At 38.5% G+C, this 144,179-nt stretch overlaps 1 protein-coding gene across 1 annotated transcript; it reads right to left on the minus strand.

Moving 5' to 3' along the window:
• Window positions 1–1,568: 1,568 nt before the first annotated feature.
• Window positions 1,569–77,552, minus strand: LOC135481723 (caskin-2-like). The gene is made up of 19 exons (XM_064761387.1): window positions 77,235–77,552; window positions 72,230–72,281; window positions 70,480–70,577; window positions 64,766–64,911; window positions 62,787–62,882; window positions 57,860–57,990; window positions 56,701–56,809; window positions 52,998–53,106; window positions 42,865–42,956; window positions 37,965–38,076; window positions 36,441–36,490; window positions 35,743–35,916; window positions 28,496–28,684; window positions 22,049–22,159; window positions 20,185–20,286; window positions 17,143–17,281; window positions 13,013–14,785; window positions 6,870–6,984; window positions 1,569–3,723 (listed from the first exon to the last, which is right to left on the minus strand). Exons 1-19 carry the CDS (start codon window positions 77,326–77,328, stop codon window positions 3,612–3,614), a joined length of 3,804 nt encoding a protein of 1,267 aa, XP_064617457.1. The 5' UTR covers window positions 77,329–77,552; the 3' UTR covers window positions 1,569–3,611.
• Window positions 77,553–144,179: the final 66,627 nt, after the last annotated feature.

A 144,179-nucleotide genomic window follows, 5' to 3' on the forward strand; every position in this document is an offset into this window, starting at 1 on the left:
ATTAAAGGTCAGTGGATTACTCTGGACTCATAAACCTGACAGCCGTCGGACAAAAGAAACATTCTTGAGTGCGGCGTTAAACACCAAGCAAAAAGTGCATAAATCAACAAATACCACTTAGACAAGAGTTCATTTCATACATTAACATTTATTTTGTTAGATCAAGTGACAATTTCAACGATTTCATTGAAAACATTTGACTTTCAGCTGCTCTTCACATGACAAACGTATGCGCGACCAGACAAAAAACTGATGGCGTTTTTCTTGGACAGATCAGCAGAATTTCTCGGAGAGCTCCATGCAACTGCAATAAATATACATTGATACTGAAATATACACCAACATTTGCTGGAGGATCAAGTCCCATGAATTACTGAAATAAGCTCACAACCAAATTAGACTACATGGTTTTAAAATAAAGATTGAATAACGAAAATTCAAAACAGGGGAAGACTTAACAAAATCCATCCAAGCAAAAGCATAATTATTCGACAGGTTTACCTGTCAAAAAGAAACATGGGATTGGGGGGGGGCGATATATGAAGTGTTGGGTACATATCGATGGATAGGGTATACGACATAACATCCGTTACACTATCTGACATCGGGTAGATTTTTAAGGATTGTGTGAATCCGGAAGAATATGGTAACATCAAACGTTGAGCTAAAGCTCACGTATACACTCGGCAGTCAACAGTGGAAACAAAGTCCATCACACTTTTCAAATCGGCAATTGTGAAACCATAAATAAACTTCTATTCACATAACAAAAAAAAAACTGTACAATTCGGCAACTGCTACCATAATTTACATTCTATAACGAAAGCGTTCAAGAGAAACAAAACATTGCTAGGTTCCCGTAATAATAGTTGTCACTGTCCAACAACATGTACGCAGGCAAAGGGGGATAATCTTGAACTGCAATACCTTTAGCGGAACTTTAAGGGATCTGCATGTTCTTCCCAATCACGTGTGTACTGCAAAACCCATTAAGCAGGACTTGTTTGTTTTAGGTATTACATGGCAAATTATATTTAACTTTTTGCATTGATGTCTTCTAAATGAAATTCTATGAAAGCATGCTCACCAATGAATCTCATGGATGGGTTGTCAAATAACTAAATCATTTACAAACCTATCAAAATAACTATCTAATGTCTACTTTAAAGAACCATGTAAAGGTGGTTGTTGACTTTTTATATAAAGGGTGTTAGCAAGTTTAACATGGAATCTTTAGTGATGTCCCACAAAGTGGAAAGTTGGAATTTATTTGCTTATGTGCTATTAGATGAATAGAGTCTCGAGATGTGATGGGATATTTTTCCCAACAGAAGGGATCTTATACAAAACATGTCAACTAATTTTCTCATAACAATTTGCAAAGATGACATTGAATTATAGTTTAAAATTCCCAAAGATGTTGTCTTTTCGTGAAATGCCACCAAGAAAGACTGATTTAAGAAGTTTTGTCATTATGGCCAGGTCCAAGCTGTGCAGTTTACTTCAGTGTATATATATATATATATATATATATATATATATATATGTGTGTGTGTGTGTGTGTGAATTTATGGCTCAGGGGCCACTTTCACAAAACTTCATAAGTCATATTTCTCTTAACTATTGTCTTTAAAAGATGTTGTCTAAGTTACCTGCCATAAGGCGACGTCATTTATGAAAAATTAGTTGACAGAATTTTGTGAAAATGGGCCCAGACACATGTGCGAAACCTTTGATAGCGGGAACATTAAACTCAACTTCAGACTCTTGCCTTTTAAGTTCTTTTCTGTAACATAGTCCATATTTTGTACAAATTACCACAATATACAGTAAGGTTTCACTTAGCTTGGCACCAGCTTATTTGGCAAAAAAAATGCCCATTGGCTAAGGGAACAATGCCAGTCTTTCAAAGTAGAATTATTGCTAACATTTGTAATGAAATGCATGTCTTACAGCAGACAACTTTCAGCAAAAAAGTTTCAACCAGTTATTAATTGAACAGTTTGTTTCATAATTGCATAGGAAGGAAAACAATTAAAAGTAACCACAATACAGTAACAATCTTGTCACAGATCAAATGTAATCACAAAAATAATCATATCAGTTTACACAAGCCTTTTTTTCCTGCAATCTGCACTGTCTTATATTTGCATTCACACAGGCCGAAGCTTTTTGCCATTGAAAAGTTTTCAGTTATTTGCATTTACCGTTGCAACTTGACTTTGGTACACTAGCTTGTCATTAGAAGTCGACAGTTTGGGCTACTCTACATTTCACAGCTACCCAGCATTTTATGTGAACGTAACATACTGTTACATTTCCATGTACATAACCAAGCATTTTACATATGAACCAGCATTCTCAGAGTTACGTATTCAGCAAAGGCATTTGATAAGCAAGTATCAATAACATGATCACACCAGTTCATTTCCACAAATATACAGTTAATGTAGAAATACTACTGACTTCCCATCTACATGTATAAATCAACAACTCACAAAGTTCATGGGACAGGAAGTGCTCTCCATGAATCTATCATTTCAAGGTCTTGATGTCTGCATTAAATATTTCAACCAGCATACAAAAACACCTGCATGAAGGCCTCTCTTACAGGCAAACTAACAGCACTGAAAGTATAACTGACATGAAACCTCCAAGAAATACTGGTGACAGAAAATGATTGTAAACATTTGAAATTCATCTCCTCAAAAATATTTACAAAGATCATGATAACTATTATCATACCCCATTACCATGACAAAAAAAAACAAAAGGGACACATGATCCAAATTAAATCTGTTCCATGAAAATATTCTATTGAATTCTTGGGTCAGCAAAGAATAAGTGAGTAGTCCAGGTTAAACAAGTCAATATGTCTGTATAATCAATCCACTCTGATAAAAAAAAATCTTCCCGTGACGTATACTAATACTTTACAGAAAAAAAATTAGAAAAAGCAAAGAAAGAAAAACGGTATAGTGTCACTGCATTTAAAACACCAAACAAACATGTGCTTAGTGAAGCAACTTCACAGCAGAAATCATAAGGTATTATGTGGTGCCTTTTCAAAATTATCTTATTCTTACTTCTTTACACCTAGATAACCCATATCTATGAAATAGTCCTTGTAAACTACTAAAACATGTATGTCTGTACTACAGAGAAAACATCTACCTCAGTGTGTCAGTGAGAACATCACTTTCCGGATATTCTCTATGGCAGTAACTTGAAAAAAAAACAAAAATATGCAATATTCATCAAGTGCAATATTTCACAGATGTTGGATTTTTAAGAAAAGTCTCTGAGAAGAAGGTGTGAAATGTACACAGGGACTGTTGATGAACTGTCTTGGAGGCCATAATAGCCGACAGGAGAAAAAAAAATAGCGATAAATACACACTTCAAATAGATACTGTTCCACAAAAATAACTCGCCAGACATCTTAAAATATGTTACAGATGGTATCAAAAACAGAATGATTGCTGACTGTAAATGAAGAGGGGGAAAAGTATTTCAAAAAAATTTCTTTTCAGCAAGAAACCAATAGAAGGTGAAGAGTGTGCAGCAATTTTTGGAACATGCTGTAATTGGATCAAGTCTGGTGCTGCCTCTCACTCAACCAGCTCCAGGTCTAACATGGCGTCTAATTCCTCTGTCAGGTCAGCCAGCATGTTGTCTATATCATTGAGCACATCACCCGTCTCTGTCGATCGCTTCTGCTTCCTGCAAACACAGCCACAGCCAAAAAAACGTGTTACGTTTCAGAGTCCAAAAAACACAAACTTTGCCTGGCTGAGACATACTGCTGGTCAGAATGCATATCAGTAGTGAACAAACTACATAGACATCCTATAAGTAAGCTCTAAGTGGTTTAACAGGACTTAATTAAGAATCTTATACCCTTATGGCTGTCCAGGACTGAACTGAGGCTTTCAATTAAGACTATGATAATGCCAAGTCTAGATCTAGTACACAATTAGACAGGACCATACAAACCATGTTGACACATGAACTTGGCAAATATTATCTATTTGTTTTATCGGTGTTTTACCACATACTCAACTATATTTCACTTATACAGCAGTGGCCAGCTTATGGTGGGAGGAAACCCACGACCATCCACAAGTTGCTGGCAGACCTTCCTACGTATGGCCGGAGAGGTTTCTTGTTAACAGTATAGTATATTAAGGTCTGCTAGTTGAAGAACATAGAGTAAGAAGAATTTCAGTTTCAGAGTTAGGATACAGTGTGTTTGGGGTAAACTGTAACAGAATTTAGACTGAACTACGTAGAACTTACGATTCAGAGTCTGGGTGTAGATTACATTGACAGACTGTGACAGAATATAGACTGAGTAGAACTTATGATTCAGAGTCTGGGTGTAGATTACATTGACAGACTGTGACAGAATTTAGACTGAGTAGAACTTACGATTCAGAGTCTGGGTGTAGATTACATTGACAGGCTGTGACAGAATTTAGACTGAGTAGAACTTACGATTCAGAGTCTGGGTGTAGATTACATTGACAGACTGTGACAGAATTTAGACTGAGTAGAACTTACGATTCAGAGTCTGGGTGTAGATTACATTGACAGACTGTGACAGAATTTAGACTGAGTAGAACTTACAATTCAGAGTCTGGGTGTAGATTACATGGGCAGGCTGTGACAGAATTTAGACTGAGTAGAACTTACGATTCAGAGTCTGGATGTACATTACATTGACAGACTGTGACAGAATTTAGACTGAGTAGAACTTACAATTCAGAGTCTGGGTGTAGATTACATGGGCAGGCTGTGACAGAATTTAGACTGAGTAGAACTTACGATTCAGAGTCTGGGTGTAGATTACATTGACAGACTGTGACAGAATTTAGACTGAGTAGAACTTACAATTCAGAGTCTGGGTGTAGATTACATGGGCAGGCTGTGACAGAATTTAGACTGAGTAGAACTTACGATTCAGAGTCTGGATGTAGATTACATTGACAGACTGTGACAGAATTTAGACTGAGTAGAACTTACAATTCAGAGTCTGGGTGTAGATTACATGGGCAGACTGTGACAGAATTTAGACTGAGTAGAACTTACAATTCAGAGTCTGGGTGTAGATTACATGGGCAGGCTGTGACAGAATTTAGACTGAGTAGAACTTACGATTCAGAGTCTGGGTGTAGATTACATTGACAGACTGTGACAGAATTTAGACTGAGTAGAACTTACAATTCAGAGTCTGGGTGTAGATTACATTGACAGACTGTGACAGAATTTAGACTGAGTAGAACTTATGATTCTGAGTCTGGGTGTAGATTACATTGACAGACTGTGACAGAATTTAGACTGAGTAGAACTTACAATTCAGAGTCTGGGTGTAGATTACATTGACAGACTGTGACAGAATTTAGACTGAGTAGAACTTATGATTCTGAGTCTGGGTGTAGATTACATTGACAGACTGTGACAGAATTTAGACTGAGTAGAACTTACAATTCAGAGTCTGGGTGTAGATTACATTGACAGACTGTGACAGAATTTAGACTGAGTAGAACTTATGATTCTGAGTCTGGGTGTAGATTACATTGACAGACTGTGACAGAATTTAGACTGAGTAGAACTTACGATTAAGAGTCTGGGTGTAGATTACATTGACAGGCTGTGACAGAATTTAGACTGAGTAGAACTTACGATTCAGAGTCTGGGTGTAGATTACATTGACAGACTGACAGAATTTAGACTGAGTAGAACTTATGATTCAGAGTCTGGGTGTAGATTACATTGACAGACTGTGACAGAATTTAGACTGAGTAGAACTTACGATTCAGAGTCTGGGTGTAGATTACATTGACAGGCTGTGACAGAATTTAGACTGAGTAGAACTTACGATTCAGAGTCTCGGTGTAGATTACATTGACAGGCTGTGACAGAATTTAGACTGAGTAGAACTTATGATTCAGAGTCTGGGTGTAGATTACATTGACAGACTGTGACAGAATTTAGACTGAGTAGAACTTACGATTCAGAGTCTGGGTGTAGATTACATTGACAGGCTGTGACAGAATTTAGACTGAGTAGAACTTACGATTCAGAGTCTGGGTGTAGATTACATTGACAGACTGTGACAGAATTTAGACTGAGTAGAACTTACAATTCAGAGTCTGGGTGTAGATTACATGGGCAGGCTGTGACAGAATTTAGACTGAGTAGAACTTACGATTCAGAGTCTGGGTGTAGATTACATTGACAGACTGTGACAGAATTTAGACTGAGTAGAACTTACAATTCAGAGTCTGGGTGTAGATTACATTGACAGACTGTGACAGAATTTAGACTGAGTAGAACTTATGATTCTGAGTCTGGGTGTAGATTACATTGACAGACTGTGACAGAATTTAGACTGAGTAGAACTTACGATTAAGAGTCTGGGTGTAGATTACATTGACAGGCTGTGACAGAATTTAGACTGAGTAGAACTTACGATTCAGAGTCTGGGTGTAGATTACATTGACAGACTGACAGAATTTAGACTGAGTAGAACTTATGATTCAGAGTCTGGGTGTAGATTACATTGACAGACTGTGACAGAATTTAGACTGAGTAGAACTTACGATTCAGAGTCTGGGTGTAGATTACATTGACAGGCTGTGACAGAATTTAGACTGAGTAGAACTTACGATTCAGAGTCTGGGTGTAGATTACATTGACAGACTGTGACAGAATTTAGACTGAGTAGAACTTACGATTCAGAGTCTGGGTGTAGATTACATTGACAGGCTGTGACAGAATTTAGACTGAGTAGAACTTACGATTCAGAGTCTGGGTGTAGATTACATTGACAGGCTGTGACAGAATTTAGACTGAGTAGAACTTACGATTCAGGGTCTGGGTGTAGGCTGTTTGGGATAGGCTGTGACGGCACTGGTACTGATGCTTTATTTACGGCAGGCTTCTTGGCTACTGGTGGAGGAGGTTGGACTTTCCTCAGGTCTGTAACAGAGAGATGTCAAGGGTAAAGAGAAGACATAAGACAGACAAATAGCTCCAGATATATCTACATATATATATTTATAAATTTGGCAGGTGTTTAATGTCGTACTTAAATTTTAACTAGAGAAGGCTTCCAGATGAACGGGAATCATGTAACATAAAGAGAACTGATTCTTGAGACATCTTGTCATGTACTTTCATCCTAATGATGAACATGGGCGTGGCACAGGTATGCATTGTTTTTAAGGTACATGTAGTGACAGCAACTTCCAAATTATACAACTAAATATAATTACATATAATTAGCAGAGAAATCTCAACATTAGCATAGATCCTAACTAGCAATCCTGAGATATATATCTTCACTATGTCATGCTCCAAAAGAAATTCTATTTTTTTTGTCTCCCAGTACAGGTTAAAAAAGAATAACAATGGTGGCATCGACTTTACATGTACAAACTTATAAACATAGTGTACCATTAGGGCATAATCTACATGTGCTTATGGTCCAGGGGTTGATATTTGGCCTCATTCCCAATGATCAGTTTCCTAATTTGTTGCCACAAATGTTCCAACTAGGGTCTGATGATCAGTTTCCTCATTTGTTACCACAAATGTTCCAACTAGGGTCTGATGATCAGTTTCCTAATTTGTTGCCACAAATGTTCCAATTAGGGTCTGATGATCAGTTTCCTAATTTGTTGCCACAAATGTTCCAACTAGGGTCTGATGATCATTTTCCTCATTTGTTGCCACAAATGTCCCAACTAGGGTCTGATCTCCCACGACATACACTTTTCAGATATGCACACCTGTTTTTTACTGTTTGAACAGTGGGGAGTAAGATGTAATATGAGAAGTGCCAGATGGTGTGTATGATTTTGATAAATTGAAATATACATTCCCAAGTTTTAATTAAAGTATGTGACCTGGGCTAAGTACAAGTTAACTGTACCGTAAACAGTACTTTACTCCCCAAATACATGTACGTGGTTAACATTAAATTTTCCCAACTGTGAGCTCTTTCCCAAAATCTGTTGATTATGCCCTAGCCATTTAGAGAAGACAGAGCTCTAACTGGATCATTCCTTAAGTTGTAGCTTTTGTCTCTGACTCTATGTCAGGAGTATTGTCAGGTACCCAACTCCTGCTTTTATACCATCTCTCTCTCAATGAATGAATGAATGCTTGGGCTTTAACGTCATGCTTAATCTCTCTTTCAAAATTATAAGCATTCTTATTATTATATTTCAAATTTAACAATTAAGTGAACCATGGGTTTTATCACCTCATAATTAGAGTTCTTTTTCGTAGTACATGAATTTCCTTTTCGTTTACAAGTACTAAGGCGTTGCCAGCAGCGGAACGATTACACTTTCAGTGTCATTATACACAAACATTTTAAACTAAACACCGACAGCACATCATCAAGATATTTATCAGAAAAGCAGGCTACAGATTTGCTAACTTGTGCTCAATGGCACGCACGCTGATTGCTTGGCAAGAGATGATCGTAAAATGCAGGTCTTGGAAAAAGTCGAAAAAGAAAGACCACAGCCAAAATGATAGAAGAAACACTGTCTTACTCATACCATAGACACATCACATTTTTGTGTACACATGCCAAACAGAATCTCCATGGTGGTCTAATGTTAATAGCTTACACAGGTACATCTTCAGTAACAAAGCAATGCTGCTTGCAGCATCAGAGTTGTCTCCCTTCAACTAGAAATATTTCTACCTCATGCATTGTTAGTCATAATAAAAATACCATGCACAGTATGGTCATAAATGACAGACGTACATGTATGTTCAAGCTCAAGCCTTGGAAACTTGATGATGGTATAGAGTGTACAGGATTGAAATACACTGTAATATCAATTTATGCTTAAAAACAGATTTTTTCAAAATACTTATTCACATGTACATGCATGCTTGAGTCAGGAACTGAATCATGAGACTTTTGTAAAAACTGACCCCCATGTCTCTCTCTTAAACTACACATACATGTTTCTGACTCAGCTGATAATTATCAGCCTTTGCCCCAGGTCAAATTAATGAATGCATGAAAAAAGAAAACTTTCTTTGTTACGATTAAGCTATACCATGTGAATTAAATCACACTACTTTGACTCCATGCTTGAGGAGCTCCAAAATAACAACACACGGTACACGTGACCAGTGACAAATGTTGGATTTGTAGTGGAAAAATACTACAGAGTGTAACATAAACTTGTGCATTGTTTTGTAAGCACACTTCACGCAGTACAGGGGAACTGGTGGTAGGGCAAATGAGTAAGTGAATAAACACCCTATTTCCTTAAGCCTTATCCATTTTGATGACTAGTGCCAAGAAAAACCTTAGACTTGGCAGGCAATGGTCTGACCACAAAAATGTACACCCGGGCTTCCATCTTTAAATACACTTCTAAATTATGGGGAGGAGGTGAGGGGTGTTGGGGGAGATGAGGCAAATGGCTTGAATATTCTGACTGCTATATCCATGTACTAAACCAGTCGATAAAAAATTAATGTACATCTACAAAAACATGATATGCAACTCATACATCTTAAAAAAAAAAAAAAAACGCTAAAAAACAAACACTGATAATATCGAGGGCTAAAGGGCGTGTTTCCCAGGGGCGCAAAAAGCCAGGCTATGAAATATTATCATTCCCACAAATTTCAGTTATGCAACAACTGTCCCCTGTTTTCAGCATGCATTAGGATTCTCCTGTGAAAATTAGTCTTCATACATTTTTTTTTATTTCTTTATTTTTTATTTAATTATTTCTTTTTTTTTTTTGGTGGTTGGGGGCAGAGGGCATGGTTGGGGGGGGGGGGGCAATCACAAATCCTTATGTGAAGGAAAAATTCATTGCAATTCTGTCTCTGGGAAAAGTTAATCTGACAACCTACATGTAGTGTTATGTACTTGACAAAACAAGCATTGATTTACAGTATTTCTAACTAAGTCAAGGACTTCTCATATCCTAGCCTCTGTAATAGTAGCTTTTTATAGTCAATATAAAAGTGGTTGACTTTTAGCATTGATTTACAGTATTTTCTAACTAAGTCAAGGACTTCTCATATCCTAGCCTCTGTAATAGTAGCTTTTTATAGTCAATATAAAAGTGGTTAATAATAGAAGTTTAGACAAGGACAACAAGCTCGAGTTTACAATGTACAGCTTTATGTGCAACATACAGATGCCACCGTATACAAATTGGGGAGCCATTTAGATATAAATCATACAGATTTGAGTAGAGAATTAAGGTACATCTATGGACATTTGTCAACATAAAATCAACATGAAACAAGCATGGAGGTTTCAGGGCTTGATAAAGGTATACATCCACAGTTCAGGGCCTGAATAATGCACAATTTTAAATCACACTCAAGTACTATTCAGCACTAACACCATTAACAAGTCCTGTTGGATTTTTAGTACTGAACAGACTAGTAGATCTTTACATCAAGTATGTGCTAAACATGAGGAAACATGGAGCAACATATACATGTAAGCATATTTAAATCAAGCACATGTTCAATTTAACAAAATTTTACTGGTATATATATATATATATATATATATATATATATATATATATAAACTACCTTACCAGACATTCCCTGATATAATTATCAATTAATATCAAAACTCTGAACTCTAAAATAAGGACCACATTTTTCTGTACACATGCTTTTCCTTTATTCTACTCACAAGAACAGTTATTTGTATTAACAATGCTGTTTCTTTATCCTAATGTTCAACTTGTACACAAAAACACTAAAGCTAAGAGATAATGGAGAGAAAGACTGTATAAATATAGAATATACGTGTGTAGAAAACAATGCTAGTTCCAGCCAAAACTGGGGAATTGAACAGCACACACACACAACATGTCGTGTGGAAAATTAAGATGTTTTGACAAACTTGGTCCATTAACCGCTTCGGTAATACTGAAGAGCTAGCTGAAAACCTGCTGTTCTAGCAGTTGCTATAGATCTGTGCTCAGCATTCAGTCTGCAGAGACTGATAAAACAAAGATACCTGTAACCTAGAGAGGCAACCTGGAAAAGGATTCAAAAGAATCCAGCCATGACTCAGCTTAGGTTTACGGTTTCAAAAGAATTCCATAGCAGATGCATGTTTCAACAACACTGGGCATGTCCACAAGAGCAGATATACAAGTACCCATCAGCCACAGTTGTACATGTAGCTATATGTTTAGTTGATTTCCATGGACTCAGAGCAAGCAAGTCCAGTGAACAAGCATGTTGATTAGGGAACACAAAAAAATTCCAAATTTCAGAGATTCCCCATTCAACCAAGCTGACATGCCACAGCCCCCTTATGAATCACACAAAGTTTCAAGGTTAGATTATAACTAGCTATTGTAACAAGCACTAGTTGAAAGCTGCAACTAATATTTTAATATTCTAATATAAATGTAGATGTATTGTAATTTGAGGAAACAGTTAATGAAAGCATTCAAGGTTGCACATTCATGTACTGGAAAGTCTCTGAAATACCACTGGCGTCAGTACTTATTTCTTTACACTTGTACATGTATTTATCCAGTTCTCAGACGGTAGGATTGGCCATGATGGTGTGAATCAGCTCAGTAGTCCTCCCCAAGACGACCAAGTGTGTGCCAAACTGACAGTAACAAATCGCCCCCTTGAGGGGGTTGCCTTGGCTAATCCACCTCACTTATATACTTAATACAGCTCTGACTTGGGCTCCAAAACACTCAAGCTAATAAGTAATGGGCATTTCTCTCCAGGAGGCCGTACGCATGTACAGGTAGATATAGACCTGCTTTAAGAGAAAATCTCCACGCACAAACCCATTTAGTCCCTGGACACAGTGTGGCTCCAGCTAGTTTTAACGGTTTGGATATAAATCCAGCACATGCAGTTATATGATATCCTCCCTCATTCATTTTGTCAGCAAACCCAACAATTACTCTTAATACTGCATCTATCTTCTACTGTCCCTAATGTGTCATACACTGTACATGTATATTACTCTCGCTAGAAACACCTCTGGAAAGTGAACTTGCATCAATTGATCATTCACAGAAATGGTCAGTAGAGCACTCACATGAACTTAAAACATGTACATGGGCCATGGCCAAATTATCAGTGTCATTTTACCATGTTTATGTGGTATGACAATGATGGGCCTTTACAGTTATACTTCAACAGATAACATCAGAGGTCTAAGTTCCAATTTTTTTTTTTGTCTGGCTATGGTAACAATTATGAAAACACAGAGTGTTCAATATACATACCCTAATTCCTCAACCTATTCGAGAATGTGCAATTTATGCATATTTTTAATTTGATTTTGGAGACAAAACTACATCAGTTGGATTGGCCAATTTCAGGGCATCACAAAAAGTATAATTTTATCAGTCAACAGAAAACAACACCATAAAAACATGCTTAAATCAACAAGCCAAAAAGATTTATTTATTTATTTATTTATTTGATTGGTGTTTTATGCTGTCAAAAAGGTTGAAGAATTAAAGTACATATGGTGTACATATACTAAACTGAATGTTCGAAAGCCAGTTTTCATATTGCCATCAAGCCAATACAGTAACCTCAATGTTTCAGTAAAATGATGGCAGTTGAACTGGGTGTAACATTACAAAAGTTTTGAGAAATATGTCACATATCTGACGGTACATGTACATATAGGTTAGCCCGAAATTTGAAAGAGGGTTTTAAAAAGTAGCCTTTTAAAGGCCATTTTGTCTGAAAAAGGCATCCAGATTTTATGTTTTTCATACTCATATTTCTCTGAAATGCTTGAAAACAGGGAGTACACATCACACTTATCCATCCACTTGGACAGGTACATGCAAACCCTTTGAGAATATGTAGACATGCTGTGACGAAGCCTTCAATAGGTACAAGGATCTGAACTTTAAGAGTGACCAGTTCACAGTGACTGGTAAACACTGAGCTGCCAATGGAAGAAGATACATTTGGTGGTCTGACCTATGAAGCTTACCTCTGGGGGAAGACGCGGCTTGTTTCCGGTGTAAAGAAGATCCATCAGATCTCTGGCCCATAGCTGACCTCTCCTCAAACAGGTTAGAGTTCAGGCTGACATTTCTCTCCCCATCCTCATAACCCTCACCAGCCTGGACAATGGATGGTTTGCCCGTTGGCACCTTCTGTTTTATAGTGCCTACATTCTCGTTGGCGAAAGGTAGAGTATTGGAGTCTATGCTAACACTGGAAGCATTGAGATCATGACCCCCATTACAGTCTCTAGGCAGCCCTGCCTTGTTGGGCCTCATTAAGGTAGCACTTTCACTTTCAGTTCGGACCCTTTCGAGGTCGGCGCTCCTATTGTGGGGCAAGGTATTCACAGATGAGGACCAGTCCCCGTAAGAATTACTAGAATTTGTAGAAATATGTTTTTGTAAGTAACCACCAGTCCTTTCAGGGCTCTCCCTCGGTAATGTGCCTTTAACAGATTTCCCTAGAATGCCATAGCTGTGGATTTTAGGCGTGATTATCTCCATGGCAATAGGAGGCGGTGGTGGGGGAAATTCCTCGCTGTCAGAAATACTGGCAGTGTCCGAAGTACTGTCTGCGTGTTTCTCTTCTCGCATTTTCCCAAACCTTGCTGAAAGATTTTTCACACAACTTGCAAAAGAGTCCTGTTGCTGAGCTCCGATAGATGGTGATTTTGAGTCAACAGAATCCTCAAAACCATTCCTATCTGTCCTTGTTGACTCAGTCATCGAGTTGGATCTCTTAGGAGGTGGTGGAGGAGCTTTCTTCAGGATTTTTCCAGCACTTGCATGAGATGCCATCGAACTGTTTGGTGCAGACACTGTCATAACATTTGGTACTGGTGATCCAGCAGAATAAGACGTGGCTGGCAAATTGTAGGGCGCATGCACAGGCCCTGGGCTGCTGTAAGGTGGTGCTGTCGTTGTCTTACCATAGTGTCCTGTAGCCAGAGTTCCATACGGCGATGTTGTTGTTGTAAATGGTTTGGACACACTGAACTGTGAGAAAACTGGAGCACTAGCAGGGGCTTGTATCATAGATTTGACTGGTTCAGCGTAGGTATGCTCTTGACGAAGTTTAGGGGAGTTCACTCTCCTCAACGTACAGTTCTTCCTCAACGTGTTCGTCGGAGTAGTTTGCCCCGATCCATCACTTCCCCCTTGACCAGAATCATGACTGGCCTCATAGCCCACACTGGATGCCTTCCCAATAATCTTAGCCACAGGTTTGGGCTTGGGGGCCACAGCAGGGGGATGGGACTGAGGCACTTTTGGGGAGAAATCAAGATTGTCTACATTATTAATAACGTATCCGGCGTGTCCTTCTACAGACGGTTCCTCTACTCCTTTAGGAGTGTTGGATCCTGACTTGGATCGGTCAGAACTGGACTCTGTGGATTCTGGGTTAGAATGGTACTGTCCACTCGGCACCACAGGGAACACACAGGCGTACTCAGAACTGTTCAGACTGGACACGGACGAGCCTAACCCCGTGTCTCTCGGCTGCTGAAAGGTGGTCATCTCTGGACCAGAACTATTCCTGTTCAGGCTATCTCCTGATGGGGACTTCTTTGGGTTAATCCTGGCAAAGGACACCTCCTGGCTATACTGAGGGGTGGGAACCATTTCTACTGACAACACAGACCCCGGTGAGTCCAAGCTGTCTGAGGATCTTTGACAGTCAGCTTTAGATAGACGCTTCCCACTGCTCGTTATCCGTTTTAATCTGTCTATGGCTAGCATTATTTTCTTCTGATGACCTGCAAGAGTGAAAAGAACGATTTTAATATTTAAGAGATATTAAGTAGATCTACTTTAAGAGAATTAAGTCAGTGCAGAGATATACATGTATGTACATGTACAGGGCGCCGGACCTGTGCAATACAAATGTTATGTATAACAATGAAAATATTGTCTGTCTTAACATAATCTCAGACCCAAATTCAATTCCAAGCTGGGCTATTCTCCAAACTTCAAAATCATCCATCCTGATACATGTAAACAAACAAATTTATTCATGTTTTCAAGGTCAACTTTGACAGCAATTTTTCCACCTTACTCTTCTGACCAGCTCTTAACTGATGTCAGTAAAAAGACACTGTGAGTCAGGTGTCATATTTGGTGTCTTTATCATGGCCCTCTAGAGAAGCACAGTAAGTATGTAAGCACTGGTCTGCTAAACCCAGACACTACTCAGAAGTAACACTGAAACCAGTGCATTCCCGGAAAATTCATGCCTACAATCAATGAAACAATGTGGACAGACTACAATCATATCTTCTTTAGAACATCAGAGGAGAATTTTCATAAAAATACAACCCCATTCATACCAGCTCTGAAAATTTTCTCTTAAACAAAAACCTACTTAAAAAGAAACATTAAAGAAGCTGAGCAATTACAAAGCTATTATCTGTTGTATGACCTTTTCCAGCAAAGCTGTGGCAGGAATGTATTAAAATCCGCTTGAAAAGGACTTGATCACGTCCATAAATTGTAAAAGGACAGAAAAAATCTGGTTCTTATTAACATTTAACAATGAGGCTGGTAAATAGCTGGCTAATGATTACGCAGCATTCCTGGGGCTTAATTTGGGATGTTTTCAGAACTGTCACCTTGAGGCCTGCTTCCAGAAAACAAAAAGGTCTAAGTAGTACATGCCTAAGTGGACAAATACATTCTGAGTACATGAAATCAGCTTCAGAGAAATGGACTGAAGAAGCCTGCCTAAAGTCCTTCAGGGGTCTATTACAGATTGGCATGAACTTCAACACTATTCCATGTTACATTTGTCTGATCTGTTTTAACCCTATTATGCTGCTGGCAAGTCGCCATAGACAAGAGGACTTCATCAGGCTGATGTATCACTACTCTAGGATAATTTCTCGCCAAACTTTGCACCGGCTGTGTATCCTTATCGCTTCTTGGGCAGACATTGTCATTACAATCCTTCCTCATTATAGGTCAATTTCATTATATATCCATCACGGCCCATATTAAAGGCAGGACCAGCCCATCTAGCTGTTATCATCTTGCCTTGTGACTACTGTGTTGAAGAGGCCTGTCTGAAGGCAAGCCAGATACATCACTGTCTGGAGAGTAGGGTGTAATACCAGTAATTAGGCTGTTTGAAATGGCCACTTGTTGGCACAAGGCTGTCATTGTAAAGGCCTTGGATCCAACTGTGTTTCTGGTAGGCTTCCCTCTCAAAGACTGCCCAGATTCCTTAATTTACAAGCTGTTTTTTTACACGGATGATTGATTTGACATAAACTGTGATATCAATCTAGAAAGGAGAAGACCGAGGGGACTTTCTGTTGGGACTGGTGAGTTTGTGTGAAGAGGAACAGAGAAGTACTGGGGCAAACCGTCCCGTAGAGGCAGATCAATAAAGGAGGGTATGAGGGGAACCATCGTATACCCATGGCCTAATCAATACAGCCGCCACTCTAATTATTCACATGCCACAGCTATGGTATTACCACAGGATAAACATCATACACACATTCACCATGTAATACTAGCAGCTCTTCTGCAAAGAGCTCAAAATGGTGTTGTTACCCGCGATAACACTATCCTAACATCAACATCAATTGTTACAACTTCCATAATGTCAACTTCAGAAAAGTCCATTTATCTAGAAAACATTTTTGTCATCGTACAATTATTGTGTCATTGGACGGTAGCATTCTGTGGATTTACGTGCACTGTACATGTAATACCAGAGGCATTCGATTCCAAACTGAAACCTCCAAATATTGTAATATTTATTCATATAGGATTTATTTTAAAAATAAAAATAAATCAACACACATTAGGTAATTAAATCTTGGTACAAATAAGTTGGAATTGGCAGCACATATTTTCATACTGGATATTTTATGCTGCCACAACTGAAATAAAGTTTCCTGTAAAATTACGAACTGGTAACACTGCACCTAAATAAACTGATAACTATACACTTGTTCAGTAAACCTGTGTAATCTTTATTAACTTAAAGTTACATGTTATGTTAGTAAGTCAAGAGTACAAATCAGCTGGTCGAGACACAGCATTTATGACGAGGAAATAAGTACCGTTTGTTTTGTTGTTTTTACCGAAGAGGAAACAATATTCATACCTAACTGCTGTATACCAATTTCCTCCAGGTCCTCCCATGTAATATCTGTGACAAAGTCAATGTTATCAAAGCCCTGCCTCATCAGCGTCTCATAGTAACAGTCCAGCTTGAGCATCCGCAGCCAGTCCAGCAGGTCAGACTATAAAACAGAGAACAACACATGAATCATCTTTATAATTCCATTACTGACCCCCCCAAATAATGACATTAAAAATAGGGGAGGAGGAGGGGGTGGTGGTGGGGGGCTCTGGCCAGTTATGTCCAGCTGCTCACTACATGGTCACATTGTCTCCATTAATTATCTCTGGTAACCCCACTCATGACAGTGAGATGGACAGTCTTAATTATCAGGGAACTAAAACACTTGTAGTTATGTATGGGGGATTACACCCTCTCCAACAGTCCCTGGACAGTCCACAGTCAACTACCACCATGAATTACACTTATCAATCAGATCATCGCATAACATCCTTGTCGGTTTATTCTTTGAGAGATGGTGAGCGTATTAATTATTTATTATTTGATTTTCAAACAGAATGGATGTGAATTGGAATAAAATTCTGTTTAAAAAAAGACAATCCCATGTATATTTTAATTACTTTGTATGACGTACTGCATGCAAGAGGGTCAAGAGAAACGAGTAACAAATTAACTATGACCTAATACCAATCTACATGTGATTTGAAAAGGCTGGACTGAGACCTTCAAACATACATTACATAATTGAAAAAATTCTTCAATTCAGTACTGTATTTCTTAATCTCTTCTGAAATGATTTTTTTTCAGGCAAAATTGGTAATATTGTATTATCTGATATAAAAAATAACAATAAAATAGATCAACTGAGTACCTTTATCTTAAATATATAGGCCAAATTTAACTTTATTATGCTTTCTATACAGAAATAGGTTTTACATGCACATTGCCAGCCATGATGTGCTCATATCTGGATTGGACCAGACCAGACCTAACCTGACACCTGTGAACACATTTTACATAAAATGTTTGACAGCTATTATAGAACACTGGTGTTTAGGCCATGTAAATACTAAATTCTGATGAACTTGTTTCAAAAGTGGTATGACAGTTCTAGGTTTCGTAAGAATATCGTTATGGGACTTCAAACAGTTACTGTACAAGACTGCATGAAGCTTTTTTATAATAGTCTATAGAACATACAGAAAAGTTCACTGCCAACTGGGGTTATAATTACCTGAAAATATGCATAGAGAATTAAGCATGGTATTCACTGAAGCCAGAACTGCTGCTCTACTTATTACATATTACATTTAAATTGTCTAATTTAACTCTAAAAAATGTTGAACAGCTAGCCCTGAGGATCGCCGTTCACATCACACAGCGCAGCAATAAGCTTCTGGCTTCATTATCTTTCACTAATAACTTGTTGTTGTAAACTTCAGAATAAAACAGCAAAGTGTCCCAGCTTATCTTGATTTTTTCCTAATTTTCTACAGGCTGCCTGCCTCCTATTTCATAAAATCAATTTGTAATCAAACTGTGAATTTTTTTTTTTTTGTTTTTTGTTTTTTTTTTCTGCTGGAAATCTGAAGCGGCTGAGAAATGTAATGGGTTGATGTGGAGGTTAATACAATGTGAAGCCTGCTGTGTTAGAAATCATTAGACAATCAGAGTATATTCCTGACTTGGCAGTGCTGCACAATTACTGGCGTATAACTGCTCGTAAGTGCAGCATATACCATCCCTCAGGCTAATATCCCACCGCAGAACAGGTGCCCGTCTAAATGAACTTAACTTCAATCCACACGCTCACATTTACATGCGTACACTGGTATAGGCCATTACAGCATCCTATCATAGTATCCACAGTAGATTGTTCAAAATAATTTACCCTTTTTTCTGATATGGCTCTAAGCCATGGTTCACAACTACTTTGGCAAGATAATTGAAATGGTTCTGGCTGCCATAATAGTTATCAAACACAACGCTAAGCCAGCTTTGTGAAATGGGGCCTCGGGGCCCAACTTCTGAAAAATGTCCGAAGATCTAATATAAGATCAAACTACCCTATATCCTAAGCTATTTGCAGATAAATGAGCCATTCTGAATGCAATTTAACAATTAGATGGTGAATATAAATTCACACTTTCTAAAGTTATCAGACGACAGAACAGCATCTTCAACTTAAGTCTAATTTACATCTATTGTGACAGTAGTTAATACCCACATATTGTATACCTTGACTTTGGACAGCTGAATTGATCATTCAAGTTTATTTAAAACATACATACATGTAAACACGTAATACCACAGAGTTTATTACATGACTGATGTAATACACTTTTCAGCAAATTGGTAACAGATTCATGTCTTTAATACAGAAACATTATTTTTCCTGATATGACATACACTGTATATATGTATCCTGTATGATAAGCTGAAAATATCATTCCATGTGGTTATAGCACAAAAATGTGATTATAGCAGAATATACAAATTAACTCCTCAACCTTTCCTCAAAGAGCAATTTTCTGTGCTGTGTATGCACCTTTTTAACTTGATTTTGGGGATAAAACCATATTGTTAGGCTTGGCCAATTTCAGGGCTTCACAAAGAGGATAATTCTAACTCAAACATAGAATAATTCCCTCACAATACACTTACATAATCATCTTGTAAACATAAGAAAAGGTTGCAGAATAACAGTACTGATACTTAAGATACAGACTAAAATTCCATAAAATAAAGCCTTTGTTTACTGAAAATTTTGCATTAAATGTGTAGCCTGAAAAAATAATTTTCTGCTAAATTCACTTTAATCCAATATTGGGAAGCCAGCATTCTATGTGCAACAATACAGTGTGGATGCCAATATAGACGCTCCATTCCTACATAGTCCAATACAATGCCGCAATAAAGAAAGGCCACTGAAGAAACAAAAAAACAGAGCCAGTCTTGGCTATATTGATTTTTGTTAAAGACCCAATGTAGCACTTCGATCACCATTAGGTTCCAAAAGCTACCTACATGTACCAAAACAGGGAAGCCATGACTAATACTTACTGGTTTGTAATCGGGAATCCCATCGCAGATACTCAGCCTGGCTATCTCTGCTTTTAACCGTTTTCTGTGGGCCGGCTTTGTGATTCCAATAGCAGTCAGGTCCTACAGTAACAGACAGAGAGAAAGAGAGAGTGGAATGAGAAGAATGAAGGATATGCTGTCTACATTCTCTGCAGTTTTGTATTTTGCTGTTTTTTCAAGGCATGACTACAAGACACGCACAACTCCAGCTGCAGACGGACAAACCTAACCTAACATACACAATGGGTTGTTTTGACCAGATTCCTTCTCTATTTAAACAATTTCTGGTTATGCAAAGTCACAAAAACACCTATATGTTGAGAAATATAACACTGTAGAACATCAATACACTGAGAGATGCTGTTTACTTCCTGTAAACAAGAATCCTTAATTGAGACATAACTATTAGTCATAGCTTACACTACACACAAGACAGATATACACAGACTGCTTAGCAACAAAACTTGACTTGGTATTTCTGCATAACAATAAAGCAAAGAGGTAAAAAATATAGTTCCACGTTCCACAAGGGGCACTTCAGCATGTATCTGTAGAAATGGCAATCATTCCAAGGTTGCATAGAACTATACTTGTCCATACAAAAGTAAAACAAAGAGCACTGATTGGTTTCAGTCTGCATAGTTACTTGTGAATATATTTGTTAGAAATGCCAATCACTCCAAGGCTACTTGGAACTAAATGTGAAGAAGTGAAGTCAAGAACCAACAGTATGGTTCCTGCCTACTTGAGTCACTTTTGAATGTATTTATAGAAATGGCAATCTCTCCAAAGCTACACGGAACTCTTTTGTTCAAACAAAAGTCACACAAGAGCAGACAGTATGGTTCAGTAATTAGAATTACTTATGAGTGAGTGAGTGAGTGCTTGGGGTTTAACATCGTACTTAACAATTTTTCAGTCATATAACGACAAAGGCGTCCTTAGAGTGCATGTAATGTGCCTCCTTGTTGCAAGACGGATTTCCACCGCTCTTTTCTATAGTGCCCCTTCACTGAAACAAATTACCGAAGGGAAGTAAGCTGCCCTGCCCCTGCCATTACACTGATACAGATCAACCAGTTGTCACACTTAATGCCGAACGCCAAGCGAGGAAGTTAAAATTTCCTCTTTTAAGGTCTTAGATGTGGCCTGACCCAGGATTGACCCTGGATCTACCACCTCCGAAGTGGACGCTCTAGGGATACCTACGAATATATCTCTGAAGATATGCTATTATTTCAAGGCTCCGAAGAACTCAATATCATTTTAACCAGAGGTCAGCTGAACACTTTCCATGTGTGACACATATAAATATGTATGGACATTTGGATTCTCCAGTTTTATCCCATCAAAAATACCAACTAGTGAACTCAATCATGCTTGAGTGGTATGTTACATACACAATATACAAATGAAATACAACAAAATACAAATGAAATACAACAAAAGTCTACTTTCCTCCCACACCGAGCTCAGATAAATCCCAATATAACTGAGATGATGACCCCTGGATTTCGGGTTTTATAACCAGCTTACCACAGTGTCATTAGCACTGACGGTATTTAGCCTCCAGCCACAATTTGTCAGCCTCCATTAAGTCATTACTAACAGAAACATGTACCTGTAATTATGTGATTACAACAGCTCGCTAACTGGTTTGGCAATTTTTAATTAGACTTCCATGTGTTCTATGCTATGTACATGTCCAATTACATAGTTTCAAGCAGGTGAAGATACCAGAAAATGATCACATAAATGCATTATACGACATCATAAACACTGCAGATTGAAAAGTATTTACACATAATGATAGATTATAACAACATTTGTGGGCTGTTCTTACCTCAGGGGTCATGCGAGAAATAGTTGGCATGTCGTAGCCGGCTTGAAGAAAATTGTGCAAATATTCCTCAAACTGTAAGTCTGACAACCAGGTCAGCAAAACCTCAGAATCCTGCAACAAAAATCAATTCCACAACACTGAATTATTATTATTCAATTAAACCCATATCTCAATCAAGAAGGGGAAATTTGGGATTCAATGCATAATAAAAGGAAATCTAAAATAGAACACACAAATACCTTATGAAAACACGTACATGGATTTTGTTTAATACATATGGCGACATATAAGTCATACATACCATTAAAAACTGCAGATTAAAAACATAAGCAAAAAAAAAGTTTTTGGTAGAATTCCTGATCAAAATAGCTGGTAGCTACAAGCACATGTAAGCCTTGAGCTGAGACATGAAACAATTCCTGACCAATAAATACTGTGTTCTGCTGGTTTAGTCGATGGTTGTTAACCCTGGCAGAACTAGTAAATAAATAAACTCACATTTGATATGAGGTCTTTACTTTAATTTCTGCTTATATAGTTTATGACCAGGTTTACAGTCATACATGTACAATATAAAGGGTGTGACTTTGAATATTACTGTCCAACTGTATATGTATGTGGCAGGTTTTAGTACATGTACTTGTCTCCAAAATAAATGTAAGAGTAAGCACAGTACACAAATATACATGACCAAACATGTGTTCATAAAATGATAACACCTGTGGACTGTATGGGGTACCTGTTTCCAGTGCCTACACTATCATGTAATATCAGCACACCTCTGCACTAATGCATACCCAATTATCACCTTGAGGGTTACAAACCAAAACACACACAAGACGCCTGTCAACACTTTAGTATCAAAGGTATGTGTCAAGAGGGAGATTTGTAACTGGCACCAAGGCAGAGATGTTACACGCTCCTCTGACTATAACTGAACTGTACCTGGCAGCATGTGGACCCTTCTAACCCAGCTGAGACTGAGATGATTAAAACAACCCTAACTCATTGCCAAGTCCTGCAGGGGAAATTAAAACTGACCAAAATTGAACCTTCACAGAGAAGCTTATCTAAGAAACTGGTGACAGCTGGTCAAAGGAAGTTATTTCTGTGGAGATCTTATCACAAATTACAGGGTCTTATCAAAGGCCTAACTGAAGACTCTTGGAGCTACTGCCTGATAAAGTTGGGACCACTATCTAACAGGGCTGCTGCATAAGGGCAGTGACTTGAGAGGACTAGGTACCCAGTATACATGTACGGTAGCTCTCCAAAAAACCTCTTGGAGGGTGGGTTAAGCACCCTTTAAAGGGAGTGGGGGGAGAGGCAAGAGGGGGTGATGGCTCCAGCTCTTACCCTTTGAGAGGCACAGGTATCCTCAATCAAATCCGGGTATACTTCATTATATGACATGTCTCCACAGTACAAAAGTACAGTCCCATCACAGTGGCACATCCAGGAACATCCCAGGCTAAAGTTACAGGTGATTTGCCCCAGGCACAGGCATCAGCCCACAGGATCTAGTTCTACACCAGTGTTGGCGGGGACAGCAGATACATACAGAGTGATATATGGCCACCAGTCTGTTTGTGTTCAGCTCTCATTTCATCCATAAACACAAAACAGGATTCCTGACATCTCCTATATACAAAAGTGTAGCCACCATGCTAGACTGTAATCCATGCAGCTCTGAGTGAAGGCAATTCTTCTAAGCCCTAAGCCTTATACTATGTACATGCAGTCCAGTCTGCTGTCAGTACAAGAAGTGGGCAAGCTGCCTCTCCAGGCATTGATAAGACTGTAGGTTCGCACTACACCTCCCTCTATACCAACAGTAGATGGGGTTAGTTCCAGCTACTGTGCTGCTGGTCTGACAGAAGCTATCATAGACTCTCACAGCAGTCTACTCTACCACACCACACTGACTCCCAAAGAAGTATTTGCCTGGCTGCCTGTGGTATACACATACAGATTCCTCCACCCAGAAGCTAAGGGCTGGCCATATCCAATACATTACATTGACAGATCTTCCACCCTCCCATTGTAGCCATTCCCTGCCAAACCCAGTAGTTACCAACCCCAGCCTCTCACTATATACACACATTCCTGCAATGCTAGAATGGGCACTCTTAATACTAATCAGCGAATTATCAACAAGTAATCAAATAAAACTGGCATTATTAGGCTTTTGGAGGTGATTTGGCACGCCCACTAGAGCCTGATCTAACAGCTACAAGTGTACTGGCAGAAAAGCTTTAGCTAGCCCACTTGGAAAAAGGCACAGCCCTACTTAATTACCATATGGAACATGTGGGAGTGTGGTGATGGCTATACATTTATCACCTATAAAACCAAAGTGAAACTCGAATCTAAGCTAATTGTACTGCACAAAGGAAGCAACTGTTAAATGAATACTATCAAATATACCTAATTACAATCTTTATTAGATCTACATTTCGGTATTAAAAAATAGGAGTCCTGCTGAATATACAAGAAACCAGAAATGTGAGGAAATCATTCCACCAGATTGGTTAATCTAACACTATTTTCAGTGACATGTCGATAGAGAGTAGAGCCCAATATGAGGCTGGTATGTGTATATTAATTCATATGATTTGTAGATATTTCAATACTTGGTGCTACGTTACAATAAATATGCTGACATGAATCAAAACCACCCTACATTTAAGCTGCATAGTGTACTTAGCTACACAAAATGTTCAACATCTAAAGGCATATACATGTACCGTTATTAATAATGGTCCAGGAATAACTATACTACCGCTTGCTGAGATTAAATGGGAAGATAAAGTCTATAATATTACTAGATTGATATCAACAAGCCTACTTAATGATTTAGCTTCACCATTTAATACAACCTACTTAATAATTTAGCATCCTCATGCAACAGAACCTATGATGATTTAGACTTATCATGTAATGGGACTTATAATGATTTAGACTTATCATGTAACAGGACATGTAATGATTTAGCCTTATCATGTAACAGGGCATATAATGATTTAGCCTTATCTTGAAACAGGACATAATGATTTAGTCGTATCGTGTAACATAACCTATAATGATTTAGCCTTATCATGTAAACGGGACATATGATGATTTAGACTTCCCATGTAACAGGGCAAATAATGATTTAGCCTTACCTAATTCTTATCATTTTTGGGACACCAGGTCTGCTCTTTTTTGTCAATATACATGTAATTGTAGCAGGAGTAATAGTCCATCTAATGAGCAACATATTCACATCTTTACTTTTCCAAAAAAACCCTGAGAGATAAATGTAATTCTTTGCTTTCAGCACTTCCAATATCTGTCCTAAAAATTAGAATTAGAATCTCGTAGCTGAATCTATGATTTAGCCTCCTCACGTAACAGGGCCTATAATGATTTAGCCCCCTCATTCAAAAGAACCTATAATGAATTAGACTCTTCATGCAACAGAACCGATAATTATTTAGCCTCCTCATGCAAAAGAACCTATAATGAATTAGCCTCCTCATGCAACAGAACCTATAATGATTTAGCCTCCTCAAGTAACAGAGCCTATAATGATTTAGCCTCCTCAAGTAACAGAACCTATAATGATTTAGCCTCCTCATGCAACAGAACCTATAATGATTTAGCCTCCTTGTGTAACAGAGCCTATCATGGTTTAACCTCCTCATGCAACTGAACCTATCATCATTTAGCCTCCTCATGTAAAAGAGCCTACAACAATTTAGCCTCCTGGTGTAATACAACTTTTCTCACTAACACTGCCTTTCTCACTATGCTCACAAGGAAGCAAACTGCACAGCACACTTTGGATGATGCCAATTATGACCAAGTAAGATGAATGGGCTAAAAACTTTATAAGCTTAAAAATACACCCTCCTGTAGATGTTTATAGACACTCTGGCCTGCATTTTTTTTTATACTACATGTACATTTGTAAGTACAGAAGAACAAGTATTTGGCACATGAGTATCTGGCACATCACTACGGACATATGGGGCCTATAGCATTGACACATCACAGGAATTCTGCTACAGTATACATTATCTAGGTTTGCTCATAAACAATCGGCTAAGGTCAGACGCTCAAGTCCTTACAACTAGAACAGCCCTATTTATCAGGAACAGGTTGGATCTACTGATCGATGGATTAGTCATGTTAGCTATAGTACACATGGTATATTTGATTGGTAAACTACCACATCCTTCACTGAAGATGTCTATGGCAGGGGGTGAAGTACTACCAGTGCAGTGGTATAGTGGTATAAGCCCCAATCTTTCCATCATTCTGTGACAGGAGTCAGGTTCCTAGGTGACCATGGAGGAAACCACACTAAACCACCTCAGCTCTTCAGGAACCTGAATCCAGATTCAAACAACTGTATTGGCCAAGCACCTAACATGCCAAAAATCCAAGAGAAAGCTTTACCAAGCCATGTTCAGAAATTACTGACTGACTAGTGTCAAATCCTAGAGAAAGCTTTACCAAGCCATGTCGAGAAATTACCGATTAACTATTGTCAAATCCTAGAGAAAGCTTTACCAAGCCATGTCGAGAAATAATCCGATTGACTAGTGTCAAATCCTAGAGAAAGCTTTACCAAGCCATGTCGAGAAATTACCGATTGACTAGTGTCAAATCTAAGAGAAAGCTTTACCAAGCCATGTCGAGAAATAATCCGATTGACTAGTGTCAAATCCTAGAGAAAGCTTTACCAAGCCATGTCGAGAAATTACCGATTAACTATTGTCAAATCCTAGAGAAAGCTTTACCAAGCCATGTCGAGAAATAATCCGATTGACTAGTGTCAAATCCAAGAGAAAGTATCACCAAGCCATGTCGAGAAATTACCAATTGACTAGTGTCAAATTCAAGAGAAAGCTTTACCACACCATGTTAAGAAATTACTGACTGACTAGTGTCAAATCCAAGAGAAAGCTTTACCAAGCCACATCGAGAAATTACCGATTGACTAGTGTTAAATGCAAGAGAAAGCTTCACCAAGCCATGTCAAGAAATTACAGGCTGACTAGTGTCAAATCCTAGAGAAAGCTTCACCAAGCCATGTCAAGAAATTACAGACTGACTAGTGTCAAATCCAAGAGAAAGTATCACCAAGCCATGTCGAGAAATTACCGATTGACTAGTGTCAAATCCTAGAGAAAGCTTTACCAAGCCATGTTAAGAAATTACCGAATGACTAGTGTCAAATCCAAGAGAAAGTATCACCAAGCCCTGTCAAGAAATTACAGGCCGACTAGTGTCAAATCCAAGAGAAAGCTTCACCAAGCCATGTCAAGAAATTACAGACGGACTAGTGTCAAATCCAAGAGAAAGTATCACCAAGCCATGTCAAGAAATTGCAGGACAACTAGTGTCATATCCAAGAGAAAGCTTTACCAAGCCATGTCAAGAAATTAGTGAACACACACTATGGCCATGAAGAGTATATCAACAGAAGAAAACACATGTCAAGCCATATATCCTTTTTAGGTACCACATGCAGCTCTACATGTTTCTCTGTCAAATTCTGACATTTTATCTATTACATTGTTCATTAACTTAACAAGGGACCTGAGTGCAAGACAACACGATTTTTTTTCCCCAGGATTTTGTAACCACTGTGAATTTTTGCTTGTTTGCCAATAACATTGTAAGTTCAAAGTGTGAACAAATACACATGAATAAAAAAATTCCAGAAAAACTTCTGCTATAATGTAAATCAAAATTTCTCTCTTTAACAATGACATGTTTTTGTGCCATTAAATCAAGGATATGTTATCTGACTTGAAAATTTAATATAAGGAAATTTCCTTGCTTCAAATCTAATTTGCCCTAGGCAGGGAGATGAATCAAATTCAATTTAATTTAATGCATCCTTGGTATGCAATTTTACTCATGATTTATGAACTGACAACATATATTTCCGGTGCAAAGCTACAAACTGAACAAACAAACATTCTTATGTTAAATATTTTTCCGTCTTGACATGAAATTCTTGACTCAAATGAACGCTGATGCTGAGCCTGTAGTTAAAACACCTCAAGCGAGTAAATTCTGATATTTTTTTTCTTTCTCAACATAAATACATTATTTGGACTTAAAAATGATTTAGTTCATCATTTTGCCTGATTTTACAATTATTAGAAAATTGTGTTGAGGACTGTTTAGAAGGTGGGTTGATATCATTCTGGAAAACCATTAAGTCAGCATAAAATACATTATAACCTTTAATGGCTTTTCAAATAGCCTTTTTGGTGTATAAAATTGGATCAGATACAATACATCAAAATAAGCGAAGCACGATGAAAACTAGAACACCTGCAGTATTTGGATTATCAGTGTAAACCTGGTCATAAAATGTTCAGGATTAATGTTTCTTCTCAGTGCTAGATGAGGTAGTGTGCAGATAAGAAGGGTAGATAAACATACAGTCAGGCCAGCCTGGAATAGTTCTGCTACGTTCACTTGGCTGGAGAAACCACTCTCTTCCAACTTGTCTAAGCTTCCCAAACTGGAACTCGAGTTGCTATGGCAACTTCTTCTTGAAGAAACTCCTGATTCGTAACTTTGACTGGACAGGCGGTGGCTGTTCAGGTGAATGGCAGAACTGGCCGCAATCTAGAATAGATAAAAATAAAAGATTATAGCTAACCAATATCCTAAACACAGCAGACCAAACCAATAGCTTTCTGAAGAAAAGACAATTATATTACTCACGCTTTCTTTTTGTCTTCCCAGCAACTTCACCAGCGTTTTATATTCGACAAAATTTGAACAACAATAAAAACATGATATCATAAAACATGAAAAGAATGGTGTAAAACTTCCCTATTTCAATGTTTATCGAACAAAAACAAACCTTTCAATATAATTACCATCATGTGAAATACAGTACAACCACCTTACGCTGCCTCTCTTCTAATACTCAGTAGTACAACAAACAAACCAAAATATGAAGAAAAAGAATTTTTTCTGTTCGGTGGGAGTTTTTGGAGTATGGATTGAGTGTGAAATCAGAGAGGGATAAATAAAGGCGGTGGTGATGTTCTAACACCCACACAGCTCTGTAATTGCTGACAGGTGACTGGTGGGGGTGAGCTGGTAAGGTGCAGATGGCACCTATAGCACTGGCCAGATGAGAGACAGCGAGCCAGAGTGAGAGGCAAGCAGCTATAGCTGTACTGAGAGGGGCAAAAATGGATCCGGGAGGAGACCCACAACACTACAACCGGCTATAATTATAAACTCTCTTGTTAAAGCTGTGCCTAAAATACACCACACAGAAAGAGTTGGCAAGAGCCCGCTAGAGTTTTCAACATAGTTTACTCTGACATTATAAGGACACCTTTACAACAAGGTCACTGGTCAGCTGACCTGTTTAATGATGAGGGTCAAGTAAGGCTTGACCAGGTCAGTTTTGCACGCGGGTAATATTTATAGTTATTTACACTACATTTTGTTACTTTTGTCTTCAAACATAGTCTGTGTGAATATCAGTCACAGCTGAAAGGCTACTAAAGGTTCACCTCTTTCTTTCCTCACAGATTCTTCCTGTGTAAATATAGCAAAATATAATTACACTACAAACTGATAAATGCCCTCTATCCTAACACAGCCACTGGCAATATGTCAGATCCTTGTACTTTATACATGTTCATTTACGTGTAGTTAACCCCCTTTCTTTTTCTGAAGATGAAGAAAATTCAATATCGCTGCTACATGTATTAGGAAAGCTGACTATGATATATAAAGGTAAATGCTTCTTACAACTTCCATTTACTTTTACAATTAACACCTGAATGAAACAATGTGATTTACATAAATTTAAGCAAGAGAATAGAGAACATTCACGTTCAAGAATGGAAATAAACCCACTTTTTGTGTTACCTCTTGACTGGTAGGACTTCTTATGTAATCGGAAACTCAATTCCCTTGACAGGCATTTTCAAAATCAAGTTAAATATTATTGTACAGTATTTGCTGGCCAGTACATTACGGCTAAAAAACCAGCTATAAAGACTGCACTTTTCTATCATACATCTTACACACCTGTAACTAACCTGACCTAATTCTTCAACGGTTCTTAGTTATTCATAATATATCTATACTTTCAATACAGCCTGGAAGATGAGAACTCTAGTCTAAATGGTTCCATCTTCAGAATTACTATAATTACACATGCATAACGTGAATCTAAACAAATACAGAATACCTGAAGCAAAAAGGCCTCCTTGAATGTGTTGATGTTCAACAAAACACTGTTTATACGAGTCCCATCAACATGACAACACAGTCTGGAAGATGAGAACTCTGGTCTAAATAGTTCCATTTTCAGAATTACTATTACAAATGCATAACCTGAATCTAAACAAACACAGAATACCTGAAGAAAAAAGGCCTCTCGAATGTGTTGATGTTAAAAAAAAAAAAACACTGTTTATATCAGTCCCATCAGTCTCACATGTATGTATTTGAGATTGATAAAAATTATTTTCAGACGTGACACGCACCTGACTTAAAACCCAAACACCGGATTGGATAATTAAGATTAATGATAAAACATAACATGCAAAGGAAGCAATTCATACATGTCACTATTTTTTACACAATATTTCTTTTTCCTTGCCTTAAGTTCACTTGTATTCAGTATGCCTCGCGAAATGCACGGCACGTGTATATTAATATCTTCTTCAAACCGAATTTCAATTAAATTAGAGATGGACAAGGCTTCAATAGGACCAATAGGAGAGTATAATAAATTTGATGGGGTGACTGGTTGTATTATAGTCATGTCACAGAGATTTCCCTGGTGAATGAAAAGTGACCCGCAAAATGGACGGTGATGACAGCAGGGTCAGTACTAGAAGAATACACCCCCTGATACAATAACTGGTCATCAAATCAGATCATGCAGACAGCCATCAAATCACGACCACTGCCCAATGACCTGGTCAAACAGACCTGACTCATGCCATTAGGCCTGCAAAAGCATGGTTCTGACAAGAGGGCGTCAGGGTGGCTAAACCCCTGGTCAATCACATGCCGAATATCATTGCTGGTGCTTGGATTTCGGTGACAAAGTATACCGATGTAAAACCAAACCACAGGGGTATCATTATGATCCAGTATGTACATTAGGCTGACTAAGACTGTAAGAGAGCAAACTAAGGTCAGTGGCTCACTGACACCTCAGCTTTTAACTTGATAGATGGAACTATGCAAACATTGGAATCAAGCTAAATTATCTGTCACATGTAGTTACATGTATATGCATAACGGTTGCTTTAAAAAATACTCTTTTGTGGAAACAGGTGAAGGTATGAGGGTGGCTCAACTTTGAATGTTAAGTACTGAAGTTTTAATGGCACCTGCCATTTTCAGTTTCTTGGAGGAATAAATAGCTCATGTGTTACCAAAAGGTATCAAGTATCACCTGTGTTAAAACATTCTTCTGCATTAGGTTGGAAGGGTATATGGAAAGAATAAGACAGGCTTTGTATCAATAACAACATGAACAAACACTAGAGTTCTTAGAAATGTAGACTTTTGTTTACATGCATTGACAAATCACACTTTTGTTTTGTGAGGTGGGAGGCGGGGAGGGGGGGGGGGGGAGTTTTATTTTTTCTCTGACTCAGTATGTAATGTTTTCCTGGAGGTATATTGAGTCATACAAAGTCTTCTAAACATCTAAACTTTAACAGAACCTAAATCTGTCTGGGTGGGGACTGCCCTGATTCTGGGTAGACCAAGTACTCCTGTCTGTTATAAAGTGTGCATGTTGGCGTTTGTAATGGGATCTAGTCGTACAGACATCAGACAGGGTAGGTGAGACAAGTCCTCACTACACAAACAGCCTCGGCACACCTAATCATTACCTTTGAAAGCCATCTGATAAAGTCCAGACTTATGTCATAATGACTTTCCCAACCCAGTTGTTTGTAGGCTTTGTTAGGCACATGTACGAACACTGCGCACACACATGGGCGCACAAAGATCACCTAACAGGAGCACCACTCAACACTACAGTTGTATGTGTACACAGTCCATATGGTTTCAGACCTGATCAACTACCCAAATATGCCCTGCCTTCAACACCAAATGGTCCAGAAGTATCTTCTCAATATTGTGAACATTTGCAAAACTTTTCTGTTTGTAAATAATGCAAATGCAATTTAAGCTTACGTTAAATAGGCATTACTGGTGATTTTTTGGCAAAATTGTGTCCAAAGGTTGTGGTATTATTTCAGAATATCCTTAATAGTTACCTTTCACAAAATATCTGCCTCGTTTGCGTACATGTTACCTTTCAAAACCAGTAATAAAGTTCTTAAAATTTACAACTTTTTTTAGTCATTTTAAGACTATAAATAGTATGTATCTGATATTTACTAAAAGGCAATAATTTGAGCTATTCTTGGTAAATACAGGAAATTTGATCTGGTTAGCGAATATAGATTTTTTCCGTAAAATCTCTGGTATACTCTATTTCATCTAATGACATGCAAATTCTCTTTAGCTTTATGAATAAATTACTACAAAACATTATTTCTTTCTTTACTACATACAGCAATCAAAGTCTGGGCCCATATGGGCTCATTCTCCTTTTATCATGTTTATTTAAGCAATTAAGTGAAATAAACATAAACATATGATAATGCCGATTCACTAATAAACACTACATTCTAGTTTTTCCATTATACGTACATGCACACAGTTATTCATTTATTTTATTAGTATTTATCACCATACTCAGGAATATTTCACTTATACAATAGCAGTTATTATGGGAGTTACCCCAGGGAAACCCACGTCCATGTGCAGGTTGCTGGCAGACCTTACCACGAACACCCTGAGAGGAAGCAGCACGAGCTAGGCTTGAACTCACAGGGATCGCATTGATGAGCGGGCTCCTTAGTCGCTGTGCTGCGCTAGCATTCTAACCTCTAATCCAGGAGGCATCTCTACATTTACATATTAAAATGTGCTATGATGGTAATGGTTGCTGTCAGATTAAATGAGTATCAATAAGGTTGATATGTCCTGATTCTATTACACTGATTAGCGCCACCAAAGTCACATACACGAATCCTCAACCAACCTCAGCCACAAAGCTGCCAGATGGCAAATTCAATATTCTAAATAGGTAGGTGCAAAAAACCTGAACAATTCGCATTAGTGCTGGACAGAGCTGATTGTGCACTCTCATCTGCAAACTGGGACGAACAAACAGAGATAGAGATCACAAACAATAGATTATCTGACTGTCCCACAGTAACAATGTACTGGAGGAGGAGCAGTAGGCATACAGCCACAGCAATACACAAGCATGACAGGCCCTCAGCTGAATTATCTGCCCAAGGAAAGCTGTCCCCAGAGAGCAACAGCAAATGCTGCTCTCGATGAGCATAACTGGTTTGACAGTTCCACAAAATTGCATTTTTCAGTGATTGAAGGGGCAGGTTACAAGGGGTTATAACAGGAAATCCCCCTAGGGCCAAATCCATGCTATGTATTTCCATATTTGAGACAATGCCAGGATTGTTTCCAAATACAAGTGGCAGTAGGTTAAAGGGTGAGCATTTGTTTTAATTCAACGTGGGTGTGAGGTACATTCTTCCACATCATCTGGGTAACTTGATGTAGAAGTAAAGTATCTATTTTGATGCACAGAAAGCTGACATGTTCAATGCATCAACTGACACAAGTGAAAAAGTTTAAAGACTACAACTTTGCAATTGAATCCAGACAAACAAACCTTCAGTTAAACTCATCCCTCCCACCCCTGTCTTAAAAAAGTCTTATGGAATGAAAACATTTTTAGAACATGTTCATTTATTTACATTACATATCAACGTTTGAATGGATATGTTGAAATAAGAATTTCACAGCGAAGGAGCCATTTCTGCTAAGAAGCTTAAAGGAATCTCTGCCCTTTATGAATGAACTTTCTATAATGCTTGACCTGGAATAACTATGGCTTGACCAAAGGTAAAACAGGGCCATGACATTCCAGCCAGATATTTGGTATATGTAACCTAAGACAGTCACTAAACACATGACCAGGGTGGGGAATAAACACCCCCCTCCTGGTCAAACAGCTACATCATGTGTACGTGTGTATACTAGCCAGATGTATCATTCCAATTCTACATCTCATTTTCAGCCGTACTTGGAGGGATTCCAGCCTGCCTGTGTGCCAATGAATATGGTATAGCAATAACAACTGCTCTGATATATGACCTGTGAGAAGGTTTTGGTACATAGCTGATTGATGCTATGAATTCCGGGCCATAACTCAAACATACCAAGTTCATATATGCATGTTCATCCTAATAATTATGATGCACTGTTCCTGAGATGAAATAAATAACCACACAAGCAGTGATGACTCCAATGACCTTGATCATGAACAATTCATGGTGTCATGCTGACACTCAAAACCATTCTAGTGTCAGCATGAAATGGTGTGAATGTAGTCATGGTTTATAAAGTACAAGGTGAATTCCTGGTCATGGAACTCCAGCTTATCGAGTATCAAATATGCATATTTGTACTAATTATTAGAACCCACTGCCGTGAAATAAATGGCAAAGGTAGTGTTGATCTGGAAGATCCTAATGACCTTGAACATGGACAGCTGATGATGTCAAGGTGACACTCAAAGCTGTTTGATCAAAGCAATCAGGATTCATGGAGTATCAAAAGATTTGCGTCAGATTTTCTTTTGGATTATGGTTTCCATTCTGCCGTAATAGTTTATTCATGAGCATGAAGTAAGAGCTTTCAAAGATTTATAAACATGTTCTTGACAATTACATGTCCAAGTAAGCAGATAAAATACATGTTGCTCATTTAATGGCAGACAAAACCATGTCGGCTGCCAAAAAGCCTTTATCATGATGTGCATTCTAAAATGAAGACTGAACAGGATTTTTTTTTCTCTCTCTTAGAATGGAAAAGCCATTTTCATATTCCATCAGATTTAGAGCACAGAACAGGGAGATGAACTCTTTTCTTCAAATAATGGAGATTTTTCCCCTCTTAGATCAAGACACCTAAAAACCCATCTGTTATGTAAATTTATTTAATAACTGCAAGGATTCACTTCAAATCTTGCATTGCAAGTAGGGAGCTTATGTAATTATGGTTTATAGCTGTAGGCTCCAATTTAATGTAGTATCACATATTGGAGGCAATAAATAATTCTTCACCTTTTTCAAAACTGTTGTCAAAGGAAATTAAAATGGCATACATTTACAGTACTTCAGAAACATGAATACATGTACAACTGAATATTCTAAATGCACAAATCAGATCAATAAATGGATTTTGCATCTCCATGAGTCTGAATGGAATAGCCTCACTAATAACCCACCTAAAAAAAGTCTAAATGGTGCACTCTTTTGTTCTTTTGGTAAAAGATCACAGTTTCTGCAGAGTTAGGTAGAAGAAGCCAACAAACCTGGTAGTTTAACAGCAGAGAATAATTTTTTTGTTTTTTTTTAATGCAGCTTTGAACTATATGCACTGAATAAAGTCCACATAAAAGCATCAGAATGCTGTGTGTTCATGAAGCCATCACAACCTGGAGAAGCATAGATACATGTACTGTATGTACACATGTACATAACACACTGACCAAAGATATCCACTAGCCCTGGGTGCTGGCTTACCCTGGAGTCCAGTTGTCCAGTGCTGACCCCACGTCCACTGTCACAGCTGGCTGAGCTGTTCCTATTGCTGGCCAGAAGGCTCTCCTTGGACAGTCCCGCTGACCGCATCTCCTCACTACTGTCCCAGCAGCGACGGTCATCACCATGGTTCAGCAACACACCATCATGAAAATACTGTAAAAAGCAAAAAGTCACAAGTTCTGGAAAACTCCTTACAGAAAAATGAAAATATTAAATGTACTTGACCTAAACTTTTGTATAAAATGTATAAGTTCCTCATTTTCCCTGATTCTGAGAATTCTATTCCTCTTAGTCAGATGTCCTAAGTGGTCTTTGGCAAAATGAAAAATTGTTTCAGTACTAAATGTTACAGTTTATCAGCATTAATCTTCCCACCCCATATGTTTTCAAGGGCAAACAACGCATTACCAAAAACCTTTCACAGGGAATATAACAATAAGTCTTGTGTGTTTACACCATGCAAAAGTATTAAAGCATGTCCAGGCAATATTGGTCTATACGTTGATCTATAAATATATACTTTTTTTTGTGATGTCTGGAAACATAGCAAATACTGGAATATTGTTGTATCTAGAGAAGCAACAAATTAGATGGAAATACTTTTTTTTTTTTTGGCTCTTTTGTGAAATAATTAGTGGTTGGTAATTAAGGCAAAACATTTGTCGGATGATAATTACCTGTGGATGATTAGAAGAATGAACAAGTTGGACACCTCCATGATCAGGGTCTGTAACAGACAATGTACACGCTCACCTCACAACTTGATAAACAGATAATTTGTAACTTCTGGTTACAACACACTACACACCAGGAGCCTGTTATACAAAGAGTGTGTAGGGCTGCCTTAAAACACAAACTACCATGGTGGCATATCTCTACGGAATGTAACAAATTAGAATTCTGTAAAACAGGTCCCTGAAAGGAATAACTGACACACACACACATTCTTATAGATGTGTTACTGCTGAGGAGTGAAAAATGACGCAGCTGAATTTGAGATGACCAAAAAAAGGCAATCTGAAGCAAAGTGTGTTTGAGTAAATATTTTATGATCTAAGGCACATTGTAAATTAACGTTTTTACATCATTTGAATTCCAGTGAAATGCTTGAAAACACATCAAGTAGGCTTAACAAAACTCTTCTAGCATTTTGCGTTTTACAGGTGAGCCAACTACATAAAATATAAAAATGGAATAAAAATAAAAGTGAAAATCCACACTTTTCTTTTGTTCAATCTCTGTGTTTTTATGATTTTCATTTTCTTTCTTGGCTTTCCACTAATGTAAATCTATCTTAAACAAGAAAACTTGCTAGGATAGTTCAGATTTTCAACAAACTAGAGGATTTTTAAGTTTTTATTTTATTTCTATACTCTCCCCGGACATGAAAAAAAGATATATTCTTCTCGTAAAACAATAACTAAAATATATGTGTCCCTTACACATATGTGAAGACTTACATACATGTATGTATGACATGCGGTCATAGCAGTTGCATGGATGTACATGTGTCAAACCCTTATAGAGATGAATCTGAGACCATTCGTCTAGAACAAGGGCGTATGACTGGCAGACTACAGATCAGATAGTTTGGAGCAGATACAATCAGTAGTTTGTATTCATGACTTTTACAGGTAACTAAGCCTCTTATCGGGGCGATCAAACACATGTAAACATTTCTACAGAAATGTATTCAACTTCACCTGGACAGATGTTCCCAGTGGATTACAGGATGAGATAAGCCTCACAAAACACAACCCTGTCTAATATTGGTTTTCACTTACATATACCAGGTGTTGTTTGCATGACATAGAGAAATCAATTTTAACAACCTTATGTGACATTAACAACCCCAAAGATTGAAAGTAGAACATACATGGTCCTAACAAAACACTTACCAACTTGTAGACTGCAGTCATAGCCCATACATAAAATACACAATATATGTAATCAATGCAAATATAGCACTGGAGACGATGACTGTAAACATATTCATATCTTCAACAATCAGGGAATATTAAATGTTAATTTTAAAAAATATAGGTAAACAGAACCATGCCTTGTATTTGGACACAGCTATATGTACTGGCAAACTATCTAAAATCAGACGTAATTTTTCCAATATTAGTATCGCCATCAAGTCCAGTGTCACCCACGATAAGGTTTCAATTAGCTACTAACTGAATCGCTTTATACATTACCTGAGGGTTCGACCAGAACCACTTTGTCTGCAGGGAAGAAGCCTGGCCTGGCCATGTAACCGTCCTTCACCACATAGCCTTTCCACACTCCATTAGGGTTCTGCTCCAGAACCTACAAAATGACACATACTGAGGTGTACAACAACACATCAATGTATAAAGCCAGGCCAAGGCCAATCTGGAGATAACAATTCTTAGGTGTACAAACCCAGTGCGTGAAAACTAAGGTAGGCTGGTAAGAAAAGGTTAGCAGAACTACATGTACATAGGGTGGCCTCAAAACATCACACATTTAGATACTGTCAACATTTCTTTATGTTTACATGTAAATTTGTTTATGTTGGTTTTTCTTGAAGATGGTCGGGGTGAAAGTCTTGCAGATACCAACAGGTTGGGCAACTGTGCTACAAATAATTCTTACTAGGGCATAATTTGATCGGCATATCCATAAAAAAAAATACGCACAGAACATAAACAGTGACTCAAAGGATCCCTCAATCTCTGACTTAGTCTAACATGGCCATCTAATGAACAGACGTATCTCTTTGAGAGTGTTATTTTGGAAACCTGGATGTCTTTGATGACCCTGATAGAGACATGAGTGTAAACACATTTCCCAGTCTATGGAAAGTTCACAGCTGACCCTAAATTGGCACTTAATTAACCAGAAGATGGTTCAAGTGCTTTCATACACTAATGCATGTATGTATGATTATAATTTAATTTCTGTAGGTACTTTCTGTAAGATGAAACTCAATCATAGGAATATGTACAAAGTACCTTAAATCAATGAGAATTTCATGAGGCTTAAAACAGATAGACTAAATGAGAATGAAGTTTGATCTCTATTTTATGAGTAAGTATATGTGGAGAGAAAACATGAGATGAGCACTGCACATGTGTGGTCAGCCTTCAACACGTGGAAAGACAGGGAAAAATAACCACAATGTAATGTATCCAGCATATCAATCATGGTTGGTGGAGAGATGGGCATGTTATCTCTCCACTTATAACTACTCAAAAAATACAGATCAAACTCCAAACAGGTAAGTTCTTGTTCCATCTATCTATCTCGCGACAAGTGTCAAGATAACACAAGATGTTCAAAGCAACACTGTCATCTCAAGAAGTACTTGAAACAAGAAATTCAAATAAGAAAGCCAAAAAAACAGTCGCTGCTTCTGTATGTCAGCTTCCTAGTGATATGTCTAGTGGCCCTAATTGTGCCTCATAATGATCTTTAACTTGTTTTTCCAAATCGTCCCTGTAGAGACTGTCGGTAACTCTGACACCAGGTTTACACAGATGTGCAAAACGAGGATTCAGTTTGGGTTTTATGAGTTCACACGTGACATGTTGAGTTCAAAATAAGCATTTGAAAGGCAAGCCAGAGAATCTTAATAAGCCTGTGAGTACACATTTTTTACCACACTTGTAATACCTTTGATGGCCTTAACCAGACATTTTTGAACCGGTTGTAGTTTGAGATCATTTGATCTAGTTTCCGCAGTTATATTCTCCCAAATAGTCATAGTCACCTTAGGAACAAGTAGAACAGGACAATTGCTAGGGGTATCATGACTTTCCATAGTATCATTGATTGTTTTCTCCTCCAATTTTTCTAACATATTCTATCCTAATTCCATAACCTTTTCTCATACGAAAGAGTAACTCTGAGTGCAATTTATGCACATTTTCAATTTGATTCTTGGGACAAAACTACATTGGTTGGATTGGCCAATTTCACGCTTTCACACAAAAATATAATTTTATGAATCAACACAGAATAATGCCTTCGGAATATCCTTGAATAAACACCTTGCAAATATATGAAAACGTTTAAGAATTACAGCAGGTTAAGCTATGAGCCACTTTGAGATCAATAGGTGGCTCAGCAGAGCTAGAAACTTTTAAAGCGGTCCCCAAACCTAGTGTCTGCTTGCAAGGTCAGGCTTGCAATTGTCCAATTGGTTAACATTACTGGCATTATCTCCCTTTACAGGGAGAAAATTTAAATCACCTTGATGATCCTCTTCATCATGGTATTCAAGGGATAAGGTATTCATAATTCAGTCACCAAAGTCTTTGTTAGCATCATTTTGAGCAGAAATTAACTGCTCTAGTCGGGACAGTTTTCTGACCAGCTCGGATGGATTTACGCCAGAAACATGTTGTGATTTCAACGGCCCATGTGACATAGGGGGTTGAGCACTCTGCACACCACTCGTACTGTGTTCAACTAAACATTCCTCAGGAATGTCAAGATTACAATCTGAAATTTTCGCAGATTTTGAGACGGCTTTGCCTTGGATGATGGTTCGCCCTTACTGGTGCTGTTACTTGCCCCAGGCATTTCTACATGTGACCTTAGACCAAGCCCGTCATCATAGCTGCCCATCAATTTGCGGGACAAAGTTTTGGTTTGCTCAGATTTGTCGATCACTGACCTGATATAAATTCTGTTGCACAAACTTCTTGAAGAAGCTGTTCAAAATTATTTCGGACCATTCACTGACGATATGTTTGGGAAAATGCCAAAAATGTGGAAATTATTTCCAGTCTGACACATGTTACATATGTTCCAAAAGCATGGTGAGAAAACTCTGACCGCACATACGCAGAGCTCATCTCTTGTTTTCTCGCCACCAGACTACGAGATAAAATGAGAGTCTGCTTTTGAACTTTTGAAAAAAAGCTTAATATCTGATCTGAAAGGAATGCATATGCTTATAGAAACAAATGGCATGCAGAATTGATTTGAATCAATCTTGAACATGTATTTTCTTTTTAATGTACACATTGATTGCCTTAGTTTATATCATGAATACCAGATGACTCCTCAGTAATTTAATGCTACCTTGGGTAAAAATATAATTTTAACCAAAATGTTGCAAGTCACATATTTCATCTCATCTTCACATCTTGGCTTTTACATATATAGTACTTGGCCAGGGTGTTTGGTGAAAGATGTAGTATGTTTACTTTAAATAGGATCTGTTTAGTCTTCTGTAATAGTGTTGGCTCTAAACTTGGGACTCTTGGCGAACACTGGAGTAGGGGATACTACCTGCACATGTTCTGTACATGTACATCTATACCAGCAGAGGTACATACATACCATGTATACATCCAACCGGGCCATCAACAAGTGCTAAAGTAATAAATCAGCTGACATTTGTCAATGGGGTCTTCATAGTGTCTTAACCATAAAACTCTCTATGAATGAATAATTACGGCTTAACATCACATCAGCAATATTTTCGCCATACTGCGACGACAAACTCCCTATGATTTTGCCATTCATTAGTATTCCATGCATAATTTGAATAGCCACTGCAATCCAAGAGTGTGCCCAAAGCAACAGGACATGCATATATACATGGATGTATGACACTCATAAAACCAACAAGCGTACCCTACAATAAAACTTGCAAGAACGGAGAAGTGATGCTAGAAATGGTTTATGTATTTATTCGCCTGGTGTATTATGCCATAATTAAGAATATTTCACTTATCTGATGGTGGCCAGCATTATGGTGGGAGAAACCCATGACCATCTGCAGGTTGCTGACAGACCTTCCCATGTACGAGATGCAAGAAATGAGGAGGAAAATAACTGAAACTGAGTTGTTCAGATGCTAGGTTGCCTCCATACATGTATGTGAATTCCCCTGCCCTTCCCAGTGTGTTGTGATTATCACACCCCTTAAAAAAGACCTGGCGTTATTTCTAGATCTAAAACTCAAGCATGTGTCAGTAGCAACACCCAGATTTTGCTTCAGGAGTGTGATAGACTGCCTCAAATTTGAAGGTCTACAACACGGCCATGTTAAGACTGCACGCCCCAGCATGCTACAGTGTACATACAAAATAATCTTTCCCTATCAACATCATAAATACGTCCGCCAGATCACCGGTTACCACAGTTGACGAAAGTTTTACAGAATTTCACCGGAAGCAAAACCGTAGATCAATTTCATATTATTTCCGTGTTTGAGGGGATTTCTGTTCTGCCGAGAATTGGATTACTAATTACTGATCAGTTCAGAAGGTTACGGTCAAGGCTTGAATTTTTAGCTCTGTCAGCATACTGTGCATGTGAAACGAGTTATAAGACAGCAATGAAAGATACTGGCATCAACCATGTGTTGCTTGCCACAGGTCACATTCTGTAGACAGACTGAGGTGTGCAGAAAGCTAACAGGTATATGTGTAAATCCTAAAGACATAAACATTTTGCCACTGTCCTGAAGTCAGTTTATTCTGAACAAGAAAATGCACTTTCTGTGCTGATCCTTACCAGATCCTTCCATTTCACATTTTATGCTTGTATTTATTTACTTAATTTTTTTTTTATTTTTTTATTTTCTTCTTCACTGGCAGAGTGGTAGTCAGGATTATGAGCTGGATACCCTGGGAATAGCCCAAAGAAATGATTCAGGCAGGCCAGTTACATGTATAGCAGGACGCAAACCTTTCCACTTGATAAGTAGAGAGGTACGTGCACCATATTGGTAGTGGTCTTCAAAAAACATTTGACTGTACAACTGGGCAAACAGACATCATCGATTGTGCGGTTGTCAGCAAAGCCTTAAGAAAAGCAAAAGGGTGTCTTAGCAACTAAAAGGCTGCCGTGGCGGCCAACTTCCAAATGTCTCAACAAACCAATCCTTTAGATTTAACCCCAAATCCTCTTTCTCAGTAATCATATATGACTCCAGGACTTGCATCTCTTAAAATGAAATGCTGTCAAAGAACAGGTGGGGTTGTCTTGTGCATTTGTATATAAGCCTACAAGAATCTAGCATAAATAACATGTGTTGCCTTTCATGTTTATTCTGATTACATGTGGCTCCTCCCTGTATACAACTGTGCTGCTGTGAATGTCATATGTACTTACCGATATATAGTCCCCTTCCTTAAAACTAAGGCACTCAGTGTCGATGTTGAAGTTGTCCTTAACAGCTCGGGCGTATACAGCAAAACTGGCCTCTGTGCAAGAAAAACAAAAGTCGTCTTAATACTTCTCAATAGTGCACAATGTTTGCATGGCTAAAAACCATTGGGAAAACAGTGAAGAAAACACAACCAGAAAAAGAAAAAAAAAATCATATCTTTGGCCAAAGCCATGCGCGAACATTTTAATGAGTCACAAAATAACGCAAATCCAGCCCAGGAAATTGGCCTGCACGAGTTGAACAAGCGAAACTTGATGCAATCCCATTAAAATGTCCCAGGCAGTAGACAATATGGTATTGGTCTACAGGCTTCAGAGTTAAGCCAGCCTGTTAAGGACCAGATAATGGTTCTACAGACTTGGTGTAGTTCAGATCCCAGCATGACTATTGATTCTGGGGGGCTGACACACTGATTAAGATGAGGTTATAGCTACTGTTCTCTTGACAAGTTACATCATATACTGCCAAAGCTCTCCGTCACTTTTCCACCGACCCACATAGCCAGAGCATACTTATACCAATATCTATGAATACTGACAAATGAGTGTATATTTACATAATGCTAGTATTTACCCCTGTCCCGAAACTGTCCATAGTGATTCAAAGGGGCAACACTGTGCCGTAGTGTGGCTAATAATTTGACGATAGTTTGGCAATAAAAGTGAAATAAATTTCCTGCTTCTGCAGGCGTCCCATCAGATTATCAATGAACCACTTTGGCGACCTGACTGGGTCACATTTCTAAGGACCTATTATCTGAACTATAACACAGATTATCTTTCAAAAACTCTACCTATTTACAACTGATCTGAAATGTCGTTTGTAACAGCTAGCTCAAACAGTGCTTGTAAATGAGTGAGTGAATGAGTGCTTGGGGTTTAACGTCGTACTCAACAATTTTTCAGTCACATGATGTCGACCTTGTAAATGAAGGTCGAATCATACGTGTCATTGATTACAAAGAGATAAGAGTGAAATGAAACCATTCGTGTTAAAGTTTATACTCCAAGAAAATTTACAAAATAATCTCTCGGCATTCTTACAATCCCACATTAATATGGGATACACAACCGAACAAATAAAAAAAACATCCACAACTAGTACTTCATATCTGTGCAGAGCTATCCTCTGTTATAACTCAAAAGACTGTGAGTAGAACGGCCATCAACCACTAAAGAGATACGTGTATATCATTTCAATATTTCAAGGAGATTATAGCTATACCACTGGAAAAGCATAAGCTGTTCCTATGAATTAATAATTAATCCGATTTAAAGTTGTGCATTAAGGTACCCAAGTGTTGGTGCTTTCAAATTCATCTCCTGGCATGAGGTTTAGAAGATTTACAAGTTCTATCAATATTGACATATTTACAATTTATTGGGCATTTATGGGGCACTATGGAAGCACACAGCAGTCAATAGTTAGGAGAGATAGCCAATGGATTAGACACCCTTTAGGGGAATTACCCCAACCCGCACACATCAGGAAATCATGACCCAACTTGGGCAAATACGAGAATGATGGCTGATTGCAGACCAGTCATGGCGCTGTGGTATCGATTAGGCCCAGAGACCATTATACACACTGTCAATTATACGCTCAATTGTTGGTTATGTTTTATTATGCATTATGACCATAAACATGGCATTGATTTTCCCCTGCAATGTAAATCTGACAAATGAGCATTTGCAGTCACTTCCGTGAACTATGTGAAGGTGTAGACCACCACTCTGCTACCATCACATAGAGGGTTGCAGATTGTAAACAGGAGAAGCCTTAAATAGGTTAGAAGAAATTGGTAGCTAATTCCCAGAGTCCTGGAGGCAATCTTATCACCCAATAACACAACACTGATAAAAGCATTAACAGCAATTTATCAACTATGCTAATTAGATCTAAATGTGTAAGAGTCATACCATGAAATAATAAGCAATTTAAGGACCTTTCCTGTCCACTTTGGACAAATAGAATAGGAGCTTGCTTTGCTAAATTTGTGATCGGGATTTCTCTTCAAACAATGGACTAACATATAAACTGCAAATCTGTCACACTTCAACACCTCCAACCTGTACACTCCAAACATATTAGGCAAATGCATTTTTTTTTTGCTTTGCTGAGGCCAGTCTCTGGACTGTACTGCAGCTACATGTGTTAGTAATAATTAGGTTAGGCCTTAAGACAGACACCCTGATTGGTCATAACAGCTCCTTTGTTCTATCACTTCATTGGTCAAAGTGCCAAAGATGCCATATTCAACCCTGATGCTATAACCTCTGATATATGGTGAGGGTGTAAGATTTTTGAAAATTCATACAATTAGCACCTGTAAAACAGACCAAAAACAGGATGTTTATAAATTTATAATGACCACAGAATCAGAACACCTTCATTATCATAGAACTTGGAAAATGAAAATGTTTTATCAATATTAACAAAATCTGTGAAATACATATAGTTCTCAAGTCAATAATAAAGAAAACATGCACCTAAGCCTAACCTGGTACTCAGAGCCTGGAGAAAGCTATGTATGGTCATTAATGATCCTGTCCTTTGGGCAAACCCTGAAAGATAGATTGACTTTCTGGCCTGTCAGCAAATGAGTTCATGACCTGTAATAATACAGATACTAAGCTTGGGACTTCTACTGTTTGAGTTTTCAGATTTGCTTTAGTCTGGAAGGGGAAAGCTTCTCTTTGACCAAACATGGTAAACATACATCAATTCTTCAAAGGGTATGAACTATACTAAAATATCGGACACAAATATATGTACCAGCAACCTGTGGATGGTCGTGGGTTTCCCCCGGGCTCTGCCTAGTTTCCTCCCACCATAAGGCTGGCCGCCGTCGTATAAGTGAAAGATTCTGGAGTACGGCGTAAAACACCAATCAAATAAATAAATAAATAAATAAATAAATAAATAAATATAACAGTTCTCCAATATGTTTGTTTGGAAAGTAGGAGCACTAAACATAATATTTCATGACCTTTATTTGGCCACAAAAATGCCTTTCGGGGCAAACACAATAGATGTACCATAAGAATGTTTCTGAAATTGGAGCTCATCAGAAAGTAATACAGAGCAGCTACTACTCAACACAGATCATCGATTGTTAATCTTTTGGGCAGGCATACTAATACAGTGTAACAATGGAAGTGTTTAATCCCTACAATATCCCTACATGCATGTGCACAAACTCCTTGAAGAGCATTGAGTTTCTGTATGTATGCAAACAATGTCTGATTCACAAACTGAAATAGGACTAACATTTTTCCATGCTGGTACATATGTTTTTTATAGTAGATTTTTTACATGCAAAATCCTCAACAGTAACGACGACATCTGAAGGTTTACCTGAGCTTCTAACTCTACCTCTATACCAGTATCACATACACTGCACAGGTGCCTATGATTCAATCAATGTGCCTGACAACACTTCTCCAAGCTCTACACACCAGTACACTTGAAACCAAGGATCTAATAAAAGTGTCTTTGATTAGCTACTGGGTGTAACTGGTGTGGTACTTGTGCCTTACAAAGTGCCCTTCACAGCACAAACCGAACAGGTGGATGTACTGGGGGTGGTGGTTATATATTGCTACAGTGGCACATGTACACAGGGGCCTGTGGCACTGGGAGGGCAGCTTCCAACCTAACTCCCCATGTATAGCGCTGACAGATGTTATTATATTATACCGCCTGCCATATCTGACTTCAACCCTCCAAAATTTACCAGACTTACCCCTGTAAACAGACACTGGTCTCGGATGTTCACCTCTCGAGTTACCCAGGCAGTGGCCAATGCAAAACTTCATAGCTTGCAAACTCACAACTTCACACTACACCTTGATAATTTCACGTTGGGTGCCATCACTAGAGGCTAACTCCTGTCTTTCCCTCACCTTAGATTTACTAAGAGCAGCCACTCATGAGTGAGCGGAGGATAGCGGTGGAAATTTAACTCAGAGCACAGGTCTGACACAGATACTCCCGCCAAAAAAAAAAGGGACCAGAAAAAATTAGATCGGTCGACCTTTTGAGAGTAGGAAATAATACGGCTGGTGAAAAGTGTGCATGCCATCTCCGCCAACACTTGGGGAAGGCGCCGTTTCTAAGCTTACACACAGGGAAACGCAAAGCTAGAAAAAGCTGTAGTGGGGCTAGGGAGGTCTTTAGTTTCACTGGCAGGGAGGGCTAAGTGCAACTCCTGTCACATGATCTCTGATTGCTACCAGGCAGTCTTCAGAGCTCATCCCATCTCATCTTTTACAGATAGCCACTTTTATCAAACATACTACCCAGGAGCTGCATCCGGCCAGCAGCCCTGGTATACCACAGCCATACCATGGCCATCCAGACTCAGAAGAGCACAGCCCTATATTGTACGCACACATTGGCCAACCTCAGTAGCCTATACCGTCAGCTGTTGGCCAGAAACATTTGTGATAACCAGCTTCTGTTTAAATACAACAATATTACATTTTTATCCAAACCTTCTTGGTTTATACACCTGTAGAACTTGTATACATGTAAAAATTCATCAGCAATTTAAAATGACATGCCAGCCTACCTGTATATTATAACTGAACTTATATACATGTAAAAATTCATCAGCAATTTAAAATGACATGCCAGCCTACCGGTATATTATAACTGAACTTGTATACATGTAAAAATTCATCAGCAATTTAAAATGACATGCCAACCTACCTGTATATTATAACTGAACTTATATACATGTAAAAATTCATCAGCAATTTAAAATGACATGCCAGCCTAACTGTATATTATAATTTAGAGGTTGTCATCCCACTGAGAGGGAAGTAAACATCCAAATGTGTCATCATATCTTAATAATCTATACACTTGTCTACACATATTTATTAACAGTCAAAAACACTCTATACACCTAGGCTACAGTACATCAATGTACAGTAAAATATTCCCAGTTGTAAAACTCCAATATGATTTTACTACGATTAGATGAGATTCGTCACATCACAATAAGTATATATATTGTATTTATCACTGAACAGAATCAGTGTCCTGTGAAATCCCGGAGCGCATCAATAGGTCTACATGTTTGTTATGTTCACAACATGATTACTTTTGAATCATCCGTCATGCCAGTTTTTAACAAACCTTAAATCAGCACACCCAGGATTTTACTTTTACAAGTTGTTATCAACACCTTGAAGGATTAAAAAAGGTAAATTTATATGTACAGCTAAATGAATTGCAAAACTGGAGCTTTAACTCTACAGGGAACTGTCCTCAATGACAACAGACTGAAACTTGATTCGAAAGTAAACTGCTTGTCAACTCCTCTCTAAATCTGGAGAACAAATCATTTCACTACTGAAGGAGATCCTACAACAATGGATTACCATACAATTCTAACAGTATATTAAAGGGACATGTCCCTTTAATATGAAAGAAATTATAAAAATATTAAATTGAAGAAATTCAGAATTTTTGAGTTGGTTCAGATGAATACTTAAAGGTGTTGCATTGACTCCAAACTAAATCCATCACCAATGAGACTACATGCAAATGAGGCAGGGAAAAGATTCCCACAATGCAACCTTTGCTCATGGTTCACAAATGCAAACAATACGATAGATTGAAAGCAATATTGTAAGTCTAATAAACCAAATATGACCTTCCTTTCTATCGATAATGTTTTATAAAGTACCGTAACTTCCAACGACCTAACAACATGAGCTTACATAGGGACTGCACAATGACGTGCCTAACAAATCAAGCCTTCTAGAGGCCTACGTGATCAACACTTACAATTCCAATGCATCTTAGTCCACACAAAAAACTGAGCAGCTAGGATCAAAGCTTTCACAGACACACTAGGTACTTGTAACTCAAAGGGTCCAGGGCCCTGATATTCAATACTGGTTTAAGACTTAACACCAGATTTATTTCTAAGCCAAGTCTTCAATTTTGTACTTAGCCTTAAAAAAAAATTATGTAACATTATATTAAATGTGAGCTAAAACTGCTGCTGATTGGACTTTGACTTTAGAGAAATACAGTGGCTGCTAAGTTTGGCTAAAACTTTAAATATAACATATGAATACCAGTATTAGCAAATACACTTTTGAACAACTGGGCCCAGATTACTAAGAACATTTAACACTAGTAGTGTGATTCTGGTGATGCCTGCTTCACTAGGCTGCCTGTTTAGCTTTGAGTCTCTGAACATGAAAAAGTGGTAAGTGTTGAAATGTGGTTTTGACTGATTACACAAGCCCTGTGCAGTTAGAGGGGTTCACACATGGCCAGGGCATTTTGCTGGGTACAGGCACTGTCAACACAGATAACCCCCTGAGATAGCTGAATGGCTTTTAACATCTGTGACAAACTCATGTCAAACATAATTTTCCAAATGCTGTATTAACACTGCTATAAACATAATAAACATTTTTCTGCATTTTTTCTGCAAAAAAAAATGCAGTTGAATGTGCATAGGAATTTACTTAAAATTTTCATGGCTTTCCAAAACTGCACACTTCAATTGCAGAATGGTAAGAAGGTATGCATGCACTTTCAGTAAGTATGCATATGGAGACATTATGTTTTACATGTGCTGCAAATTTACTACCAAGCACATTCGCTCTGCTATATTTTGGCCTCAGAAAATAAGGCAAATCTTGAAATTCTTAACTGAACACGATCTACTTACATTGAAGGAAATTTCCACTCTTAATTGCTACATACATACAATGTTAAATAAAAGTTAATATAAACTCACCAGATACAGCCATGTTTAGGGGTCCAATTGACCCCAGTAACAGGGGTCTTCATCCATATTAATACAAACATATGTCCAAATTTATCTCTCCGTACTGCATGGTACAAGATGAGGATGTACAAGTAACTAAGGCTTCCCAACTACAATATTACTTGATATATGTAGTGAAACCAGTGCCCCACCAACTGAGCAGCTACGGGACAGTTCCCCTAAGACCAATCCATGGTACTATAACCAGACAAGTCAGTACAATATTTAGTCAGTATACCAGTCATGTTCAGCCAAAGAGATAAGCCATTGATAAAGCCAGAGGTACTGGCTGTTTCTTCAGGGACTCCAGTTACATCAAAACAAGGTGTACAGCAAGGGCCAACCTTTTACCCAGGCCTTTTAACCCGGCTATGATGCATGTGTTAAGTACTGTTTACACTAGGCAGACAGATGTACATGTAGCCACACATACAGATATTTCTAAAATACAACGGCTCCGGCTGCTAGTCCTCGGTAACCAGTAGGAGGGTCAGCTAACATTAATAAATGTGAGACGCTGACGCCTGATCTACAGTAGCTGTGCAATACTTACACATACCAGCAGAGCAATAATTAATTACATTATGAAGTAAACTATTATCACATTTCCACATGATCATATTATCGTTTTGCTTCTTATTTCTCCACACTAATGGAGATGATGCAAGAAGAGTGTTTTGTCAGGAAAATCTGAAACCATCAGCAAGAGCCTTAAACATTCATTCTCCACAACTAAATTTCTCTGGTGACTATTTGCACAAAGCTTTTTTAGTCATATCACCTTGACATTCTTTCCAGTTGCTGCCCTGACTGTATCTGACACAAAATTTTTAATGAAAAAACATGCATTTGTAGAGGAAAATGTGTCAAAAAATATCTCTTTTGGTGCTGAAACTCACAATTTCCCAATACTGTAATTATTCAACCTTTTTCGCATGTTTGTAAAGTGTTTATTTAAGCATATTATGAAGGAAATACTGGGTGTGTACTGATAAAAATTATACTTCTTGTGAAGCCCTGGAACTGGCTAACCCAACCAATGTAGTTTTGTCCCCAAAATCAAAAAATGTGTATAAATTTCAATGAAAGTTGCTCTCTCATATGCAAAGAGGTTGAGGAATTAGGGTAGAATAGCATACAATTAAATGTCATAGCACCTTACTGCATGTAAGACAAGTAGAACTCCTTGAAAGAATGAGTTAGTGAGTGAGTGCTTGGGGTTTAACGTCGTACTCAACAATTTTTCAGTCATATGACCCTTAAAAGAAGAGGCAAAATGCACAGTTCAGTTACATCCGAAACTGTTCCTTTTTTATGAGCCTCTCCTCTCCATAACTGCAGAAGAAAAAAATTGTATGCAGCCATAAAGTGTCTGCTAATGGCTTTTAAAGAATCACAAACTGGGCTTAGCTTAGTGTTTTGGTTTATGAAAGGGCAAAATATTTAGGGCTTTTGGTACATATATACAGTCTGGGCTATGAAACAGTTAACACGGTGTAACAGGCATGTTCATTAAGCAGCCAGGTGTGGGTAAGTGCAGGCTGTACAGCCACCTTCTGCGAGAACATGGTAGCCTTGATCTGCAGTCGCCCATCCTCACCTCCACTTATGTCTGAATTATTACCTATGTTATCCTCTGCAAGAGACGTGTGTCGGTACACTGATACTAAGACACTCATGATGGGGGGTTAGGAAAGGAGGGGGAGAGGCCATGTAGGTTGCCTGTATGCTACATTTGTACATTTACTGTTATTCTTTAACTCTGTCCCAGGTTTGCGAAAGGTTTACTCAAGTATATTTTAAGTGCATTATTCCTTGTAGACTGATAAAATCATACTTTCTGTGAAGCCTTGAAATTGCCAGTTTTGTCTTCAAACGTATATCATAAGTTGATCTTTCATATGCAGAAAGGTTGAGAAATCAGGGTAAGTCATTTTTAGGTCTGTCAGAAGTGCTCAGATGTGCAGAAAAAAGCAGAGCTGAGGAGAGTTTGGAAAGGGGAAATATGATACGAAGCAGATTGACCACTCTTGACAGCAGCCGGGCATGGGGGATTCCTTGTCTACTGTAAGGGCAGTGCCAAGCCACGATCAATTATTAATATTTCACAGCTTTCAGCATTATCCCTGAACCTCAGGTTCAACACATAAACAAGATTATCTTGACTCAGAACTGCTTCTTGCAAAAGAGCAACAACCTGCAAGATGCAGGCAGCATCTTTTTTAGCACTCAATATTTCTTATCTGCCACTCCATTTACACTGAAATCTTGTGTGTCTAGTTTCTTCCTGCCTCCATGCTAATCAGATTTTTTAGTGCGCTGATTTCTCATCTTGTGCCAATTTTTTACATGCAGAATTTTACATGCATTCCTAATACTCCAGCACATAGCATAATGCGTGTGCAAACATCTTTTACGCAGACCTTTTTTTTTCCTGCATGTATCTCACAAAATGTGTTTTGCCCAACAGAACAAAATTACTTTAACTTAATTTAATTGTTGTTTTTACATGCTGAAATGATCAGGTTAATAAGAGTGGAGAAAAGCAAATCTTACAAAAATTACCTTTACCCTAATTCTTTAATCTTTTCAACCAGAACCGCGACCAATATTTTGTAACAATCTGAAAGAACTATAGGGTGTAGAGAAATAATTTAGTTTTATGAAGCTTGCATCTTATGTGACACAAGAAAATCATCTTTGCATCACTGACTTGCAAAGTTGGACAAGAGAACAATTATTGAGATGCCACATTTTTCAAGACCCCGTCACTATGTACATTTTTCAAACGTAATATTAGTATACCATTAAATGAAGTGAAAAGACTTAGGTGCAAAAAGCAAAGAAACATGTTTCTAAAAATTTTCGAACGTTTTTTTTTTCCCCCACAAAATAAAACTATATCAAATGGCTTCATTTTTTAAATGCGGACACAGCCATGAACTTCTGGGCATAACCTTGCAATCTTTAAATACCTGAAGGCAAAGCAATGTACCACATCTGAGTTCACAAAATGTTAATATAATCTTTACATGAGTTTTCAAACAAAGCCAGATTTAACACTGCTATAATACTAAAAAATAACTGAAAGGGATTTCCTACATAAAGGTGTAAATAATGGTACCTTTCCTGGGAAAGACATCCAAATAGTGGATACCTGTCAATTGCTTACTTTGAAAATAACTTTTTGTGAATAACATCATCAGAACTCAGGTAGTCAAAACAGACAGAAAACGACAAAAACAAATGTATCGGCAGTAAATCACAAAACTGTACCTTTGAGCAACTTTTTCAGGTCCTTGGCAGCTTTGCTGGTGGTGAATTTGTTGACAAGATCCAGGGCAGTTTGGTCATAGGAGTTGGCCTTGTTGACATCTGCCCCACACTGGAAGTACATAGAACACTGGTCAGTATACAGTGAGCACAGGCTATGGTTCCTACACCACACAGGACATACATCATCCTAACCAGTGTTATCACCCCAGAATCCTAGTCTGTTGTAAACAACATAGATTAGAACAAGTCAGCTGATGTGGAAAACAGATCCTAGTCTGGACAATAAGATGTGCAAGGTGTACTACACATACAAATATAAGTTTGGAGATGCAAGTGTAAAAATATGCCCCCTGTCGGCAAAAACAGACTGAAAAACAGAGTGTAGTGTGGCAAGATGGCAACGCTGTTTTGTTGAGACAAATCAAAGGAGGATTCAAAATTAACTATGAAATACCAATGGCCAATATGATCACTGTCCACAGAAATCTCCTCATCCTTTAGTTAATATATATATTAAACCATAAGGTAAACAACATGTGATGAAATTTTATTTTATTAACTGCTATTTATTTAGGTTTTGTTAATCTTTGTTTTTTTTCAATCACACTACTGAGTAAAAAATTCAAAATCCCTGTACAGATGACACAGAATTAACAGTAATAATGATGAAATAGAATGTTTTAGAACAGTGAAAAAAACAACAATCAATAGTTTAATGTCTTTCCATAGTACAAAAGTATACATTATATTTTGAAAGCCTGTGAGGTATTTTCTATATGATAAGTCACAATACTGATGAAATACTGCTGAGGTTATATGAACCGAACTGAAGACAGAATTATTCACTCATTTTATGAGATAATGCCAAACAGGGGACATAACCTCTGAGTACAGAACATTATCATGTGCATTTTTCTCTCCCTTGGTTCATCCTGTATGTTTTATGTTCTTTTTTTTTAAGGAAGGAGCCAATTGTATAGGTAGGTAACACAGCTACAATAATAAATAATAATAAAAGTTTGACCACAATGCAACTTCATTGAAGATACATGAATCAAAGCTTTTGAATTCTATTATTCTGGAACTTCTACCAAGCAGAACATAAATGAAGGATGTGTGCAGAAATTTAAGTGACATCACTGTTCTTTCTATATAAATCAACAGTGAGATTTATTTAGTTGATTGATGCTAAACCCCATACTCATGAACTTTTCACTTGACGATGGGTGTCAGACATGTGAATGGGGGGGAAACCAGAGTACGTTTAGCCAGGTACTGACAAACTTTCCCACATGTCAGGCACTGACTTGCACAACATATTGGAAGAATACATGGGGCCTTCAGGGAACTAAACACTGCCTACAAGAGCTGTTAACTGCTCATTGTCACCAAAACCCCACTGAGAATGGAAAGAAGGGAATACATAGATGCCCTGCCCAAGGCCAGGGTTGAAGCCACACCTCAATTACTACAATGGTGGAATCTTACATCATACCACAGGAACACCTCCTCCTCCCGTATTAACTACGAATGAACCACAACTGATTAGCGCAGAGCGTTTTTACATCAACTCCCCCAAAATAGTCCACTGTATAATCTGATAGTCTATAAATACTCTAAAACATGCAACCGATGTACACGTATCTCATACAAAAACTTCAATGCAAATTTCTGAGGTGATTTTCAAAGGGGAAAAGCGGCACTTTTTTGTTACACATAATGCAGCCCTTTACTTACTAAAATGACATCAAAGATCAGCAGATAAGGCACAGAGACGTTCTGCAAAGTTCACATGTTAAAGTTCATTTATTCTTTTTTTCTTTCTGTCAATAAATGTCAATGTGTGATCTAACACATCCTGGGAAACAGCCATGAAGGTAATGTGTAAATTATTACCAACACTGTGATAGGATTTTAACTAATAAGTGTCGTCAGTCCATGCGCCTGATGTCAGGCCACTCACCTGTCTACCCTACAAATCATAATGGTCACATCCATATAAACTTTGACCACAAAAATTTAGATGACAGACCTGAAGCTGCAGGTAAAAAGTACATCAAAGTAGATCGAACCATTATATTCGATGGTGATGTAGTCAGGCAAAAAACTGTTGTTAATAGGCTTAACTAAGATGAATCACGCATAAATCATCAGATAGCCGGCAGGTAATTGTCAGATTTCCTGATTACTCAAACCAATTGCAGTGTCATAAGTGGGTTATTTAGCAAACTAAGTCTTTTCTTTTTCCCCGCTCTCTCTCTTTAAGAGGATTGTGTAATGAATAGCCTGAGGGTTGAAGCAATAACAAAAGTACTGTACAATGAGTTGATGCCGTATCATCAGTGACAATTTATCATCAACAAATATGCCTCAAAGGTTGATTCTAAAAGACTATGCACCACAAAGAACTTTTCACAGTTCCACCCTCCTATTCATTCACGGGCCCATTTCACCCATGTGAACTGCCACACTGATGAAGCCGGCACTGTTATTACAGGTAACTGATGACATGTCAGTGCTACAATAGTAATTATCTCTGTGACAGGATTGTCATCCACCTGAGTGTCCATGGGCCTATCAGCTGACAAACTTATGACAACACTTTCATTTCCTTTGATGTCAATCGTAACTTGTCTCTCAAACATATACAACAACAACAAAAAAAAAAACCCCCAAAAACTTGGTTTTGTCAAAAGTATACTATCTTACCAGACACAAGAAATTCTGTTATATATGTAGGTGTTTAAATTTTTTTCTCATATTTATGCATGAACAAGCACGATTATATGGCTGACTGAGTATCAACCCATACTGCTATGAGAGAAGCAAAAAGAACCCTTCCGAGCAACATGATGTTGTGTTCTGACCAAGATACATTAGGTCAGTGAATTTCTTTCCACTAACACTATGACAGATACAATAAATCATTTTAATGCGACTGCAGAAAAAAGGAACCATTTCCTTCGCTTTCAATGCATGCCTACATGTACATAACTTTATCAGCTATGGGTACATGTACATGTATGTTTAGCTACAGTAAGCAGCTCGGTGGAAGGACTGTCATTATTATGGCATTGTTGTTGTTGTTGGGGCGATAGTGTTTATATCCTTGACTGTGGGATGCATTTTTTAAATGAACTTGTGTCACAACTTGTGACTGCACATTTCGTCACATACTGGTGTGACTGCAGAATATTTCTCTTATATGACAGTGGTCAGGTTCACGGGTGGTGGATTCTGAGCGAAACGATAGCAATTCACCAAACCTTATGATAGGTTGTGGATTTGAGCCTGCAATCTTTTGGTCAAAGACTAAGAATCCACCAGATAAGCTGAAACAATTCACGCCATTTGCCAGCAAGGTTACCAGGGTTCCATAAACTGGCCAGAAAGAAAAAAAATTACCCTCTTAAATTCACAATTATTAAAAAAAATTTGAACATCAGGCTTATTCCATAGACATTATTTAATAAATATTACACACCTTCAGCTATTCAGCATGATAGGTTAATGCAAGCCTGAAATGTCTGTTGGACAATGTACATTCCCGGCATGCAATTTTAATTTTTTTTTTCTCCTTTATTACTTTTTCACTGATGATTTTCAACATGATGTTGAAGTTTGAAACTGAAGAAAGCTATCATTCTTTCTGGCCCACTTGATACATATCAGGGGACAAATTATTACGTAGAAGTGCTCTTACGTCAAGAAGGAGTTTGACGGCCTCCAGTTTTCCATATTTGGCAGCTTCGTGAAGGGGCGTGCCCTGGAGAGTGGTCCTGTTGATGCTCACACCTGCCTGGAGCAGCAGTCTAGAAGAAACAAACCCACATACACATTGTATTATCACTATCACATATACAACCAAGAATGTGGCAAAATACGTGACAATCCGAAGCAGTTCAACACAAAAATAAGATCTATGGTGGCAAAATATTGACAATAATTGTAAGTGTATAATTTAGTTCCAAATGTAATATAACCTAAAATTTAGCCCTAAAAAATTGCATTTTTAGAGGCAAATTAATGTCATATTACATTTGCAAATAAATCATACATTATTCCAGTAGGATATCATTCTACTTTCAAAACAAACCTGACACCACCTTTCTACAATCAAGAGAACTCTCAGATATCTTACGAAATGAGCAACATAGTCATGGTCGAAATTTTTTTCCATTTTTTTAGGTAATTTTAAACTGACAACTGAAGAAATGGATGGCGGAGGGTTTGTTTAATGACAAACTTGCTAAACTCTAGATGTCCCAAATATAAATACTAATAAAAGCCATGGAATTTTACAATGCAGGAGTGCATTTTCTTTTTTTTTTGGATTTGTATAAATTCATATGAAAAATGTGTGAACAAAAATGTTGTTTTCTTCCAGTTACTGCTCTGCCATAACATACATTCAATACTTGACAACTGACAGTCCTATTCGCAACTTTGCAAATGACAATGCACATGCAAGCACATCACACACGAAACAATGACCAACAGTTGCATGAGCAAGTCTACATCTGCCACTGCAAAGTGTATATGATCACGCATACCTTCTATAAAAGATAAAAAAATCGTACTTCAAAGGCAAAGAAACAGCCTCGAGGTTTAAATGGCTGACCTTTTCCTTTATTTTTTCAAAAAGTTTTTTTTTTTCTTGCCTGCTGCATTACACACAGACTTTGTTAAAATCTGAACCTCTGTTGTCATTGAGTTTGATGCAAATCCTAGCTAGTTTGCCCAGCTTTTAACCTTGACCCTAACAGGGTAATACAACGTAATGCATTGTGCTGCATCAGGAGAACCTTTGTCCACCATGCGACGACCACATATCTCAGACGAGACAGAGAATAAAGGCTTACTTTATCACTTCAGTGTGTCCGTTTTTGGCGGCAGAATGAATGCAGGTGGTGCGGAAGTTGTCTTTCATGTCTTCGGGGCTGTCTTCTAGTAGAATCTGACAAACATTGCAGTTCAGCAGAATTTCAACAACCTGTGAGTGAAAATCAGAAAGCAAAAAAAAGCAATATTAAGCACTTGCACTGCAAGATTTAGGAAACTAGGTCACTTGGAAGTAGGTCAGCTTGCACAATGAGATAACTTTATAAGATGCACCACCATAATGCTGGACGTCGTCGTATAAGTGAAATATTCTTGAGTATGGCTTAAAACACCAATCAAATCAAATAAATGAATAAAAATCATAAGATGCAGAATGCTATTAATATAACAACATGTAAAGTATCGCTTAGCACACAGTATCTAACACGATACAGAGAAAAGATCATGTCAGCCTAAGACACATACAAAATCGAAAACAGCAATCTTTTATCACCCACACACATTCGATACCTAACATTATCATCTGGATATATCTTGGTGTACAGCTCAAGAAAACAACAAATTGTTTACCCCTTTCTCTTTAGGTGGTATTTCAACCAATATTCATTTCAGTCTTTTTCAATATGAAAGATGTGAGGGAAGGAAAGGCAATTGGGTGATAATAGAACAGAGCTCAGATGTAATATACCTGGGTCTGCTCTCAGCACAAGAATCACATAAATCAGATCATGGATGTGCGATATTTAACTTGGTACATCTATAACACTTAGCCAGCAAGGCGCCACAAAGGAGCCAGTAGTATTTGCACCTTACTTGCTACCCCTGATAATACATAGGTTACTGCGAGACACTTTTTTTTTTACTCAATAACATAAATATTAACACCTGTTTTTCAAAATTTCGCTCAACATCGTCACATGTGTAAGGACAACTGTGAAAATGAGACAAACCGGAAACAGACAGATTTGAACTCTCAAGCTCTGCACTGCACAGACAACATGGGTGAATGATTACATACATATGCCCTGACGTTTACTCCTTGTTCTCATGTATCTTAACATTTAATATGAATGCACCATACTAAATACATATATAGCCACAGGCCACTATCTGTATGCACAAGATAGACTAGTATGAGTCACAAGAACCCTGAGTCACTTCTATTCTACACCAGTTCCCAGCATAAATTTATAGGCCTGCGCCGGCTTTGTTGAAAAACTGACCTCACATTATGATCATATAAATGGGCTGCAAGCAGTCATTTATTGACAGATGAACCTTAGTCTCGTCGATATTCTTCCCAATCATTTGGGAAACGTGACAAGAATAAGATCGGTTTAATATGAAACACATTTAACACCTATGCACATACTTCTTATTGTGAATACAGTGAAGTGAAACAAGTGTCTCTTATTGTGCAGTCAATATATAAAGCTGCGTGTTATAAAAGGTGACACTGCCATAGTTCCATTTCTGTCTGGAAAATGTTCACCACTCTGCATTCACACATAACTGATTCACATCGCAAAAGTAAGCGCCATAAAACCGCAGTTGATTTTATTGTTCAAGGCTAAATTCTTACCCACAAACTTAAACCATGCTGAGAATGTGGTATGCGGTGTAGCAAGTATACCACTTCTAATGAATGATCATCAGTCTTGTAAGTGTACATTGCACTCATGGAAATACAAATTTAGGAACAGGTTTTTATTTATCTGATTGGTGTTTTACACCGTACTCAGGAATATATCACTCATACAAATGTGGCCACCGTTAAAGTGGGAGGAAACCGGGGAGTGCCCGGGGTAAACCCACGACCGTCCGCCGTTGATGAAAGATCTTCCCAGGAAGGTCGGAGAGGAAGCCAGCATGAGCTGGAATTGAACTCATTAGAAATGAAGAGAAAACAAGGAACCCTACATATTATAGGTGAATGAATACTGCACATTTGAATCTTTACCAGTCATTCATATGACTACTTAATACCAAAGAATGACGTCTAATGCCAACAGGAACAGCCACACAATATGACAGTTTAACTTTGTGCTCCTAAACAGTCAGTTTAGAAATATGTTTTACTGTTTGTCTGTAACATGCTTGCAATGACAGCTGCAACCTGCAAACCCATCATTTCTACTGAGGTTTTGACTTTTTTTTCTTAATTTCACACAAGTTCACAAAACATTCTAATAATACCCACATCTAATACAAGTCTCACAACTTTCTTCTTCATGAATGACGCCAAAGATGACACATTTTTATAAACCTCTACCTTCCTGGTCATGGAGGTTACCTTCAAACGTTGTCATTCATCTACAAGTCTTCTCTGGATGCCTGCTTAAGTTTTGTACACTTTCATCATAAACACAGGAGGACATTGTTACCCCACGATCACATGTCGAGTTTTAAAAATTTCAGGGATCATTTGGTGCATGAGGAAAATGTCATGACATTTCTCACTAGTGTTGTCAATTCATTATTGCACGTTAAGACAAAAAAAGAAGTCTTTTTTTTTTTTTTTCAAGCACACTTGAAATTTGACACAAACCTGATGATGCAGAGTTTAAAGCCTTGCAGTATTGCAAGTGGATATCCAATTTTACATCCACCAGCACACAGTTTAAATGGATCTGCTGTCAGGATGTAGAAAATATTGTAAGGTAACTGTTCAACATGCACGTTACATTTACATATGTGTCCTACACAGTGGTAAAATTCTCATAAAATACACCCCTTAATACGCCCGGCATAATAATAACCCCATGGCATTATGATGTGCCTCTGTCTGTCGGTGTCGTGAGCTTATGATGTGCCTCTGTCTGTCGGTGTTGTGAGCTCATGATGTGACTCCGTCTGTCAGTGTTGTGAGCTTATGATGTGGCTCCGTCTGTCAGTGTTGTGAGCTTATGATGTGGCTCCGTCTGCCGGTGTTATGAGCTTATGATGTGGCTCTGTCTGCCGGTGTGAGCTTATGATGTGGCTCCGTCTGCCGGTGTGAGCTTATGATGTGGCTCCGTCTGCCGGTGTTGTGAGCTTATGATGTGGCTCCGTCTGCCGGTGTTATGAGCTTAAGATGTGGCTCCGTCTGCCGGTGTTATGAGCTTATGATGTGGCTCTGTCTGCCGGTGTGAGCTTATGATGTGGCTCCGTCTGCCGGTGTTGTGAGCTTATGACTTATGAAGTCCTATGACTTCAAAGTTTCATAAACTTTAAAGAAGTTGAATCAAATTGAATAAAAGAACAATAAGCAAAGGATCTTCAAGGACCTAATATCCTGTGTTATCAAGGGCCATTTAGCATTCAAACTTAAAGTCGAGATTAATTTCATTTTAAACTGAATGCAATAGGATACTACCTGTATTATTAAAACATTGCAATATTAAGGATATTTTCAAGGATTCAAAAATGACCTCTTTTTAAGGATTTTCAAGGTCATGAAAACCTTTCAACATATTTCAAGTGTTGTCAAAGATTTCAAGAAACCCATGACTGTCCTGCTACATGTACCTCTGGAGTTTCACTGATTAACAAGTTTCTCTTATAATTCAGTTCTGTTTATGGCTTTCTTTCAGCATAACACCAGGCCCTCCGACAAGTTACTATCAACTCCTACCTAACTGGTATCACAGTGTACTATCAGTGTGGCATCGCTATGAGACCAGTCTATGGACATGAACAATGTAAACCATTACGAGCAGACTTCATTTCAATTTCATGTCCAAAGCACTATTCTTTAAAGATGCACGTGTATGTCTATCTGAGACCAATTTGAAGTCTGAAAAAAAATGAACACTAAGAAATGCAGGACATTGTGCTAGAAACAAAGAAGAGAATAATAAAATAAAACACGTGTCTTTGTTTTCAATACTATACATAAATACATGTACCATATGGTGCATAATTGTATTTGTCACATTAGAGCATTAGGCACACTAGAGAGATTGAGATATAAGATATGCCTTCCACAGGACATAGCACATATCCATGTACAGTCACTGTGAACATGACCCATCATTTACTCGACCAACATCAACAATTAGTTTTTGTGCACCTGAGCTACAAGGTTCCGACCCAGTGATTTGCTGGTATGAAGTGTCCTTATCGTGTCCATCACCTTTAACTAGACGTTTTACAATCGCCAACTGTCAAAACCAAAACACCTCCACGCATTGGTCTGTGAAAGCCAAGCTTCAGAAAATACATATTCCTGACACATTGATAAATGTCACACTCTGAAGTAGAACTAAGGTCACCTGAATTAAATAAAAGTCTAAAATTGAAGAGGCCTAACATGTACATACATACCGCCTTTTATTACGTGTGCAATCACAATATATGCCTAATACACCTATTATGGTACATGTACGGCAGCACAGTCAAGCACGGGAGCAGTGGGGCACTGGGCGGAACCTAGGCATATCATGTTACCCAAAATTTACGCTGGACATTACACTGCATCCCGTGGTAAATATTTATGCAAATCATAAAACCCCAAAATTTGACAGTGGAAAAAATCTTTCACACTGAATAAAAAGTCTGTCTTTTATTAGATGTATAGGGTTCACAACTTCACACACACAAGCACTGTGATGTTTACAGATGTACTGCACAGCTCATTTGTACATGTTACCAATGCCTTCACCGATCAATGAAGAGCAACACCACCTGAACAATTATTATCATATTTACATTCCATGGCAAACATCAGTACAATAACTTAATACAAGTTCTCAGACAGTCAATACCCTAACAACTTACACAAAAAAAAAAAATTGAAAGAAAGAAAAAAAATGGTGGTGTTGTTGAATTTTTTCACTGCATTATTGGTTTGTAATGTGGTTCACACCCAAACTGAGGCTTCTCTGTGGTTGTACGTTCATGCAGTAACACTGTCACTGTCACACATCTAAGGCATATATGTAAAGCCTTATTTCACGCTTCTCTTACCCCATATCTGCCAAATTCACAGGCCAGGTCCAACGGTGTTTTGTATTCTTTATTTCTGGACGTGGGACTTGCATGCTGGCTTAGCAGGGCATTCACCTGGTGCAACAGAAACTTACATTGTACAGATATGCAAAACACAGGTAAATGTTCACTGACAAATTTAATGGTTGGCTGCTTCACTACCACCTTTATCTTGATCAACATACAAATTGCAGTGCTCAAAATCTCTTTGGGACAATCATTTAAATACACCAGATCTTTTCATTCTTTTCTTCGAGGTTTCTGAAGCATTGAGCATTACGTATCAGATAAAAGGTGTGCCTGTACCTGCAAAGCGGTAGAATACCAGCTGCACTGGCTCTAACTTGCCACCTTAACATTTCCAGGTTAGTTGGACTGCAACTCCCCCCCCCCCCCCCCCGCCCTCCTATAAAGGCCAGTTTGGAAATTCCCAACAAGGTTAAATAGCTTTGGGTTTAATCTAGCATATCAAATATAACATCAATTTGTCCACCCTACAGCACACTGAACAGATAACAATTTTTATCTCAGCATTAAACCATTAACAGTCAAATACATGCTTAATTTTTTAAATGTGAGCAGGATTCAGTGTGATCATAGGAAAATCTGTTTTTAATTGACTCACAGAGCATTAAAAGCTTATTCACCTGTGAAGTAAAGATAAAAAAAAATACTGTAATGGTATTGTAAATCAAATTCACAAGAGAGAAAGCCTCCCAAAAATATGACAACATAGGCTATAATTGCACAGTGCTTTCGGTAAGGACCCAATTGTAGATTACATATCTTCCTTTTTATCTTTTGTAAATCAGAGTGCAAAAGGTTAAAACTGACTAGGAAGTTCACTACAGCACATGTATGTAGTCTTTCCTGCACAACAAGAATGTGTGTATTTTGGCTGCAACTTATAAACATGGTGGAAGCCGCAAGACAAATACACACGTGTGTTAAAGCTGTTAGAAAAACACACTGTATGTGTATATTTGTACAATCGAACAAGAAAGATATAAACCTTACATGAAAATAATCACCAATTAACCCAGATATACTTTCCCTCATGGATTGGGCATTAATGTACAGGTGCATTACAAAACCAAATCTGGACCAGTCCGCCAGTTTCCTGCTTTTGCTGCTTTCCTCCCAAGAGGAATCATGGATGAGCAAAGTAACAGCTTGTATTAAGCTAACATAAAAAAGTTTACATGGGCAGACTTTGGCTATGGTCATGATACTGTACATGTTCAAAACTGAAACAGGGCCAAACAATACTCAAACATCTAGTCACTTTTTTCTCCCCCTAAAATTCTAGACCCCAAACAACGCACACAAAAAAGTCTCCCCCCCCCCCCCTCCGTATTATTTTATGACATTTATTTGCCCCTAAAAAAGGACTTTGTTCAGACTTAGGCGGCACATGGAAATCACACAGCAGATGCCAATGCAACCTACAGCACCAAGTCAGGTGCCTAAAAAACTTCATCCTGTTGCAAAAAAAAGCACACTACAAAGACTGATGGGCAATAAAAAATTGTACATCACAAAAATCAAATGTTATTTCCTTTCGCATCTGTGAATCCCAAACAATGTATGAATATTGTATAAGGTCATTTATATGTTGCCATGGTTTTATAAAAACACCATGTAAGCCAGAAATTAGGCAGGTAACACTGGCTGCTGCCAGTCATGCCCAATGTAACTCATTTCTGCAACCTTTCTGCAAAATCTCTACTGTACTTTTGTACAATCTTTATTGGATTTGAACTGATGACCTCCGGACCCAACCACAGCTTTTCTAATAAGCGCTCTCCATGTATCACAGAACTTCATGGAATTCGCTGGAGCTGTCAATAAATTTCAGTACAAGAGCATCTTGCTGTTCAAACATGTATATGAATTTAATGCTGACCACAGCAGATGCAGAAGCTCACTGACACACGGTGTTTGCATATTTTACTTACCACATCCACATGTCCATGTTGGCAGGCAAGGTGAAGAGGAAGGTCCCCATTGAAGGCTTGTTCATTAACAGGGGCCATCCAGTACAGTAGTATCCTCACAGGGTCCATCAGACCCTGCCAGGCTGCATAGTGCAAGGGGGTCATCCCTGAAACACAGAATTTCATATTTATTGCATGTGCTTCCTGATCATGTATCACACTGTTCAATGTTCAAGCACTGTGTTCCTGAAATAGTATATACATGTAAACGAGTTAAAGTTTGAAGATAGAGACCCTGAAATTAGAACAGTTGATAGGGATTATGTAATGTAATCATCAACCCGCAATCTATTCTTAGAGTGGTATGTGCATGTACATATACTTTGATCACAGCTCGCATAGCTGTACTTTGTTTGTAAAAACTAAAGAAACAAATAAACAAAGTGTATTTATTTATTTAATTAGTGTTTAACGCACAGCCTGGGGAAACCCACGACCAACCGCAGGGTGCTGGAAGACCATCTCACATACATGTGGACAGCATGAGCAATTGCAATGGTGAGAGGCTTCTGTCACGGTGTTCAGGAGGTATATATACAGAGTGTCTGAGAAGTGCATTTACAAAATCCCAGAAAGGTGCACATAGAGGCAGTGCCTTCATCAAGTGTCTGGGAAGTACATATACAGTGTCTCAGAGGAGGTGCATGTGGAAAGTGGCAAAGGGAAGGTGCATGTACATGTACATAGTGTCTCAGGGGAGGTGGAAGTACAAAGTGCCAAAGGGGAGGTGAATGTACAAAGTGTCTCAGGGAGGTGGACGTACAAAGTGTCTCAGGGAGGTGGATGTACAAAGTGTCTCAGGGAGGTGGATGTACAAAGTGCCAAAGGGGAGGTGAATGTACAAAGTGTCTCAGGGAGGTGGACGTACAAAGTGTCTCAGGGAGGTGGACGTACAAAGTGTCTCAGGAAGGTGGATATACAAAGTGTCTCAGGGAGGTGGATGTACAAACTGTCTCAGGGAGGTGGATGTACAAAGTGTCTCAGGGAGGTGGATGTACAAAGTGTCTCAGGGAGGTGGATGTACAAAGTGTCTCAGGGAGGTGGATGTACAAACTGTCTCAGGGAGGTGGATGTACAAACTGTCTCAGGGAGGTGGATGTACAAAGTGTTTCAGGGAGGTGGATGTACAAAGTGTCTCAGGGAGGTGGATGTACAAAGTGTCTCAGGGAGGTGGATGTACAAACTGTCTCAGGGAGGTGGATGTACAAAGTGTCTCAGGGAGGTGGACGTACAAAGTGTCTCAGGGAGGTGGATGTACAAAGTGGCTGGGATGTGCATACAATCTACAGCAGATTCAGATCATTTGACATTTAACAAATAAACATCGTAATATTGATCATTTTATTCACATTTCAATTATTATTCTGACTATAGCTATTGGCCCATACACATTACTACTGAGAGAGCCATATGAAAACTCCAGCCCACATGTTACGATACCTGGTGTATACTGGAATAAAGTACCTGGTAGATAATTTGGAGCAGATGTGAAACATTTGGAATCTATAGTACAATACCATGTAGGAATAGAAGCACCTGATGGTGATCAGTCTCCCTGTAACCTGTGTATGCTGTATACAAACATACACAATAATAATGTGGGAAATGCCTTATTGTAGCTCTTATTGTACTGTTACAAATGGTGCTTATAACATATGCTTATAACACATCTCCCCCTGTCCAGACAAATCATTGTACATTTAAGACTGCTTAGGAAATTTCTGAACTTCTGAAGGCAGAGTGTAGTAAACGCATTTTATGAACTGCTCAGTACAGTTCTCTGTAAGTGATATTCACTTACTCAGCCGAGCAATACAAGCATCATGCCTTTGGAGGTGTGAACAGGTGAGTGACATCAACATTCATGTGGACAGTCGAATGATGTCCGTTCTTATTTATGTAGACTGGTGAACAATACATGTATTCCCTTTCAAATATAAATTACACAGGCCAATATATGTAGAGCCCAGCATCTCAAGATATATTCTGACAACCACCACAGTTAAGGACTCCAGGCATAACTGCGCACATCACAGTTAATTAAACCCTCTGGTAAAACATCATCATTTCTGCAGCAAACAGCTACAGCTGGTGTTATTATGTGTGTATATGATGCGTGGAAATAAAGCTGCCCTAAGTTAACAGCACTGACAATCACTGGACAGTTATGTGTTTTTCTTGCTATGAACAAAGAGATTACACAATTATAACATTTCAGCGCATATAAACGTTCGCGGATGTGTACAGATTTATGTAATAATGTGTTCAACCCCTTTAATACAAAATATTACACGTTACAGTAATGACATGAGACAGTACGCTACACCGAGTGGCGTGGTTATCATTAAATATGTTTCTGTGCGTGTGAATCATGGAGTCTGGATGTGGGATGTTTATCAAACACAGGATAGGGTGTGAAGTCAGTGTTACCAAACACAGCACATGTTACCACAACATACTATATAACAACATGTCTACTGGCTACCCTGGCTGTCTGATCAAATTATGACGCCCCCAAACACCTATACCCATACATGACCATGCCACGCGAAACTCAATGGTGCAAAAAATACCGCTGATACATGTTTAACTCTGCATACTGCAGGTACATGTACACCCTTTATAAATACTGCGGATGGTCATGGGTTTCCCTTGGACTGAACCTGTTTCTCCCACCATAATGCTGGCCACTGCCATATAAGTGAAATATTCTGGAGTATGGTGCAAAACTCTAACCAAATAAATACGCAAAGCATTTGTAAATACCCTAAATGACCAGAAATTTTGTTCTGAACTTTTATTGATTTTTCTATAGATTTTAGAAAGGTGTTTTGAGGTTTGTTAGGAACATGGAATGATATTCTACTGGAAAATTGCGAGTTTCAGCACCAAAAACAATATTTTGTGTCATTTATTTGCCTCTAAATATGCATGTTTGTGGGCAAAATTTTAGGTCCTTTAGGGGAAATTGCCTTTTCAGTCTCATCATGAGATAATTTCTCCTGACTTAATGGTTACTAATGCAGATGGATGAATACAAGTAAGTATTCTCCACTATACTAGAAAATACACATCAAGCATCTGACTGAGAACTATTTCCAAAATTTTTTCTAATAAACACAACTGAATGCAATCAATTGTTATGAAGATGGTCTATACAGGAAACGTTTACATGTACTTGTATTTTATTAGGCATTGATGGTGTCAAAGGGGATTATTTCAGCTTTTAACATTATCAAATTTCAAACTCTACTCTTACATTAAATATATGTACATGGTTTACAATTACTTGGATATTATTTCTTGTTTCACAAATTACAAGTATGTCCCATCATTCATTTTCATAATGGTGCTCTTTAAAACCAACTGGATTTGATCACCAGTTTATGAAGTAATGACACTCAGAATTTATCACTTGAACATTACAATGCGCATTTTAATACATCTTTGAAATGTTCCACCAACAGAACACATATACAGGTAAAAATCAGGTGTAAACACATGAAAGGGAATTAATCACGAAACATTTAAATATACGTGTGCATACATTCATGTATTTGCCCTATTTGTCTCAGTGTTCAGAAATTATTTATGTAATATATTTGATTGCTGTTTTACGCCATACTCAAGAATATTTCACTTATTCAACTGCAGGTGGCATTTTGTTAAGAGGAAACTAGGCAGAGCTATTACATGTACACAGTACATCACTTTGGAAACATAAACAGAATATGACCATCTACTGTTTTACTAAAAAGGTATATGTGTATGTAAAAAGGTATATGTATGTAAAAAGGTATACGTGTATGTAAAAAGGTATATGTTTATGTAATAAGGTACATACATGTATGCAACAAAATTTCTGTGCAGGCATAACATTCGAACTTGCACCTTAAAACCCCTACAATTGAAGACTCTAATTGTGCTAGCTACCAAGAAAAAAAAAAAACAGAATTCCATGTACATGTAGTCCGTCTGTTGACAGGTGTTGTGACACAAGGACTACCTGACTGACCACTCAACACGTTCTGCTGTTACACCTGTCAAAAGAATCAGGTAATGTCTCTCCTACTCCATCAGAACATGGGGTACATGTGTAACTAGGAGAAAATCTACCAGGGGCAAGTCCCAACCTATGATATTTTCACAGCACTGCAGGTTTGCACTGAAACAGTGAACAGGTGTTTATACATGTAGATATTTTGGGCCGACCCTCTGTTTCTGCGCTATTTACGGGGATATCTGTATAGGACGTGCTGACTGTCACAAACCTGATCAGTTCACACACAGACTAACTTGACCTACAGTGCAAATGTACATGGTTGGCCTTTTAGGTACACAGCTATCACAAACCATTTAGAAACTGATCTAACAGAACATGCAATTGCTTGTTTGAATCAGTGACTGAGTAGCTAAGAGAAAGTATAGCTGTTGTTGTGATGCTGTTAAGGCTGATTTGTACTGTATTGTATCTGTTCTTCAGAGTAAGCCAAGTCATACACATGAATTATCGTCATGAGAAATTGAAAATAGGTGTCTGGTTTTGGATTCTAGTACACAAATGTGAAATGTAAATAAATATTAGAATCTGAGTATCAGGAATGAACCATAAATTGCTAAACAGAGGAAATCAGGTATCACTGCATTACACTGTATTTATTTCTCTTGCTACGTTATAAACATGGCATAAAACATCAATCAAAAATAAATAAATAAAAAATAAAATAAATTACACAAAATAAATAAATAAATATAAACAAACTTAATTAACATTAACTGTTAAGAATTACTGCAAAAATGGCATGACCTTGAGATTTAAAATATGGTGAAAAGAAAATAAGAAAAATGGACCTGATCAAAGTTCATAGAAGAAAACATGATTCCTTTGTTTGCTACCTGTTTAATCAAAACAACTTTTTTCTTATTTTTTTGTTTACAAGGCTCCATCAGTTTCAGAATTTACTTCCAACTATTAACTGTAAGACCATAGATTTAGCCGGACTTTTAAATCAGGCCGTCTCTTTCTCAATTTTCTCCTATATTTCCCCTAGGTTAATTTTGTCAGAATAGGGCATCTCAAAGACATTGGGACATCCCCCTGGGCTAAACCTATGTGCAAGACTCACAGCACCTTTGCTGACAGATTACATTTGATAAAGAACTACAGAAGGATTTGTGGACATCTTTACTTAAAGAAAACCTTTATCATGCTAACAAGTATATGCATTCCTTCAGCATTTCCAGTGCTGAAGATCCTGTATGTTTCAGAAATGAATTTCAGTACAGTTTGGGCACTTATTTTCACTAAGGTTTTATCTCCCTTCAGAAATGTCTTGAAGTTCTCCACTAACATCACTACTATTTTCTTTGCTTTCGTTTCATTTGTGGTTTGATGTTACTTTCGGTGACCCGTAAGACAATCTAATCACTACACCATCCCAGTGAGAACTTGTCATTCTAAATGTGTCACTCAAATACATGTCTCTCGTCACTGTCTAAGATCTGAATAAGAAACTACATGTTTCCATCTGTCTTATGTTTCCCTACAGGTTGGGAAATCCATACAGAAGTATGGCCCTAAACTTCAGATGCACAGATAGTAAAGCCGCTGCACCAAATGCACTTGCAGGCATAGTCCTTGTGAGCACAGTACCATATTACCCCTGATCTCTCACCTTTGTTGTCCTTGACCCCAACTTGAGCGCCAGCTTCCAAGAGGGTTCGCATAATCCCAGTGTTACCCATGAGGGCAGCTTGGTGCAAGCTCGACATCCTAATCAAAAATCAAACAAAAACAGACATATTTATAACAACACTAACAGCAACAACAACATCAGATATAAAATATGAAATCAATGAAATGGATACACTATCAACAACAAAGCACATGTGGGTAATAGGTTCCCATTTTGTTTTGCGTTTTGGGGGCTTGAGCTCTAACATCAGTTCAAACGATATCATGGTTATATCATATACAAGTACCCTTGTAGTAGACTGGTCTCAATGGAGATACATTGGTCATACTGCCTGATTGTATTGCTATATAGAAGACAGTACTTGACATAGCCTCTCATGCTGAATGCAATGTCAGGAAGTTCCAAGAGTGCATATGACTTGAGTCGGCATGCGTCAGTTGTGTTTCTGAGTTATGACAGGGACATTTAAATAGTACTGGCAAGTTGATATTTCAATAGTTAATTTACAAAAATGTTTGCACAATTTCTTTTCACACACAAGAAATGCAAATGGTCCCAATATACTATTTTACCATTATACACATAAGTATTAAAGAGGTTTACTTTTTTCAAATATATTACAAAGTTTACAGCTTGATTAAGTGAAAAGGTGTCAAAAGGTGTCAAATGACAAAGTCCATGTACAGTATGCAGTCCAATATGTTACATTATACTAATGTCAATATTGTCAATCTTTTAATATGTTAAAGAATTTAAATCCAGACTGAAATAAACAAATGAATCTACAAGAACTACCCAGAATGATCACACCTTTGTAAATTTTATTCTGTTAGTTTATATTAAATAAACTGATCATGGAACAAAACTGTGGATAAAGGTTGAAACATCCCGATTACACCTGAGTAAGGAAGGTGAATAGAACTGCTACAAATACCTTCTGTCTAGCATATCTATTTTATATGATAACATGTAAGTGTTATGTGTGTCATTAAAATTCTGAACTACCCCAGTCCTTTTGCACGAAGACAAACTATTAAGGCAGTAGTCATTTACCATGAACATAAGGGTACGCAGTATTCCCTACACTGTATCTACATGTGCCCAAGCTCACATACAAACAAATTCACTTAGTTCATACATGAAGTTTTGTGCTGACTGGTACTGACTACCTATTAACAAAATCCAATCGAAACACTGGCTGTTGACTGCAAGGTTTATTCATAGAGGACATTCAATACTAACCAATTTTAGATTCCCTTTACGTTTAACATCTGTAATTTCGCTGATCCTCAAATTAACAACAGGGTGATACCATGATTCTGTTGGTACGCTACACCATCAAATCTAAAGGGAGTTGTCCATTGTTTTCACTGAAGATCACTGCCTTCCAGTGATGTCAAACAACAAAGGCCATACAGCTTTAGTTAGTCAATTGAACTCCCATTATAAGACTCTTATTGTCTGCGATTGATTTCATCAATAAATGCAATTTGACCCGCTCGTCGTGCGTGATTCAACGATTCCTGATCAACTAATTGTTATTACCAAAGCCTACAAATGCCGTGAGATACCACTCTATAACCATCAAGCCAAAATAGGGCTCCGCAGGCAAAGCTATTAATTGTGACAAGAACTATGGCTACAATGATGTGGCTTGTATAAACAGAGGCATGAACTGATAGCATCTGTACTAGTAACAGCTGGCAGCCGACTGTGTACAAATACTTACCCATCTCCATCCTGGTAGTTAATATTCAGCTTTTTGGTAGACCCAATTAATTCTGAAAAAAAATAGAATAGCAAGAATGAATAAACTACATGTATTATGGCTCAGTGCCATGTTGGCAATATTTCAGCAAATACTGTGTCATCAGAACAGGCACATGAACAGATAGTAAATTAAAATGATCAAATCTCAGCATTTAAATGTACGTGAAGGACACTGCATTGTGTGCAGATATTATAAAGGTACTGTCTTTCCAAAGCCTTTTCACATCTAAACATGTATTTAATTATTTATTTGATTGGTGTTTTATGCCATACTCAAAAATATTTCACTTATAGGACTGCAGCCAGTATTATAGTGGGACGAGCACAGGAGACACCCACGACCCCACATATAGCCAGAGAGGAAGCCAGCATGAGCTGGACTTGAACCCACAGTACCTGCATTGGTGAGAGGGCTCTGGGCCACTGAGCTCCACTTCATGTAAACATGTAATATTGTTTATTTACCAAATTTATTTGAATGGGTCCAGATTAATACATTACACTGTAATCACCAACCATCGCAGAGATACTAGCATCAGACAAAAATCCTGATTAAATTGTAGTTATGTTTTAATAGAACTACTGTGTTCACACTCATTTACAACACATTTTCTTACGTCCTAAATTTGACTAACATAGTCTGCAGGTCAGTGTACTAAACTGCCTCAATTTGACTTGTGCACATGTACATATGTAACAAATGGATGTAGCATACACACATTTTACATATTACATCAGAAACAGGTTTAGGAATAACAGAAGATATAGTTAAATTAATAATTATTTGACTTGTGTTTAACATTATGGCCATAGTAAAACCAGTTCATATCAGGCCTGAGATATCGGATTATATGACAAATTGACACAAGAACAAAGAACGTCTCTCTATGAACTTGTTTTATACTATGCAACAGGTACAAGTGATTGTTATTACAGGTGTCATATAAATAAGACTGCTGTGAATTTCACCACCACTCTGTTTTTCTTATTAACACAGAACAGTACAGGTGTACTGCTACTCACATTAACGTTTGTCAGAGTGCCAAGTTGCCAACATTTGCCAACTTTACTGCTGTGTAATTTGTCAGTCAACAATATTTCACAACATGAATGTTTTCCACAGGTACATGTACATAAATAACATTACAAATGTGAACTATATAATCCTTCTTTCATGCCAGCCAGTATTAGCTATCATCAGAATGGAGGGCAAACTGATAATGACATTGTGAATATAAAGTTCAATAATAATAACAAAACACTTATCTAGCAAAAACGCAAAAACTATTTGTTTTGTTATTATAAATTTTATGATTATAAAAGAATTTCAAAATAAAATGAAGTCCTTTATATAGCCATATATGCAAAACAGACTACTTACACAATGTAAAATAAAGCACATAATGTAACACTAACTGAATACATGTCTAAATTTATATCACTTAAACATGGACTCTAGTGTCTGATAACTGGAAGCTTAATCTCATCTAACTTGGTACTTATCTCAAGAGCAGTGAGGCTAGAAAATGTAAGTTTAAGAGTTCTATTTTTTGGTATCAAAATCAACATTTACAGTATCCCCCACTAGTTATGACTGATGCACAGACCAGTTCCATATACAAGTGTAATGCAAAGGTCAGTTAAACTCTTGAAAGGTCTTCAGTCACAATGCTCAGCCTGTCAATAGTAGCAGTCCATTTACAACAAAATTGTGAAGAATAACCGATCACGAATCATTTCAAAAATCAATCAAACAGTGTATTGTGACATTAATTCCATATTGGAGACATTACAAGAAGCACATGTACTAAAAAGAGATCAAAAAGATACAAGTGCAATTCCCAGGGGGACTTTCTAATTGTGGCTGATACCAAATCCTTAATACTATTGCTAATTCCCACAGGGTGAGGTCACCTAACCCAGTAAGGTTAAACAGTAGGGCTGCTGGGGTTGCAGCTAATTATTCTCACTCATCAAAGTTCCTCACAGATGGTCTCTTACTTAATGGCCAAACTCTGAGGGGAAGAACAGATGTTCAGGGCTTTGAGGCATCCTTTCCATAAGGGTTGCTGGGGAACTGTTTAAGATGATGCAGGGAGAAAGTGTGCTGTAAGACATTCCAGCCTGTACTCTCTAACAGTTGGTGGTAACAGATTCTGGCAAAGGTGCACACTTCAGCCTTTTACTAGACTTCAATGTGTGTATCTATATCCTAACTACATCCACGAATTACTAACACTTATTCTGTAACACTCTACATCTACAAATCGCAGATTTATCAGGCAATAACACTCATCACACTTATATATGAAATACATCACAGCCAAAATCAATCATTTACACTTATTTTGCGATATATTACATCCACAAATGATGTACAATTCTAATCCGCTTGATTACATCTACAAATCACACAAAATCACAGTAAGAAAATGATTGTTTATTTAGGAACACTTTCATCAGAATTTTGATACCAAAAGTTTTGTTTTTAATGTCATGGACTAGCCACATGCACTTATGTAAAATATGCTTTCTGTTGAAATCTCCCTGCAGAAGTTGTCGACTTGGTCTTCAATCAAGGCTATGACATATGTGTACAATGAAAGTAGTGCACGTAGTTGCTTTCATTTCAGTAAAAGCTGATTTTGATAAAAAAAAATTGACAATTTAACAGTACATATAACTGGTGCTATATTGTAATTTCTCAGTTGTTAACAGTTGATGAAAACAAACAGCTGTGTATTTCAATACATCATAGAGTCATGGCACATTTAAATTTTCCATCCCATCACGGGATCACACATGCAAGTAAAGTGACTGCTGAAAATAGCAATAGCAATGGTACAGTGTAAAATACAGATGTACGGGATATTATTTATTAACACTGATACATGTATGTATGTGCGGAATATATTAGTAGCCAGCATGATCACTCACGTGTTTGAGTTGATGCTATGATTATAATCCCGATATCATGTCGATACCCAGCATGGCAGCCATATAATTAAATCTCAGCCCTGATCACACAGCACAGTGTGAAGACAGAGCCTCATATCCTAAATGACATTGGCAAGGTGATGATAAATACATTAACAGGTGATTATTAATCATAGGTACAAAAGACTGGGAGTGGCCAGCCACCTGGAATGTGTGTCACGTACATGTCTCCAGGCATCTTTATTTGTAAACAAAAACATTTTCAGAATGTCCCTGGAGCAATCAAATAATTTAATAAATTTAAAACCATGACAGATTTATGTTCCATATATACACATGAAAATTAGCACGTTAAGTGTCTGCTGTAACATTTAACACAAGGTTGCAAAGACAGTCAATACAACAATTGGTGAATCAAGAAAGAGGCTCATCATATTAATGAACACAGATATAACATCCTGCCTACCACCTGGATGGTGGTAACCTATACAAGCATGAAAATTTTATGGTCTGATTATTAAGTCGAATGTGATTATCCATGATAAAGAACAACAAAAACATTCACTTGTCTCAAAACCCAGAGGGGCTGTCGTTTTAGTGTATGAAGTGGAGAGGTCTCAAATAAACACTTTGAAATTACAGTTCAGTTTTTTCATTCAAACAGGAAACTGTTCCTACATGTATTTGAACAGAGCCAGGTGGGTCATTCAGCATGCAAGATTACCCATTCAACTGACTGGAATATTATGATGCACTCGAAGATTCATTTCTGTGACAGCACTAGGGTGTACAGGTGGAGAAAACTCCAAAGGAAAGCACTCCACCTTGGCAACCTAGCCATATGTATACCTGTTAAACATCCCACCTCCACCCTCCCCAAATTTAGTGCCAATTAGTGGACATTCAAACTATATCTCCTGATTTAAAGAACTGTTCCCAATCCTGTTTTGAGGACATTTGAGTTTGTCAAGTACATTTAGCCTTGTATAAATATTCTGAATTGGATTACAGCAAAATAAACTGTAAGCAAACATCACCCAATGAATTCCTAAAGGACCTAACATATTATGATATTAAGCAGTTTTCTCTTCCTACTCACCAGTTTAACTTACTTTATTTTCAGCACCCCTGATTACAGTAAATAAGGAGAGAATTTGAACCACTACAATGTTGTTTTTTCATTATCGTACACTGTAGTAGTTTAGTTTTTTTTCTGGTTGTTTGCTAGGCAGTGAGTGTCATATTATTTCAAAGTAACTATACGTACAACATCAGCACTCACAATATGCGCTCTTTCACTCCTATCCCAGCTGCCCTGATCTGTTTTACAAAGTCAGTTCAAGTTACAGCCGATAATGTTTAAGACAACCTTAGCCTCTTCCTTACACCATTAGAGAAGTGCACCCTCTATATTTTGGTTCACACCAGAACCAAATAATTATAGCACTAGTACAAATACTATGTACATGTGAGTGTATTATTACCCAAGCATACCTGTTAACTGTATACAGTCATATTCTGACAAATGTTCTTCAACAGATAATACAATGTAAGCAGATTTTGTAATGGTTCTTGGCATGGAACCAACTACATGTAGTATAAGTAAACAAGCCCACAAAAAAACAAAACCTGCCGAAGCAGCTAATCAAATAATCCATGTTAACAAATTATTTCTATCTCAGGTAGGTCTGCACTTGTTTCTTATCTCAGTGTAATTTCCGTTATTCACAAATTCAATTTTTCAAGTATGAATTACTGAGTAAGACTAGGTTCACACAGGTGCGATGTAACACTTAACATTCCAAACACGATGTAAAACAAACAAAATATTATTTCCAACACAAGACACGAAAGACGCTGGTTGCTACAACGTGGGGGAATGCAGTGGTGAAGGGCAATATGGGGAGGGGTTGAAAGGGGGGGGTGGGGGTGTTGTTGTTGTTCAGGAAAACGAGTAAACTTCTGTCAATTATAATGATACTTAGAATTAAAGTCGAGCTTAAATAACAATTTCCGTCGCCACTTACTCTTTCCTGTCTTGCCGGCCTTGCCCAGAATTTTCACAACGGCGTGAGAGTCTTGCTCTTTCACAGCCTGCAGAAGGTCTTGATCTTTACCCATGATCAAAATTTCTCGAGTCAAATTCTTCCGATTTCGTCCATTTTTGCGTCCTTCAAAACTTACTTTGCTGACCCATCTAAAGTATTCCTCGATGAAAACAGTATGTGTGACGAACACTCGTGCCCTTAATTTCCTCGCCGTGTTACAAATAAAGCCACGGTAGATCGGGAGCGCGGAAAACTTTGCCTGCTCCAGACATGTTGACAAATGAACACCTTTTCGTCACACTCCCTCCATTCTCGGAGTGCCGTCTGCGCCTGCGCGAGATAAATGCAATGATGAAACAGTCAGGTGACAAGCAGGTAAACTGTCAGAAAAGGCTGACCTCGACATTTACCCTGTCTACAGTGCGTCTAGACAATCCGATTGAAGCCCGATAGCTCTGACCAAAGCAAGGACAAACGGCTTTACACAGGAACTAACCCACTAGATGTTGGACAATGTTTGATAGAATTTATTCGTGCAAATGGGTTGTGTTATCTTTCACGTCCGTCTGGGCTTATCATTTGCTTCCCATATGGACGGTCTGTTAAGGGTTTTTTTTATTCGCAAATGTTATAACACCAGCACGTAATACATGATCGATTTTTTTCCTAATAAGCTCTGTTTTGTCAATTATCCAAATTAAATTCATCCCATTGAACAAAATAACCAAGAATGTATTAAGAAGTTATATGTTCAAAAAACACTTTTTAAACATTCAGTTATTAAGAGAGAATCTACATGGGCATAGAAAGGTGAGGGCCATAAATTATGACAGTTTTGTGTGAGTTCTGTGTCCGATGCGGTATATCAATTATATAAGCTAATACAGTGAATAGTTTTAAGTTCATATTCTGTTCAGTACCGGTATTTTATACATTGATGAGAGCCTACATTGTAAGAAAGTTCTTAAGCAAATGGAAATAATGAACTGAGTTTAGTTTTGTGGACCAGGCTGTCGTGTGGGAAAAAATCAGGAAAACATTTTCCGACACGATTCACCACGATTCGCTGGGTCTAGGCATAATTATTTAGACCTGGTTCAACGTGCGTTAGACATCTGAGGAAATACTTAATAGAGCGCTAAATTGACATTTGAGCACAAAACACGGTTGTGAACCAAGAGCGACAACCCTTTAAAATTATTGTATCAATCTAAAGTTACCTCCCTTACAGCTTCATTTGGCGTATTTACCGGCTATATGGCATGGAAAAATGGTAATGTACCGATATATCTTTAACTTTAAAAGCATTACCCCGTTCGTTATCAAGCCTTTTTGTAAATGATAAGGCGATGGTTACACTCACGCACATTTAACAGGAAATACTAAATATATTGAAAGTGAATGAAGCCAGGATTGACGATAATGTGATAATATCGGCGATTGGTCGAAAATAATTTGGAGAAAAATGACCACTCAGCAAATTTACTTACTAAAAGTGTGGTGTTTTACGCCGTAGGCTACTCAATAATATTTCACTTATACGACGGCATCTAGCATTATGATGAGAGAGGAACCATGCAACGACAATCCGAGATTCTAATTTAATATAAACTGAAAAGCAATCGTTATTGAGACAAAATAAAGAAAACCAGACATTGATTTCTTAGCAGAGGTTTAGTATCTTTTTATTATTATTTCTTTTAGAAGTGATGCAAAAAATATTAATTTTTATGTGCAAGAGTTTGTCATCTGTATATTGGTATTATAAACGAACAGGCAAGGAGCGGGAACAGCTACCCACCGCGACAGAGTTTTGTTCCCTTTTGTCATGCGCTGAGCGTCCCTCAATATTGATTATATTCATCAAGTTTATAGACCTACCAAAAATATAAGTGCGCCATTCGCTGACACCTCACTCCCTGGACCTGGTTTCGCGAAACGGTCTAAATTCAATATATTGCTGAAGATGGTATAGTCTTTTGAGTAGTCCAGCGTGAATTAACTCGAAGAATCTTACGCCAAACTCTACACAGAAACTGAGCTTGCAACCAACTTCTAAAACGTTACACTTATTTGGCATGTTATGTCGTTCTCAAGAATATTTCACGACGGCGGCCAGCATTATGGTGGAAAGAAACTGGGCAGGTCATTCCGATCAAGCGGTCAAATAACATAAATATAAAGAACGTAAACTAAAAATCTCAATACCTCGTTAAACATTCTGTATTTTTTCCTAAGGGACCTATAGGAAAGAATTCAATTTACACAATGTATGTATTTTATTCAATGTATTTTATTCGGTTAGAATTTGTTAGCACTGAGACTAAATGGTAATGTCCAAAAGTTTAAAAGGACCTTCCATATATGTCGAATTAAAATGTTTAAGTCAAGTTTGTATTCAAAGTCATTAAAGTTTTATGCGGTGTGTGTGATTTATGCCTGTGAAAAGGGCATGTAAATTCAAAGGAGAGTCCCAGATGGCATGCAAACGCGGAAAGCGTTATTGGAAAGCGTTTTGTTTGAAATTTCACTTGCGTTGGTCACTGGATAAGTAGGCCGTTGGCTATAGCTCTAACATCGCCCCTTGATGATATGCTTGTTAGTGAAAATGTGGAATCTTTTTATATTGCGTTGATGGTATTACCCAGATTTCATGCGTAGCTCGTAGTCCTGTACCTGGCCTCTGTACCAGCATGGCTTGACAACTTCAGCGTAAAAATATTTAAACATGACGTATAGATTTTGCGGTTAGTGCCTTTGTTTTGATGAATAATTAAGACAACAGATCGACTAACCTTTATGTGTAATGTAGAGAGAGAGAGAGGGTGGGGGGGGGCTTGGGGTTTAACGTCGTACTTAACAATTTTTCAGTCATGACAACGGAGGAGTCCTTAGAGTACATGTAATGGGCCTCCTTGTTGCAGGACGGATTTCCACCGCTCTTTTATCTAGTGCTGCTTCACTGAAACGACTTACTAAAGGCATGTAAGCCGCTCCGCCCCAGCCATTATATTGATACAAGCAGTCGTTACACTATCCCGTTCATGCTGAACGCCAAGTGAGGAAGTTACATCTTCTTTTAAGAGGTCTTAAAAGGGGAGGGGGCTTGGGGTTTAACGTCGTACTTAACAATTTTTCAGTCATATGACGACGAAGGAATCCTTAGAGTACATGTAATGTGCCTCCTTGTTACGGGACGGATTTCCATCGCTCTATTGTCTAGTGCTGCTTCATTAAGTCACCCCGCCCGAGCCATTATACTGATATGGGTCAACCAGTTGTTGCACTATCCCCTTCATGCTGAACGCAAGTCTTAGGTGTGACTCGACTCAGGATTGACCCTGGATCGACCACTCCTGAAGCGGGCGCTCTACCAGCTGTACTTTCATTGATATAAGGGTGTTCATTATAAAATCTCAGTATGGTGTGAATCATTCATCATTTTGTTTTCAAAAAGTGTCATTTTACACATGCGTATGTGTTGTATTCGTTTAATGGTTAGGGATCACCTTGCAAGGCCAATAGTTATAATAGACCACCTGTAAAGATCGAATTAAGATTTTATTGTGAAGTCATTTCACTGGTTTCTTGTGGCCATGCACCATTACTAAGTATCGCACGCTGCTCTTTTTTGGTCTGTATGATTTATATACCGATTTATTTGATTGGTGTTTTACGCCGTACTCAAGAATATTTCACTTGTACGACGGCAGCCTGCTTTATGATGGGAGGAAACTGGGCAGAGCCCGAGGAAAACCCACGACTATCCTCAGGTTGCGACAGACCTTCCCGCGTATTTCCGGAGACGGAGCCAGCATGAGCTGGACTTGAATTCGCAGCGACCGCATTAGTGAGAGGCACCTCCGCACTGGTGCGTGCTAATCCCTCGGCCACGGAGGCCCTGTAATCTATTACATTCCGGATATAATTCAGGTTTTGTGTACTGACTATATTTTTTCATCGATTATATGTCTCGTGAACGCGATTTTAAATGTCTTACGCCTAAATTTTAATATTCATGGAATGATTAAAGAATAACATATCAAATGAATAGGCAAAACATATAGGCCTACTGGGTATATGATCGATTAAAAGTCAATCAATATATCAAAAGAATATCAAACTATCGGGGTAGTGAAACACAGTAATCATACATATACTGTTAATTTCAACAAAGAGTACATAATTATGAAAACAATACGTTTGCTGCACCTATCTTTAGCAGAAAAACATTCCGTGCGTTGGTACCTGTATACTGTACCTGTGCCCCAAGGGGGACAAGACACTGGCCTTGTACATGTACATATTACATGAATGTTTCTGACACCCACGGGCTCTTCCGTTCAATCCTTAAGGTTATACATATGATGGGCGTGTAAGATGTGTATAATCTGGCTTTTATGCACAGAGAAAACGTGGTTAATTATTGATAAACTAGGTCACCTTTCCACCTTATAAAACGCACTAGTTCTTGTACATACCTTAACCCTATGCTTGCATTGTATACTTTTCCCGTTGCATTATTGGGTTCTCTATTCGTCTAGAACTATACATTACTACAATGGCTGTGGTTTACTCTAGGGTTCATTGGCCTCGCTGGCTGAGTCATCTAAGGCGTCTCTCTTGTTGCAGACTTACACAGGCAGGCACTTCTCCGTCAACTCGCAAAGAATGTATATATAGGATCACATACATTCAAAGAAAAGAAACTCAAACGTGACGTAATACACACTGAGGATAAATTAACAGCTTAATTCTGAACAATACTGCTGTTGGAAAAAGTGGTTAAGTGGTCATAATATAGTTTATATGTATATATGTGTGACATTACACTACTTATTGCTAATATTACTTGTAAAGCATGTTGTGAATTGTGTGCATTTACTCTGTAATGTTGTACGTGACAATTTTTCTATTCCATATGATCATCCACATAAGGTTACTCGGAAAATTTTATTCAACTCAGCGTTCTGTTTAGAGGACGTTCTTTTCTTCAAGTGAATGTTGGGAAGGATAAAATTTTCGCCGCCCATCACCTTGCCTGAAGATGAACAAAAAATCCAATCATGGCAGATGTTGATTTGAGTTGTCCGATCCGAAAGTTTAAACGGCTGGATTACTGTTGAAAGATGGTTTAACAATGCTGACATTGACATATTACATTTCGGGCGTTTCAGGGAATCGGTGGATAGCAAAAATAAGGCAGAATTCGAGCCGGATTTTTTAGTGCAATTGTCCGCGTGAAAGTCTATATGACCGAAGTTGGGCGTTACGGCAGGAACGTCCAGCTTAGCTTAGGGCTACATTTAACTCCGTCCAGGGGAAACCGTCCCAGTTGGCTCAGTGATTTTCTTAGATCTGCAAGTTCAGGAAAGTGCTAGTATATGGATCTTTCTACACAAGCGCTTTTGTTGATCGGGGAAAAGAGAATTGAAGTATACAGATTTCATGTATACATGTACCCTTGTCACCGTGAGGATTTGTCTTCAGAAGATTTCTCATTTTTTTCAGATTCGAAAATTGATTGATTCTAAGTTTATTTTAGATGCAAGGTGCCATATAGGCAAACGGTATATGTCCTGGGCTCTCGCGGGCTCACCTACTGTTAAAGCACTGACGCAGACCATTATTGCTCTAGACGGTTAAATTGCGGGCTCGCGGCGAAAGTCAGACTCTTGGTCAGTGAGATCCGTTGTTCGAATTTAGTTCTTGTTCATTCGGCTGCGACTTAAAATAAAAGGTTTAGCAGGTATACACCTCGGAGCGTGGTAATATACTCAGGGCACTGCAGTCTTTACAATTCATATAAACGCAGTGATGTGCATTTGATCAAATGAAACGTTCTTCAGAATACGGCGTTAGTGAACCAATCAATTAAATAAATAAATAAAGTATTACTGCTTACTTTGGATCACAGAAGGAACACATCATGTCTGGTGCAACGAAGATCATCTGCCCGTAAAGAACAAGTATAAGATGGATTTATGTTTTATATATCGGCGAATTATTTTACTAATCCTGCCATGTCTTGTTTGATCACATATTTAATTTTTTTTTTTTTTTTTACATTTTCAGATAATAAGATATACAAATTAAGGTGATTTAGAAAATCCATACGGCTCAGTTTCATGAAGCGTACATAACGCCCTTAGCTATATTTATTTATTTATTTATTTGATTGGTGTTTTACGTCGTACTCAAGAATATTTCACTTATACGACGGCGGCCAGCATTATGGTGGGTGGAAACTGGGCACAGCCCGGGGGAAACCCACGACCATCCGCAGGTTGCTGGCTGACCTTCCCACTTACGGCCGGAGAAGAAGCCAGCATGAACTGGACTTGAGCTCATAGCGACCGCATTGGTGAAAGGTTCCTGGGTCATTACGCTGCGCTAGCGCCCTAACCGACTGAACCACGGAGCCCCCCCCCCCCCCACCCCCGCCACAGCTATAAGTACGCTTCATATCTATACATCATGCGTTGTCATGGTATATGTCTAAGGGCTTACTTAACTAAGAGTGCTCCTGGGGTAGGAAACTGATCCACCTTTTCGGATCATTGTACATTTTCTGACAATTTTACATTTTAGAGTTGTACAGCGGACCTATATAAAATATCCCCCAAAAATTGCAGGTTTAGAAAAGGGCATGCACTCTCTTCCTTATATTACTGCAATATGACTTCCACCTTTTATTCCCTTAGAGCACAATTTGACGTGTGAACACTTATCTCCACTAAGTATAACACAGTCTGATGGTATAGGTCACACTGGCTACCCTGAAACATTGGGTGAAGATCTCAAAGGTCCAGTGAAATGTGAGAGCACTTCACGGACGCTCTCAAATCTGCGCCGAAGCTCTCGAACCACAGACTGGTTTTAGAGATTTCAGACAGGCAGCATCAATAGAGACAAATGCTATTGCAGATACATTTCCCCTTTGCAGGATCAATATACACTTTATAGGTCGACGGCCAGTGGGTCAACGGACAAATACCAAATGCGATCAACTGTCAATATAGACCAGAAATATAACGGCATCAGCGAAATGTGATGATGTATACATGATCGCGGCTGGTGTATCTAATGAGATCTCAGACCTACGTCGTCTTACACGAAGGTCAATGACCATGTGGGTTCATCAAGCTGGATGAAAAAATAATCACTTGTATTTATAATCGAACACTTGTAATACATCGATGAGTGAGTGAGTGAGTGCTTGGGGTTTAACGTCGTACTCAACAATTTTTCAGTCATATGACGACGAAGGAATCCTTATGGTGCATGTACGTGTAATGTGCCTCCTTGTTGCAGGGCGGATTTCCACCGCTCTTTTATTTAGTGCTGCTTTACTGAGACGACTTACCGAAGGCAAGTAAGCTGCTCCCCCCCCCCTCCCGAGCCATTATACCGATACGGGTCAACCAGTCGTTGTACTATCCCCTTCATGCCGAGCGCCAAGCGAGGAAGTTACGACTTCCTCTTTTAAAGTCTTAGGTGTGACTCGATCAAGGATTGATCTTGGATCTACCGGTCCCTAAATACATCGATGAAGTAGTGACTTACAATGCCCGCAGCCATGCAATAAGTGGGTCAGTCGTCAAACCGCCAAAATCTGCTTACCCGATGTCCTCGCTTAAGCGAGTTGTTTGGCTAAATATAGTACTCACACAGAACCGGTGAAATTAGGATTGATTGTCAGTTAATCTCAGTTAGGGTTTTATGCTAAAATAAAATAAAAAAAAAACAATAATGCCAGAGAAATGGAAACAAGCCTCGAGAACTCGGGGTCCACCTGAAGAATCCCGGTTTGTACCGGCATAGAATATATATGGACTATATATATTTGAAGAAACAGAAAAAGATCCCCTGGTGAGGAGAATTTACATCGGAAAAAAATAATAAAAAGCCTTCTCAAATTTCTACATTCTACTATATTCCAACTCCAGTTTCAAACTTCATGTTATTTTCAAGGAATATGAATATGAATGTCCACAGAGGTCTTTAAATAGGATATGTGTTACCACTAACTAAGGAACATGTTAAGTACATGTCAAAACAGGCAGTGGTTTAGTTACACGGCATAATGCATGGATAAATTGTTGCTGGGAACAAGGTCGCACATGTGTAAAGCTGTTAAGTAGCGAACTATAGATTATTCAGTACCTGAGACTCTCTGTCAGCAGGGCGACTAGTGACGTTGCGTCTTTATTAGCATCAAACGGATGACCCTGCGAATAATCCGTGACATAATATTTGTACATATACAATGAGTAATATATACAATGAGTAAAAAATGAACTTGTTTGACAAAATTAATCAACATAAATTATACAAGCACGTCGTACATTATCATATTATGAGATACGATATTAGGGCCGGTGACTACCATTGAGACATGGGGTGTATTTATTTTTGAAGGAAGTTTGTTGATATGTTGTCGATGCAGTGTTAATATGGAGCGGAGACCTAAGGTCTGGCCAATATATTGTTGCCACACCCCATGCAAACAAGTGCATATACAACATTTTTTTACGGTGCAGCCCGTCAAATTTTACATTAAACAAAGAATCGTCTCTCTCAAACTGAAAGCTTGATCCTTCTAACACGTGTATGCATGCTCCACATCTAGGTTTATTGCATTTCGAAACCGATAGAATCACGGGGTTGTCTGAAAAGTGAGCGCGAGTTAACATTTTTTGAGGCTTTGGAGCCTGTCGTTTGACTATATATATTGAAAAACCTTAACACAGCGGGTATTGCAGTAACAACTTGTGAGTAACAACTTTTGAGTCACAACTTGTGACGCTGATTGAATTCGTGGCATAATGCCAGGATCTAACAAATGCTACAAGGTGCCTTCGGTATATGGCTGTCCCAGTAAGAATAGTAACGATGCTGTTCAACAAACAGTATGATAGTCATGCCGCTGTGTTTGATTTCAACACAACTGTTGCGTTGGAAATGTCACATCTGCTTTGAGTAAAGGAATTGTCCTTAAATTGTAATAAATTTACTGCTAATTGGCAAGGTGCACCTTTGCCCATTTATATATAGCCAACGGTTTAGTTGATTGCACTTTTTAACCTTCAGTTTTCTCGATTTAGCCATGTTCAAACAAATGGTCACATTGGATGCTCAGCCATTGAGATTAATTTGAATCAAAGAGTGGTCATATCATGTTTGGATAAATAAATCGTTCGCTTTTTTCTCGTTCTTCCCACTTGATGTGATCCTGTTCAAAGTTATGATCACATTCCTTAGGCGTTGAGATTAAATCTGTATCCAAATTTTTCCATATCGTGTGCAGGAATAAAACTCCACATGCATCTGCAGTCCACACATTTCATTTGGCCAACCATATCAAATAGTTTGAACACAGCATGTAAAAGACACACCACCTGCATCCGAAATGGCATGGCTAGCAAATGTCAACAGTGATATATGTAATAACCATTATAGCTGTTAACTCTTCTGTGCATGCCTGCAACGTATGTTATATGAATGAATCGCGTTTTTGGAGTTCCATGGCCTAAACATATATCAACGATAGTCATGTCTTCTTTGCTGTCTATACCTTGGGCATGGGGTAACTTGACCAAAAATTAAGAAAAAAATTGAAACGATAAAAAAATTAAATGCAGACAATCAGGATTATACGTTCAGGCATTCAGAAAAGTCCAATATTCTGCTGGAAATTGTAACATAGAGACAGTAATTCTCATTCGCGGCAAATATTTGCCAATCGTTGACATTCCCATGGAGAATCCGAAGACTGCACTCCATGTTCAGTGTCATTATAGAATTCTGTGTAGGTCGGTGTTTCGACATTAAATCACTCATTGAATTCTTAAATTTCCTTTTTCCTAATCAGAGAGACGTGGGTTTATAACAAGTCGAGTCCGAAGATTTTATATCTTTAATCTCCCTTCAAGTGCCTGGCGCTCGCCAACAGAAGACATGCCCTATGTCCGTATACAATATTAGACCGGCGATCATCGCCGATGTCTTAGAGACGCCGTTCCAACGAGGCAACAGTAAACATGTTTACATCAGGGCCGGTTGGTATCAGTGTATATGATAGTAGCAATGTGACCATTTGTTGGTCAGCATGAAAAGATCGTATACTATGGCTAAAAGAGTTTTTTCATGATGCAAAAGAAAACTTAAAACTTAAAATTCAAATGAAAATGGGTTTATATTATAAACTAGTGGAAGAATTTTTTATTATGTTGCCTCGATGCAGGAATATAATTGCATTACAGGCCTTTATCTGTCCTTTTCCTCTAATGCGTGTTTATCCAGTTTGACTCTGGAGATTCTCACCTTTGAATATATACCCAAGTCAAGTCTTACTGTTGCTTAGTTGAGCTCCCAGCATCCGAACCTTTTCGAAATGCCACATATGCCCCCCTACCATAGCTGGAAATAGGTCCGTGATGTTGATCAATGCCACCTCCTTCAGGCTTGTTCTTTTTCCTTTCAATTGTTAATAGGACTGTCTTTAACCCAGAAATAACCGGAACTCTGCCCCGGTGAAGTCAGCATTCTCCATAGTCTACTTACGTCATTGGTCTATTTTCTTTCAGTAAATACATGTGCAAGGGTCCTTAAAAGTCTCCTGGTGCGCGATCAACTTATAGTCTATAGAGCGACACGTGGTCCGTGCCCGGCAGCGCAGATGTAAAGGAGTCGTTCTCTGATGATAGGTGACCAGCTTAAAATGACAAACCTATCTAGATCCTTGTTTACCTTCCAAGGTTTCCGACTTAAGCCACAGGCAACGTCTAACAATTACACGTAATCGTACAAAATTAGAGAGCTGTCAGACAAACGCTGCTGGAAAAATGAAGACCGATACCTAGAGTTATTTAGAGGGTCGAGGAATGTATGTGACCATTTCTGTTCACCTTGATGACGTCTTTGACTTAGCTCCACTGAGAATCAGTGACATCATCGTCGACGTCGACAAATCCCATAATGACTCTTTCCAAACTGTAAACTATGTAGCCGTGCCATTTGGCTGTATCGTATACATATTCGTTTCGTTAAAAAGAATTAAGCCACGTCAATAAACCTTTCGCAGACAAAGAGTTATTCATGTGCCGCTATAATCCTATAGAATCCTGACCAAATATAGTCGTTATCAGGGGAAGTTTAATACTTTATGGCCTATCATACTTTTATGGTTCCAAAAGGTTAAAACTGTCTTAAAACAGCACTTAACTCTGAACTTTAAACCACCCTTTAGGCTTTGATCTAAGTATAACGCTGTAGCATGTAAGTCGTTTATATTGTGTTATATAAACAGCAGACCCATTCAAAAGGCAAGGAACGTCCAAAATACGGGCTCTCATACGCAATAATTTTTACTGATGGGCCTGGGTGGAGGAAACAGGAGTGACTTGGCAAGCCACCTAAATTTAGCAGGTTATTGACAAACTTTCCGGCAGATCTACAACGAACGTCAGTGTGCGCTACACGAAAGCACTCGCCCGCTTATTGTCTCGAAGAGCTGCGAGCAAAAGACCGGGAGAGTCTACAAATTCCCTGTCCACTCCAAGCTGGAATTGAACCAGCACTTAGAGTGTTCTAAGGATTAAAAAGCAAGTACCTCAATCACTCGGTTACAGTACACTCAAAACTCTAAAACGTCAATGAATAAGTACAAACACCTGGAATCCGAGCAGGGCTCACAAAACCAAAGTCTCTTAAGGCACTATCCATTATGTCGGTTCTTATCTGTCTTCCAGTTATAACACTCTGAGGTAACGAAACCCTTAAACAGTTTAAAATACTGTGAAACCATGAATAGGTTCAAATGTTGACGTAGGGGAATGTTGATTGGCTACAGAATGCAAATGAGCAAAGGTAAAACACTTGTAAGCCAATCAGAATTCACTGATATAATTGGTGCGAAAACCTGTAGATGCATTGAAATAGCCTTCGGTACAGTTCTGTTAAAATGCTGTTGAACACCATGTGACGTGAGACAGTGCGAGATTTTGTAGGATTTGCCAAACTACATTTCTGAAAGCGGGTATAGGTCTATACATAACTGCCCTAATTTTTCTGAAATTTGGGACAGATATTAGTAGTGTTGAAAGTAGAATATTACGTTTATTTACCAGCCTTTTGGAAAAGTAAAGATATGAGTATGCTCATTAGATGGTCTAACCATGTGAGAAAAGACCCTCAATATTCCTGCTAGAATTACATACATACTAAATAAAATGAACAGACCAGGTGTCCCAAATTTTAGAAGAAATAGGGTACCTAAAATAGTTACATGTGGGATCTCCAAAATCGTAAAATGTCCATTTTGGATAGTGTGCTATATATTTGCTATACTAAACGCGAAACTTCCTTAAAAAAAGAAAAAAAGATTGTATGTAATTGTATATAATTGCTATTACCAGTCAGGCCTTTAAGGTATTGTGTGTCCTCGGGTACAAACTACCCACAAAGGTTATAATGAATTAAAAATTGCGTTTCAGCTTCCCCAGCAGGTGCGCCTCAAGGGGAACAACTCTTAGCACCTCTACTAATTAAGCAGAGGGTGCATTACGTTATAGCGCCAAAGTCGCCCCGAAGTTCTTTATCAGAGTTTTATCAGTAAGACGATCATAATGTCTGAGTAATTATTTACACTGCCCTCTACTGAGCCCAAGCCCAGTGAACTGTCGCACGGAATAAGTGAGCGAAGTCACGTCTTCGTGTTTTGCCGACAATAAAACATTTCCAGACAAGTTCTAGAGGCTTCTAAACAAATACACATTAAGGCATCTGTTTTAAATTCTTATTAGATTGGGATATATTGCCCTCGATCTCTCACCAGTACAGCTGTATAGATTGACACTCCACCTGTGTGGTTGCATACAAGTAGACACGGTTGACACAGGAGTAGGTTGATATACAAAACAATAGCATTACGACCACATACATTAATCACAGTTTATGTATTTGGATTTGTGGCGAAATGTTTTTGAAAAAGTATATAGCGTTCAACAAATGAAATTTTCATAGAGAATTTGAATTATTCCGGCACATTTCATGAATGTAAGCATTTCATTTTTGATAAGAACTGAGCAAGAGCTTATGTTATAAACGGATAATTACTCTATTATTTCAATCGATGATTTCATCATTCCATAAATCAACCAGCCAAGTAATCAACTGTTGGGACCTCTATCTGAAGCATGAAATAAACGTTAACAAAAGAAAACGTTGACAGCGAATGATGACAAAGATGTCCCCACAAATTGCTTGATTTTTTTTTTTCGCCATTTTTTTTTTCGTTTAATACAAACAAAAGAATGTATACACGAGAGTATTTATATGTATTTGTTGGTTCCACATCCAGATACGTAATAAATGAGTTTACAAGGTATTAACGGATGAATATGCATTAAAGGACATGACAACTTTTCACGGGTTAAAAAATAAACAGCAGTAAGCTTTTTGCCAAAGATGCGTATAGTGCCGAATCGCAGTGTTTACAGAACCCATTCAAATCCATATCAGCTGGTTGTATTTGCGCAGGTAATGGATTAAACGAGACATCCTATTCATGGCTTTGTCGTGGTATCGCTGGCAACGCTTTCACTGCTTCTCCATGCACAGTCCACGCGAGTTCCTCTACTAACGCGGTAACAAGCCCATGCCTGGTCTGCTTCATGCAGGCGCTGAGGAATTCCAGTCAGCTTCGGCTTGGTTCATTCATTTCCTACAGCTATTGATCCAGTTCTGATTGTATTCTGATTGATGCAAGATTGAAATGAGAATGACGTCGTTCTCACAGGCATGAAAATAGATGTGCTGGCCATTGGCTAATCTTGGAAGCAATTCTTAGTCCTATTAAAACTTGATTACTTTACTATTATCATTATTATATACTTGTTTACTTTTTGTGTTGTAAATGGCGAATCAATTTATGTTGTTTTTAGTTCTCTCGCACCAATAATCAGTGGTTTCCTTGGGCTAACTACCATTGCCCCATACTGTTAGCCAATATTGGAGGCCATTGCACAGAGAGGTTCACTCGTTCTGGTGACCGTGAATTTTGTCATTGTGTTAAAATCAGTTATTATATTTCTCTAACCCACATTTTTTTTCTTTCTTTCTTTTTTTTTTTCGTCTCTCAATGTTGACCTTGTTCATCTTCGCCGCCTGCCTGTTCTCCGATCAGAGGCCATTGGAGAACAGTCATGCCATTCTTCGCCTTGAACTGTAGTGTTATCACTTCCCTTGGATCGATGTGACATTGTGTTTGAACTAGGGCAAGAAAACCATGCAGACAAGAGCAAGTTGCTGAATATTCATAGTGAATCACTCTAAATTGGAATGTCGACCAAATAAAGTTTTGCCCCAGTGTTCATGTTGATCAGGATAGAAAGTCTATACATTTTGTTTTAAACTCCTAGCAGAATTTCAGGGTTGATGTGTCTATCACGAATTCATACATGCCTGTAAATGAGCATGTCGGAATGATTTTCCCAGGCCATCGACTGTGTCAGAGGAACTGGGCTATGTAGGCCTATTAGCCTAATTAATCTAGCCAAATGAACCCAGTTTGAGTCGGGACACATTTGGTCAGCTTCGGGTTACTCCTCCCGTCTTAGGTCACCACATTGTCCCGCATTCTAACAGTGGCCATCATTAGCCTTTTCCGCCAGCCTTTGGGACAGTGCCAGCTCTCGGACGCCATCCCCTTCATTGGGCTCAACTCTTGCAGCATTTTTCTATATATTCACAGCAAAAATCAATACCATTTCCATTCTCAGCCTAACATACACTTTTTATACAGCTTTCTTCACACTGAAAGAAAAAGTCATTCAAAAAAGTCTAACAAGATAATCAAGTTGTAAATATCTAAAATTACAAGAGCCTGAAGCGACATGCGCCTTTGGATTGCAACGATTTTAAATATGATTGCATTTGCAGAGCCAGACAGCATTCAAGACAGGCAGTGATTCGTCGTGACGATTTTTTTCCGGCACATTATGCCAATCACGGTTATATTAGATCCATAGGTAAAAGCTTATACGAGAGCTTTAAGAAAGAGTTTAATCATGTTAAACTAAATCAATAATCTAGGGGCGAATCCATTTGATCTATTTGAATAATGTAGAACTAATCTTGTCCTTCACCGGAACAATGCCATCGTTTTTGCCTAGATTTGTCGATAAAGTCTGCACTGCTCTAATGTGTGTATTCTACACCGGGGATATAAAGGTCATGTCTCGGTCAGCACCTGGAACTGGACACATATACGTGGACAAGGAAGAAAGCACCGAATCCCTCAAAGGAAAATTCAGAACATGAATCTGTGACCAAACTAACGACAACCGGAAATAGCCCCCAGCATGTTCTGAAACAACCTGACCTACTGTATAAGCCTTTGCTTAATACAGGAGGGATCATTTAATATTTAGCAAAGTGGCATAAACTATGGCATGCCAGCGGCAAAGGCCGATTCGATTTTGCTGGTCAAACCAGTTCTGTTGTGTTGTTCCTTTTTGTTTTCTTGGATATCGTATTCGAGTTTTCTCCCTTAGGTTTGAGATAGATCGCTGTTCTTCAGGTACCAGTTCCAGCTACTAGCTCATTTCATCGATTCCTTCTCCGATTTTTTTTCATTATTTATTCCGCTGATAACTGTTCAACCGGAAGCGGGTAGCGCAGCACTCGGCAGCTACTGCTGACAGCTTACGTCATCGGTCTAATTCTGTCCAATAATTAATCGATTTGAAACATACCCAGGTTCGTTTCGAGTTACACAATGACAGTAACTGTAGGAAAGTTAAATCGAGTGAGTTTTGAAGACCACACACAATCAAACGAGTGACATCGATAACCATTTCTGAGATCTCTCCTTTTCTCTATATCAGCAGAACACATCGAACCAGAAATCCGCGTTGAGACTCGCTGAACCAGAGAGAGATTTGATACACCAGCCATCTACACATGATCTACAGCTTCGTTACAAATTAGCATGGAGCGATGTGTATCACTAGCTACACTAGGGCATGACACGATCGCGAGTTTGGTCTCCTTTCAGCCCAACTCTGCTATATGCATCCATCAAAACAGAGTTGGAACACTATGTTGAGCAAAAAAGCTTGTTTTTTTATTTTTTTCCAGGGATATGAATGCTATATAATGCTGGACGCCGTCGTACAAGTGAAATATTCTAGAGTAGGGCATAAAACAGCAACCAAATATATACATAAATATTACGGCTCAATCGACTTTCTCAAAAAGCAAATGTGTACCGGTACGGGTTTTCACGCGTGTTTGTATGAAGTTTGCTATGTAAACAGAGGTGTACCACAGCTACGACGAACAACTAACTAACATACGCATGGGAGAGACTATTATAGTCAAATTAATTATATTGTTTGTTTGTTCTTTTTTTTTTTTTTTTTTTTGGTTTTTTTGTGTTTTTTTGTTTTTTTTTGTTTTTTTCATTTTTTAATACATCCATGCTATATACTTTCTCTTAAGTGTACTTTGGTTATTAAGAAAGATGTTGACAGAGAATGTTTCTAGTTTGATGTAATTTGGCCGGTCAAATATCAACTTAAACCTGGGATTAATATAACAGCTAAAACCAATGCGCCAAAAAATTATTAAACCAGTTTCCACCAGTCGCTGGCTCACTGACGAAAGGAAGTGCGTGATCAGAAGCTCGACCAACAACGACAGCCTATATTACTGCACGTTTAATATCCTTCTGCTGACACCTTCTTGTATGTGTTGAAGCGCACATCCTGAAGTGGAGTATCTGCATTAAGGAAATCTTAATTTAGCCATCCATTCAAAATAATAATAAAACTTTGTCTCTCTGAAGGTCTGCTGTCTACATGCAAAACGTAAATGCTCTAGCCTATCATCATTCCAAAGAAAGCCTTTACAATTGTGTGCTTGAAAGATTTGCAGATAAACAAAATGGCTAGGATTAAGTTAAAAGCTCGTACCTAATTGACCCATGGGGTGGACAAGCCCATGGCTTGGAGATAAGACATGGCAAGTCTTTCACATGCAATTTTTTTGTGTTTTGTTTTGTTTTTTTATTGTCTGCCCACTCCCATTGCTTAAGGCAGATTGAGCCAAAGGCCGAATACAAACGAAAAAACTAGAAGGGTCATGTGACACAAATTGACCTATTTTCTGGCGATGATTGCTCTGACAAGTTCTGGAATTACGGACACTGCGCAGATGAGAGCAGATGAGAAAACATTGCAGTCTCATTTGATTCTGGATTGAAGTGCCTGATTGAATCACGTTTGTAAGCATATTCATTCATCCGCAGAAACGACTGTGGCATTGCCTTACTTAGTTCGAAACAGAGGAATGGCGGTCGATGGTGGGCCGGAGTGGGCTACTGATCCTGCAGCGGGAGTTGGGATCACGTTTTGGCGGAGCCTCAGGTGAAGTACCACTGCACCCTCGGTGTCATTCTAGACTAAAAGCCCTCCGATGGTATTCACCGGAATAAAACCTGGGGGAAATGACCTACCGGATGTTTTCAGAAGTACAACAGTCTGCGGGTTGATCTCGCTGTATATAGCCGCGCCGGCCATTGGTCGTAAAACGGCACCCAAATCATTATGTATATACCGACAGAGCTGCACTTTGGGGCGACTCAGATTTGAAGAGCACGGGTTTTACTATCGGAAAATATCGCACTATCACGAATTTATTGCTAAAGAGACTGAGATTTACGGTAATTTTTAACGCAAAAATCAAATGTGTTTTTACTGCTGAAATGTAAAGTTGATATATAGCCTAACATCACCATTGGAAAACATTTCTGAGATTTAAGTGTAGGACAGAGATGTCTTCTGGGAAATTGTAATAGAATTCCAAGAATACTGTGGTGTTTTATATGATATTTCGCGACTTCATCCATTTAGGATCCAATTAATCTGTCTCCACTGGAGATAATAATAAATAAAATGTGTGTTATTTATTTGTCAGTAATTTTACAGAACGCACTATCTAGCATGTTGACAAAGCTCAGACAAGCAGCGTTAAAATAGAAAACACTTTCCATCTGCCAAGTCAATTATTTAAAATATATGAGACATAATCACTACATGCCTTTCCGTTACAAATCCACTCTAAAGCCTCCGCCCTTACCGACATCCCGACATTCAAATGTCAAAACTCAGCTGCTATACCGAAAGACCGTCATTCAAATATAACCATTGAACTGTTATACCGACATTTCTACATTTAAATGTCAACATTCAGTTGCTATACCTACAGAATGACATTCAAAGATGAATACTCAAATGCCATACCGACAGATCGACATTCATGCAGGAGCTCAACAGGCGTACAGCTCAAGTTCACCATCATTTGAACCCACGCAGAAAATTTCAATGACGTTTACAACACGAACCCGTCCGTATATTTGAAGTGTAGACTACAGAAGTGTACTAAAGTTCAACTGTGTTTTGGGAGTAATCCAGCCGTTTAAACTTTTGACTAAGTCGAATCATCGCTTTCGTTGATAATTTTTTGTTTGTTTGTTTGTTTTTCGTCTCTTAAAAGTTAGGGTCCTTTGGTGATCAACAGTCCATTTTTCAAACAGCTAACTCGTACTTTGCCAAAATATGACCGAAGTTCCAATTCAAAACATGGCGGACGTACTTCGACTTGTTCGATTCAAAAGCTAAATATGACCAAAGTTCCAATTTAAAACATGGCGGACGTACTGCGACTTGTTCGATTCAAAAGCTAAATATGACCGAAGTTCCAATTCAAAACATGGCGGACGTACTGCGACTTGTTCGATTCAAAAGCTAAATATGACCGAAGTTCCAATTCAAAACATGGCGGACGTACTGCGACTAGTTCGATTCAAAAGCTAAATATGACCGAAGTTCCAATTCAAAACATGGCGGACGTACTGCGACTTGTTCGATTCAAAAGCTAAATATGACCGAAGTTCCAATTCAAAACATGGCGGGCGTACTGCGACTTATTCGATTCAAAAGTTAAAATGGTTGAAATACTGCAATTGTTTTACAGTTGCTGGCTTTGACGTGTCTTCACTTGGAATGATTCAATGAATCGGTGTATATACCAAATGTATGGACAGGTTTCTAAGCTCAGCTGGCTTTTGAACTGGGAGCCGAAGGGATTAACTAAGAACAATTTTTTATATATATTTACTTAATGTCAGAAAGACATCGTTCAAGTTTTAAAGCTTTTAATCATGCAATATTTAGCTTCTAAGACATGCATTCCGGTGTTTCATGGACACAAGCGGCTTTTGCACTTGTCGCCGGATGAGTGGGAGTGTTCATCAATCTGTCGTCCACTTTCAAAATCATTTGGTACCTGGCAGTCCAGTCATGAACTGAATCTAGACAGCATGTAGGAGGTAGGGCATTATGAGGTCAATGTGCTTTGAGCACTAAAGGTCTTCTACACACTGCATGACTGTCACATTTCCTCTATCACTCAAAGGGATCGGCTGGCATTAGTGCTATTTACCTTCCACTTAAATAATATTTATTCCTGAGATAATGGTAAAAGGGGAAGCAACCCTGAGACAAACCACTTGCTGAGATAGAATCGTAGACGCTGAGCAGTCCTTTTCAACAAATACATTTTTTTTATCCTTATTATTCATTATTCCACATTTTTTAAAAATTCCTTATTGTTACTTTTAAGGAATTACCTATTTCGCTTGTGTTTTGTTGTTGTATTGGCTGGAATTAACATTAGATATGAATCCCAACCGCATATCAGGGACGTGTTGTTTAAAATGCAATAAATGTCAAGTTAACACTTGAATCTTAATACCAGCCTTGCGCAAATAAAAGAAATACGATTGGATCTAAAACTGAATAAGAAAATAGTATACTGTACCTATTTTATTTTATTTTTATTTTTCACTGATTTGAATGTAGTCAAATGTTCGAATTGTAAGGTGGGCTTCAAGGACCGACGTGCTAATGAAAAGGTACTCACATATACTCAAGAAATGAATTTGTTAATTTTAACAAACAGTCTGTCATCTGAGTGATGCTAGAATGTATTCTGTTATTACAACATAACACTCTGTCATATTCAACATAAAATCATGTTAGTCTAATAGAATTCTTATGTTGAGTTTATAGAAAACGCGTGTTATATTTAACAGAATAATCTGTTGCAATAGCAGAATACGTCCCACCATCACTCAGACAACATATTTTCTGTTAAAATTAAAAGATTAATTTTTTGAGTGTATAACCGTCACATCGTCAACTTCACATTACCTTTTACTTTTTTATATTCACCTACAAGTGAAATTTTAGCGCGTATTATTTAAAGAAACTTTTATTCGTGGGTAATACGAGCTATATTCCAAAATGTATATAGAGTGGAAAAAGAAAAGTGGGATGTCAGAGTACCTTCATACGACAGCTAAATGGTTTATAAATCCGTACATAGATTTATTTATTTGTTTAGTTCATTGGTATTTTACGCCGTACTCAAGAATATTTCAGTTATAATACAGCGGCAAGCAATATGTTGAGAAGAAACCGGGCAAATCCGGGGAAACACATGGCTGCCCGCCATATCTATTCATTTATTTTATTTGATTGGTGTTTTTCCGCCATACTCAAGAATATTTCACTTATACGACGGCGGCCAGCATTATGGTGGGAGGAAACCCCGTGAGGCCGGAGAGGAAGCCAGCATGTGCTGGACTTGAACTCACAGCGACCGCATTGTTGAGAGGCTCCTGGGTCAGTATGCTAGCGCGCTAACTAACTGAGCCACGGAGGCCCTCTGCCCGCCATAGAATTTTAATCATCTGAATGCATCCGAAGTCGCCAGACATGACACCCAACCCAGTCCTATACTGACACCGAGCCAACCAATCCTGTTTCCGTTTCTTTCGTGTCGAACGCTCTGACAATTAGGCCACCGCCATACACTGTTTTCACTCATACAATGGCGACCAGTTGAATGGATGGAAAAACCAGGATGCATGGAATAAACCTCCGACCTTAGGAGAGTTAGTGATGACTCCCTCACACGTGACATAGGCATAATGTTAAGTGTGTCCGTTGTAAATTTCTTATTCAGTGTTTGTGGATGTTTCACTCCTTTCTGGTTAGAATCCCTCATCCTGCATACATAAATAACCGGCCAATCTGAACGTTCAGCTTTACCAAATTTTTACAGCGTTAAACTCCATGACACTTTTTTGCTTTATAGACTATTCAAGAAGAAAAACATTCTTTCATGATAAGCGTCAAACAGGAAATTTCCTATGAATCTATTGACTCTTTGCAAGTTTGCATCTCAGTTGAAAAAAATGCAGCCGTATCTGTATCGATTAATATATATTGATCGAGTATTCAGGCTCCATAAGCGGTACCGGCGGTTTTGAAAAAAAAATTACATGAACTTGAGCAAACAAGCCCATATCACATGTGATTCACTAATGACGGCGGAAACAGAGGCGTAAAAAAAATGATATTAAACATTCGGCTTGGCCAATTTCCCGTTTTATCCCGTCAATGTGCTGTAATCGTTATAGGTTTTACACGTAATATCGATAAGCCAGGACAGAAAAAGAAGGTATGTTTGCTGATGAAAGTAAGTGGGGCCCTCAAGATTGGCTGACTGGGTAGATGCTATATAACAGCTTCCCGCCATGTGAAATGTGGAACAGCGGCATGCACTCTGTAGTACAAGTGTACTTGATGCCTCGTTTCACCTGACGCTTAGAGATCATCGTTTTGCCGTTATTGCTCAGTATTTAGAGTCAAGTGGGTTTAAAAGATGGCGTCTGTAGATAATGTATCTTTAGATTTTATGTTACCCATTTTTGATCACTTTACCCATTCTTGGAGTAAACTAATATTTCGAAGCATAGAAAAAGTCATTACGATTGATTTTTTATTGGATTATACTGAAATTACTGTCTGTAATTAAATTGCGTTCAATAGCCTATATGTACTCTTATCACCGTCCCCCCACCCTCAAAAAAAAGAACGACAGACATTGCATTTCATGACTTAAGAATTTCTTTCTGTTTATTCATGATGCTAGTTTATTCAACACCATTTAAAGAAACTTTAAAAGAACAGATCTATCGTTACCAACTGCAAGCAATTTAGTTCAGTATAATAAATATTTATTTATTTGATTTGATTTTTGTTTGACACCATACACACTACGTGTGGAGGTCTGTCAGCAACCTGCGGATGGTCGTGGGCTCCCCCCCCCCCCCGGGCTCTGCCTTGTTTCCTTCCACCATAATGCTGGCCGCCGTCGTAAAAGTGAAATATTCTTGTGTACGTCCTGAAACACCAATCAAATAAATAAATGAATAAATGGCACCATACTCTAGAATGCATGTTTTCATCCTTACAGTGAATACACATTGCATCAAAATGCCTGGGCAAGGGCAAAACATGCACAGTTCTGTCACTTGTGTTATTTTACAACTGCACTGTATCATGTAGTGTAGTTTTATTTAATTATTGGATCGATTTTTTGGAAAGTACTCAAAGATTTTCTGACTGAATGTGTGACGGTGTTCGGTGAATACCATAGCATTTTACTAGGCAATTTCGCAGGCCTGTCGTGGTCGAAAAGTAGCTCTACCACTGGCGAAATTGCGGAAATTGGATATAAACTTTTCACCTCGGCGCTTGATAATGGTGGCCTCTCTAAACTTGGTTAAGACAATTTTCATCAAAGCCCGGAGAAAAACGAAGTAGCAAACATAGCCAATAAATAAAGAAACAAACAAACTTCACATAATATAAAGGATGATGTATTAATGAGCAGGAAACGTTTTTAGAAATGTCTATAATAGATCCATTTAAGACATTGATGGATGGTAAACATTAATTAGGTATTTAGTTATTAACCTGGTAATAAAAACTATAGAGACAAATCGAGCGCAAAGGTAAAGCCGCAACTAAACATTGAATGCCAGACTAGTCTGATATTAATTGAGCCATACGGTTGTCTCTGGGATAGCTTGAACATAAACTAATCCCCAGTTGAATAACCCTCGCTCTAAGTCTTCCTCAGTGTTAATTTATACACAACAGAACAATAAACAATCAGTCTTAAAGCTGGTAATTATGTATGTATGGACCTAGACGCAATATGCTCAACTTTATCGCCTATGTTAACACGGCAATCATGGCCTTCAAAGGACGTTCCATATCCATCAGGAACCTCAACAATGCATTGAAGTAGGATATTTCATAGAATGGCATATTAGAATGGCATGGTATGTATTAAATTCCATTTAGAAGCGAAAAGTAAATGGAATAGACAATGTATCTTAGATGCTCTTTAATGAGGATATACAGGAGATTTTTGACCGCAAAGCCATACTGGTTAAGCAAATAAAATTTTCTCTGTATATAGAATAGCTCTAATTATTCTAGTACTTGTGCTATTCACATGCTGTTCAAATGATACTAAATTTTGAAAACGTTAAAGAAAAAAGAAGATAAAATTAGGAACTTAGCAAACAGTTTTGAACGCTGACACGCGTACACAAGCACTCTGGGCTATTCTATAATAATAGGAACAAAATCTGTTGGATTAGCGCTTATCGATATTTTGTAAAAAAAAAAAAAAATCTCCTGCATATAGTTTCATTAATTTTTGTTTTAATTGAAGACACTATCGATCCAAAGAGAACTGAATTCGAGCCAGCCTCTACACTGGTCAAGCACGCACTGGAAGCAAAGGGAGAAATTTTGTACCATAACCCCAGGCTGCGCGATGCCCCGCTTTAATTGCAGCCGTTTATGTTAACACCATACCACTGATACTAACCCTGATGTCTTTCCATGGCATCTACTTTTATACACTCTCCACAGTGCAGACAAGACACAACCCCTCGATACTTCTTGGACGCCGTACTTAGATCTTATCTCGTACATCGTTAAGCTTCAGTGTTTTGCCGGAAAGGCGATAACAAAAGCCCTCTTCGTATTTCACCGTGTTATATCAATATCTATTTGATTGAAGCGCTTCGGAACATGATGTTCAATATTGCCTTTGCTTCCGATTCTAATAAATCGTGACCATTTTCCATTCCCTGGACTTTCGGTTTGGCGGAATGTTGAGAGAAGTCAATAGTTGCTCAGCTGTTTTGGCGGTACCAGTCGACAGTACTGGAGTATACGACTATATCATAAAACGGCTTCGCGTTATCCAATATGGAAACGATCAAGATGGCTGTTGTTCCCGACGACCCGCCTCAAGGCAATTCCCCGATATACCCTCCAGGGTGATTCATTGGCTAATCCAGGCTTGTTCCTTATTGTTACCCCCCATCTGGTTAAGGAAATGTTGAGAAGAGGCTAATAAGTGTAACGAGCACATTAGTCTGGCACGGAGTACTGTACGTCTACTTTGTAATCGGCATCAAAGTCAACACAGACCTCATTCAGCAAAGACCATCGCCTGAGAAGTAGTATCATACGGCCGTGGATGACACAGGCGCTAAAACCCGCGACAGGCTCATCGTATACCTTTCTTTCACCCGTTAGTCTTTATCACTCCGTGCGCTAATGAAACTTCACAACGGAAACTATCTGGAAGACATAACTTACTCGTGACTCCCCAAACACAATAATCATTGAAGACACTCGGCACACCTCAGGGATATTCGTGCAAAAGTTCCCTTTTGTGCAAACCAACTTCCCATGCTTCTGTTAAGAAACCTGCAGATGAAGATACATTAGACATTTGACAAGCGGTGACCTATGTATGAATGTCATGATGACATGCCGCTGTGCATGGTATACGCCCAGAGGTACCAGCTAGCTGAGTTATATACTCGAGAGTAGGTGGTTAGTTGTCGACAATGTCTGAAATAGCTTAACAAAGGTGTTTTGCATCAATGATTTGCATATCCATATACATATGCATCAAACAAGCATGTAACCGTATTAATATATTATCATAGCATTTCGAATGAAACATGGAACTGAATCTCACTGAAAAAAATATGCAAAACATGAAAAAAAATCCTCTTTCCTCTTTTCATTTTATTTCTAGCCGAGAAATGTTCATCGTGAAAGAAATGAACATTATAGGCTACTCGATATCAGTGGTAATTAAATGCCCATTAAAAATTATAGCAACCACATAACTGTCCCGCTATTTTGCTGATTACCCTGGTACAATTAAGGTGTACTTGTGACAAATTAGCGTATGCATGACTGTTCATGCGCAGTACCACCGAAAACACATCATACTGTTGTTTAACTACTCTCTAGTAACAGATCATTCGAGTTGTAAACACTGTAACAAATTAACAGTAAAAAATGTGCATTCTACTTAAAAGGTTTTCTTTTTCTTTTATAGCTTACAAAATGAACAGATGGGGCTCAATTTACGTTTATCACATACATGAGGAAGCAACAAGTTTGAGCCATGGCATGGAACAGATGTACGCTGATTCCATTGCCGTTTGATTTTAATAACCTTTACAGATTTTCTCAAATGTATTAGGGACATTGCTTTTCCATGAAATCCGCTGATGTCTAACTATACTCTTAAGAAAGAGATGCTGTGACAACCGTTTAGCTTCATCTTTGACCAGTTAAATAATCCTGATTGATCAATCACCAAAAATTCGAATTAAAATAAAATTTAGTGATAACTTACTTGGTAAGTTAATGTATTGTTCTGTAAGGATATTAGCCCAGAGCACGAGAGTTTATCATTTAATTCTCTGGATATGCCCAAACCGGAAGTAGACGCCCGCCCCCGCCCCCGCCCCCAAGCGAATACCGTGCGATCTCGCATCATTTCGCTTGATTCGGTTCCCCCAAGCTGCAATACTTCTGAAACTAAGAGGAAAATTTTTTTGCAAACTGCTTTGTTTGAAAGTCGTTTATGCATCTCCATTCACCGCGCAAGAGTGGCTTTGTCAACAAATTGAGTTCCTTCCCGCGACTTGTTATCCAGTATGTAGGGGGCGTATATAATCATAAACGCTCAACAATTTCAACCAACGTCAATCGTCCATTTTTAGACAGCATCCCTCAAGAAAAACGTTTTTTCCAACCAGTTTGAAGGGGCTGCCTGCAGGTTTGCCGATACCTTGTCTCCTTTGGGAAGCTTTTAAATGTACCCCTCAAGTCTCTCGACGTCAAAAGTATTGTATAATGCAACAGTTCGATCTTTGAATTTACACACGCAATTGCAGTGTAAATTTGCTCCAGCAGTTCTATTCTGAAAGACAGTGTTACCGGTTGCAGACCTAATTTGCTCTCTTTCTCCACATACATATACAGCCTGACAATTGACCACTACGACATTGACAAGGCTGATTCCAACACAGTCGTCAGAGTGCGCGAATGTGCGTCATCTACCGGTGAGTTCATGCTAGGCAACCATTGATTATTAAATGTAGGCCTTTCCCGTAGATCACAACAAGCGGATGTGTTTACCGTTGTCTCATTACAGGCCCTATTACATATATGTATATATAAACGTATACATATACATGTATAAATACCAGCGGGGGGCACAATTATACCATTGTGTTTGCATGCAAAACCATGTGACAACAGACGGCATCACACCACCAACTACCGTCGCCTTCATATAAATCCGGACAGAAATGATCTCGTATGTCTTAATGGACACAGACGAGCTAATGTAACACGCGTGTATAAGTATATACAATTACCTGTTTTCTCATTCTGTATATATTTCAATATTACTCTAACTAACAGCAAACCTAGATCACACCTGTGTGATCATTTTCCCTGCTGAGTCTGAGACGCCACCCTGTAACAGATTTGTACATAATATATGAACTCAGTTATATAACTTGGTAATTACTGAGTTTTTCACCCAAATGTAGACAACGAGGTCATTTTCATCTTTTCCAATGTCAGAGTAAGAAAGTTTGGCGACAAGAAACAGATGAATTTACTAAATGATTGATCAGCTCTGAATTGGTTGCCTCATTAACAAAGAACTGGCCTTCCCCCTGCAGATGACGGAAGCCTCATACAAAACGAGCTGCTGACAATGTAAAGCAAGCATTGGCAAGCTGGAAATGCCGTTAATGTAATTTTGGAGAACCTGTTATCTGTCAATGTCAATCACAATTATGGAACATGTTAATAAATGTGGCATCCTTATTCGTTAAAGCTTTGTTTTAAATGTCAAGAATAGGCTTACAGGTCAATATAAAGGCATATCCATATATTAAATAAAATCGATACGTTATTCCGGACAAAATCATATACGTAGCATGTCGATTAGAGCTAGAGTCGTTTTTACATAACCAGGTGATGTAAAAACATATATATATATTATTCATTAGATTGGAGTTTAGCACTCTATATATTCAAGAACTAAAAACAGCTAATAACAGATGTACATGATATGGGTACACAGAAAAGGAATATGGCTTCCTATCCCGTCGTACGTGGGAAGGTCTGTCAACAACCGGTGGATAGTTATTGGTTCGCCCCGGGCTCTGCCTGGTTTCCTCCTACCATACTCTTTGTCTTCGCCGTCGTATAAGTGAAATATTCTTGACTAAGGCGTAAAACTCCAATCAAATAAATAAATAAATAAATAAATAAATAAATAAATAAATCATTTATATGAATAGGTGGTCATAATGAGTAAAATGGTGAGGGACAAGGATCATGTTGATGTTATGAAGACAAAGAGTATGCTAAAATGAAAAGTGTATCAGATGAAATATAATTAAAGATGTATACAGCATACAGAGTAAAACCAGATAAGCGACGAGAGTGCGATAGCTGGTAAAAATACGGCCTGTTTTCGTTATAACCTCAGTCAGGGTTTTATTCGAACTGGTCATATAAATATAGCAAATTACACCCCTAGCACCACGGCTTAATCAGAATTAGGTAAAAAAATGTAGTGATGTTAATTGCAATTTGTTATACGCCACTAGTCTAGAATTACTCAAAACGCTGTGCCATCACATTTAACATACAGTAACATTAAAACGGCCACTGATGGATCGAAGACAGACCGTTTTTTATTCGAATACATCAAAGCAATGCATTTGAGCATTGCATGTTACGTTGAACTCTTCGCATCCAGTGAGTATTAATAACTTCACATTACTTCGACGTCTCCATGGGATGATGTTGCAGGATAATGTCACGAAATGCTCATATATAGACACCCCACATGACACCTCGCAGTGCATTGACACTGGATCAACCAATTATTGATATCCCATGACATTCAAGTCTTGGAAATGAGGCAGCTTATTGTCGAATCTGCATGTACACAATGCGCCGGCAACTGTTGGATCTAGGTGCCAAAACAGGCATTCCTATACCAGACGTCAACTTAAACTGGGTGACACGTCATTGACACGTCAACTGGGTGTGCCATGTCAATGTTCGCAAGACCAATTCCCAAATTAACGTCCAACATGCAGAACACAACCAAAGAACTAAGAATATGTATGAAGTACGAATTCAAGACAGATTCATACACATTGAAGTGGTCAACAGTTTTCATTGATGTTGGAATCTTCTAGGCAGATGAAGGATTTCCAACTGCATGCTATACCTGGCATTGCTCTACATTTGTGTTTTGCTGCATAGTTACACCTTGCATAAATAGTTCTTCTATGATCTTTGCTAACGGTTAGCTTTAGGATAGATGACCCCAAGTTTACGAATGTCGGATATGCCATCTGGATTTATATTTTATATTCTCTTCCCTGACCACATTTGGCAACATCCACGAAGAAGCAGTCGTATAGACTGCTTTATCGCTTTTATAGCGTATATCGGTCTTTGGTTATCACGCGTCTGTACTGTCTATATAACCGTTACTTGTTGTCCACGCAATAATGCCAATAACGGGGTTTGTTGCGTTGATGGATATCTGCGAATGTAAACAGGTTAGGCACCGGCAGGGTGAGATTAAAGCAACATTGTACAGCGCGCGATAGTGGAACCTATGGAACTGTAACATGTTATGTAACGGATCCGTGCCAGATGAGAACTCGTGGTAGCCGAAATGTTCCCGGGGAAGATAGCTGGCGATATTCCATGCTGTCGGTACTGTATTTACAGACTGAGTAAACTATTACGCTTTTTACTCCTGTACCACACGGATAACGGATTCCAGGAAATGTGGTATTCAACATGAAATCGGTGAGGAATCAGAATGAGTTTTCTTCAAATCGAGCTAATCTGGCCAACACGTGTAAGGAAGATTAAGCCAATTTTCTTAGAAGGAGCCGATGTCATTCAGGGTCATTGTCCACGGCTAGATTCAGTGTCCAAAAATATCATTTAGAAGGTAAATAATCAACCCACCCTGAAGCACGACTAGGAAGTATTACATTCAGGTCAACGAGGACGCAATAACCTTTACAAGCAAGATAGGCATTTAATTCATTCATGCTTTATCCACCTGCGCTAACTGTCACGAACAATGACAACAGTTATGTCTTAGACTTATTTCAGTCTACGCACTATGTCTATATGTTATTAGTTTCTTTGTTATGTTTGTTTGTTTTGTTCTTTTTTTGTTTTTTGTTTGTTTGGATCTCGGGGGGTGGGGGGAGCTATTTAAACCGCATTATGTGTTACACTTTTCTTTTGCCATGTAGCGTTTAAAGTTCTTCTGGAAATGAGTCTTACTAATATCGACCTGGAACGCCCTTTCATGGAGTACCAATGGTGTACGAATTTCGGGTTTGAAGCTTGGAGCCACATCTACAATGGCCATTTGCCAAAGGAAAACCATTACCAGATATAGTACATTTCGGAATAATACTCTTAATTTGATAATTATTTGCGAGGAAGTAAAAGCCTAAGCCAGATCCACAAAGTAGATATGTAATTGAATTAAACGTTGATGGATTCAACACTGTTATCTGTTTCTGTGATACACAATACATCAGACTATAATCACGCTACTCCTGGTTCCTGGAAGCAAGACACGTTTGGGACGAAACGCTCACTTCTCGCTTTCAGAATGTTTAACTCAAAAATAGGTGAAGTGGCCTGGATGGCTCTCCTAATGCAAAACACTTACGACAGCCATCTTTTCGCTTTGAATTGCTCACATATACCCCAAGGACATCTCCCCCATATCAATTCCACGTGAGCAAGAATAGCTTATAACCACGACCACGTTGTTAATACATCTTCCAGGATCCACTTCCAGAAAACTGTGTTTGTGAGTTTTTCGTAACTTTCCCTGTAAATCACATCGCCTTAAGCCCACTTTATAACCTAGACAACATCAGTTTTGTGTAGTTTTACAAAGTTTACAAGTTTTAGACACGTGTTATAAAAATATTTTGACTTCTAACTTATAACTGTATGTAGCCTTTAGGGAAAGGCTATTCGTTAAAAACCTTAATATGTGGTCTGAAAAGAACTTATGGAAAATCAAGTTAGCTGTGAACATATCCATTTCAAAGAAGCAGCTGGACAAGAGAAAGATGTAAAAGATAGATAGATGTCATAGATAAAATCATAACATTCAAAACAGAATTGATTCTTTCAACAGTGTACACAAACTGAAACTTGCAGGCTTACTGTTTAAGATAGTCGGACTTTGGTTGACATAAATTTTAAGACCTTTGGACAAACTACATGAAATATTCTATGCCTGACATCTCTGCAGCATTCCTTCATAGGTGCATCTAATTCCAGTTAACAAAGGGGTGCCCCATATTAAATAAAATCGATACGTTAATTATATGAACAGTTGCAATCAAAACGCAACTGAACTACACATTTTTATGAATGATAAAATAAAATGTAATTACACACCATCTTTTTATGATTAAATTTCTCATTTAGAAAACTCTTTCTACATTGAAATCTGTTTCCCTTTGCATGAGATCCGTCCTAATATTTTACTGTATATACTTTCGCAATTCCTTGGTGATTTCTGTTGAATTTTGTGTGGGAATTGGCTTTGCAGCTGCACAACGCTGTATACATGGTACCTTTCATACATGGTATATACTGTATGCAGATCATGTAAGTCTGATGGCAATAACAGCAAGGTGGGACGACGTCTATCAGATTATCATTATTAGGAAAGGTGCATTTAGATAAATCTCTGCAAAGCCGAGCTTGATTTTTCACAAAAGTTGACCTAGGATTTCTAAAATACACGTAATTTCACGTACAACAATTGAACAGTGCCAGTACCTTTTGTATGGAGCATCTGTTGCTTTGCCAAATATTCAGGTAAAATTAACGTTCGAATAGTTTGTTTGCCTTTGTTAATACTCAATTAGTTATATCCTTCATTGTGGTCAGTTTTTCACGTTTCGTAATGACCAGTCATAAGCAGCAAAGAAATTAACCTTCTACGTGAGAATGACACATAATAGAAAAACACAGACACAATAACGTAACACGAATAATCGTTACATAAATAGATCTGAAATATGGATTCTGGGAAATCTGCCATCGCTGTTCTGGTTTTACTGTCAGTATTTTATTATACTGTATTCCTACAAAAAACAGGATTCTGCTGGTGGTATTAGAATTCCCGAGGCCGAGTCCCTTTGTACTCTTTTAATGTTATGATATGTTAAATGTAGTGACGGCATAACATTTTGAGTAATTCTAATCGAATCACGCCTTATAAATTGCATTTAACAGCACAACACTTTTATTACTTAAATCTGATTAAGCCGTGGTACTAGGGGGAATGTAATTTGCTACAAATTTAGCCTTTACATGAACAGTTAGAATAAAACCGTGACTGAGGGCTGTATTTCACCGTTTAAGTGTGACCATTTACTACTTATCACACTGACGTAGCTGCTATGATTTTACTGTCTGTGAAGTAAGTCTTTAATTATTTATTTCTATTTATTATTTTGAGCCTTGTTGAATTTACATCACAAATGATTTATGCCACGTTAGAAATACTGTCCTCGGCATGAATAAATTAGTGAAGAAAACATAAATTTCTGTCAAATCATTGCTCAAGGGTAATCCGTGTTCAGACTGTAGCTGTTCTTGTTCATCTATTGGCCATACCTCTCGACAGGATTGCCGACGAAAGCTGACATAACTACAGGCTCGGCGTTTCATGTGGAACAGGTTTGGCCTCGATATCTCCACCTGTCTATACAATTCTCATGTACACCGCTGTTTTTAAACTAGTGTGTTGTTTGGCTGAAGATCGCAGGCCTACGTGCTGTTTTTTCCAATAACCCTCTTACGTTAGATCACGGTCTGTCTCGACACGGCTACAGACGCGCGAATCTTAACTTCTCACTGATATAAACACATCGCTTCTTAAGGAAAGCGGAGCCGGAAGTTCCGCGCCACGTGCTGTCTGTCAGCAATGTTTTCAGTTACACAATGTAACCTTAATCACTCATCACAGATATTTCCTCTACATCAACAGGTATTTTAAAGCTCCCTTCTTTTCTTGTCCCAGTATACTTGCTTAGTCCACTTTCTGAGGCGTTTAACTATTTGTTTTCGGTAAAACTCACACATCCACTGAAAATATCAATCAATACACGGTATATTACTGATAGATGGGTTCTTTATCGGATTATTGGTGTATTTATCGGTTGAGTGATTGATAAAAAGTGTATTTACTGGCTACTGAACATGCGCATTTTCCAAGCTATTACAAGGCAAAGCTTTGTTATAAAAAGAAACCTCTATCGGACCTACAACTTAGTTGACACCTTTTCTCTCTAATGCAATCGTAGCAAGTTTGAACACCAGAAATAATTCTGGTCAAAAGTCTTGTGCAATGGGATTTACAAGCGTAAAATGTGTTGTCAAGTCATAAACCATATTAAACATATACATCAGTTGAAATATTTATTTATTTATTTATTTATTTGATTGGTGTTTTACGCCGTACTCAAGAATATTTCACTTATACGACGGCGGCCAACATTATGGTGGGAGGAAACCGGGCAGAGCCCGGGGGAAACCCACGACCATCAGTCGAAATAATGGACGGCAATAATATAATGTCATTAAAATTACGATACTGGTATAACATCTACATTTTCTTAATCTGCTGTTCCAGATAAACAAAACATTCCTCTCCAAATAACTGGTGCTAAGAAGCGTCAAAGTTGCTGCTGTTTAAGCATGAATAGTTGTAATTAAAGCCGTACTGATGTAATCTGACAATATGCCGGATGTCACCGGTTAGGAGTGATAATTTGTGAGCTATCACACTGTCGCCACTGTTCTAGTTTTACTGTCTATACTGTTGTCCTTTATATTCTACTTTTTCTTTACCATGACAGAGTAATTATCACCCATAAGGATTGCATGCTCATACCGTGGTGGAGAAAAGAAGAAATCCAGCAAATATCTGATTTCTGTAGCTGTTATTACGTCAGACATCAGATATGGCTGAACTTTTGGATTGAGACATTTTGCTACAGATTAGTTCAATCCAGATCAAGTCATGCTTGTTGGAAATTATAGACTAATGACGTAAGCTTTTACCAGCGACTGTTGAGTACAGCACGACGTACTTCCGGTTGCATGGAACTCTGAGACTTGGTTCAAATGCGGGTAGAAGAAGAAGACATCGATTCATTTCATCTGCATTATTGCCATTTGCGCCTCATCTGTACTCAAGTGGACGCATTGGGAAGGCGTCATTTCAGATCCGAAATACTCAAAAGAATGAAGTCTTCTGCCACTAACATCGCTTAACAAGATAAATAAAAGGCTCACTGCTGGAACCACGTGTTTGGATTCCTAAAAGTCCAAAAGATTTGTTTGCTAAGGAAGCGGTGGGCGAAAAATCTCAGTCAACAAAAAAACTGATAATGGCACTCTAAACTTGCGGATCGACTTTTGCGTCCCGTGAACTGAGTCCTGTGTTGCTAGTACCATGGGGATAATACTGTTAAAACCCTCCTTTGGAACTGATATTAATCCATGGATTTTTATGTGGACTATTTAATGTCAATGCATCGATTTATTAGTTTGTGATTTAAACGGTTCATAATACTTTATAGCCTACGTTTCCAGGTCCATGAGACAGAACGGCCAGTACGTTCTCCAAAGACACCACCTCCCATGACGAACTGAAATAGTTTATATTTTCTCGGAATTTCAAAGAATACTGGTGTGAAAACTTCGTTGCTTAATGTTTAACGCAGTACTCAAGAATCCTTTACATATGCGATCACATTGTCGTCGCCGCTCTGTGTGTCTTTATTTATATTGCAACGCCACCGTTGTCGAACGCTCATAAATATAGTCGATAACGACACACGAACACACGAACAGGATCATATGAATCCATATACATTCGTTGTCTACGGCTCGATTTGAACCCGCACTTCGTGTGTCCTAGCAATTGAAAAACATGCTCGGTCACGTCTTGTCGCTCACTATGTATATTCGTGAAAGAAATGAAATGAATTGACAAGGAAGTGTTGTGAACATGTCACCAGGATACATTCAATTAGATGGTATAAGGCTAATGCCAGAATTCACAACTAGCAAAGGTGATCTTTATGATGGAGATGTTTTACGGATATGTTGCCACGACAGGGTATTTTGTCCTCTGATCTCTGGAGCAGTACTTAGACATGTAGGGGCGATGTAACGGAATTAAAAAATTGTGTTTGAGGAGAAGGAGGGGAAAGGGCACTATCCCGGAATTTACCAGATAGCTTTCATGCTTTACGTACTCTGTGAAACACAAATACTGATAAAATACACAATTTGTCATCTTGCCAAGTGTTTACTTAAAAAAGCATGAGGGCATTGATTCATAAACCAGATGTTTAGTTGCTGTATCGCATTGTTGAAAATCTTCCATGAAATAAGGAAAATACTACACCGAGTATTGTTTGACAGCTTTAAGGAGTCTTTCGGACGCAGAGGTGCATGTTTTTCACTCCTGATTGCCAAATTCTTAGTATACATCGCACGATATTGCGCATTACAAAATTTCAGACACCAAATTTTAGTAAACATCGATTTTATCAACAACAAATATCTCACCAATAAAATTGCAGTTTATTTTAACAAATTTTACAAAATTCATCAAGGTGAACAGAGTTTTAGTAGGGTTTCACCCCCTCCACTCTCCTCCCCTCTCCGCTTCCTACCCCATTGTAACACTGTTGCTATTGTTTTCATATAAAGATAAGCAATCGGAAGGTTACTTAAATTTAGTTTGAATATTTAGTCATACTTGTAATTCTCATAAACAATATGCCTACCTCACTTGCTTTATAAGTAATTGTTATCACAGAAGCAAAAATGTCCTACTCATTTGAATCGAGAATTTATGAGAACGGATTTCTTCATTAAAGCAACTACAAAATTTGCAATTATTGACTTTTTCTGTGTTCCAGTCTCTTGTTATTTTCCAAGGGTAACTCTTAAGTAATGCTCTGTTAAGATAAACCTTTCAATTCGCAAGTCCATAAAGAATTAAGATTGCGTGTATTAATAAAATTCGTGTGGTCAAGCTTTAAAACCCACTTAGTTGATTAGCTGAATGATATTCCATTTTACCGAACAATCGCATAATGCATAATGCAAAAGCGTAGTTTTAACCCACTGAAGTTAAAAGCAAGCAATCTTGACGCGCCATTCCTTCTAAAAGCTGCACCCGTCATCGCATAATCTTACGGATGTCCCATTTCGGAGAGGTCTGTTGAACAAATATGTCAATGTCCTATCACAATTTTAACCAAAGCTGATCGAGGACTGTTTTGACGCGCGGAAGCACATGTCACGGACGTCAGTGGGGCACGTTTCTCGGAAAATGAAGGCAACTTTGTCGGTGAGTCTATTCCCACAATTCCATTGGATCCGTCCAAAAAAAGGCCGCTGTGCCCTTTTCAGTGAATTAACTTGCCCTCTTATCAATATTCCTATTGATTGAAGTTCCGTACTCATTTATAGGAGGAGATGTTAGAAACTTAGTCGAAGGACGTGTTGGTCAGTGGGTCAGAACCTTATACAAAGATGGATCACTGGCATAAATCCAACGACAACACTGCCGGGACACGTCTTGGCTGCGGTCCACTGTTCCCCTCTTCCCTGACAGGATTTCAGCCACCCCCTTTTCACATTTAATCATATGTGACGCGTAAAAAGCCAGACTGACGCTGATATATGCGAAGAGCTTATTTGCTGAATTGTTCTTTTTTATTTTTTTAGCATTCAAAGAGCCATGCATGGTTCCTAAAGCGACACCTTATCTATTGCCTCCAACTGTTTGGTCTTGTATCTGTCAAGATTATTGAAGTTTTTCATGGTCTAAACCTATAGACCATGCACAGAGACTTGAAGATAACTGGACCGAGAAGGGAAAATTTGCCGAAACATTAACAGTAACGGTTATTGCTTTCCTGTCTAAAGTGATCAAATTACTCCATTCCAAATCAAAGCAAAGAGGGTAAATAGAGTCTAATTGTAAAACATTACAGGGGCCTCCGTGACCGAAGTGGTTAGCACGGCAGCGCAGTGCAATGATCCAGGAGTCTCTCACCAATGCGGCCGCTGTGAGTTCAAGTCCAGCTCATGCTGGCTTCCTCTCTTGCCCTGCGGATTATCGTGGGTTGTCCCCGGTTTTCCTCCCACCATAAGTGAAAAATTCTTGAGTACGGCGTAAAACATCAACCAAATAAATAAATAAAACAATAAAATATCTGAAATCTCCCGTTTTTATCAGCTTGAAGTTTTCTCACTCCCAGTGACTTGCCATAGGGTTGTTATGGGTGTTTCATAATTCCTACACACCCGACTTTCATAAATGTAAATTGGCATACTGATATACCATTCAAACCTTGGCGTAGTGTAATTTTCTACTCAGACTGACGTTAGTCTGCATAGTCACAGATCTGCATGTGGTAATGGCACCATCGCTGCACATGCAAACCTGCGTGCGCCACAAAAATACAAATAAAAATGGTTTACAATATACAACCATTAACATTATAACTGCATAGAGCCATTGACTCATTTTAATTCAGAAAGCACGTGTACTTGCTGTTGGCAAAACCTTGGAAAGGTTGCTTTTTTGTAACTCTTTTAATGGAGCGTAGGAGTTTGAATAACGACTTCTTCTGGACAGATCAGACGTTAGCGTCCCAGAAATTTCCCTTGTTAATAACTTGGCCTTGCCCTCAGAAAGCCCTTATTTGAATGTGCCTGACTGGTAATGGATGTTCAAAGGTTACGTTGTGCGTCCCTGAACCATCCTTATTTGTTGCTTGATGACATAACGATATCGACGCCAGTGACGAACTTGACGCCCAGCATTTTATTTGTGACTTGTTCCTGAAATCAATATCAGTAACGAAGTGCCTCTGGCATTTGTTCGCCTCTGAATAAATTTAAGTAATAATTTGAAAATAGAATGCTGTGAATTTGGCACGGTTGCAGAGTAACTGTACCAAGAGCGAGGTTTAGGTTGAATGCAAGATTTGAAGCACATGGTAACAACAACAACAACAATATCTATAGATCAAACTACCAATCATTACTACATCCGGACGAAACCTGCGGCACGTAAACAAACCTCAATATTTATAATTTTTCAAATGAAGTCGTTTTAATTTCTTACTTTATTTGTTTTCTTAGTCCTTTAGTGAAATGTGCTGAAAAGCGCTGTTTTGGAAATTGGTGTTGCGACTATTAGTCTGGAGGGACCTAAATGCTTGACTTAGAACGTTCATTGTGCTTTACAGTTGTTATACGAATGTCTGTTACGTCGCCTGGAAACTTGGTTACAACTAAATGATTTAGACAGACACCACATCGAACACTTACAATGCGTGAGAGGTAAATTGGATTTCTGGGCGTCCATTCACACCACGTCGGCAAGACCAATTCTAAAGTAAAATTGAAGAAATGTTCTCTCTTAAGGTGATGATTACCTATAGATACCGTTTGCAGTACAATTCCAACAACCCAACTCGATGACAACCACGCGGGCTTTGTTTTTCTCCATATATTGTATAGCCATTACATGCATACACCGTCCCCAGGGTCAGGCTTGTTTATGTGACACTCCTCACTTCTAATTTGAACCACATCTACCCAGACAATCTTTCCCACTGGACCCAATCTAACCTGTTGGTTACGTTCCTCTTGCTGTCTCACGGTTTCAATTAATCAACATAAATGTACCTGACGAGATGTCGATTTTATCCTAGGGTTATATTTAGCGCAGGTTTCTATTTCCGTCTCGGTAAATACTCGCCATGGTCGTTCGTCAGAGATTGCCGAGTTGTGTTGTTGGCCCTTGACATTCGTGGCGAGCTGATTGCAAACCCTGGGCCAATAATCCGATAATTACTGGTACCTTTCTAGGTAGTTATCTTCACCCTGCAGATACATCATCTGTGAGATACTGCTTTATTCCTACTCGACATTTTCACCTCCTTGCTAGTTGACGTCAAGAAATCGCACGTCTGAAATATATAGACAATGTAAATATAGACACGTAAGCAAGCTTCTTGAAATGTCAGAATTTGTGGACCCCAGTAAGTATGCATTCTTCGGGTTTCGCACTTATAACTTAAATATACCACATGCTTCAGGTAAAAACAGGAAAGAAAGATAAGGGCAGGGTGTTCTACAAATCTACAAATTGTCTTCAAAATTAAAATGCAGACGACCGGTATGGACATTGCTGCGGCTGATTACACGCCATGCAAAGAGAACAAGTCGTAGCCAAATGGTTAAGCTTGTTTTTCAATCTCTCGTACCCACGAGGTTTAGGTTCCACTCTGGGTTTGAGCAGGCAATCTGTGTAAATACTGGTTATGTACGGATAAATATAAATAATTTTGAGATCGCGGCATAAAGACAAATATAATTAAAGACCTACAGTATACAGAGTAAAACCAGAGCAGTGACGACACTATGCTAGATGGTAAATGGTCACTCGTAACCGATGAAATATGGCCTCTTGTCAATTTACCTCAGTCAAGGTTTTATTCTGACTGTTCATGTAAATATATAAATACTAGCAATTTACACGCTCCCTATCACCATTGCTTTAGCAGAATTAGGTAAAAACAATGCATTGATCTTAGTTCCAATTTACTAGACGTCATTGGTCCAGAATTACTCAAAATGCTGTGTTGTCATCACATTGAACTTACATTGACATTAAAGCAATGCAAACGGACCAAACACACCACGTAAAGTCAATGAGGACATGCAATGGCATATTCTATATATCTTGTTAGAGATGCTAATAATATAAGTACGACAGAGAATGAGGTATATAATAAGTTTAATATTCGAGAGCAACTGTAAATACGCCTCTTAAAACACGTTGCTTACACGAGTCACGGTGTGACGTACTCCACAACTTTTGTCACAAATACTAGTTTGTTCTTGGCAATGGTTCGCCGTAAGATACGTGGTGTAAACATAAATCCGACATTCGTATACCACTTTAGATACTCATTTCATTCATCCATTCACCTAGAATTAACATGTCTTGCGTCTTTCGAGCATTACTGAAAAATGTTGATCTGTTCACATAATTCCCTTTTGATTTTGTAATTTTTATATTTTCGTTCCAATTCGGTAATCACATGACCCTTTTCCAAAAAACAAAGTGTCGTCAAAAGGATATAAGAAAAAAAAAAAAAAAAAAATATATATATATATATATATATATATATATATATATATATATATATACATTTGCTACATAAAGCTAGCAACGTATACGAGAGAAGCAGTCACCTGTTACGAACGGTATACGAGTGTCTGTTTAAATGCTAAGACTCAATTTGGCAGGGAAGACAGTCAGTATTGTAGGCATGACATCCAATTCAATTTGAAACCTGTAGTCCGTGAATAATTTCTTTATCTAGTACAAATCATAGGTGTCTCAGTCACGCTTTGATTGTAACTGTTCATAAAAACACCGTGTTGATGTAATAATCATGGTTGCTGATATTGCCCCGTTGTTAAACGGAATTAGATCCAACTATGATAACTCGGAGAGGTTCTAAACATTCTGTCTGTACTTGTAAACATCAGTGTTGTACTTAGACTCACATTCCAATGACGAACTCAACATCCTTACTTCATAGTCAAGACCATTAATGTGAGACATATGTTTAATCGTGACCACACAACTTGTATATGGCTGGCCCTATAATGGGGTTCGTAAATGGAATTTCCTATACATAGAACAAAGAGTCCATTTTAAGCAAAAATGATATACATGCACACTTCTGGTTTTGATTTTCATCAGATAATGTTTTTTCCGTATTCTAAAACCGTCCTGGTGGTACTTCAAACTTTGCTCGATTTAGCTTTTAACGTTTTCCATGATATGTATTCGCGTAAGAGAATCCAAAATGTCCGTTAAATTTACACGTATAAAAGAATATATTTTCCACAGTGCATTTTGTTTACAACATAGCAATGTCATGTATTTCTGCAAAACTGCTGGTTAGAAATTGCGAAGACCAAATTAACTCTAATGTTCGTTAAATGTAACTACAAATGTAATCTATAACACCGACCCAGTTAACCCATGTAAGTGTTTGTTGACAGTTAGGGTTGGTGTTGATAAGAAGAATGTGAATGGAATTGAATAAAAGCCCATGAAGGCAAAGGCAGCGGTCTGGAAACCGAATTACGTAAATACGAGAACGACGCTAACTGTGTGCCGAAAATAGACGTCTGGCGCTTGGAATTGTTATAATGGGATCAATATATACGTCTTCAGAAAAAAATGTTGTTAAAAATAGAAGGGTTGTTTGCACAGGTAACCTACCAAGATGGAGCTTGGGGACATGTTTGAAGACTCGTCCAGGCGTGGGGCTTCCACACCGACGCTTTCATTGCCTAACGATTTGCCAAAAGACAAATGGGCGTGATAAATCCGCATTAGTGAATGCAATTTTCAGTCATGCGTGAGGATAGTGCCGAAACTAAAAAAAATGGAAGAAAATAAATTTAAGTTTCATTCTCCAATAGATTGAATGTCTAGATGAGTGAAATTTGTGTATGTCTTTATTTCATGCTTAAAAGCAGCTCTTCACATGCAGCTGTTCAGACTTACTTTATATAGGCTTGATATGATTGTTGGTATTTCCGGTTTAGTGAATGAATGACTGATCGATTGACAGCTAATAAAGCTCAGAGATACGTTTTGTTTTTTATTTGGTAACTTGAACTGTCACAAAGCTCGCTTCTGTACATCATATACGAAAGGTAAGACGTAAAAACAGTAAAATGCCATTGCAATTTACATTATATTGACAAAATTCACCAACGATATGCCCTTTCTGCCTTAGCGGAAGCCAACCACGGGATTTGATCTTGTTATTTTGACAGATAGTATCCACATTTTATGCAAACAACAGCGCCTTAAAGAATATTACAATTCGATATGAATATAACTCAGCCTATATGTTTTTATGCATCAAAACGAACATATGGGAAGGTTTAAATTAGAAATCGCAAATTTTATTGGGATGTAAATATCGTTATAGATACAGTGAAGGACACATTGAATGGTTAAGCTCTTGTTCACCTTGATACGTAGATGGGGGACCATCAGGAACACATAAGTCAAACCATGTGCTTGTCAGATATCAAAGAGAATTTTCCAGGTTTGCTGGCGACTTGGCGGGAGCTTTTCTCAGCGGACATCTTTGATTGCGGTCACATTCTCGTCTCTTTCCGACGTTATTCGCGCATAAATACAGGGTGCACAAATAAAGCTCGCAGTTGGAATGTAAACTGAGGTGGATCTAAGCTGATTGCCCGGCTTGTGTACCGTTTGAACCTTCCCGGGCGTGAGGGGATTTCCAGGCCTCCCTCACACAGCTCAATACCCAGGTGAGGACGGGTTCCTGGCGGGGTCTTCTGTGTGCGGTATTCCGGCTCCTCGCAGGGGCATCGGCTTCTCTTGTTCATACTCCAAGAGGAATGTTGTCGGAAGAGTCCATAAATTCTAGATCTACTTACAATAACAACCCTGCTGTCTAAAGAGGCGCTTACATAGAGGAACTTTGGACTTCTCTCTATACCAACGAGCTGAACAGAGCGGTACTATAATGGGAAACTTCATTTGCTTAATGGTATGCAATATTGCAGTCTCTTCCGATTAAGTAAGTCCACAGTTGAGAATACAGCTCAGGACTGAAGTGCTCAGTCAGATATGATCAAATTATGCTTGACCACCATCTGATTGTATCTACAGCTCCACACGCTTACACTTGTTTACCGTTGCAATTTATACTGGACACGTATATCTTCCTGTAGGAGCCATGGGGATTCCCCGGTATAACGGCGTGTCGGCCATATTGAAAAAGCCGCAGGACAAAGAATGCTCTCGAGCCCACTGCAGATGTGCAGTGTACATTACACCACTCGAGATATTTCCTGAGGCAATAAATTACGAAATTCTCACACACAACTGTTGAACAATTGATTTGTGTCTTTATCTGAAGTTCGAATCTGGTAGTCAAGCATGTTCTGGGCAAGTCGTATGAAGGGTCTCCTTGTTTTGAGCCTGAGGGAAATGCCTTTTGTTTTTGTTATCTGAAGAAGTACGAACCCCTTCGGCTAAAATCCCAGTTTATTTGGAATAAACAATAAACTGTGCCATGACAAATTAAAACCATCGACTCAAACCTGGCTAAAGGTGATGTAGAAACTTAAAATAGCTTCACATACCAGTCGTAACTGAAACCTCTCGAAAACCATTGGTTTATTTAATGCAGATATGACTTTGGAGCGATACATAAACCTCACCATAAGGAGGCCCACTTGACTGCTGGCTATTGATATGTCTGTAATCTAAAGAACCATCAGTCGACTTGAAACCGCCATGTAAGATCTCTGGTCCAATGTCGAAAAGCCGTAGAAACCATAAATGATTAATATGAAGATACATAGTGCGACACATGCGCATTTCAAAAATGGCCCCTGTGATCAAGAGCAACAAGACCACCATCTTTTATTGAAATTCACGCTGACGGCGCTGACGTTGGTCTGTGAAGTGCATGGCGCCATGAAAGTACAGGGCAAACCCTAGAACGATTCATCAAGAACGTCGTCTGCGCAGGCCTGTCGAATGAAAACTTTTTCTTTCAATTCATCAGGATGACAAAAATCGACCAACAGATTAAAAGAATCATCAGTTAAATACATCATCCAACTATGTGCGTGTAAGCCATCTTCAACCGTTAAAGCCGCCATCAAATTCACTGCTGGTAGGTTGATTCAGACAATGCCCAGTTTCCGCCACTCGCGGAACCTGATGTAACCGAAGAGCCGCCGACACCGGCGTCCTGCCACAATCAATCCATCGATCAAAGTGATCAATCAGAGCTCCTCTCTGGCCCACTGAACTCCGACTTTTTCTCTTTCCTTTACTTCGCGCATCCACTGGCAGTACTTCAAGACGGGCAGTCTGTAGGGAAAAAAACATAGAAACTCAAGTTAAAGCTAACATGCCTTGAACTAAAAGGATATCAATCTTCAATTTCTACTGTGATATAGTTGCAAAGATGTAAAGTCTGATTCGAGTGACGCAACCACGAATGTTACACTGTGAAACAAGATCTCTGCGCAGAAGATTCAAGTATTTTAAGTCTGGTACCTTGCATAAACGAACTATTTGTAGAAGGATGTGCTGAACAATCTGGGATAGCAAAAAGCGTGAAAATTGTTGAGACAACGTGAGACAACGCGAAACTGCGAGCTTGTCTGTTGTATTTCCTATATATGTAAATGCTTGAATAGAATGTACAACTATCAGTTACAGTTGTGAATGCAGGCATTGCTTTTATTAGAATAAATCAAGCGAAAAATGTTGTTCTTTTTTTTAGAGACTACGGCACGTTAGAAAGCCTATCGCACAGTAACTTCGCAACTGTGCCCCTTGAATCAGAGGTACATATTGGAAACTGTTTGTTTGGTGTTTTGTGTCCAGCTAGTGTCCAGCTGACATGGTATTCCCGGACACTTTACTTTCTCCAGGATGCAGTAAACATCAATATGAGACATTCCACGGCTGGTGCAATTTATTATTTCCGTATATTCTCACGCTACTCGGAATTGTCATTCTTTTTTTCTATGTAATTTTAATATATTTGTGATTTTTTTTACTCCAGGACATTCCCTGGACGACGTATTAGATAAGTAAAATTTACTATCTGTTTTTTTTCTTTTTCGGCAATAAATCACATTCCTGTGAGAATTCTTATCGAACATGGTGGCACATCTCATATATATCCAAGGCATCTGTCGGAATGTCTTCCTGCACTAGCGTAACCATGTCGGTCAGTTTTCGGGGTTGCATATACGGTCGTTTTGTACCGCAGACGAATGCGATGAGAAACAGAGGGCGTATAGGAGAAAGTACGAAAGAAAAGACCCTAGGGGATAATAGCTAGGGCGGGCGCAATGTTTACTTGTCGTAAGATAACGCTTTTGAAAAGTATGGCATTTCCAAGACATTTGGGAGTGCACTGAGCCAAAATAATCAACGGAGATATACATACAGTTCTATCATTCGTATTTATCGTATTATTTTATTTCAAAATACGCAGAAACAGTAAGCTCAGTGGCTTATATCGCACGTTTCTCCGTTAGCACAAATCGGCTCTGTTATACATGTGGTTATTTAATCGTTTTTTTTTTCTTGCCATGCATAATTAATCATTAATATCTATAATTATGTATATCATAATGTACATTTGTAGTACAAAGCTTTCAGTGATTGGTAGGTGCTGATTGCCTGTCGTCGTATCAATGAAATATTCTCCATTGTATAATATAGCTTCAACACACACAGTGCCAAACTATTATGAACCAACTTATGCCTATTGCTTCTTTCAGAGGCATTTAGGAATTGGGATGGTACCACTCACTCTCTTACTGTATACATGTTGTCTTGTATCTCTGTATGTTCATATGGTTTGATAACGGTGTAAGAACCTACATCGAAACGTCACCAACACAATAAATCCAGGAGTTGTTATCCATAAGTAATGTCTCTGTCAATCTGTTCAGTGGTATTGTTCATAACAATTTCGTGCTGTGAAAGAAAGCGAATGTGGAGGAAACGTAAACGTCGGAAAGGATAATACAGAAACGAAAAACGGAAAAGAATAGTCACGGTTTGATATTGAAGTGCCGTACCGAAAGAATAATGTGAATTGTCTTGGAAGATGGGTGGGTGATGAGAAATTTATGGAAGGTGGTTCACTGGATTAGAAACACCTGCTTGTTTTGAAAAGAGAGGGCAAAATAAATAGTGAAGTTAAAAATTATTAAAAAACAGGAGTTAAAAATTATTAACCAACAAAAGCTATATTGTCAAAGCAGGGATTCGTAAACTAGCCATAAACCAAAGTTGATGTTCTGTGTTAACAATTGCAAGACCAGTTTCCAAAGCAATGCTCAGTAAAAACGATTTAAGAACTTAGAAAGTATGTAAAGCGCAAAATTAGGACGTATTCATGCAAACAAAAGGATGTAATTTATTTAATTATTTAATTTATTTTTTGATTAGATGAATGGATTAAATCAATATCCGAATCTTGCACCATGCTAATTTATTCGTTGTGGCTAATCATAATGTATATCTCAGATGCCCTTAGATTGCAAATATTCATATATCCACCGTGGCGATCTAATTCAACTCGACTACTATACCTTTCCTAGCCATGGGTTAAGCGAAATAAGACATATTTACGAAGCAGAGTGCCAAAGGCCCTGAACACTCTGTCCACATATTTACTAGAGAAATGTGCTTATTGTAGAATTTTGAAACCTGTAGTGAAGAAGGCGTCTGATGGAATATTCTTGACACAATGGTTTTGGGAGTTATTACTTGTGGTGTTTGTGGAAATCGTCACGAAATACAGACGTTCAGGATCTAACAAATTCTTCAATTAAGGCGAAATATGTACTCATCTTCCGTATATCAGAATAAAGTTCCTAAAAAGGCAAAATCTGTGCAATACAAGAAAATTATGATATCAGGGGTTTTGGCATGGCGATCTGCATTGCGATCAACCACATAGACGGCGCTGTTATCCCTATGTACATATCTATCACGTACATGGCATTTAACAACATAGATGGCGCTGGTTGCCCAGTGTAACCGTCTATCTTGAATGTCATGTGTAACATCATAGATGGCACCCTCTGTAGCATGAGATCTTTACATTTTAACGGGAAAGACGTAATCGTCCGTTACTTTTGAATCATAATCTGATCGGTTAGGTTCTGTAACGCTCGTCATTTTCAAACTGTATCTAATACCGCTTAACCTGGGGCTAGGGGCCGTAAAGGTAGCCATGCTAAGTACATCAGCATGATGCCTTTATGAACAGTTTGCAATTAAAGCGCGACTGAGATATTTGTTTAGCTGTTATTTGACATGGAACTCATTCACGGACTACGAATTTGAACTTTGATATGGCATTCATGCCTGGAATATTCATTGTCTGCCCGGCACCATTGAAAACTGATGACCGCTTCTCTCTTGTGTGTTACCGGTTTTATTCTTATTTGTATAATTTCTGAAATACCTTTGTCTTCGGAGTTCGTGTTAAACGTTGTTGTGGAAATGGATCTTGCGATTATCGACTTGGAACGCCCTTTACGGACTACGAATGGTATAGGAATGTCGGACTTGACGCTTGTACTTATATCTGGAAATTAGGAACTTCCTGTTGTTGACCGGAATTCGGCTCTATCGTGATAGAAAGGAATTGTGGGAGGTTTACTTTCAAACTTATCTCAGGGATTATCTTGTGTGGTCAGTTCACAGACAATTAGTCAGCCTAGCAATCTCAATTCCTGATGAGACTATAAGAAAGATTGTTTGCCCTTGGCCTGGAATTTTTCAAGATGTACCCTGGAGCATCATAAGGTGATTTCACATCTTGCAGCTGCAGTCATGGATACGTATTAAACTGTTGAAATTAGATATCATTTCGGGGCCAACAAAGAGACTGTTTTGTAATAAACTTGAGCCGGTCGTTTCCGCTTATCATCACTCCGAGGGAATGTAATAGATAATAGGACCGCCCCCGCCCCCCCCCATCCGGTCACGTGACGCACTTCGCCAAGCGACAGGCCATACCATTTTTCCATCTGTCCACGATAACCTAACGGTATATCTTATACCAGCACATACTTTATAAATTGACTGTTTTTATGCAGGAGCCGAGACCTTTAGGCTGATAAAATCCTTCCTCTGCGGAACATTCCAACGAGCACTATGAAACCGACCAACGCCCTTACCGAGACAGGTGGCCGTGCCGAGCGGGATTTGTGTACATAACTGTTATCTAGCTGTTTACGGTCGGCTACTGCCACAGCGGGCCAAATATCACCCACTTCTTTGATTATTTGCCGCAGATTTTTCTTCGTTTATGCCTCCCTCGGCACCTCTGGTGATCTCACTCTATAAAACGGTGCGGAAGATCCAATGACGTAGATAGTGCAAAAAGTGAACAATGAATCAAATACATCGATTGGTCAGATAACACTATACAGGCTACTATGGCAAGCCGTTTTAGTACTTATTCTTATATCATACATATACAAAGGAATTGTTTATTGTATAGAGACTAAATACTAAACTTCCTTGTTACAGATGGCTTTAATAATACCGTTTATTGGTTTCAACCCATTATGGAAATGACTTTCATCAACACCCAAGACGTTGGTTTTTTATATGATGTCCACGGTGTTGCTTTACAGTATGCTTTCGAAAGAAGCTTGTTTAGGATGCGAGACGTACTTGAACAAGTGATGTGAAATCCGAGGAATGAAATCATTTGTAAACATGGCATGATAAAATGCTGAAAGATATAAATGGTTTCAGTCTTCGGATTCTTACTACTTGTGCTTTACCTGAAAATCCTATGTGGCACTTCCCACGATAGGGTAGAAATGTTGCTCATGTGGCGTTAGGTCCTAAATGTTGATTCTATCTATTGCACGGCTTGAGTAAAACTCGCTCTCTAGAACAGTAACCGTGCCTATATTTTCATTTCCCAGAAGTTCTCTTTGTATATATTTTGACTGCTTTCAACTGTTCTGCTTATACTGACGGCCAGTAACAAATAACAAAAACGGCCAACCAAGTTCCTTAGCTGTCCAGTTGCCTATTTCCTACATATCGCTCACCAAATCTCGATAGGTGGTAATTGGCAAATTTTTGTCTCGGTTCTCTCAGAGTCAGTCTATAAAAGCTCGGCCACTTGATTCCGCATGCAACATTCCACTGAAAATTCGTGTCGCTTGACGAAGAACAAAAGCGTGAGAGATCGGAAAATATATCACAAATGTAATGAATGATTCAATTGTTAATTCTAGCTAGAGTATGGGCTCCTTTATCTTATATTGCCTATATACTAGCCTCGGTGCTGCATATTACCTATCATGAAATCCAATAAAGCGAGGTAATACGGCATAAAGCAAGAAATATTCCATTTCCTAGTCTTATTGGTACAGTGGTACAACCGAGCTGGATTAGAGAGACCTCTTGGCCAGTGAGATCACCGACCTATTCGAATCCAGCTTTAATCCTGCTTTTTCTTGCGGTTTTACATGAACGTCATCTTTAACGTACTTGCTCAAGGGCGATATTTTTTTTTTGCGTACATACAAACCTGTCAACAGTCTCGTGTTATTTGATGAATATACGGTCACAATACATCAAGTCCAGATAATTTTAGGGTAATTGAATTTGAGGCAAATCAGCAACCCCCTCTGATTACTACATGGATACGCAGGACGGTTTTCAGCGGATTCCACTACCTATAAACCCCACCCCCGCGGTATAATATGTGAAATGTTCTGAAGGATAGCGTAAAAAACATCAGTCAAATTAATTACAAAGTCACAGTTCATTTAGAAATCTGTAATTCACGTTGTAACAGGGAACAAATGTTCGGAACACTTGAAGTACTGTCGTACAGTAACAACTCTGTACATGCAGTAAATTCTTGGAAAATTTATGGTTTTTAGGATTTATACTCCAAAAACTATTCTCTTAAGTTTAACAGAAAGTCTGTTGTCTAAGTGATGCTAGAATGTATTCTGTGTATTTTAACACAATATACCGTCAAATTCAACATAATATCCGTTAGTGTAATAGAATATTTATGTTGAATTAACAGATACAATGACAGAATACATTCTAGCATCTCTCAGATAACAGATTTTCTGTTAAAATTAACAGATTAGCTTAAGAACTTTTGAGAATCAAATTTTTATTGTATACATTTACGTTCATGAATACCAAGGGTATGTTAGTACATTAACATTAACCAGCATATTTAGCATATAGGTCCCGCGTTGACTGTGACTATCAACCCCTGACCAGTGTTCGAGGTGGCAGGTTCGAATCCAGATTTCACCGAATCAGTTGCGGTTTTGAGTTTGGAAGTTTGTACCTGGAAAAGCAGTGATTCAGCTCTAGTTTTTCAAAGACATAAACCTGGCTCCAGCGTTATATATGTGAGAAATTCTCCAGCACCATTCGACTAAATAAATCTTTGTGTGGCCTATATAAAACCATCGATAAATTCGAATGAGTAAATCTTTATAAGTACATATTTAAGCAGGCGATGAGTGATCGAGTGAACGGAAGATGTAACTGGTCGGTTATTCGAACGGTACGCAATAATTACGCAATATATGTACTTGCCCACATCCGAGGCGAGTCAAAAAAAAATGAGGCACGTGTAATAACGGCATAGTTCCTGTGTTCAAAAGCTCAGGTGAAAATCATAAACACTAAGCAGGGGGTGAAGCGCTGTTATAAATTTGTGCTTGAGCAATTTGTCTCTCCTAAAGGAACATCCCGGTGAAGGCCAGCATGAATGGCGCAAAGGAACAGATTTATGTGAAAGTTTGTCAGCGTTCCAAACATGTTAAGCGATGCAGGTTGTCTGCTGATCTTCCGTTGAAGTAATTCCATTGTCCTTTGACTTTACAAGAATTGCCTCTTTGCCAATTATGAGCTGGTTAGTGCGCTTCACGGAGAAATCTGGCGCCTAACTCCCCAAGCCATTGAATAACGTTACAGTTGCGTGCGTATCACAATACACGCTCAATAGGAGAAACCTCATGAATCCCAATAGACACGGTTGGTGAAGTATGCTGACAAGCTGGACGAGTGGAAGAGATAGAATGCCATTCACAGGAAGAGAAGAAAAAGAAGAAGACGACGAAAAAAAAAAGCACATGGGATTTCATAGACAACCTAGAAAATCTGATATTGCCATTAATAACTTTAACAAATATGGAATGAAAGCTAGCGGTTTTCGGAAGACGGATGGATGGACGTGACAGCTATCGGGTTATACAGCTGTCCTTATACAAACGGCCAACTGAATGAAGAGGGGCCGACAACAAGCCATTATCCAAGCCATTATTCATAAACTAGTTAGATTGACTGGCTAGCCTCGTCGTGACTTTGGTGAGGATGGCCAAGCAGGGCTTGATGAAGGTTCCACGCCAGGAGATAGTCTATTCACCAAACCGTCCGGCTATGCTTCTAGCCTGTAAGCAGAGGTTTAGTATTTCTTGGGCATAGACTTGCCAGGGTGAATACAAGGTGAATGTTATAGCTAAATTCATTTGTCATTAACATGGAAATTAGTTTTCGTTTTCCTTTTAAAAGGTCAAGAAAAGTGGCCATGTGGAATCTGGACATATGTAATATATGTATAAAGTACATCAGCATTTATACTGCCATTTATTTATCTGATTGGCGTCTTAAGCCCTACTCAAGAATATTTTACTGCCTAAGCTGGACTTGAATTCCAAGCGACGTCATTAGTGACAGGCCCCTGAGTCACTGTTGCTGCCGCAGCACGCCAAACACTCTCTCCAATATTTATGAATCGTGCACGACTTTGTATCTTCAACATATACCCAACAGCACAATACCAGATTAGAATACTATTATCGATATTGTTACCTTCACATTTGATTCAATGCTAATAATTTTTATCTTTGTCCTCTTCAGGTTTGACACTACACGTTATGTGTATAGGCTTGCAGTATAATATCAAATGAGAGTTCGCCAGACATACATTCTTATGACAAAACAGATTTACAATATGTCGAATTCCTCCGGCAATTTCAAGAGCCATAGTTATAGATTCATTAAAATCCTTTTCTTAAAAAGTATCTTCCCGCGTTGCTGCATGAAGTACAACATTTTTTACAGGTCCTACATTTTTTTGACCTAAAACAACAATAAACAGGACGGTTGGTAGATGTAAGTTTTGCTACTGAAATGAGGTTGGAGATCTCAGAGAACCTTGAAAACACGAAGTAAGTTGATCTGGCGCTTTTTAGCCAGACCAATCAGACGAGTAAAGTGTTACCACCTGACTGGTCAGTACCTGTCAGATGGACTATCTGGGCGATAAATAAACTGTAGGCAAAAGAAAACGTCGGCGGATGTAGCCGCATTCCAAGCATCACGGTGGCTGTATTATATATCCCAGGGCTCGCTTTCTTGAATGGGAAGGCCGCGTCCCTAGGCGGGTCGCTATGAGTTTTTACAATCTCCCACGTTCGTGCCGACTCCAGATGATATGAATGAGCCGCATTCCTACACCTGTGCGGGAGTCCAACTCTCTTTCCAGCGACTCCGGGAGCACTTTCCAACAAGGGCTCTGAAGAGGAAGTGATATAAGCAAGCTCGCGCATCCTCTTCCAGGCCTACATGTAAATACTCCGTGTCTTAGCTGTCAAGCGGTTCACTTAATGCCACCCCCACCTTCATCACTCACTTCAGACTTCATATCCAGATGTTACATTTTATTTAATATGCTCTTCATAAAATGACAATAGTTCGACCTACATTGTGCGGTCGGCAATGGCCTAGAGAAACTTTACTTTTTCCATTCTTTTGAGTCAAGAAGGTTATAATGCAGATAATGGCTCGCTTGCTCCGTCGTTAGCATCGATATTGCTGTTGTAAAGGTGTTAACAATTTGAGACGTGTTTTGTCGATTGTTGGCATGTGTTTATTAGTCCCCAGACCAAGCCTTATCAGTCTCTTGCGATAGCATCTCCTCACCATTGGGCGAGTAAGCTGCAGCCTGCAGGCTGCATGCCATTCACCAAGGCTGCACCGGCTGCACCACCACTACACCCCACCCCACCCCCCTGCAGCTAGGGAACACACCACAGACCTACTTACACACTACACACTAGAGGGAAGCCCTGTTACATTCCTGACGATTTTGCCACTGGGGTGAATTTGGGTCAGGTCAAATCGGAAGACAAGATGATGTGAAGGGAGATGAGTGGTAGTGGGGGGTGATGGGGCTTGGCTAGAGCCAGGGGAGGCATCTTTCTTTCTTCATGCATCCCATCTGTCAGCGTAGACCCGCATGTCAGTTGTAATCCCTGTCACACAAACCGGTCTGCATCGGCCGGGCGGAAATGAGCATCCTGTAGAATGTTGTCGGCTTGCGAAGCGTGCGCTAACGATTCCTCAAGGCGCATTGCAGCAGCCCTCATATATACCACACATACAGGTATACATACATACAAGCATAAACAAAGTACTACGCAAGTTTCCATTTCTATGGCAAAACACCGTCCATTTTACCAGATTCTGCGAGTGAGGGTGGCGTCACGATACGTAAACCAGCAATTTTCCCAGCCTTTGCTTCGCATTCAAGATTCCACAACAACTCAGTCGGTGATGCCCTCTGTTTTATATAACCGGCTGAAGCAGCACAGGTTACTTGGAGCGGTTTGAATCGAGATTTAATAACAAATATGATACATCTACCCATAGATAGGCGTACTATCTACAAAACTTAACTAAATAATCAACCTTTTTGGTGCCTATATGGCCGGTTTACCGAAATACATAATGCACGTTTTCAAGAACTGCTTTAAGTAACTCATATCAGATGAAGTGGCGGTTAATGTTGAATTCGGTTAGGCCTACCCCTCCCTGTGAATGACAGATATCATTTCTATGACGTAAATTTGGAATCAGTTTCGGATTATTCGTTCCACAGCTGCGCTTTAATTCCTCGCTGAGGGAACAGAAAAAAGGGTCTTTGAGGACATCTCAAGCTTTCCTGTGTCGACAGAAATGTACTCCGTCTCCGTGTTGAAAGCAGGAAAGATTGCTGGGGGCGATAAAGTCTAAGATATCAAATCGCAAAAGGAACAATAAACCGAGCTTAAGGTCGAATATCAAATCGCTGCCATTGATGGCAAAAGCCATAGACTGGAAATCGTAGTATAATCGTTCAACCACATGCATAACGTTTAAAGGCTTGTCAGGGTTGGTTTCGACTTGCTTGACTCCACCTTCGCTTCACAATGGCTTCCACCGAACAGTTGCGAAAAATCGGAGCTAAGGCGATGGCATGAATGAGTATAGTTAGCGAAAGTGGTGGCATGAGTGAGTATAGATAGGGAAGATGGTGGCAAGAATGAGTAAAGATAGCCAAGATGGTGGCATGAATGAGTATAGATAGCGAAGATGGTGGCATGAATGAGTATAGATAGCGAAGATGGTGGCATGAATGAGTATAAATTAGTTTAAAGTCATTATGCCGCAAGATTATAACATGTACAATTATACAGACTTTAGAAATGGTACATGTATCTTTGTTTTGTTCTGTGGTGCTCAGACGTCAGACGTGTTAAATGATACGGTTGTGCTTTTAAGCTGTTAAGTTTGGTAGTCATTTTGGTATTGTGTTCCAAAAAATATTTGATAGTCACGGGTATTTTTTTTATTTTCAGTTGGATTCAGTTGGAAATATGGATTTTCGGGAGTCATCTTACGAAGGGGAATATACTTAATAAAGATTCTGAACAAGATCAAGATCATAGATGAGTATGACTGCAACACTGCACTGTGTACTGTGATTACGTGCGGTGTCAAAAGTTCTCTATGATACTCCACTCATTGATTGTTTGATTGATTGATTGATTGATTGATTGATTTATTGATTGATTGATTGTTGTTTTACCCCATGCTTGGGAACTTTTCACTTATACCATGCGGTCAGGTTTATGAGCAGAGGAATCCGGAGTTCCGGCGTAAACCACCAACATTTGGTAAGTTACTGAGGAAACTTTTCTCATGTATAATGTACAGACTTGCAAGCGTTATTAGCAGAGGACACGTGGTATTCAACAAGCAAGAGCGTTGGAAATTACCAACTCTCTGTCCCAAGATATGTTGCGTTCTAGGAACTGAAAGGCAAGCACCTTGACCAATCCGTGACAACCCGCTCCCTCTTTATTTGTTCATTTGATTTGAGATTTACGCCGTATTCAAAAGTATTTTACTTATACGACGGCGGCCAGCATTGTAGTGGGAGGAAACCGGGCAGAGCTTGGGGGAAACCACAACCATCTGCAGGTTGCTGGAAAACCTTCCCGCGTACGACCGGAGAGGAAGCCAGCATGAGCTAGACTTGAACTCACAGCGACCGCATTGGTGAGAGGCTCCTTGGTGATCCAGTCCCTCAATGTGCGACAATACACTGCACTGAGATGACATACCACACTGAAGCAGTAAGGTATCTCTGTGTCAAGGCCGACATTTGCGTTCCACTCGTAAACCGTAAAGATCGACTAGTTCCAATTCTATAACGCAAGCCCAATTTACAAAATATGTAAGAAGTAATATGTAAAGAGTAAATAAATCTGGTAAAATGTAGGAGAGAAGCTGTAAACTGTTTTCAGTGGTGCAGGGAAGACAGTGGATAGAGAAATGCGTTTAATATATGACCGAAAGCGATAACTGAACATCAGCAAGAATATCCTCGCAGTTTCGATTTAACTTCGATTTATATTTTCCGTTGACCTTCATCCATCGCATACATGTGTCCCGAAATTCAACAATTTTGATGATCGTGGTTTTCCCCTGAGATCTGTCCGGTTTCCTCCCACCGTAAACTGGCTGCCTAACTACAAGTGAAATATTCTTGAGTACGGCGTAAAACACCAATCAAATAAATAAAAAAATACATTGCACTGATTGCCGTGGAGCACATTTATTCATACACCTAAAGACAATTTACCAAGATTCTACACAATGGAAATACATATCAGAGCTATTGTTGCCGGAATCGCTGGGAAGGTGAAGAACAATGACTCGTGATGTGCATATAGTATGCATAGCGTTCTGTGAAATTTATCTTCAAACAAATATGAGGATATGACTTTATCAAAAAACCTCTAGAATGACAATCTTTCCCTTTTCCTTAGAAAGAAAAGAAGTCCTTGACATTTATCACCATTTTATGTTAATGTGTTAATTCGAAATGTAGAATTTACAAAACCTTACAATATCGCCAGCATAGTGTGAATTACATAAACAAAGGTATCTGGAAGATGAAGAAGTAAAGGATTCTGTTAAAAGATGTTTTAGCAGTAAATAAGCTGGAGCTTAAGACATAGAATCCAGGAAGTATCGCTGACCTTAGTGGCTTGTAGGAAAATAAATCTCATTGCAATAACGGTTACAGTCCTTATTCCAGAAGTTATACTCCATTTAAAGCTTAGCTAGAGTTTCGCTGTAAAAAACGTTAATGAGGCGCTTTTGTTTCCTTGACGACGCTTCAGGGATCTCGATTATAATCTAGGCTAATCTCCTCCACATAGATCCTTCATTAAATCTGTAGTTTAAGCAGTGATACTTGTCCATTGATTAAGTCAGCCTTTGTTAATATACCAGTCTATCTTCCCGTTCCTCTTTCATAATACATTATCCATGCGAATACGTTGCCATGGTTATAAGGGGGTAGTCACTCGCGTAAATCTATAAGCTTGTTTTTATAATTACATAGTTGCATAAGAAAAGCCGGCGTTGCTAAGGTGTAATATGAAGAGATCGATGGAGCTAAGCTGTTGGAGTACAGACCTCAACCAAATCTATGTAAGACCAAGAAGTCGCTTCCAGCGTCCTTGAGGAATAACCAATATGAAAAGTTCCACTCGGATAGTCAGTATGTACTCAGTAATACACTTATGTGACATGAGAAAAAAACTATAATGATGTGTATTAGTATTCGCTTAAAAATGGTACTTAGAAAGTCTTGGCAACGGAAGAGCTTTTCACTAATAAAGAGTATCTTATTAATGATTGTTATAGTATCTAGGGCGTTGAGTTGAGTTCTTTTTTATTATTGATCATATAAATATTTCGATATTAATTATAAGCTGTAGATAAAAAGGACTCCAATAATTTTATTCAAATCACATAACATGATGAGCAGTGCATAGAACAAACAATGTGTCCCATTTTAACTGTTTATAAATCTCTTTCGCAGATTCAGTTTTATGAAACAATTCACATTAGTTGGATGCTGCTTTGTTTTTATATATAACTGATACATCACTCCTGCAAGATCTTACAAATGAGTCCTGATACATCCCTCCTGCAAGATCTTACAAATGAGTCCTGATACATCACTCCTGCAAGATCTTACAAATGAGTCCTGATACATCCCTCCTGCAAGATCTTACAAATGAGTCCTGATTCATCCCTCCTGCAAGATCTTACAAATGAGTCCTGATACATCCCTCCTGCAAGATCTTACAAATGAGTCCTGATACATCACTCCTGCAAGATCTTACAAATGAGTCCATTCTTATTTTTCAGTTGGATTACTCTGCAGACATATATGTTCTGTATAATTTTCAATAAAAACATTTCAACCCGAGGGGCGAATATTTATTTATCTGTTTATTTATTATTTTATAAAATAGACCAAGAATATGCCACTCTCAAGACGACGGCCGATTGGTGTATAAGTCTTGAGGCCTATGTCATCATATAACCCATCACTATGAAATATAGAATGTAGAGAAAACTGGCAAAACTGAATAGTATAAATGTCTATAATGGTCCACCATTTCTCGCGCAATGGGATTTTGTGGGATCAGGCGGGACTGACCACTGCTGTATTCTAATAAGATTCCAGTTTGTCCGCAAATCTTCATCGCCGAGGAAGGATTGAATAAAGACTGGGCCACTATGGCATGATTTATTTTAAGTGGGAAAGGTTCCATTTAGATTATATCGTTTTCACATAATTAGACAGCCATTCATCTAGACATTAACTTTGCTCAGATAAACCTATTATACTGTATACTGACTATCCACTGTATTATCTGTGTTGACTTGTCATTACCATTTTCACTCTTTCCTTTTGCATCATGCATGAGTGTTTAAAACTTCATTAAACTTTGACCGGTTCATTCGCATGTTCATCTCAAATGTCATCTTGCCTTATACCTGCCGGGTTGTACCAGGTATTCACTACACTGTCATATAGTAGGCATAAATATATACACAAAGTACTCGTCATGGTTACTCAAGGTGTGCAGACGGCAATATGTGGACATTAGTCTAGAAAACTAATCACGAGTCAATCAGCGAATGGCCACATATGGTGTCCACCGTAAAAATGAACCAGTAATGAAAGTTGACAGGTTCTGTACGGCTAATTCACATTCTGAGAGGGCGACTGTTCTCTGCGCCAATATAAAAATGGCCCTGGTGATATATTATTGGAGATCCAAGTGATTATAGCATTGTATGTCGATCGATTCAATTTCATTAATTTATCTAATTTATTTTCAATTAAGAAGGAAGACTGCTGGAGACATATTTGTCATATACGGATATACCAACGATTTTGTTTGTCTGCGAGCAGGTCCATTATGTAGGTATTCTACGAACATGAAAGACTTACTTTTAGCCCAGTAATTTCGCATTGGTCTATTGATGTCAGTGTTCACACATGAATTCTGCGCAGCTAACTGTACGAGTTTCTTCCGAGAAAGTCTCTCTTATGTGTTACGTTTTCAAATGTCTTTCGGCTTTTATTTCTGATACTTTTAGTTATTTTACTGATTGTTTACTTATTTACTCACAATAATTTCACGTAGGCGACGGCGATCAAACAATGGTTGCACGGCAAAGTGTACAAGTTTAAAGCTATTGCAACCACCCCATGTGACTTTTGTCTGTTGAATGAAGTTGCAAACCCAACTGAAATATTTTTTTTTGATAAGGGTTGCAACTACAGTTTTGTAATATCACCCCTTACTGAAATTGCACCCATATTGACATTAAGAGTAACTTATTTCAATAGAAACTTCCTCACAGCCATGCGTCGGGATGCCAACACAGCACCCGCCACAGACTTACACAACAAATGTTTTGTGTAAGCTGACATGGGAATGTATTACATACCTGAAGATCATGTTGTGATTAATATTCAGTTAAAATGAAAGACGAAATTTTAGTTTGTAATTTCTCGTTTGTTCTTCATGGATAATTGAAATCGTGATTCTGATTTATGCTGTTACAACGACGGGTGCATTGCATGATTTGTATAATGAGTCGCCTGTAAAATATGAGTTGTGTGGAAAGCTTGTGAAACCTTTAAGTGTGAATTCTTACCAAATCAGCTCTCTCATCACCAATTGCACGCTGGCATGCGTATTAATAACGTTTTGTGCAGGCCAACATCCATTTATTCATTTACATTTATCAGAAACTGGTTTGCTTGACTGAATCAGAGATTTGAGTTGAATTTAACAGAAGTTACTAGGAGCCTAATAAATGAGCGTAATAACTTCCATATTTTCGATGAACTCTGTTTAAATTGGTGTGATGAAGGAAACAGTTTGCATCATCCGGAAATGGATTTCAGCACGAACCATAAATTATAAGGAGGAGAAAAGCAGAAGTGAGTACTCAACGAAGTGCTGCGGACATTTCTTACACTGTACTCTGCGTTTTTTTTCTTTTTTTATTATTATTATTTTTTAACCTTTTGAGGAAACCCTTGTAATTATACTGGGTGCAGTTATTGAAAATCATAAACACATCGCGTGCACCTACTTCCGGATATCCATTTATTCCACCCTCTAGCGGCGTGAATCAGTCTGGTATGATTATTTCCTATTAATTACGAGGATGTATAAACTTCTTGGAATAAAAAAGTAAAAAAAATCACACGACTATCTAGAAAGTGTGATCTCTTCCGCAAGTAAGAGCTGAAAGAAAATTGAGCCACAAGAAATGTAGTTTTTTTTTCTTTCTAGAGCATGTGTTGCTTTGGAGCGCGGTGACATATGAAAGCTGTGCATTTCACGTGACTCAGCAATACTTCACGCGAGTTATTCACAGGTTAGCAAACTTAAGTGTGCGGCATTTAACACAAAGAGCAAAGAAATCAAGGCGGTATAACAGTGTATAGCATGTGCCGTATATCATCGGTTCATTAATGTCATTTGATTAATCTTCAAAACGACTTGGTATTCATGTTAAGAACAATTTCAATATATAACTGTATATAATAAATGAGATTCTATCAACACAGAAGTAAAATGTATAGTGTGTCAGTGATGAATAAACTGACGATAACATATAAAATGGCGTTGATCATTGGATTATATAACTTGTATGGGATGGAAGTCTAGTGGTAGGTTTCCATACATGGGCGAGAGGCACAATTTAAAAGTGAGCATACCGTTAACAGTAACTGTAAGAGTCATCTTCTAGTGGTTCATATATTACCACTAAGTTTAGGTGTGCCATTCATTTGACAATTGCAAATTTTGGCCGTTCACCGTTTTGCTTTAACATTAGCATTCTACAAGCTCAAAAGCAAACAACAAAACACAAAAGCATTGGAGTTCATGTACTCATGTGTATATATATATATATATATATATATATATATATATATATATATATATATATATATATATATATATATATATATATATATATATATACATATATATATATATATAACATAGGGCTCTCGCACTGAATATTTCACTAGAGTAAAGATCAATCGCATTGTTATTGGAGAGTGCCAATTGGTAACACTTTGGCTGTTGAGAAACGGACGTGGTTAGATGATATTTTGCACAGCTTGTTGACAGCCTCAGTCCACGTGGTCTCGGTAGAATGTCTGACAGACACCGTCTGGGAAACATGCGCCCACGAATTGAGATTAAGAGCGATAGGACAGTAAGATAACTTCCCAGTGTGGTTAATACACAGATAATTGATTATCGCTGATACACAACATGTTATCAATGGAATCACTGCACGAGATCATCCGGGCTTTTGGGACTGATGGAATTGCAGAACAACAATTTAAGCGGGGGCCAAACTATCACACTGGCTGTGTATTTACGGCCTGGAAGAGAAAGTGTCTTGGAGACGTAATGTACTTATGAAACAATAAACAGTGGCACATATGCGATATCGGGCAAATGGAATGTGAAATAAAATGATAAAAGCGTGACGTCATTAGTTGTACAGGGTTCCATTGTTTCACGGGACATTCATCAAGTATATCAATCGGCAGTATCTATGGAAACGCGCCGTGAAATGCAGACGACATTTTGAGTGCCAATCTGTTGCTGGCCATGTGCAGGATATCTCGTGCATTAATGGTTCATGCAGGCCGTCGGAGCAGGCGGGTCTGATGCTACCTTATCACACCGACGGTCCTAAGTAGACACTGACGCTGGAATCTCGTGATATGTCGATAGACTTGGTCATCAGCCAATCGTTGTATCGGACACATCAGTTCTCAGATAGACTGTACATGTGAACAGACTTGCTAAACACGTGATTTGTTCATCAACCTGCGTATCTCTACGGATATATACTTCTTCTGTTAGCCAAACAGTCTTTCCATTACCCCCAATGTTTGGAAGATATCGCGTACTTAAAACAACGGTGTTCACAATAGGGAACACATGTCCTCTTTTATAAGAGCAAATCAAAGGGTGTATATTATTTGTGTGAATTTATCACTTACGATATCTTGTAGATCGCACATTCCACCTCCAGCAGTGAATTTAATGTCATATCCGCCCGAGGGCTTGCATCTATCAACAATCAAAAGTAATTTAGTACATGAAATCGTGAGTAAAAGATGCTCTTCCTTCTATCGCAACGTCGCTCTGTGAAAACATTGAGCAGATTGCTGTACCAACTCGTCAGAAATCAGGAAATAAAACCTTCATAACCAAGCTATAAATCTTGTTGTCGTGTGCTAGTTCAACAAACAGTCCTAGATCAAGTGACCCTTTCTATACAGGCTGTAAATCTTCAACCTTCCATCACCCTACTGTACACGCTTGCTGTGTATATTTTACTTAGACTTTATAAGCTGCGACGTGCAGCACCATAAGTCATTTTGTCTGTCTCTTTGTGCGTCGGTCGGTCGTTCCGTCTGTCAGTCGATCTGTCGCTCGAATAAATTTCCGACATTCTTATTTTAATATGAGGCTATTCATGTATACTAGTAATTTTTAACGAGGATACTGGTATGCGACCTTGTGCTGGTGTACTTATAGTAATTGGTGGATTTGTTTGGGTTTTTTTTCTCGGCGGAACCTGGAAAATTTTGCTAGTGCTGCCGTCTTTTGATTGTTTGTTACCACACTTAGTCTGTACATGGTACGTGTTGTACATCTGATATGCATCCAGAGAGCATATCAGTCAAGATATTAACAATGACAAGTAAAATGCGGTTTCGTCCACCTCACTATTTTTTAAATATGCTTATATATTCTTTATAATGTTTTTTGTTGATCTTGTTTCATTACTATTTCTGAATCAACTGCCAGGTCAAAAATATTTTGGGAAATTTGAACAGGTTTGCAATAGACAAGTTCACCATGTAGATAAATCGAAAGACAAATGGCACACCATTTCGAAATGAATGGGAATATCTCGACAGCCTATAATATGTCTAAATGTCGATCTATCAAGAAATTGTTATCTGAAAAGCTAAGCATTAACTCAAACCTAACGCTACGCTTAATTTATAAGAAACTTTTTTTCGCAATGCAACCTAGATTTGACAATCGTCTGAGCAAGAAGAAACGTACGGGATGGTTTACATTCATTGGCACACTGATCGATCCACCCCATAAATGCATTAACTCTTTGACTGTTTGATTTACTGGTGGACCGGGTTGCCAAGGACTTTTTTCACAAAACTGCTGTGGTCATTTCACAATATACCGCGTAAGCACTGGATGTAGACCAACCTGAAAATGTCATCGAGTGACGCATCAGTGATGACTTGTTAGGTAAATATTACTTAACGGACAGGATTGGGTTGACATTCAGCCCGCTGGAACCGTACTTAGCTCGGTGTATAGGTAATTGTGAGTTCACCTCTGGAGTTTACAGGGTGTGTGGGTATATAACCTATAGCCACTCACTGGCGTACATACGTGCCGCTATGTAGTATCATGTTGAGAACAGGATATCCGTTCATCTCTGCTATCTTACACAGTCAGAGGTAGGCCTACACTGATGCGTCAGTTAGCTGGGGCCGCATGCATGAATCGGATTTGGAATAAGGCCTAAAACACGTCAAGGATGCACACCTCTAAAAATGATCTAAAACTCCATTTTTTATGTTCCGTGTTTTGATAACAGGTATGACAGAGTAGAATATACAAAAAAAACACACGCTATACATGTTTTTTTCATCTATGCAATAGATTGAATATGATAATTATGTCAGCTATTTCTAATGGAATCCTTCACAAATTAAATATCGCTACAGTTTCGTGCGTAAAATGGAAATGTAAACTATTTGGGTTAAAAAAAATGAAAATTCAACGTGAAAAGGCGAAAGTACGATAACGTTAAATCTCAACTTACGCTTTTATCTGCTCCAGCGTGTTGCTCTCTCGCTTCATTGTTAAGAACTTTTCCGATATCACATGTTTTGATTCACATGAATACGTGAGTGGTAGAAACTTGTTACCGTATCTCTTCGAATAAATGAAGATTTCTGAATCATGTTTTAGCATGAGGCATGAGTTACTTTATGAAGTTTTAAGTTTAGATTTTCTTGAAAAAGTTAAAAGTTATCGCTTAAGTTCAAATCCAGTTTCAGAGCCTGTATGTATTAAATGTCTTAAGACCTCAGTGGAACATTAAAATATTTTGTTTCATGTTTCACAATTGTTCACTGAATAATGTACCAGCATGAATTTGAGTTTTCTCCTCTTCTGAGTTTGGCTTTATATTGACTTCAGTCCTAAGTTGCTTAATAAATATGGCCTCTGGGGCCGATTACACAAAGCTGTTTTAGACTTTTTAAAAACTCTTTACGATGCTCAGTTTTTGATGCTGGAAGCTAAAATTTAGACACGTTCGTCTTTAGATAACACTGATGAGGCCGACAAAATTTCAGTTTCCAAAGCCCAAAAACAAGCTAAGATCGTATTTCAAAATTTGACCTATGGCAGAAATGGTTTTGTGGAAGCGGACACCGGAATAATAATGCCACAAGTTAAGGCTGTCTGACTTCAGTCTAAGAAAGCTTGATGAGCCTGGGGCCTGGTCTGTCTGTACCTCGGAGAAGAAAACTGAGCGACTGATCCAGCCGTATGAAGCTTTCTGTGTATAGTGCGTGAGAGCGCACTGGTGTAGAAATGTCGGATGACTTCGCCAGGTGCGGTTGTGTGGGGGAGAGCTGTGGGAATGTCCGCCCCGCAAGGTCCCACTCACCAACAGCTATGTCTTCCGCTTGTTTGTTTACCTGGGCAGGAAATTAACAACAGAAATCGGTGTGTAGGGCTATGAGCTTATTGCGGGTGTGGGTCTCACCCACCTGTTTGAAGGGTTCGAGATACGGATGTAGGCTTATAACCTCCAAATATCCCCGTCGTCTACACTCCCTCTATACAAGTTGTAGATAAAATGATATCGAATCTCTGTAATAATGGATTTATTTAAAAAACGATTGGTTATAGGTTCTGTATGTAAACTGATATATTTACTGAACGTACGCAGATTTTACAGAAAGACCACTGTATTGATAGGTGAAATAATGCATTGACTGAATTCTGCATCAACTGATTGTTTCATTCAGTGATTGTTTGTCGACTGGACTTCAAAAGGCAACAGAAAAAGCAGATTCCAAACTATTACAACAGAATGTCGTTAAACCAGGCACTTCAAAACTTTCCCAGCATGAATGATTCTGTAAAGAAGGTCATTCGAGCATTTATTTTACACCATGCCTCCATTAAATCTAGTCTAATGTGTATAGGTTTTTAACCTGTGATGCTGAGCCCTGCCTTGGTTCGGACTCACTAGGTCATTCATGATCAGACTGGGAAATCCTTTAAGTGTATACAAACAACATGGCCAAAAGCTGTTCGTTAATGGAAAATATTTCCAATACACTAGATCTATTAAAGCGCAAATTTAAACTGTGGACATTTTTAAAAGTGTTACATGGATACATGTTAAATATTGTAAAATTGCGAGTGATGACATTTTAAAATGCTCTTATATTAATGAGGAATCTTTCTCGTCTATATATATGGCCCCAAAGGTCTTCGATAATGGGATACAGAATCGACTCTGATTAGCTGGTGTGAGAGATAGGCAAGTCCAGGCCATACTTTCCTAAGCGGAATTTTGGGTATGGTACATTTATTCAAGCGAGTACAACGCAGCAAGGTTTAACATAGGAAATCCAATTTCCACTCTCAGCCAATGAGCGTCGATTCTGTATCCCTTTTATGAAAATTGTGCCTTATATACATCATGGTCCCAAACCCCATGTAAAATCTCTTCGTTAATGTGGAATTTCACCCCGTATATACATTATGGTCCCAAGCCACGAGTAAAAGCTCTTCATTAATGGGAAATTTTACAAATATATACGCCTTGATCTCAAGCCGCATGTAAACTGTTCTTGGTTTAATGGGAAAATTTACCCTTGTAAAACATTATGCTCCCAAGAAACGCGGAAAAGTTATTCGTTAATAGGAAAATTTTCCTCGTATATATATAACAGGGTTCCAAGCCGTGTAAAAATTCTTCATTCTATGCTGTTCCATAACATTTCTTACGAGCTACTTCACTGCTTTCCGAGCACAACTTAACACACAGCATGATGCATTACAGCAAATGGCAATCCTTTAGCTTGAAGAAGGTGTCGTTATACTGACACCTGAATAGCTGCTTCCTCAGCTTGAAATACAAGATGTTTGTCATGCAAAAAACAATGGGGCTGTTGTTATAATATAACAAAGCTGTTCCAAGCTCAAAAATATGGTTGTTCCTTTCCGTATGATCCAATATAACCGTCAGGTAAACCAGCTAATGTGGAACCTTATGTAAACGTAAAAGAACAGTTCACAGATTGCAGGAATCGCTTTGTTAAAACGTAAGAAAAGTTCCGTGTTATCACGACCTGTTATGGATTCTCCAATAAACATTATAATCAGAATTAGACGCCTTTATCAAACATGTCTAGGGATGAGAAGTTGGGTACCGTACCAAAGAACACTATAGCACAGGATCTAACAAGGTTGCTGACGTATAGTCCACAAAGATGTACCAATGTGCCTGTTTTTGAAGAGAGAAACGCATTGCTGTTAGTATAGCCGCAGTAACCTTCTTGTAGACCGAGTAATTGGGTGACGACCAAACTGAAACCAAAATTTTGCATTCGAGACGATTTGAAACTTTACCAAGCAACTGTATGGTCGCAGCGCGAGGACGGGTACCGTTCGCGTGCGATTTGCTCCGTCCTGTTGCCGTGAACTGCGGCGCGCGGGGCATGGGGCAGGATGTTCTCATTGGGCTTCGATGCAGAAGTGAGACTGAAAGTGAGTTGAGTATCCTGTCAAAACATATTTAGATATGAAATTATGCTTGGATCCATCTACTATGTTCAAGCATAATACATATTCAAATATCTTCACCAAAACAAATTTCGATAATAGCATATTTTTTGTATATAATCCTCAAGTGTTAATAGATGAATTCTGTCATAAAAAAGGTCGATCTAAACTCTGTAAAACTGCCATGCGATGATGTAACGATAATGATGTAATACCGTATAGCGGCACCTATACCACCCTCCCCCCCCCCCCCCCCCGAGCTTCACCGTTCAGGTGCGAACATCATGTTTACATCCTCAGCCGTATTGGCTTACCAGTGCATGCGATTTCACATGACGAGCTACCAAATACAGTATCATGTATAAAGCCGTTGACGTCATACTCTGTTGTACTACTTCCAGACATTACATCATTGCTATCATATATGCCCAAGGGATGCGAAGGCACATTGGTAACAAGCCAGTAATACATACAGCCTATGAGTAGCCTATGGTGTATTAGTGCTCTTTGGGCAGATATCTCCTCAGATGTAAGCCATATCTAAGGAACAAATTTACATGAGGACTAAAATTAGTATCTAAATCACGACAAACAGTTTCGAGTGAGATCTCAATGTCGCACTTGTTTGTTCAGATCGCAATGGAGTTTCTCACAATGTATTGGTAAAATAATCAGTCTATATCTTTTGAACATGTTTTACATTTACATTTGCCTGATATTTGGGGGTTTATAAAATTAATGCAATGCTTGTAATTCCGTAACATTTATGTATTTATTTATGCCATTAGAGTTAACGCCTTGTTGGAAACAATGGACTCAAATAATTTTATAGACAAATTAGGGAGATAACGTAGACAGCACTCAACTGATACATAGCAAACCTGTTATAAAGTCGCAACAAAACCTGTCAGTACCTGACCACCCGTTTGGCAAACTTCAACTTATATACAAGTAGTCATGAGAGGTGTACTTTTTTAGTACCGGGTACGTGGTTAAATATTAAACCTAGGATATTCTTAATGGGGTATACCCTCTTTCGTGGCTGTATCTGATCGATTTCTTGGTAGATCATTTGCAGTAATTCGGTTCCCATCCAACCAAATTCTAAGTGATGGTGTGTACCCAAAACAAGTCCACTGTGGAACAAAAGTATAAGAGTTCCACGGCACTCCATGGCGTTGGTTCAGGGTTCAGGTTCAGGCACTGCATTCCCACTCCATGGCGTGGGTTCAGGTAT

This window comes from Liolophura sinensis, chromosome 1 (assembly GCF_032854445.1).
Source record: "Liolophura sinensis isolate JHLJ2023 chromosome 1, CUHK_Ljap_v2, whole genome shotgun sequence".
Lineage (NCBI taxonomy): Eukaryota > Metazoa > Mollusca > Polyplacophora > Chitonida > Chitonidae > Liolophura > Liolophura sinensis.

Bases quoted from the DNA above. Each gene is read 5' to 3' on its own strand.
- LOC135481723 (XM_064761387.1), bottom strand. From the start codon at position 77,328: ATGGGTAAAGATCAAGACCTTCTGCAGGCTGTGAAAGAGCAAGACTCT. The intron at 57,991-62,786 runs GTAAGAGAAGCG...TTTCACTCACAG, and splicing joins GTGAATTTGGCAGATATGGG to GTTGTTGAAATTCTGCTGAA. The intron at 53,107-56,700 runs GTAAGAGCACTT...ATGTACTTCCAG, and splicing joins CCGTCAAACTCCTTCTTGAC to TGTGGGGCAGATGTCAACAA.